Below are 132271 nucleotides of genomic sequence, written 5' to 3'. Positions count from 1 at the left end.
CCATTAAGATGGCATGGTCTGGAACTCATTTTGAGCTGCCTGAGGAAATGCTTCCAGTGAAGATGCAGCCTCGATTGCATCCACTCTTACCACCAATGAAGGAAGCATATCTTCTCAGAGGTTACACTGTGTCTCCACCTCTCTTTCCTCCTCCTGCAAACTCATGATGAGCTCATCACCCTATCTAATCACTCACAAGGATCCATAAAGGTGACTGTGGAGGGTGCACTTGTATGATGTAACTTGCTCTGAGGTCTCCTCTGGCAACGCTTGGCCAGATGATAGTTCAGGAATCAGTTTTTCTATCTTGATGTCAGAACCTGTGGGAAACCCAAGGACAGAGCATGAGAACTAGAAATTAGCACTTCTATATCTCCACTGATCTTTTAGTCATCTAGGTAAGCTGCTTCCTGTTGTTAGAGCTATTTACACCTGATTTGTTCTGGGTGTCTGCTAATCTTGCTACTGGGAAAGGTTGCATGTCATCATCCCTTTGAATACTTGTTACTGCCGTCGCTAGGCAGGTTTTTATCTGTTGCTGGGTGCATCATATCCTATCATGAATTGTTAAATTCTTGTCCCTGGCTGTTCCTAGGCAAATCCATAACAGAAGTTATATTGCACAGTGTGGGAACGGATGGTGTTAGACGCTTGTAGATCGCGAGCACTTGTGTCAGTATGTGGGTACTTCTGTAATGTATTAAGCCTAAGTTCTTGCACCCTCTTGGTGTCTCCCTGCTCTCATTCCATAACTCCAAACTTGCTGCATACACAACGGCATGCATCTAACTCACAAAAGGCTGAATGCTGACAAACAGTGCCATCTCCATCTTGCATCTGTGAGGATGTCAGCCCACTGATTGGCCTTCTTTCACACTGACAGGGCACAAACATGCCAGTGTCACCCTGGCCATGAGGAGCCTCACTCTTTGGTCAACCCCTCCACTCAACCAATCATTTGGGAAAGTCTGATCTCAGCACAAGGAACTCAGTGGCTACATCCTTGTGAGAGCTGTTCCTCTGGCACCAATGACACAGATCCTCAGCAACACCCTTAACTAAGGAAGAGCCTATATCAGGAGGGATGGCTCTGTTCATGTATGGTCACCCTGGTATTATCCTGGTCATTGGGAGTTCACGAGCTGCCTTCAGCCAGACAGGACACAGTCATTTACAGTCTCTCTTTGAGGATCAGTGCTCTGTCCTCACAGGAGGATGATGATGTCCTGACATCATCATCCTCCTGCATCATGTAGATCATGGGCATCCACATCCTTCCCATGACAGGAGTGATATCAGGATGTGCATCGTACTACCACCAGACAGTGAGAAAGATCTATGATGGCGCATCAGTGCCCATCATAGTCCTGGTCATTTGTGAAGCAAAGAACAAAGAACAAAGAAAATTACAGCACAGGAACAGGCCCTTCGGCCCTCCAAGCCTGCACCGACCATGCTGCCTGACTTAACTAAAAACCCCTACGCTTAGGGGACCATATCCCTCTATTCCCATCTCATTTATGTACTTGTCAAGACTCCCCTTAAAAGTCACTACCGTATCCGCTTCCACTACCTCCCCCGGCAACAAGTTCCAGGCACCCACCACTCACTGTGTAAAAAATCTGCCTCGTACATCTCTCTTAAACCTTGCCCCTCGCACCTTAAACCTATGCCCCCTAGTAATTGACTCTTCCACCCTGGGAAAAAGCTTCTGACTATCCACTCTGTCCATGCCCCTCATAATTTTGCAGACCTCTATCAGGTCTCCCCTCAACCTCCATCGCTCCAGTGAGAACAAACCAAGTTTCTCCAACCTCTCCTCATAGCTAATGCCCTCCATACCAGGCAACATCCAGCAAAAGGCTATCAGGGCGTCCTGAGCTCTCCTCCACATTTGGGCCCTCGTCATCAACTGATGGCCTTCCTCTGCCTCCTCCAGGAGTTCCCCCTTCGCTCCCTCCTTGTAGTCCTCCTCATCAGAGGAGATGTGCCATTCATCCATCTCGTCCACTGTCAACAACTCGCCCTGCAGCAGCGCTGAGTTGTGGAGGGCACAGCACACAACAACAATGCACAAAATCCTCTGGGGGCTATATTGGAGAGCTCCACCTGACCAGTCCAGGCACTGAAACCACATCTTCAGCATCCTGTTCGACTGCTCTACTAAAGTGCAAGTAGCAGCACGAGCCTCATTGCAACAGTCTCTACTGCACTCTGTGGCCTCTGCACAGGCGTCACCAGCCATATCCCGAGGGGATACCCTTTGTCCTTGAGGATCCAACCCTGTAGCCGATGAGCTCACTCAAATACCTCCAGTATCTGAGAGTGGCCAAGAATGTAACCGGCATAGACACTCCCTGGAAATTAAGCACACACCTGAAGGATGCACTTGGCATGGTCGCAGATGATCTGGACATTCAGGATATTACTTCAGAGACCCTCTTCAGCCCTCAGGTCTCACAAAGGATAAAAGCATGAGGCCCATGGGTTACTAAATGGCCCTATGCGCAAACCTCATGGGGTGGGAGGATGGCCTGTGAGGACGCCATAACAACAACACATGTTGGAGCTGGGTGGCCCGGTGAGCTCTGAAACATTTGTCGCTTGTGTCGGATGCAATACATCTGCTAGCCCTCTCAGGGAATGCTGCAGACAAGCCTTCGAATTCACTGAATGGGGAAGGGTTAACTCGTGAGCGCCAATCAGTGGTGCTAGCATACATTGCAACTAAGTGACTGGGCGTAATCAGCTCATCCATCAAGGTCTAGGAATGTTAATAGGTAAGTGGCCTCCTATGTGGCAGGCAAGGGTGAGTTCATTGCTGTCATGCCTCCATGTTAAACTTAACAGAATCAGATAACCTCACTAGTAGTCCCCCATTGCCCAAAGTTGTGGCTCTTATAAGCCTTGTATCATGGACACCCACCCACCCAGTCCAGATGTCTAGGCTTCCTAGCCCAATGCCAGGATTCTTGAGATTGCACAGCCCTTCAGATGTAGATTTCAGCCTCAGGGTGAATGAAATTTGTTAGTGACTTTGTTGCCCTCAGAGAAAATGTTCTTGTCCCCTTATGGAGCCAGAACCCTTCTCAGACTTATGTCAAAGGTGGTCCCCCAAAACTGCCTCCCATTCAGATACCTGGACAATTGGGGCTCTTTCTGGGGTAGGTGGGACCTCTGCAAACAGGATGGTCTGCGCTTGAACCAGAGGGGTACCAATATCTTGGGGGGGTAAATTTGCTAATGCTCTTCGGGAGGGTTTAAACTAATTCAGCAGGGAGGGTGGATACCCGAATTGTAGCTCCGGTGTACAGGAGGTTGAGAGTAGTGAGGTCATGGATGAGGTTTCAGAGTCGCAGGAGTGTACTGGCAGGCAGGAAGGCGGTTTGAAGTGTGTATACTTCAACGCAAGAAGCATCCGGAATAAGGTGGGTGAGCTTGCAGCATGGGTTGGTACCTGGGATTTCGATGCTGTGGCCATCTCGGAGACATGGATAGAGCAGGGACAGGAATGGTTGTTGCAGGTTCCGGGGTTTAGATGTTTCAGTAAGTGCAGGGAAGGTGGTAAAAGAGGGGGAGGTGTGACATTGTTAGTCAAGGACAGTATTACAGTGGCAGAAAGGACATTTGATGAGGACTCGTCTACTGAGGTAGTTTGGGCTGAGGTTAGAAACAGGAAAGGAGAGGTCACCCTGTTGGGAGTTTTTTATAGACCTCCGAAAAGTTCCAGAGCTGTAGAGGAAAAGATTGCAAAGATGATTCTGGATAGGAGCGAAAGTAACAGGGTAGTTGTACTGGGGGACTTTAACTTTACAAATATTGACTGGAAAAGCTATAGTTCGAGTACTTTAGAGGGGTCGGTTTTTGTCCAGTGTGTGCAGGAAGGCTTCCTGACACAGTCTGTAGATAGACCAACAAGAGGCGAGGCTATATTGGATTTGGTACTGGGTAATGAACCAGGCCAGGTGTTAGATTTGGAGGTAGGTGAGCACTTTGGTGACAGTGACCACAATTCGATTACGTTTACTTTAGCAATGGAAAAGGATAGGTAGATACCAAAGGGCAAGAGTTGTAGCTGGGGGAAAGGAAATTATGATGCGATTAGGCGAGATTTAGCTGGCATAGGTTGGGGAAGGAAACTGCAGGGGATGAGCACAATTGTAATGTGGAACTTGTTCAAGGAACAGCTACTACGCGTCCTTGATAAATATGTACCTGTCAGGCAGGGAGGAAGCAGACGTGTGAGGGAACCGTGGTTTACTAAGGAGGTTGAATCTCTTGTGAAGAGGAAGAAGGAGACTTATGTTAAGATGAGACGTGAAGGCTCAGTTAGGGCGCTTGAGAGTTACAAGTTAGCCAGGAAGGACCTAAAGAAAGAGTTAAGAGGAGCCAGGAGGGGACATGAGAAGTCTTTGGCAGGTAGGATCAAGGAAAATCCTAAAGCTTTCTATCGGTATGTCAGGAGCAAAAGAATGACTAGGGTAAGATTAGGGCCGGTCAAGGACAGGAGTGGGAAGTTGTGCGTGGAGTCTGAAGAGATAGGAGAGGCACTAAATGAATATTTTTTGTCGATATTCACACTGGAGAGGGACAGTGTTGTTGAGGGAAGTACTGAGATGCAGGCTGTTGGACTGGATGGGATTGATGTTCATAAGGAGGAGGTGTTAGCAATTCTGGAAAGGGTAAAAATAGATAAGTCCCCTGGGCCGGATGGGATTTATCCTAGGATTCTCTGGGAGGCTAGAGAGGAGATTGCAGAGCCTTTGGCTTTGATCTTTGTGTCATCATTGTCTACAGGAACAGTGCCAGAAGACTAGAGGATAGCAAATGTTGTCCCCTTGTTCAAGAAGGGGAGTAGGGACAACCCTGGTAATTATAGACCGGTGAGCCTTACTTCTGTTGTGGGCAAAGTATTGGAAAGGATTATAAGAGATAGGATTTATAATCACCTAGAAAGGAATAATTTGATTAGGGATAGTCAGCACGGTTTTGTGAAGGGTAGGTCGTGCCTCACAAACCTTATTGAGTTCTTTGAGAAGGTGACCAAAGAGGTGGATGAGGGTAAAGCGGTTGATGTGGTGTATATGGATTTCAGCAAAGCGTTTGATAAAGTTCCCCATGGTAAGCTTTTACAGAAAATACGGACACGTGGGATTGAGGGTGATTTAGTGGTTTGGATCAGGAATTGGCTAGCTGTAAGAAAACAGAGGGTGGTGGTTGATGGGAAATATTCATCCTGGAGTTCAGTTACTAGCGGTGTACCGCAAGGATCTGTTTTGGGGCCACTGCTGTTTGTCATTTTTATTAATGACTTGGTGAGGGCGTGGAAGGATGGATTAGTAAATTTGCGGATGACACTAAAGTCGGTGGAGTTGCGGAGGGAAGTGGCAGGTTACAGAGGGACATAGATAAGCTGTAGAGCTGGGCTGAGAGGTGGCAAATGGAGTTTAATGCGGAAAAGTGTGAGGTGATTCACTTTGGAAGGAGTAACAGGAATACAGAGTACTGGGCTAATGGTAAGATACTTGGTAGTGTGGATGAACAGAGGGATCTGGGTGTCCATGTGCATAGATCCCTGAAAGTTGGCACCCAGGTTGATAGGGTTGTTAAGAAGGCATCGGGTGTGTTAGCTTTTATTGGTAGAGGGATTGAGTTTCGGAGCCAGGAGGTCATGCTGCGACTGTACAAAACTCTGGTGCGGCCGCATTTGGAGTATTGCGTACAGTTCTGGTCGCCGTATTATAGGAAAGATGAGGAAGTGTTGGAAAGGGTGCAGAGGAGATTTACCAGGATGTTGCCTGGTATGGTGGGAAAATCGTATGAGGAGAGGCTGAGGGGCTTGAGGTTGTTTTCGTTAGAGAGAAGAAGGTTAAGAGGTGACTTAAAGAGGCATACAAGATGATCAGAGGATTAGATAGGGTGGATAGTGAGAGCCTTTTTCCTCGGATGGGTGTTGGCTAGCACGAGGGGGCATAGCTTTAAATTGAGGGGTGAGAGATATAAGACAGATGTTAGAGGTAGGTTCTTTACTCAGAGAGTAGTAAGGGCGTGGAATGCCCTGCCTGCAGCAGTGGTGGACTCGTCAACGTTGAAAGCGTTCAAGTGGTTATTGGATAAACATACGGATAATATTGGAATAGTGTAGATTAGAGGGGCTTTAGATTGGTACCACTGGTCGGCGCAACATCGAGGGCCGAAGGGCCTGTACTGTGCTGTAATGTTCTATGTTCTATGCTCACCCCCACTTAGGACATTGCCTTTGCTCCTAGTGCTGCTATGGTGCTGGCTCCAACCCCAGATCCAGCAACCCACAGATCAGAATTCCGTCTCCGGCCTGCACAGCAAACCTCACAAAGGTGCTCTTCTCTGGGGCTGGCCTCTCAGGCCTCAACTGAACCCACCTGCAATGGTTCCCATTCTAGAGCTGGCTTCTCTGGGTGTTTGGGGAGGCCCGCAAGCACCTTCCCAAACACCCAACTCCTCCCCAAACTCCCATGCAACCCATGTGCACCCTAGCTGAACCTACAGGCGTCCTTCCCGAATGTGCGAGCAATCCCACCAAACCTGCAGACAACATCCCCAAACCTGCCACCCTCTTATCTAGCTCCCCCTTCCCCCATCCCGTACTGAGTTCTCCAGCACCTGCTGTCCCCATGGACTCCCTAGTGGATAATGGAAACCTACATGCTCACCTCCAAACTCCCCCTCGGAGGTGAGGTTGCCAGATTCATGTTTCTAAAAACCTGTTGCCAACCGAGCAGGCATAACATCATGCTGGCGAGGTCAGAATTTATGAAGTCAGGAGGTTACAGTGGGTCTATCTGCTAATTTGATGATAATGTATTCAAATGAGGTTCTAAACCTTCCTGAGCATGAATGTCGTGGCGTCACCATCGCGTGGGTGATAGCATAGTGAGATCTCACTGGCGAGATTCTTGTTTCTTGCCTCTCATGAGATTTTGCCCTACATCACTGAAAGCGTTTGTGGCAAACCCAGGTACAAATTCACTACTGGTGTCTTTTCATCCCACCTCCATGCTGGCCGTTGGGGCCACTAATGTGCTGCCCAACCTGCCCTACAACCCCACCCCTGTGAAAACTGGGGACTCTGACTGCTTCCCACTGAGTGGGATTGGAAACAGGAAACAGTCTCAATGTTTGTTTCCAAACCCAGGAAAGAAAAACTGACCCTCAATTTTTAATCCTTAACATTTTTACTTCAGTTTTCTTTGACTTCCAGTTTTTCTCCGTTGGATTTAAGAATGGAATAACCTCTAGTAGGGCTCTGGGTGATATGGTTTGCAATCTTTTTAAAATGATCATTTACCCCAATTTTCTCCCTTACGCTTCCTCTCCTAAAGTTGCCAAAAATGAACACCAGGTTTGAACCATGAGTTAGCTGATGTCAGCTAATCTAAGAATGAGCTTTACAGACAAGATACAAATCTGCAAGAGTTTGACCAGTGAGTACTGCTGGAATGTACATGTGTGCATGTTAGATAAAGACAGGATTTATTATCTTCATTAATGATTTGGACAGGGGGAATTAAAGGAACCATTCACAAAACTGGCAGATGACATGAAAATGTGGAACCGAATTGGGAATTTCAGCCAAATATAAATAGGCTCCAGGCTGAATTGAATAATAGACCCCTGTTCGGGGTTAATCCTTCAGTGTAGAGAAGTAGATTGTGAAGCATTTGTGTTTGCAAAACACCCAGCGTTTATATACAGGTCAGAGGTTTTATTAAGAACAAAGAACAAAGAACAATACAGCACAGGAACAGGCCCTTCGGCCCTCCAAGCCTGCGCCGCTCATGTGCCCACTAGACCATTCTTTTGTATCCCTCTATTCCCAGTCTGCTCATGTGGTTATCTAGGTATTAAAGGGAACTTAGCAGAGTTGATAAAAAATTCAAGGTATGACAAGCTAATGAAGAAGGCAAAATGGGTTTAAGGTTGTAGTAGGCAAATACAGCACAAAACCAACAAAATCAGAAGGTATGCTGTGCAAACGCTTGGTATGGTCACATCAATTCCAGCCTCCCGGATTGTCTGGATCCATTACAGTTCACATACTGCCGCAACAGGTTCACAGCAGATGCCATCGCCCTGGCCCTGCACTCAACCATAGAACACCTAGATAACAAAGACACCTATGTCAGACTCCTATTATTGACTACGGCTCAGCCTTCAACACCATTATTCCTATGAAACTCACCTCCAAACTCCGTGGCTGGGCCTCGGCTTCTCCTTCTGCAACTGGATCCTGAACTTCCAAACTCACAGATCACAATCAGTAAGGATAGGCAACAAAACCTCCTCCACAGTCATCCTCAACACTGGTGCCCCACACACTGTGTTCTCAGCCTCCTACTTACACACCCATGGCTGTATGTCCAAATTCTCCTCCAACTCGATTTTCAAGTTTGCTGATGACATCACCGTAATGGGTCGGATCTCAAACAATGATGAGACAGAGTACAGGAGAATCTTGTGAACTGATGCAATGACAATAATCTCTCCCTCAATGTCAACAAAATGAAAGAGATTGCCATCGACTTGAGGAAGCATAGTGGAAAGCATGCCCTGTCTACATCAACAGGGACAGAGTAGAAATGGTCGAAAGCTTCAAGCTTTTAGGTGTACAGATCAGTAACAACCTGTCCTGGTCTCCCCATGCCGACACCATAGTTAAGAAAGCCCACCAATGTCTCTACTTTCTCAGAAGACTAAGGAAATTTGGCATGTCAGCTACGACTCCCGCTAACTTTTACAGATACACCATAGAAAGCCTTCTTTCTGGTTATATCACAGCTTGGTATGGCTCCTGCTCTGTCCAAGACCACAAGAAACTACAAAATGTCATGAATGTAGCCCAATCCATCACGCAAACCAGCCTCCCAACCATTGATTCTGTCTATACTTCCTGCTGCTTCGGCAAAGCAGCCAGCATTATTAAGGACTCCACGGACCCCAGACATACTCTCTTCCACCTTCTTCGGTCGAGAAAAAGATACAAAAGTCTGAGGTCACGTGCTAACTGACTCAAGAACAACCTCTTTCCTGCTGCCAAAAGACTTTTGAATGGACCTACCTCACATTAAGTTGATCTTTCTCTGCACCCTAGCTATGACTGTAACACTACATTCATTCTGCACTCTCTCCTTCTCTATGAACAGTATGCTTTGTCTATATAGCATGCAAGAAACAATACTTTTCACTTTATACTAATACATGTGTCAATAATAAATCAAATCAAATCAAAAATCCATTGTGTCTGACAATATTCTGCTGATACATGAATAATTTGGACTTCAGTTTGAGAATCAATGTCCACTCTGAATAAAAGTAACTATTCATTTGAGTTTCCACTATTCCCTATAAAGTGCTGAAATTCTTTTCTTCCATATTAAAGTTTTAAGATATTAAAAGCATTCAGCAAGTCACATGAGAAGAATGCACATAGTGTCACAAATAACACACTAAAGAGCACACTCACAATCAACCAGTTTCTTCAGAATTGCTATTTCATTACAATACTTTATTCTCTGAGGGAACTATTGCATGTATTTTACAATTTAGCTCTGCCATCTAATTTCGAGTAAATTAAAAATGATACAAAAGAACAAAGAACAAAGAACAATACAGCACAGGAACAGGCCCTTCGGCCCTCCAAGCCCGCGCCGCTCCCCGGTCCAGGATTGAATCCTGAATCCAGGATCCCCGCCCAATTTTCCAGCCTATCTACATCCTAATATCCTATCCACCGAGCTGTCCCTCACAGCTACGATGCTTTGTTCATCACAACCTATTAACTCACCCCCACCCCCCCATTCCAGACCATGTGATCTCCAGGGAGAGGCGAAAACCCAGAGTGAAAACCCCAGGGCCAATATGGGGAAAAAAAAATCTGGGAAATTCCTCTCCGACCCCCTGAGGCGATCGAAACGAGTCCAGGAGATCACACTGGCCCTGATCAGAAATTGCTTCCCAACCCTATTCATTTCCACTTCTGCTTTACGAACACCATATGAATTCCCTGCCCCCGAGACAGATTCTCAACTATCCGCAGTCTCGCTCTGTACTGCCACCAGCAAGATGATCATAGAATGAAGCCTTGAAACGAGAAACAAAGAACAATTAGCCCGCGCCGCTCCCTAGTCCAAACTAGACCACTCTTTTGTATCCCTCCATTCCCACTCCATTCATATAGCTGTCTAGATAAGTCTTAAACGTTCCCAGTGTGTCCGCCTCCACCACCTTGCCCAGCAACACATTCCAGGCCCCCACGACCCTCTGTGTAAAATATGTCCTTCTGATATCTGTGTTACGAACACTATAACATATATCCCATCACAAAAAATGCTGCATCAGGAACATTAACATTTCCCCTATATGTATAGGTGATTTTATTGCCTCTAGGGCACTTCATTCAATCATATTGCCTTTACCATTTGAGGGGGTTGGTAGTTCATTTGACTGGATGGCTGGTTATTGAGGTGGAGCAACGCCAACAGCGCAGGTTCAATTCCTGCACCAGCTGAGGTTATCCATGAAGTCATAGCCTTCTCAACCTTGCCCCTCGCCTGGAGTGTGGTGACCCTCAGGTTAAATCACCACCAGTCAGCTCTCTCTCTCTCAAAGGGGAGAGCAGCCTATGGTCATTTGGAACTATGGCGACTATTTGAGATCAACTAATGCACAAAGAACAGGAACTGAAGCCAGAAGCTTCTTTGTCTGCAAAGCCCAATATCTCATTGCATATTTACCCAAATAAATCACCAAGGCATTTTATGTGGGTTTCTAAGAAATTAGCTTGGACCAGAACTTACAAGTACATTTTTGAAATTTGTATAAAATTTGATCTTTCATAACATAACTGAATTAATTATACAAATATATTAATTTTATCAAGCCTTTCACTGTTGTCACAGTTAAATGGATTTCTGCAGTTTCAGTCTCCTAAATTTAATTACTCTGAAGACATCATTTATTTAATTAACTCAAACATGTATTACCTTCTTGATGAATGTGAACTTCATTATGTTATTAAATTTGGAGTGATTATCATTATTTCGCTTCTGGGACTATTTCCTTAGTATTCTCTTCCCCTTCCACCTCTACTGTCTTAGAGGCCAACCATATTGTCCCCCTCCAGTACCACTTTTCCATTGTCCAGCTTCATTGGACGATCCTTGCTTGGCTTGTTCCTATCTATTCAATTGCAATTAGAACATCTCTACCAATGGTTTCTCTATTCACAGCTGCATGATAATATTGCAGTGCTGGAAGAAACCATCCTTATCCCCTTTCTTCTTCATTGCCTCTGTGCAATTCCTTTCTCCAGTGCAACCACTCCATGGCCTTTCTTGGCCCACCTACTGCTTCTCTGTTGTTAGACTGATTGTCTTGGAAAAATGTTGACATTCTCCAGTGACACATTGATAAAATTGAAGCCATATTCTATAACACCTGTCACAAACTTTGCACTCTTGCGGCCTAATCCATCCTCCTTCCCTGCCAGTGTCTCAGACTGAACCAAGCAGTTTGTAGCCTTAGCAGCCAATTCAACGTAGAGCTGAGTTCCCAATCATCACAAAACACCTATTTCCATCCCTATAGAACTCTCTAGCTACAACTCTATCACAACCATTCTGCATGGAAACCCTTCCAGATGTCATGTCACCTCCAGGATTAATTATTCTAAGGCTTTCTTAGCCATTCTTCTTTCCTCCACAATCAATAAACTTCACCACATCTAAATTTCTGCTGCTTAAATTCTATCTAACACCAAGCCCCTCTAACAAAACATGTCTCTTTTGCCGACATTTATGGTTCCATGCACTTATTTGGTTATCGCAGCCCAGTGTTTGATAAATGTCTCGTGAACATCCTTGGAATGTTGCACTAAGCTGAAGGCATTAGATTATCATGAATATGTGCTTTATGTCAAATAATGATTTTTAATCCACTGGCTGGAGACCTTAATTGAACTTTTAAAAACAAGTGTCTTTTAAAAACAGAGGCTAAAGGTAACACAGCCAAAGGTGACTATCCCAATTTGTATTATGCTACATTCCATTCCATTAGAAGGGAGACAGCATGCCTGCAAAACCCTTCAATACAAAGATCGACTGGGAAATATGAAGAACACACATTTCCTGTCCCATTAGCAAGGCACTACGGCTTTCGGCTGAGATATTTAACTGTTGGAGACAAACCATTCAGTCTTATCGTTTGCTCAATGAGACCCTGGCTGGGACAGCTTCCTAGAAATGGTCTAATCAAATCACCTTTGGAATGCACTAACAATGATCTTATTTGCATCCGCTGAGCAGTTGGTGAGAGAAAATCACATGACAAACCAACTCGTTGTATGCTTAAGCACTTGTTCCTCTGCACAACTTAGGACAAACAGCTGAAACACTGAGAGGAAAGGCCCGAGTGGGGTACTTCCTGCCTCCCTTTCTCTCCTACCCACAGCTTTGCACCCTGTTTGCTGACCCTGAACATCTAGGGGCACATATACTGCAAACACACTTCTGAAAATAATTCAACCCAGCACTTCTGTCTCCAGAAGAAGAACCAAATCAGCCATCTACATCTTTAAACCAGAAGTATTGAGATGACTGAGTTCAACCTGAAGCCAGTCAAGTCACCAAACTTCAGACTGTATATTTCTTACATTTTATGAACTCCAATTTGACCAACATATCCTTCCCCATTCTGTAATCTATATTTTAGTGAATGCATGTGTGAACTTCGAGGATTGAGTTTCACGCTTGGTGTGCACACTCAGTTAGCGGGCCAGGAAGTGGATATAGAATCCGTCTCTGGATGAGATCGCATTCTCAAAGCAAATTCACACAATTCACACAAAGCAAATCCAAGGTGAAATGCTGCATTCTCTGTAGCTGGAGATGGTCATTGCCTGGCGCTTGTGTGGCACAAATGTTACTTGCCACTTATCAGCCCAAGCCTGAATATTGTCCAGGTCCTGCTGCAAATGGGCATGGACTGCTTTAGTAACTGAGGAGTCTCAAATTATGCTTAATGCTGTGCAATCATCAGCAAACATACATAGTTCTGACTATATGGTGGAGGGAAGGTCAGTGATGAAATAGCTGAAGATGGTTGAGCCTGGGGCACCAACCTGAGAAGCTATATTTAAAGAGCTACCATCACTCTTGTATGATTCCCCTTGAGACCAACAACTTTAAAAAATAAATGAGAACTTCCAGTGAATGACTGATAGGAAGACACAACAGGACTTTGTGTTTTCAGAATTTACTATACCAAACTCAAAGCAAGATTGACTAATCACTCTTTCAGCATCAAACTTAAATCCTAAACTACATTACAGATCCCCATATAACATTTAAAATGACCAAAAATCTCTCTCCACTGTTATTCTTCACTCTGTTCCTTAAATAGACATTGCTTTCTCCAGGAACCAGTCCAAAGCTATTCTTAGCCCCCTTTTCTTTTTCCAGACAGATAACTTCTAATCCTCTAATGGACTTTCCAAAGTCCAGTGAGGGGTGCATTGCAGATTCCCTCCTCTAATGAAAGCTAGCTTCTCATTCTAGCTTCATTTAAACTCCTCATGGATTTTGTCTCTTCAATCTGAGCGCAAGCTCCAGCTGCTTCCTTTGTGATGAACAATGGAGACTTGTTCAATCAATTTCTGCAACTTGATCTGACATTGGCTTTCTATGGATTCTTATCCTCTCAAAGCCCATCTCCACAGTAATGTGAATCACATGGGCCTTATATGCAGGAAGAACTGCCCTAGAGCTACCCTCTAGACCCCAAATCTATTATATTTTGGAATTAATTAGACAGTTTAAAGTATAATAGTTTACAAAATCTGATGTTCCTACCATCTCCCTGTTGCTTGTAAACTAACAGTCTACCCATTGTCAGCACAGCTGCTCTGGTCATTGTTTGTAGGTATGCATATCTTGCACCTTTCTCCCAGTAAAACAACTTGAGCCCGCCCCCTTTAACCTTTAACAACAAACTACCCAGGCTGATTGCCTGGCAGAATTAAGTTCACATGATCCTGTCAGTCCTCCACTTTAGCCTTAGTTAAAGAAATGGGGCGGGATTTTGCGGCCTTGCTCATCTCAAAACCGTAAAATCCCGCCCGAGGTCAACGGACCTTCCCATGCTCTGCCCCTTGCCCACTCCGATCCCCGTGGTGGGTGGGCCTATAAAATTCCTGCCATAGTTCTGAAACAGAAGAATCTCATAAATCAAAATATTTGAAACACTCTGTCAAATGGAACCATCCACACAAGCAGCATTGAGGGAGATATGAAGAATAAGACCTTAATTGCAATGTCTGAAAGATGATCCAGGGTGACTCCATGGTTTCCTGATGCCTCTCTTCAGGTTCTCATTCAAGCTGCTTAGAAAGGAGGGAGGCTCTCTTCCCTGGGAAGGGAGGAGGATATTGGCCCAGTGGACTCAGCAAGCCTGAACAGAGATTGCAGGGGATGTCAACACCATGGGATAATCTCTCAAACCTGGCTTCAGTGCTGCAAGAAGGTTAAGGACTTCATGCAATTCACTGAGGTGAGTGCACCACAAATTGTTTACCCTGTCACCTTCAATGTGACAAGGCATGAATGTAACATTGGTAGAAAGGGCATATCTACTTGGTCACTGGCAATGACCAGGCAGCAGCACTGGCTGCCACGGGTATTTCAACCTCCCTGTGAGAATGACCCTTCATCAGAGCTGTCATCCAGACTCGAAATGTTGGCTCTATTCTCTCTCCACAGATGCTGTCAAACCTGCTGAAATTTCCAGCATTTTCTGTTTTTGATTCAGATTCCAGTATCCGCAGTATTTTGCCTTTATCTATGTTAGTCTGATCCTTGCTTGATGCCCTTTCTCTCCAGTGAGCAGTCACAGTATGTACCAAGCTGAGTCCTCTGGGAGCATGGAGGAAGTCATGTTCAAAGTGACCTCAAGAAATACTGTCCAAAATGGCTGGATGTGAGCACATGGTATAATACACAGAGGAAGTTGTCCTTATGTCTATAAATCCCCAAGCAATCATTTGGTATGGAAGGGTGGAATATAAATGGAGTGTCCAAACCTAATCCAGTGACAGCTTTTGTTTAAATTAAAATCTTCCCATACACAAATTTGGAAAGATGGAATTCCACTGAAGTGCTGAAACAAGAACAAGTTCTTGTTAAACATCTGCATGATGTTTTGCTTGGTTTCTGAAGGAAGAAAAGTCTAGCACAAGACATAAAAATAGTCTATTTGTTAGTCACAATTAGTCCATTAACACTGCAATGAAGTTGCTGTGAAATTCCCCTAGTCGCCACAGTCCAGCGCTTGTTCGGGTCAATGTACCTAACCAGTATGTCTTTCAGAATGTGGGAGGAAACCAGAGCACCTGGAGGAAACCCACGCAGATACGAGGAGAACATGTAAACTCCACACAGATAGTGACCCAAGCCTTGAATCGAACCCAGGTCCCTGCCGCCCCTATATATATCGGCATATAAAATGCTGATGGCATTCTTGGTGCTGAAACAAAGGAGACTGGAGTGATTGCAGCAGCTATGGGGATTTTATTTTCTGTAGTGTTGCCAGGAAGGCAATCACATGGTTAAAAGATTGCAAACACTAGCTGCACGTTTATCCAGAGAGTCAGTGTGATTTCCATGCTGTTAGATTAACAATTAACATTGCCCTCACCATAGACCACTGCAATGAGAAGTGTCAAGAGCAGGGAGAACCTCTTTATATGGTCTTTGTTAATCTTACAAAGATTTTTGACGTAGTGAGCAGAAGTGGCCTTTTTCAATTGTTGGAGAGAGTTGGTTTCCTCTCAGTCTGAATTGTTCTTTCCACAAAGGATTTTTTGTTAGACAAGGATATTTAAAACAAAGTCAGGTAACTGGGGTTAAAAGCTCAGCCATGATCTAACTGAATGCTGAATAGCCTGCACCTGTTCCTGTGTTTCTATATATATATGTTCCAATTTATGAAATCCATAATCCAGTGCGATGGTAATCAATCTGACAGTTTGCATCAGTCTGAAGAAGGCAGTGCTCTAGAGAGGAAATAAAAACTGAAAATGCTGGCACTCATGGAAGGTTATCAAGCCGAAATGTGAATCCTATTTCTTTCTCCACAGATGCTCTTTGACCTGCAGAGTATTTCCAGCATTTTCTGTTTTCATTTCAGATTTCCCACGCCATTAGTGTTTTACTTTTGCATCGGAAGGTAAAAGCTGTGTTTGCCAGCTATGGATGTTTCCATAGCTAAAACTCTGCTAGAAACTGTGAAATCTAGGATCAACTGTATTGGATAACTTGTCTCTAGATGATGAGCTGGACTCTTGCACTGGAAAGACAGTAAGCACATTTGTCCAATTGAATAAACCTGTGTGGAACAATAGGAAATTAACATTGAACACCAAGATACATCTACTTAAGATGCATTTTGAACTTACTGTTGTAAGAGAATACTAACCTCTTTCCACACTTGCTGTCTTCATCATATTCTAAATATCATATGGGAAGATAAAAAGTTCTTGATTCTAAGATGAAGGAGCTAAGTGGCCAACTTTCATAACTTCTCTCAAAGACTTTGGTTTAATTGCCTCTACTGGAAGGGAAGATTGGGTATTCCAAATGATCTCTTGAATGAAGAACTTACAGACACTTCCAATCCATCAAGCCACCATAGACTCAGGCTCAAAGATGTTTTAAGATTGATACTGCAAGCTGGGAAAATATAGCTAACAATGGAACTTATTGGTGGACTGATTTGATTTGATTTATTATTGTCACATGTATTAGTATACTGTGAAAGGTATTTTTTCTTGCATGCTATACAGACATAGGGCCTGATTTGACCATTTTGAGTCTAAGTGCCGAATCTGGGCATCAAATAGATCCGAGCCTGGAATCCTCTTTCCAGCGCGCCCATACGCGCTTTGCCGGCTCCAGTCCAATCTGCGCTGTGGGCGGGGCTTAGCGCTGCCGGACCGATTGGAGCTCTGAACTGCGCATGCGCAGTTCAAAAAAAATCCGAAGCAGCGCGCCCGGGCGCGAAAGAAAAAACAGCAGAGAGAGCAGAGAGGGGGAGAGGATGGACTTGGGAGAATCTTGCAAACTGAAAATAATGTAGCATCTTCTTTGTGCTGCCTAATTATCTATGGGAAAGGTAATTGAACTACAGTGTCCTAGTGAGCAATTAGTGACCTGTATAATACATTTGTGATCTGTAACTGGATTGTTGATGCTCAAATGTTCAGAGTCCTGTGGTGAACTTGGAAGAATTGTCCCCGTGGTGGGACCTGGTTGGAAATAAGATTAAGGAGATCTTGTTTTCATCTGAACATTGCACAGAATTAGAGGAATTCCCTTTGGAAGATAATATCAAAATTATAATCGCAGGAACTAAAAACCTGACAGTCAAAAATTTGGGAAAATATTTCAAAATATGGATGGGGGATATATATTTTGAAATATTTTCCCAAATTTTCCCGAATCGGGTGTCGGTAAAGCGGGCGCGAATTTTTGGTAAAATTGGGCCCAAAGTATGCCGTTCATTGTGAAGGAAAGGAGAGAGTACAGAATGTAGTGTTACAGTCATAGCTAGGGTGTAGAGAAAGATCAACTTAGTGCGAGGTAGGTCCATTTAAAAGTCTGATGGCAGCAGGGAAGAAGCAGGGACTGTGCTACATAAAGGAAAGACTTGCATTTATATAATACTTTTCATGACCCGCTAGGCATCTCAATGTGCTTGACAACGAATTAAGTATTTTTGAAATGTAGGCTGCGATTTTCCCATCGCGACCCGCGACTTTTCTGTCAGGTCGCGGTAGGAGACGCGCGTGTCCGGCCTTGAACAGGGATTTGCGCATGTGCCGGGAACGCATGCGCATCTCCCAGAGGCTGCGAACAGTTGCCGGTCAGATCCCAGTGGGAAGGCAGGTAAGTAATTTAAATCTTTTTTTAATATGTTTTAAATATGTATATTTGTTAATTAATTATCAGGACCTGAAAGGTCCCGATTGAATCTCCCACTCTACCAGGAGTACTTCATTCCGGTGGGGTTTAGAGTAGCTCCCCACGTTTGGGGAACTAGCGGGAGACCCCGTTGGAATGAAGGCGGGCAATCCCTAGGGGGTTGGGCCGCAGGGGGGTGGTGCCTCCTGAACATAGGCAGCTGGCAGTGCCAGCCTGTGCCCCTGGCACTGCCCAAGGGGCAAAGTGACCATGCCCAGGGGGCACCTTGGCACTGCCCACCAGGCAATGGGCAGTGCCAAGGGGGCGGGGTCTATTATGGGTGGGTCCTAGGGGCAATTGGTGGGAGTGGGGGGGTCCTGCTGCCGCTCTGCAGACAGGATCGGTCTGGGATGGAGGGAGGGCAGCAATTGGGGCGGGCTGGGTGGGCTGGTCTGCCGGGGGGGACCTGCCTCCTGGGGGTGGAGGGGTCTGACCTGAGGGGGGGGGGGTTCAGCGGTGGGGGGGGGGGGTCTACTGGGGTGAGGGAGGGAATCGCCACTGCTGGGGGGGGGGGGGGGGTGGGGAATGGGCTGGGACAGGGAAGGTTCAGGGCTGGGCCGGGAATTGCTGGAGGGCCGTGATTGGGCCGTGGGGTGGGGGGGCTGAAGCACTGTGGGGTCCTGGGCTGGCCAGCGATCGGGCTGGCCAGCAACCAGGGAGTCTGACAGACCGGTGCCACTGCGCAAGTGCAGAGTTCCAGAACTCTCAAACACTGGTGCGAATAGGCCACGCCATCCTGGGTTTTTAATGAAATTCACGACTGGGACCACTGCAGTGCACAGAGTGCGAAGATTCAGGTGAGAAGCTGAACTGACAGAACAGTCGGGATTTAGAACAATTCAGCACTTTTGGGAGAATCGCGGCCGTAGTAACTGTAGGAAATGCCGCAGACAATTTTATGCATAGCAAACTCCCAGAAACTACAATTTGATAAAGACCATATAACATATTTTGTAATGTAGGTTGAGGGATAAATATTGGTCAGTGCACCAGGGATCATTATGCTGTCCCCCTTCAAAATAGTGACATCGGATTTTTTACATCCACTCAAACAGGCAGGTGGGACCTCTGTTTAAAGTCTCAGAGTCGCTGAGCAGAGACTGATAGCCAAGTTCCGCACACATGAGGACGGCCTCAACCGGGATATTGGGTTCATGTCACACTATCTGTAATCCCCACAGCTTGCCTGGACCTGCAGAGTCTCACTGGCTGTCCTGTCTGGAGACAATACACATCTCTTTAACCTGTCTTAATGCTCTCTCCACTCACATTGTTTGTATCTTAAAGACTTGATTAGCTGTAAGTATTCGCATTCCAACCATTATTCTGTAAATTGAGTTTGTGTCTTTAAATGCCCTGTTTGTGAACAGAATTCCCACTCACCTGAAGAAGGGGCTTAAGGCTCCAAAAGCTTATGTGGCTTTTGCTACCAAATACACCTGTTGGACTTTAACCTGGTGTTGTTAAACTTCTTACTGTGTTTACCCCAGTCCAACGCCGGCATCTCCACATAAAGTCTCATCTGACAGACTGCACCTCTAATAACAGTACTCCCTCAGTACTGTACTGGAGATTTTTGTATTGAAGCCCTGGAGTGGGACTTGAATCCAGGACCTTGTGACTCAGAGGTGAGAGTGCTACCAGCTGAGAACAAGTGAAAAAAAACAGACCAGAGAAGAAAGTCCTCAAGAATTAACACTGCATCTAATTTGTCATACGACCTCGTGATTTGTGCCTGCAGAATCTGTGGCAATGACTATGGCTCAAGAATTGTACCTTTCAGCCGTCTACAATGTTGCAGGGATGGCACATTAATCTGGTGGCTTACACCATCCTATTTTAAGAAGGACAGTTGCCAAAAGTTTCAAATCAAGAGTTTCACACACATACTCTGACATTAAAATGAAAACAGAATTTTAAAAAATTATTTCAGATCTCTAGCAACTGAGCCCCTTCCCCCTCCAGTATTTTGCTGCAAGTTTTCTCTTTAAACCTGGCCCTTGTACCGCACTCCAACAATCCAAATAACATGCTACTGTCAAATAGACATTTCCATTGATGCTGATCATGTGGAGAGTGAATGCTTGGAGAGGGGCGTGACCGTGATATGTGTGTGTGCTCGCTGTGTCCCTCCCTCTCTCTGTCTTCTCACAGCAAGTAGGGTCATTGGGTTAAAATAAAGGAGGCACGCCAGTCAAATTGTGGAGGAGAGGGTGTTGAGATGTAATTTGTGTTGTAGATTATTATTATTAATAATAATAAGCAGAGCCTTCCCTCCCTTCCAGTGGAGGTCAGCAAGAGCGTCAGGCTGTGAGTGAGAGAGAGAGAGAGAGAGGGTGCATATCAGTGGGAGCAGGACTGGAGCAAAGAGGCAGCAGCAGGAGGAGGGAGGCAGAGGTCGAAGCTGCTCCCAGGGAAACCGCACTCAGCCCCTCTCAGGGTAATAATGATTCACAATGAATCAGAGAGACCCCTTGATACATCTGTTTGCTGGCGGGTAGGTAATATTACGTATTTACTGGGTATTCTTTTTTGTGAGGAGGTGAGTTTACTGAGCAACACCATTTTTATAAAAAAACATGTTTTGAAGCTTCATTTATTTTTAAATTTGTGACTGCACAAGGTGTATTGTTTATTTTGTTTTGTGTGTGTGTAAAATGCGTTGTCCCTCGCTGATCCCTGGCTGTGTCGAGCAGAAGCCGCTGGTTTATGTTCTGAGATATTTATTTATATGTCATGCCAGTGGGTGTGTGTTGCCAACTATTTGGTTCACACCTTCCAGCCGCCCGCGGGGATCAGCTTTTATTATGATTTATTTTCTTCCCTTTTTTAAAAAAAAGATTGCAATGGTTTTGAAAGTGGATGTGGGGTCACCTCCCTGTGATTGTGGTTTGGTTTTTTTTTGCAGGCGGGGCGGGGGGGGGGGGGGGGGGGAAGCGCAAGGCCTCGCCAGTCCCCGGCTCTCGCCTGGCGGTTCTCCCGCTCTGCGAACGCTCGGGCCCGGCGACCAGAGGCAGACTGATCCCGGTACGCTGTAAATCTGGGAAACTCTTTTTTTTCCCCTTGGCACATTTTGGGGAGGAGAAATAACTTTGGGTTTAAAATTAGCCATGTCTGTCAGTGATGTGCCCTCCTCCCTCCCTTTAAAGTATTCTCACAATTTGACAAATGAGAGTTCAATCTTGGGTTTCCTCCCCTCGAATTTCTTCCATAACCCATTGATGGTTTAATAGCTCAAATCAGTTTGGGGGGTGGTGGGGAAGCAAGGTTCTGTGAACACACAAACCACACTACTCAATTTTCAGCAATAGCTTCCAAACTGCCACTGAAGGTAGTGAAACTTGCAGCAAGGTTTACACAAATTGCTAGTTGTCCTGTCTCTGATTTCAGATTCTTCTAGCAGTCCTCTTATTTCCATCAATATTTAATGTGAATGATTAAGAGCAGTTTATTTGACCCAGCTCAATTATGATGGCTTTGAGGCTTAAGGTGTAAGTATTCTTATCTTTCTCTGTCTGGTGGAGTTTGGTAAGAAGTCTCGCAACACCATGTTAAAGTCCAACAGGTTTATTTGGTAGCACTGTGTCGATATGCGCGATCTTCTTGGAGATCCTCTCCACTTGGAGCCGGCGGTTTGCGGTGTCGATGGTAGCCATGATGTGGAGATGCTGGCGTTGGACTGGGGTAAGCACAGTAAGAAGTCTCACGACACCAGGTTAAACCTGTTGGACTTTAATCTGGTATTGTGAGACTTCATACTGTGCTTACCCCAGTCCAACGCCAGCATCTCCACATCATGGTGGCGTTTGCAATTTTCCCTGTGGGTGCGTGGGTTTCCTCTAGATGTTCTGGTTTCCTCCCACAGTCCAAAGATGTGTGGGTTAGGTTGATTGGCCGTGGTAAATTGCCCCTTAGTGTCGGGGACTAGCAGGGTAAATACATGGGATACCGGAATAGGGCCTGGGTGGAATTGTAGTTGGGTGCAGACTCAATGGGCCAAATAGCCTCCTTCTGCACTGTAGGGATTCTATGATCTATTCCACTTCTTTCCTCCTGGCCCCCATGTTTGTTTATATTGCAAACAGTTTTCTTTTTTGATATTGTCCCTCTACTCTTCAAATCCGCCATCATCACCACTACCTCATAAAAACAAATATTTGACTTGAGTGTCCTTGCATCTACTATACCACCTCTAACCTCCCTTTCCCCTCAACTCCTTGAACATGTTATCACCTCCCAAATACCGGCCTATCTTTTTAAAAATGCCATGTTTGAAACCCTTCAAACAGATTTCTTTCCCGCCACACTGTAGAAACATTCTTAACAAAGATACAAATGACATCTTAATGTGGCTGTCGCAAATATAAACTATCCCTTCTCCTCCTTCTCCACATGTCTTCAGCCTTTGATATGGTTGATTACAACAGTCTCCCTGGGTGGAACTGCTCTCTCAGGACTAGGACTCAGGAACAAGAATAGGCCATTTGGCCTGTCAGAGCAAGAGAAAATCATGGCTGATCTGATTGTGGTCTCAACTCCACTTTCCTTTCAGCCCTTGACTCCTTTGTCTATCAAGAATCTGCCTAACTTAACCTTGAATAAATTCAATTTTCATTGACTAATGACCTATTGAGAGAAAAAAAATTCTTCTCATCCCTGTTTTAAATGGAAAACCTCTTCTTTCAAACTGTCTACTAATACTAGTCACTCTGCAGAAGAGAAAGCATCTTGTTGGCATCCACCCTGTCAGGTCCCCTCAGGATCTTGTATATTCCAATAACCATCTCTTGTTCTTCCAAACTCCAATGGGTCATCTCAGAAATTAGTCTGGTGAATCTTCTCTGAACTGCTTCTAGTGTCATATCCTTTTTAAAATAAGATGACCAGAACTGTAGACAATACTCCAGATGTGTTCTCAAAAAGGTCATAGAGAGCTGCAGCAAAACTTCCCTTCTTTGAAATTCCATTCCCCATGCAATAAATGTCAATGTTCCATTTGCCTTCCTTCAATCACTTGCTGTACCTGCATACTAACCTTTAGTGATTCATGCATCAGGACACCCAGGTACTTCTATACCACAGACCACTGCAGTCTTTTTCCATTTAAATAGGGTACCGTTTTTCTATTTTTCCTGCCAAAGTTCACATTTTCCCACATGATACATTTTGCTAACTTAACCTGCTCAACCTACCGGTATCTCTTTGTAGGTTCTTTACCTCCTCTTGATCATTTACTTCCCTGCCCATCTTTGTGCCATTGGCCAATCTGATTCTCCAATCTATACATACATTTGAATCACCCATAATTGTTGCAGTACCTTTCTTACATGCACAATATATTTCTTGCTTTACAATCTGTCCTACATTGTGGCTACTGTTAGGTACTTGTGAACAACTCCTGCAAGAGACCTTTCCTATTTCTCAGCTTTACCCAAACTGATTCTGCATCTTGCTCTTTTGAGCGTGGGCTGAGCTTTCTTTCATTTCTGTACTAATGTCATCCTTAATTAACAGAGCTATCCCACCACCTTTTCCTGGCTTCCTATCTTTCTTTCTGCAGTGTTAAAATGCCCTGTCTCTCTCTGTTTTTCTCCTCCTCTCTCTCTCTCTCTCTCTCTCTCTCTCTTTCCCCCGCCCCCCCTTATTTCTTGTGTACATGTTTTGGTAACATCAATTGAAAGTACGGCATTGGTTTTCACATGTACACTGACAGTTCTACCTCACCAATACTACTCCTTTCCGTGTTTGCTAAAGTGAATACTGTTAAATTATTGGACATCCAGTATTGGATGAGAAATTTCTATCAATTAAATATTGGGACGGCTGAAACCATTATTTTCGGTCCCCACTCCAAACTCTGTTCCCTAGCTACTAACTACATCTATCTTGTCTGACAACTGTCTGAGACTAAGCCAGACTGTTTGTAACCTTGGTGTCATCTATGACTTTGAGATGAGCTGCCAACCACATGTTCATGCTATCACCTAAGACAGCCTATTTCCTCTCCTGTAATATCTTTGGGTTTTGCCGCTGCCTTAACCCTGCTGTTGAAACCCTCATCCATTCCCTTGTTACTTCAAGGCTTCACAATTTGCTAGCTGGTCTCCCACATTCTATCCTCCATAAATTTGAGGTAATCTATAGTGCTACCGCCTGACTAATTCACGTCAAGTCCCGTTCACCTATTACTCTCTGCTCACTGACCAGTGTGGGCTACACAGGCAATGCCTTCATTTTGAAATTCTCATAATTATTTTCAAATCTCTCTATGGCCTTGCCTTTCCCTATTACATATAATCTCTTCTAGCCCTATGACCTTCTGAAATACCTGCATTCATCTAATCCTGGGCTCTTGAGCCTTCCTGATTTTTAATTGCTTCACCATTGCTGGCCATGCTTTCAGCCTCCTAGGCCATGAGCTCTCGAATTCCCTCCCTAAACCTTTCCATTCCTCCTTACTTTGCTCCTTTAAGACAGTCCTTAAAACCTATCTCTTTGACCAAGCTTTTGATCATCTAATCAAGCATCTCCCGATATGGTTCAGTGTAATATTTTGTTTTACACTACCTGGAAATACCATGCTGGATGCTTTGTGAATATACGTTGCAGTTTTATTATTCACAGTAAGTCAGAACTGAATTATTATTCTATCCATAGATGGCATTAGGACCATGCAATTACATAAGTCTAGTATCCAGTTAGGAGCCCTGCTTTGATTGGGTGCAATGCCCCCGATGCAGTGGTAGAAGATGATGATCCCTGTACATCCAACCTCTTTCTTTCCATTGCATTGATTTGAGCTTTAAGGGTGTAGAAGTTATAAGAAGCAATTTGTATAATATGTAAATAACTAGACATTGAGAACATATTTGATTTAATGAAAGAAGGGGGAGTTTTGTTATTCTTTCATAGGATATGGGCATCACAGGCAAGGCCAGCATTTGTCATCCATCCTCAATTGCCCTTGAATTGAGTGGCTTGTGAGGGCAGTTCGGAGTCAACCATGTTACTGTTGGTTTGGAATTACATGTAGGCTGGACTGGGTAAGGATGGTGGATTTCCACCCCCGAAGAATATGAGTGAATCAGATGGATTTTTACAACAATTGATAGTTTCATGGTCACCTTAACTGAAACTAGCTTTATATTCCAGATTTATTATTTGAGTTTATGTCCACTTGGTGCAATGGTAGGGTTTCAACCCACAGCATCAGGGCATTTGCTTGGCCCCTGGGATTACTAACCCAGTAACATAACTGCGCCCCCATCTTTCCATGGGGAAGAGCAAATGATTTTTAGGCTTTCATTGTAGTTGTAATCCAGGAGACACACAGTAGCTACTGACCTTAGCACTTGCATTCTCGTCCACTTGGATTAATATCTAGCAGTCATAACAATGGAATTTCCATAAATGCAAATTTGAGGTGATTCACTTTAAACCCGAAAAAAATAGAACAGGCTCCTTTCTAAATGACAAAAAAAAACCAATTGAATCTAAAATAAATGTAGGGGTCTCAAGTGCATGTATCATTGCAAGGTCATGAACAGATAGAGAAAATAATTTAAAAATGCTAATGGAGTGCTGGTCTTTATATCTGGAGGCCGAGAGTACAAGCAGAGCTGGGAGAAGTCATACTTCAACTATCCAAAGCCCTGGTTAAATTACACCCAAAATACTGTGAGTAGTTCCGAGCAACACACCTTAGGAAGAAAGTCTTGCAAGGGATGCAGTGTATATTTCCAGAATGGAAACTGCACTCCCAATTGTTAGATTACAAGAAGTGCTTACGCAAATTTAGGTCTGTATTCCCTGGAATTTAGAAGATTAAGAGGTGATTTAATTGAAAATGTCAAGATATTAAGGTGAACAAATAAGGCGGATAGAAACTATTTCCGTTGCTGAGGAAGCCTAGGACTTTGGTGGCATGGTCTAAATTTAGAACTTAATTTATTTGTCTCGCTCGCTAAGTAAGAAGTCTTTCAACACCAGGTTAAAGTCCATCAGGTTTATTTGGAATTCCAGCAACTCAACATCATCACTCCCTAAGGTTATGCTGCTAAGTGGTTATTTAGATAAAAAAATATAGGTGTGAGTACAAAGTGGTTCCTCTACTTTCCTTCATACTTAAGTCGTCCTTTCTTACAACAAGAACAAGTTTAATCCCCAGCCTTTTGTATCAGCAATGAGTGTTTGATCTAGTACCTGCTGTTGATTCTATGGTGATGCTGATGAAAGGGCATCTTTCTGTTGAGGATTAATGAATAATAATGTTTATAACCAAAGAACAATAAGGATCAGTTTTCCTTGCCCACCAGCAAGCAAAACTTGACGTCTCAAGAATATACACTTTTTGGTTATAAGACTTGGATTTAGGGGCATGATCATGGGTGCTGTTGACTTCTGAAAGTACAGTCTGCCCCCCCCATTGAAATTGACAGCAAGAATCAGGGCGACAGAGGATTACTATTTGGATATTTGTGAATGAGCGAAGCAATGACGGAAATTAATGCACTCATTGAAACAAGCAAAAATGGAGAGAGCGTATATTGTGCCATCTGACAGGAATTTGAGAATCCAGATGGATAGGAGCTTTATGTTGGCCCTCGTAAGCAAGTAATGGATTCTACTTGTGGATTTGATGGGAAAAGTCACCTTGCATGTAGGTTACCTTGTTTGAGGATTTATGGTATTCTACTTCTAAACAAAAATCTGCATTTGCCTGAACTTGAAATTATTACGAGTAACCAGTTTATTATATTTTCAATTGTCTGACAATCTCCTCCTCTCCTGATGCAATTGTTAGCCTCTTGAAAATCTTCAAATGCCAAGTATTCAATTTACATGATTTGTTTCAGCCTGAATTCCTGCTGCTGCTCATTAATGAGTCATGAGCTGCTCGCACCTTTAGTTCCATATAGCTGTCTGTCACATGGCAAATGGAATTGAATCAGTGGAGAATTTTTAAGTCTTTGACCTTTCGCATGCTATTTGACCCATGTACAATGTGATCTAATAGCTTACAATTCTCCTGAATATTGTCTATTGTAGCATTTAACCTTCAAATGTGATGGTGCAAATCGAGGAGGGGGGAAAAAAACTATGATGTCAGAACAATTCTTGTCAGAAATTATTTTTTGCTTGAATATTGCAATTATGTGCCAATTTCTGCTTCTTCCTCTCTCGACACCTTCTCTGTTTTTAAAAGCACTGACTCCCTGCTGATGTACCATTTTCTCTGGTACTTTGATCCAATAATACGAGCGGCACAGTGATTAGCACTATTGCCTCACAGCGCCAGGGACCTGGGTTCAATTCCCAGCTTGGGTCACTGTCGGTGTGGAGTTTGCACGTTCTCCCCGTGTCTGCATGGGTTTCCTCCAGGTGCTCCAGTTTCCTCCTACAGTCTGGTTAGGTGCATTGACCCGAACAGATGCTGGACTGTGGCGACTCGGGGAATTTCATAGTAACTTCATTGCAGTGTTAATGTAAGCCTTACTTGTGACTAATAAACTTTTAAAATTTTAACATTCGAAGCTATGTGGTTGACCGTCAGAAAGCAAGTTGATCACTTTTGGGGGGGGGGGGGGTTGCTGGATAGTGCTAAACACTGGGAACTCTGACAAGCTTTTTTATTCTCTCTGTTTGCATTGCACTTGAGGCAAATTCTACTGCTTTTGCCTTTTAGTTTGATTGAAATCAGCTGACTTCAACATAGGCTGTTTCTCAGCCCTGAGACTTTCTTCAAATGGATGGCTCAGATACTTGAGAGGGCTATTTTCATGACTAGAAATACTCACCTTTGTATGAGAATTTATGTCTATTCTCAACATTTAGTTTTCCAAGATGTTAACCAGTTCTCTAGTCTGCAAGAAGAAATGTGATTATTTATTACAATCACTGAAGAATAGTCCGACAACAAGTTTCACTCTCCCTTTTGTTACCTTGTCAAAAATGAATATTTAGGGTCTGGTAGTAATTGTCAGTAGGTTATTTAACTGCATCATAAACAAGACCTGGCCTAGCTTAGTTTATGTATTGTCTACTAGTGTGTGCTTTCCAGCAGGAATTGATGGATAGATTTAGCAGCAGGGTGTGTCTGATTTTTTTTTCATCCACCAGTGGGATCACGGAAGTCAATCGTGACCATCCCCATCCCAAATTAGACAGACCCGTTGAGCTATTTGAATACTAGATGTCAGACCTGGGACTCTCTGATCTTTGTACTTCAGATTCTGAGCCCTCTGCAATGCTGTTCATCAAAATTTTCATTCCCTTTCCTGAAGTTACAGAATGGACTGCTCATGCTCGTGGAACTGCATTACAGTGAGAGTCGGTGCCTCTCCAGGTGTACAAAATTGGGAGCGGGCGAAGAAAGATCTTAATTGTATTGTGATCCAACCTGTATAAAGTTCAGTACGTGATTCAGCTTCTCAAGCCTGTTCTGCTGTTCTATTCGAACACTGGTCAATCCCTGCTTTAACTGCCCTTGATCTATATCTCTTGATACCCTGTTAAACATAAATCCATCAATCTCTACTTTGAAAATTTAAATTAACCCACCATCCATCCCCTTCTGAACAAGAATTTTCCAGATTTCCACTATCCTTTGTAGAATAAGGGCTTCCTAATTTAGAAATCTTGACTTGTGACTTTCTCTCTCAATACTGATGTCAAACTAAATCATATTGTTCTCACTTTCAGGAAGGTGTTCTTTAGCATTTGATGTTTTTGCTGCATTCAAGACACTATCTAAATAGTTGTTCAATTTTAACTAATTCTGGTTTGCTACTCATTGCTAAATCTGGTAGTGCCCGTTCTCTTATTGATCTGAAACATTGATTCGAATAATTGTCCCTTTACTCCAAGTCAGTAGAAAATTTAAAATATCCCATTATAACTATGCAGTTTGTGCTGTATGCTTCTCTTGTCTCTGTCTGCCTTTTTCTACTCTTCCTCTCACCACATCACTACTGTTAGGAAGTTTCCTGTCAGAGTCTTGTAGCCTTTACTGTTTTTTTTAGTTATTGGTAGTATTTTGATTGCATATCTTTTATCAAAATTACTATTTCTCCTCCTCCCCCAAATGTAGGCAGCACAGTGGTTAGCACTGCTGCCTCACAGCAGTGACTTCTTACTGTGTTTACCCCAGTCCAATGCCGGCATCTCCACATCATGGCCTCACAGTGCCAGGGACTCAGGTTCAATTCCTGGCTTAGGTCACCTGTCTGTGTGGAGTTTGCACGTTCTCCCCATGTCTGTGTGGGTTTCCTTCAGGTGCTCCGGTTTCCTCCCACAATCTGAAAGACGTGCTGGTTAGGTGCATTGACCCGAACAGGCGCCAGACTGTGGGGACTAGGGGAATTTCACAGTAACTTAATTGCAGTGTTAATGTAAGCCTTACTTGCGATTAATAAATAAAATAATAAAAAATAAATTTCCTGATGTTGCTATGACCTTGAATAATTAGCATGCATTCGAGCCTGCCTTTTAGTCAGGTGTTTATAATGATTACTGCATCATATTCTTTAATCTGAATTTGTGCTTTATTTATTGTGCTGTAGGCATTTGCATGTTGAACCCTTTACCTTGGGTAGCCATCCTCTGGATGTTGGCCATTGTATTTGCAATACAAAGCTATGCTCACTTTGGGATAACAGACTTGTAGCTTTTGTTCTCATTGGCAAATTCCCTTGTAGTCCTGAAATTCAGGGTTGAGAGGATGCGTATACTACAGTTCTTTTATGGGTAGGTATAGCTGCCTGCATTTGTAGTTGTCATTGCTGAAGCCTACACCTTTTTTTAAAATTTGGTCTTCTGTCGATTTACCTTGGGACTAGTACATTTTCTTCAGCGCACGTGAGTTGGACAATCAGCTGCTGCTAAGTCTGTTTCTGGCCAGTACAATGACCAATTAAACCAGCAACCATCCATATAGGTGGAAGACCGTCATTTGCTTTGTCTCAAATTATCCAGTCAGTGGGGAAAGAAATCTGTGAAACTGTCCAATCTCATGACCGTGAAACATTTCCCAATGAGTTAATGACCCAAAACCTCATGTGACTCGTCAATGAATGGCCTCTCGGTTAGTTAAACCTCACCATGCATGTTTAATTTTCACAGTAATTGCATAGCATGTTGCTGGAGATGCAAGATGAAAATAGCGCTGGACTCTACAGGGCATCTGGAATTGGAACAAACAGTACAAATAGCTGTGTAACTCCTTAACCAATGAGCTTGAAGTTTCCAAAATTAATAGTGCAGGACTTGAGTTCAATGTTGCAAATTACAATGTTACATGAGGTATATAAAGAGAAATAGAGTGGTAAAGAAAGATTGGACAACAGGAGATAGCACGATACTATAAAAATTCCAATAATTAAAACCCAAAGGGATGACGCTCCATATTTGACAGATAATTTGCAATCCTGGTGGATTGACTGACTAACGCATTGTGCCATTAAATGGGTACTTAAACTAAAATTTTGATTTGATTTTATTATTGTCACATGTATTAACATACAGTGAAATGTATTGTTTCTTGCGCTCTATACAGACAAAACATACCATTCATAGAGAAGGAAGCGAGAGAGTGCAGAATGTAGTGTTACAGTCATAGCTAGGGTGTAGAGAAAGATCAACTTAATGCAAAATAGAACAGCCTCTACTGATAAGATCATGGCTAATGTGCTTGTGACTTCAGCTCTACTTTCCTGCCTACCCCCTGTACCCTTTGACTCCCTTGTCAATCAACAATCTATCCAACTTGATCTTAAAAATATTCAGTAACCCTGCCTTCACTGCTCTCTGGGCAAGAGCATTCCACAGACTATCAATCCCCTGGAGAGAGATAATTTCTCCTCTCTGTTTTAAATGGGAGACTTTTTTGTTTTTAAACTGTCACCTGTTCTGGTCTCGCCCATAAGCAGAAACATCTCCCAGTATCTATCCTATTAAGTACCCTCACGATCTTGTTTGTTTCAGTAAGATCACCTCTCATTCTAAACTCCAATAGATGCTGGACCAAATTTTGTTTTCAGATAACCCGTTCATCCCAGGATTCAGTTGCATGAACCTTCTCTGAACTTCTAACGCAAGTATATCCTTTCTTAAATAAGGAAACAAACTGTACACCGTACTTCAGATGTAGTCTGGCCAACTCCCTGTACAATTGTAACAAAATGTTCCTACTTTTGTATTCCAGTTTTTGCTCATGAGAAATAGAGATCCCAAAATGTGATGGCACTCTACAAAAATAATCATGTTGAATTTTTGTGATTCTAGCCCCAAATGATAAACTTGTTTCCAATGACTACACGGCATTACAGGTTGAGATCTACATCTGGAATTTCTGCAGGGATGTAATCAACCTCTAATCTCAATTCACTGGGAGACAGTAAAACAATGGCCATTTGCACCATTTCTCCACAGATTTTGCCACATTACTGTAGGAAATTGGTAGATTTTTATTTTCTATGGATTTGTCCGATTTTTTAATAGAGTTGTTTGCAGTAATTAACAATTATAATTAAAATGGTCTGTGGTGAGTTTAATTTGTATCTGCTGCCCAACTGCAGAACCCCATGACGTTCAGTGGTGGAACATATGGTGAAATTACACTTCACAAAGCTGATAGCAAAATGGCACCATCTGGGCAGCAACTGTTGTATTTAACTGCAGATCTGCTTCTTGCCTAAAGTTGCCGTAGCACAATGCATAAATAGTGCTGAGCATCATGCACCTCACCATTATTTTGGTAGTGAAACCTAACCCACTATAGAATAGCAAAACTAACATTACAAAGTTAGGAAAATTTGAAATGGAGAAATGTTCTGTTCAGAATTCAATTCTTTATCTTTCTTGTACCAAATTCATTGTGGTTTGTATTAGCAATGTTACTTTGGTTCCATATACCTTTTTATACCTATTCGCACTGTTTCTTAATCTTGAGAAAATGATGACCATTGTTGCAACAAGCTCTCTCTTTACTCATTTTGGCCCCATTAATCCTCCTTCAAATTTCTTCAGTCTTTGTTGTCCAGCCCCTTTGAAATTCTCCAATCATTTCAATTTTGAATCTTTGATAATCCTATTCCTTTTTAATGCGGTCTACGCCTTATGACCTCAGTATCAAAAGCTTTGAATCAACCAGTTTGGATTGACTTTGGAGGCGTACTATTTTTGGACCTTGGTCATCCCTTGTTTTCTAATTAATTTGAAGTTAAAGAGCACCATTTTAAGACCAAATAATGCATCATATGAATTATATCATTCTCTATTTTAACCATATAATTAAATTTCTTGATCATTGAAATGCATTCATTTATTAACTTCACAAAGTATCTCTGATTTGAATCATTTGCTTGTTCAATCGCATGCTAATTTTTAATTAACATTAAGCTTTAATCAATTTTTTTATATAGAGATCATTTATGTTATAGAGAACATACATTTACTTTTCAGAATCATTTAAATGTTTATCATATTACAACCCAGATAGAACCTTCCTTAAAAAGTAGTTCAAATGTTTAAAACCTTGCACCTTTGATTTATAAAATATAACTTGTGCTTAAATTTGCTTCCCCTGAAATGTCGTAAGAAATCGGAGCTGGGGTAGGCTATTTTCTTGCCCCTTTCCCCTTGATACCTTGCTAGTCAAGTCTGTCTAACTCTACCTTGAATATTCAATGATGCCGCCTCCACTGGGCGAGAATTTGGAAGGCTGATGACCCTCTGATTGGGACCATCTTAAATGGAGATGCCTTATCTTTAAACTGCTTCCTAGATTTCACCACGAGAGGAAACCTCATCTCGGCATCTACCCTGTCAACCTCCCCTCAAAATCTTTTATGCTTGAAAAAGAACATCTCTCGTTCCGCATACGACAACATCTTCATCCCAGGAATCTGTCTAATGAGCGTTCTCTGAACTGTTACCAATGCAAATATCATCTTCCCTGGATAAAGTGACAAAACTGTACTCGGCACTCCAGGTACGATCTTTCCAATGCCCTATACAATTGGAACAAGATTTCCCTTTTAAACAATTCCCCCTTGCAATAAAAGGCAGCATTCCATTTGACTTTTGTGTGTGATTCATATATCAGGACAGCCAGATGCTTCTGTACTGCAGCTTCAGGCTTCCTGGAAACCCCCCCTTCATTTATCTAGCTTACCTAACTAGCTGTCCTTCTAGCTTTCTTAACCATTAGTCCATTGTATGGCTTTTTTGAGCAACGTTAAGAGCTACTCACTCTGTAGTCTCCTGTCACCAACTGCTGTACATTCAGTTAAATGTATTCACAAAAAGCCTTCCTACCCTAAAGATGCCCCTGTTCACTAAGCAACATCCTTCCTTCCAAAACTTTTATTCCCTTTTCACGCCATAAGCACAATAGAAAAACAGTTTGAACTGACCAAAAACCCCCATACATACAAACACCTTTGTTTAACATGAATCTAACTATAATTTTACCCATGCACAGAAACACTAAATTAAACCCACTTAAATCTATCTATATACCTTTTTTCTCATATAACAATACAAATAAAGATCACCTAAAACTACCTTTACCTTCCTGACAGTATGCCCTGTCCCCACCTGTCATACTTTGGTTACCATTACCCACATTACTACCCTGCACTGTTGCCTTGTTCTTTCACCTCAACTTTTCAAATCTCCCCTCATTTGAGCCCACCCTTGTTTTATTTTGTTTTAAGCCCCCTTCAAACAAATGCAAGATTGGCATCCCCTGTATCCTATTTCATATTTATTCAAAGTTTTTTTTTGTGATTTATATGGTCACAAAAATTGGAAATGAATACTATTATTTCTCTGGCAGTTTAGTAATTTATTAGGATTAAAATGTCAAAATGAATTGGATCTCCAGATATTATTCCCTCCTGATCATGCAAAGTTGTTAAATTTATTTGATAAAGTAATTGGTGCCATGAGTTGGATATTGAACTTTGACCAGTAACGCCTGAATTCAAAACTTGTTCAGACAAATGAGCAAGCAGTTTCCTGTCTGATTTTTATGGATCCTACATAAAATAAGATCCTCTAATCTCAGTCCTGCTGCTGATGGACTTTGGTCAACAAAGCAAAACCTATTGCTAGTTTAGTACTTAATTGGCAACTAGATTCCGAGGTTACAGGATACATGATATGGGAAATGCAAAATCACTATTGGGTGGAGTAATGAGTTGTCTTCTAATCATGTGATACCTGAACCATGACTGAAAACGCTAATACTGGATGCCCTTAATGAAAAGTGTTCAATTTTCTCACTCACATTAACAACTTGCACCGTGATCAGGGATAAAATAATTTTGTTGAGTACATTACATCATATATGGTCTTTGCAGAACATTAATTTTTTTTATTGCAGATGTAATTTTGTTGTTGCAGCTGTGGGTCTTAGATATCTGATTTGTGCAATGCCGAGTGCTATTGTAATGGAGCAACAGTGAGCGGGTAAGGAGACGAGAGGTGTTTTGTTGCACATCTGTTCAGGCTTGCATTCACATGACAAAGCTATAAATACTAAGTTCATAACTGATGACAGTAAGTTGGCTTAATTGGAAACCTCTTGTGTTAATTTACCTTTTAACATACAACAACCGATTTTCATCCTCCTAATTTTTGTGCTAACAGGATTTCCCTTATGAAGTTTTATTTCAAATCAAATGCCTCCTTTTTAAAGCTATTAAGTTAAATCTGCACTTGAGGCTACACATGTGCATGTAAGTATGGTTCCTATTAAATCTAATTGTGAAAAGGCTCTTGTCTTATGAAGCACCCATCTGTCTTACTCCGATCAACGGTTTTAGACAGCACAGTAAAGAAATCTTCCAAGTTCAGGCTACAATTCAGAGTGGCAGTAACATTTGTTTTCTCCCTGAATACTTTCTTTAACTCTTAGTTTTCACTCCTTTTCTGAAGGTAATGAGGTATGGCTTCAAAGATGTTGGAAAGTCTCCAGTGCCTAATCAGCTGCTCTTCACATGGAAACCTGCATAGTAACCATTGGCAGGCTGCATTATGAACAGCATTCTGGTCAGGTCTGATCCTTCTTATCACGTCACACCCACATGCATTCATTTTTGGCAGGCACCACAAAATAGCACGAGGTTAATATTTTTCTTTGTCTGTCCAAGGGGCACTGAACCAACTATCACGTCCCAACTCTTATCCTGGCTGAGATTAACTAATGTTACTGTTCAGAATCAAATCTAAAGGCTTCTGCTTTGTGTTTATGCCAGGTGTTGCCAGGGAATCTACTCTGCCAATTAATGAAAAAATTGGTAATGGGGAAAAATCCTACTCTTTTCCCTTCCTCAACTGTTTTCCAATTTATCTTCTAAAATCCAAGAAACCATGGAGTCAGACAGTGAAGAGTAACACGTCGATAATTCTATCTTCAAACTAAGAATGGAAGCTACTTTTGTATACATACAATGAAAAATTCATTTTATAAGCTGTAACAGTCATCATACTAAAATGAATTTTTCAGGAAGAATCAGTTTCTATCCTTTAATTCTACTTTCTTCCAGTTTCCACTCAAGTTGATAAGGTATGTTTTTGGAGAAAAAATAATTGATTGTCAATTTATGGTGCTCAACCAAAGAGGTTCAAAAGTCATCTTGCTCCTAGGCTATGATAATATTTGTGTGCTGCCATTGGCTTATGAACCACAGGTTTTAGGGATGAAGAAAATCAGCTATTGCGTTAATTCCTTGTTTTAAAAAAAATAATTGAGCGCATCAATGCAAAATGCTGTATACAAAAACCTGATTAGTTACATTTAACGCATCTATTACCCAATTATTCTTCTTGTGGTATATTTCTTCTGTTCTCTGCCTCTTCGCTGGAGGAATTTAAGATGCATACTTGTGCCTTAGCACTTTTTGTTCCAGAATGTTGGTGTTCTGAACACATTGGTCTCCAGAAAGTATAGAATTCAAGACTTTTCTGGGGTAACTAAAATATCTTGTTGAAAGACAGTTGAACCTAGCACATGAAGGAGATGGTCATTGCTTCAGGAAGTGTAGTGGAGGACATGCCCCTGTCTACGTCAATGGGGACAAAGTAGAAATGGTTGAGAGCTTCAAGTTTTTAGGTGCCCAGATCACCAACAACCTGTCCTGGTCCCTCCACGCCAATGCTATAGTTAAGCCCACCAACGCCTCTACTTTCTCAGGAGACTAAGGAAATTTGGCATGTCCGCCACAACACTCGCCAACCTTTACCATAGAACACATTCTTTCTAGTTGTATCACAGCTTGGTATGGCGCCTGCTCCATCCAAGGCTGCAATAAACTGCAAAGGGTCATGAATGAAGCCCAATCCATCACTCAAACCAGCCTCCCATCCATTGACACTGTCTGCACTTCCCACTGCCTCAGAAAAGCAGCCAGCATAATCAAGAACCCCACGCACCCTGGATATACTCTCTTCCACCTTCTTCAGTCGGGAAAAAGATACATGTACCAACCGACTCGAGAACAGATTCTTCCCTGCTGCTATCAGACTTTTGAGTGGACCTACCTCGCATTAAGTTGATCTTTTATACCGTAGCTATGACTGTAACACTACATTCTGCCATCTCTCCTTTCTTTCTCTATGTATGGTATGCTTTGTATAGTGTGCAAGAAATAATACTTTTCACTATACCGATACATGTGACAATAAATCAAAATGTTATTGAGTTGTTAAAGCAGTGGTGGACCTTGATGGTCATGAGATTTAAGATGGGCATAATCCATCTGCTTGTTCGTGAATGGAATGATTTTCTATATTCTTAAACAATTTGCCATCTGTAATTGAGCTTGAAGTTGGCACCTTTTTAAAAAAAACTTTACTCCATCCTTAAAGTTACAGTGCCAATGCTCAGAGTGGACTGCTCCAAAAACCTAATTCATGGTCCCCATGCAAGAGACAAAAACAAGATCCAAGCTGACAAGATGAGGCATTTCACCCCATCTTGGACTTGATACTTGGAATGTGGTTTTACATATGATCGACTTGAATAGGACCTGTTGTTATTTGATTTATTTGAAATAACCTGAAGCTGGGATCATTTAATGTGAGCATTTGTAAATGTTTACCTTCCATGCAGTTTGTAATTTTTTTCATTTGGTTTATGATAGGACAAAAAAAAGCTGAAATTTCCTGTTCAAGAATAAATAGGCTAGTGTTCATTCATTTGAATGAAGATCCTGCAAGGGCCCTTGTTTCTTGAATAATTACTAAGCCAATACTTTATTTTCTGCCACCTCTCTTGTTCCTGTTCTGAAACAAATTTACAGGTTTTCAATTGGAAATGTGTCCCTCTGCCAACACAAGTGCATTTTAAATGTTGCCATAAGTGCAATAGACTTCTGTTCAGTCTTAATTCTTGGATTTAGGCTAATAAACAGCACTTTTTTTTTTCATCGCAGTTACTGGTATGTGGAAACCATTCAACTTGCCTTCAGCTTTTTTGATTCAAGTGCAGAAGAGTCATGTGTTCACTTTTAATCCTGCTTTTTGTTCTGCACTTTTATATACTTATTAGGTCATGGCCATTGTTGTTACATTGTACTTTTCAATCCCCCTAATCTGACGACTTTGAGAGCTAGAAGTGCATGATTTGTCCAACAACTTAAACAGAACATGATGAAAAAAGAAGCAATACTATTTTGGACAGGCAGACTGCTTAGCATTTACTTTTAAGCTTTCTCTATGTTGTTTCTAACCTTTTATTTGTAATGTTTTTAAAAGCCTTTGAATTCCCTGATTATTTTTTTAATGAAATCTTGTTTCATGTTAATGTTACAAACTTTTTGTTTGTTTAGATTTTCAGTTTGTTGTCATAATAAATTCATATTGAATGAATAAGTGTTCTGACTTTATTACAGTTTTATTGTCAAAATAAAACTGCGATATTCTAAGTGGTCCACCATATTAAAATTTATTCCTAATACTGATTAATATCTTCTGACTTTGTTTGCATTTGGCTAGAGGGAAAAGTTTGCATTTGAAATGTTCTGTTCTATAATAACAACTAGTCATAGTGAGCGGGATTTTACAGCCTCGCTTGACCCGAGACTGGAAAATCCCACCCGAGGTCAATGGACCTTCCCATTGTCCATCCCTTGCCCGCTCTGATTCCCGTAGAGGGCGGGGCAGTAGAATTCTGGCTAGTGCCTCTGGATAAGATGAGAATGATGGGTGTTAGCATTGCAGCATTGACTTCAACATCATGTCGCCAACTCAATTTTGTTACATTTTTGACAAATTAAGTACATCAGTAGTACGCAGGGCAATGTGTCTTCATATAGATGCCTTTTGATCTTGAGGAATGGCTTATGGGACAGCATAATAGACATGGTATTACATGCTGTATCTTTCTTCAGTGCTTTAGAAACATAGAAAAACTACAGCACAAAACAGGCCCTTCGGCCCCACAAGTTGAGCCGAACATATCCCTACCTTTTAGGCCTACCCATAACCATCCATCCTATTAAGTCTCATGTACTCATCCAGGAGTCTCTTAAAAGACCCTATTGAGTTTGCCTCCACCACCACTGACGGCAGCCGATTCCACTCACCCACCACCCTCTGTGTGAAAAGCTTCCCCCTAACATTTCCCCTGTACCTACCCCGCAGCACCTTAAACCTGTGTCCTCTCATAGCAGCCATTTCCACCCTGGGAAAAAGCCTTTGAGAGTCCACCCGATCTATGCCTCTCAACATCTTATACACCTCCATCAGGTCTCCTCTCATCTGACGTCTCTCCAAGGAGAAAAGACCGAGGTCCCTCAGCCTATCCTCATAAGGCATGCCACTCAATCCAGGCAACATCCTTGTAAATTCCTCTGCACCCTTTCAATCTTTTCCACATCCTTCCTGTAATGAGGCGACCAGAACTGAGCACAGTACTCCAAGTGGGGTCTGACGAGGGTCTTATATAGCTGCATCATTATCCCCGGACTCCTAAACTCAATCCCTCGATTGATAAAGGCCAGCACACCATATGCCTTCTGAACCACCACCTCCACCTGTGGGGCTGATTTTAGAGTCCTATGGACCCGGACCCCAAGGTCCTTCTGATCCTCTACAGTACTAAGAGTCTTTCCCTTTATATTGTACTCCTTCATCCCATTTGACCTGCCAAAATGGACCACTACGCATTTATCTGGGTTGAAGTCCATCTGCCACTTCTCTGCCCAGTCTTGCATCCTATCTATGTCCCTCTGTAACTTCTGACATCCCTCCAGCTGATCCACAACCCCACCAACCTTCGTGTCGTCGGCAAACTTACCAACCCATCCCTCCACTTCCTCATCCATGTCATTTAGCAGAAGATACTTCCAGTCTCCATTTAGAAGTATATGGAAAACTGCTGATCATTTTTGAAGTTCATTATTTTTCCGATATCTCTCTTTGAGAAATCAAAGGGAGGAAGATATCACCGAGTACATCATTAAGCCTTCCGTCCAAAAGATCCTGCTTTGAATCTTGGTCTTGTCTGGAGAAACACAGTCTGAATACTACAATTGCCTTCTGACCTGTTGGCCTAGGAAGAGGGAATGATTGCATGTTTCAGTGGCTAAATTTAATCAGGTTCTGAATTGTTTGGTTCCGTTCAAGTTTCTTTTTACTTCAAGGTTCTTGACTCATCCAAAAATCTTTTTGGACTCGGTACCTTTTCCCACAATTGCGACTCCAAGCTGACCAGCATTCATTGCCTGTTGTATGGACTGTCTTTTCCTCAACTTCCAATGCTTTTATAGTCATTACATTATCTTCAATTTTGTAAGCCAAGTGGAGAGATCTTGGAGTATTTTGAGTAAAATTAACATTAAAGTTTTTTTTGAATATCCATCTTAATCCAAGCTGGATAAATTAGCTTTTAAAAATATCTAGTGTGGTTTTTGTTTTATTTCTAGTGTGCTATGCTGTGAGTAAGATTTGGGTTAAAGGGGTGGAGAAGAGAGATTGTTTTCATTTAATGCTACTTCAGTAATTTAAGTTTGGGAGTAAAAAGATCAACGCTTATGCAATTTTGACAGGAGCTTCGGTTACCTCCCATAGTCCGAAAGACATGCTGGTTAGGTGCATTGGCCATGCTAAATTCTTCCTCAGTGTACCCAAACAGGTGCTGGAGTGTGGTGACTCAGGGATTTTTAGAGTGGCTTCATTGCAGCGTTAATGTAAGCCTCGTGACACTAATAAAATAAACTCTTAAAAACAATGACTTGTTTATGTTCCATTAAATGTGTCTCTGATCATTTCTTGTACCTAGAATGAGAAATGCTGTCTGATACCAATATCTACATGTAGACCTTACAGGGTATATCAATTTTTATTCTGTATCCAAATACATGATATAAACTTGATCTTTCTTGTGCTGTAGGCTTATGAAACTCCAAGCCTGTGATATATAATGTAAATGAATTTAAAAAACCATTCACTACTTGTAACAACATTCATTTTGGTAATTTAATACTCATTTGTTCAAACCCTATGTACAAATGGAAATTGGTTAATTTATAGAGGAAATCACCTGGACACTGCAGATAGTAAATGTCTGAAGATAAGCAATCTTCCTCTACCCTACTGCATTCACATTTTCATTTACTGCTGTAAAACAAAAGCAGCCATTGCGGCTGCATCCGTATTTCACTTTTGGATATCCTGTCTAACCCACTCCAGCTGACACACCAGAACCCTGAAATACAATTTTCAACCAGCTGCTTAATTACCTTTTTTAAAGGGAGAATTTTGGCTTGGTGCGTGGGTGGTCTTGGCTGTTGTGGTGAATGGTGTGTGAAATATTCTGCATGTGTCAAATAAGAGTTTTAACAACACCAGGTTAAAGTACTTTAACCTGAAGTTGTTAAAACTCTTACCGTGTTTACCCCAGTCCAATGCCGGCATCTCCACATTGTGTCAAATAACCCAGAAGTCCTCATCATTACTCACTCCACAGTTCAAATAAGTAAGAACTGTGTTGAAAGATCTGAGTGGTGTGAGATATGCTACTTAAATATTCAACAGTTAAGGACATAATGATAAACAATACTTTATTGTTGTGTGGTTAATATTTTGTTGTGATTCTGCATCTATCTGCTCCTTTTGTCATCTAGTATTACAGAAACTCTATTATCCGCTATTTAGGGGGAACTTCTTTCCCCGATGAGTAATGGAAATATGGCATTACCTAACTTAACACTTGTATGTACCTTAGGCAAGAGAATGAAGAACATTTCAAGTGAGAAAGTGAACTTAGCCTTGGGTTGTGATTTCTATCTTGCAGGAGGTGAATGTTGCCAACTGACAAAGTTACTATACAAAGCATCTCATTGTGCAGTGGTTCACTTGGGATATTGTCCCATGAAAGTTCTGCCAGTTAACTGGGAAGGCAGACAAAGTATCTGCACAAGATTGAGTTCAATTTTCTTCTTTTGCTTTTGTATCAAGAAAACCTAGGCATTTGTGTGTGCATTTTTAAAAAAAGTGTAACTTAATTTTTTTTGTGATCACCTTTTGTGAAATGGAAACTCTTTCTTGCTGCACACTGTATCTTGCACTATATAGCTACCTGAACCGTTACAATAACAGCAATTGTGTTGAATGCATTCACTGCTATTAATTGATATTCTTTTATTTTCCTCCCACTTTTGCTCAGCTCTTCAGCTCTTTCCATTGTTCAGTTGTGGCTAGACTGTTGACATACAATGATTCACAAGTCATTTAAATAGTATGTCTGCATCAAATTTACAATGAGATTTTTCTTGACCTAGAAGAGAAACCGGTAAATTGCAGAAAGGGAAACAAAATGATCACAAATGACACCATTTTGTATTTTTTATGCCTCAGTACTATAGAATAGTAGAATCATAGACCGCATACTGCACAGAAGGAGGCCACTTAGCCTATCCTGTCTGCACCAGCCAAAAAAATATGAGCCACCCAACCTATTCCCACTTTCCAGCATTTGCTCCATAGCCCTGGAGGTTACAGAACTTCAGGTGCACATCCAGGCACCTTTTTAAATGAGATGAGATTTTCTGTTTCGACCACCCTTTTTCAGGCCACGAGTTTCAGACCCCTATTATTTCCTTATTTCCCCTCTAATCCATAAGCCAAAGCACTTTAAATCTATGCCCCCTAAGTCACTGACCTCTGTGCTAACGTAAATAGGCTCTTCCCATGTCCATGCCCCTGACAAGTACATCTCAGTAAAATCTCCCCTCAGTCTCCTCTGCTTTAAGGGGAACAACACAGCCTATTCAATCGTTTCTCATAGCTGCAGTTTACAGTCTTGGCGACATCCTCATCAATCTGCTCTGTACCTCTCTGGCGCAATTATATCCTTTCTGTAATGAGGTGACCAGAACTGTTCACAGTACTCTAGTTGTAGCCTAACTAATGGTTTTTGTTAATATAGTTCTCACATAATCTCCCTGCTTTTGGCTTCTATGCCTCAGCTAAATAAAGTGTTCCATATGCCGTAACCACCTTTATTGACCTGTTCTGTTACTTTCAGGGATCTGTGGACATTCACTCCGGTCCCTCACTTCCTCTGCATCACTCATTATCCTCCCATGTATTGTGTATTCCTTTGCTTTGTTTGACCTCTTCAAATGCACCATTGCACACCCTTGATTGAATTCCATTTGTCACTTTTCTGTCCACCTGACCAGTCCATTGATAACTTCCTGCAGCCTCCAGCTATCATCCTCACTATCAAGCATGTGACCAACTTTTTTGTCATCTGCAAACTTCTTAATCATTCCTTCTACATTTTATGTCCAAATTGTTAATTTGTGCCATAAAAAGCAGGGGACCTGGTACAAAGCTCTGCAGAATTGGAAACAGCCTTCCACTCTCAAAAACACCCAGGAAGGCACGGTAGCACAGTGGTTAGCACTGCTGCTTCACAGCTCCAGGGACCTGGGTTCGAATCCCGGCTCGGGTCGCTGTCTGTGTGGAGTTTGCACATTCTCCCTGTGTCTGTGTGGGTTTCCTCCGGGTGCTCCGGTTTCCTCCCACAGTCCAAAGATGTGCCGGCTCGGTTGATTGGGCATTCTAAATTGTCCCTTAGTGTCCCGGGATGCATAGGTTAGTGGGTAAATATGTAGGGATATGTGGATAGGGCCTGGGTGGGATTGTGGTTGGTGCCGACTCGATGGGCCGAATGGCCTCTTTCTGCACTGTAGGATTCTATGATTCTAACACCCATCAACAACTGTTCTTGCTTCCTACCACTGGACAATTTTTGCATCCAAGTTGTTAATTCTCATGGATTCCATGGGTTTTTAGGTCTTTAACCAGTTTTCCATGTCAAAAACATTGCTAAAATCCATGCAGGCCACATCAACTGCAGTACCATCTCCAATCACCCTCCTAACTTGCTCAAAAATATCAAATTAGTCAGATGTGACCTTCCCTTAACAAATCCATGCTGACTACCTTGATTGATCTATGCCTTTCTAAGTGACAATTTATTCTGTCTCAGAACTGAATCAATACTTTTCCCACAACCAAGGGTTAGACTGACTAGCCAGTAATGAATTTGGTCTATCCCTCACTGCCTTTAGAGGTACAATGTTAGAAGAACTCCAATCCTCTGTCACCACACTTGTATGCATTTATTCACTGAGCTAATGGGAAATAAAGCAGCATTATGTTCATGACTACATTGCAGATGGAGATATGCTACTTGGTGTAATTATCATTCTCAACACTGTTCTCATGCATTTTTGTTTATTGGCTAAATGTTTATTTTGGACTAAACTGGGCCATTTTGTTTTGGCAGCTGTGGGGGGACAGTAGGAGCCATTTTAACATGCCCTTTGGAAGTAGTGAAAACCAGACTGCAATCATCATCTGTCACTTTCTATATCCCAGAAGTTCACCTCAGTACAATAAATGGGGCTCGTGTGAGCCGGATGGCTCGTGTCTCTCCTGGCCCTCTGCATTGTTTAAAGTAAGTACTGCATTTTCCAATTTGTAAATATTGTCCTTGGTCTCTTCCTTTATATCTTAATACTGTATATGTAGAACAGGTGCTTGATTTATTTGTTTTACACATGCCTATTTTTCCTGTCTTTTTATAAAGTACATTTAACTCTTTTACTGGGGATACCTGGTACGCTCTGATACAAGAACCAAGACCACTTAAAGACTAAATTCATGGGGAGTGTAAGCAACTTTTTGACTAGAGACCTTACAAGCAAAAGTCCAGTCGCAGACATGGGTGGTCAAGAATTGGGAAACCTCAGGACGGATTCTCTGACCCCATTCACAGCTGAGATTCTCTGTCCCACTGCACTGATGTGGAGATGCCGGTGTTGGACTGGAGTAAACGCACTAAGAAGTCTCACAACACCAAGTTAAAGTCCAACAGGTTTATTTGGTAGCACAAGCCACTAGCTTTCGGAGCGCTGCTCCTTCATCAGGTAAGTGGGAGTTCTGTTCACAAACAGGACATATAAAGAAACAAACTCAATTTACAAAATAATGGTTGGAATGCGAGTCTTTACAGGGAATCGAGTCTTAAAGGTACAGACAACGTGAGTGGACAGAGGGTTAAGCACAGGTTGAAGAGGTGTGTATTGTCTCCAGCCAGGACAGTTAGTGAGATTTTGCAAGCCCAGGCAAGTCTTGGGGGTTACAGATAGTGTGATGTGAACCCTAGATCCTGGTTGAGGCCGTCCTCAACCAGGAACTTGTGCGGAACTTGGCTATCAGTCTCTGCTCAGCGACTCTGCGTTGTTGTTGTGTCGTGAAGACTGCACAGAGATTTGGCTGAGCGCCAAATTCTCCATCCTCACTGGCAGTGGCGGCAGGGTGTGAATGACTGGAGAATTCCTGCCTGGTTTCGTTATTTCTTCCCCTCCCTTGTGCAATACTTTCGAGTCATCATCTCACTAAGAAGTCTCACAACACCAGGTTAAAGTCCAACAGGTTTATTTGGTAGCACAAGCCACAAGCGTTCAGAGTACTGCCCCTTCATCAGGTGAGTGGGAGATGTGTTCACAAACACCTCACATGAGAATACCATCCACCAGGTACACGGTACATACTCGTGCAACTCTGCCAACGTTGTCTACCTGATACGCTGCAGGAAAGGATGTCCCGAGGCATGGCACATTGGGGAGACCATGCAGATGCTACGACAACGGATGAATGAACACCGCTCGACAATCACCAGGCAGGAGAGTTCTCTTCCTGTTGGGGAACACTTCAGCAGTTACGGACATTCAGCCTCTGATCTTCGGGTAAGCGTTCTCCAAGGCAGCCTTCATGACACACGACAATGCAGAATTGCTGAGCAGAAACTGATAGCCAAGTTCTGTATACGAGGATAGCCTCAACCGGGATCTTGGGTTCATGTCACACTATCTGTAACCCCCACGACTTGCCTGGGCTTGCAAAATCTCACTAACTGTCCTGGTTGGAGACAATACACATTACCTGTAAAGACTCGCATTCCAACTATTATCTTGTAAATTGAGTTTGTGTCTTTCTATGCCCTGTTTGTGAACACGACACCCACTCACCTGATGACGGGGCAGTGCTTCGAAAGCTTATGGCTTGTGCTACCAAATAAACCTGTTGGACTTTAACCTGGTGTTGTGAGACCTCTTGCCGTGCTTACCCCAGTCCAATGCCGGTATCTCCACATCATCATCTCACTGGTCATGGAACAATTACTCCAAAAATCAACAAGTTTTAGAATATAGCATTTAGCAATGTTTAGGTAACATAAATGCCATTTGATATACAGACTGATTCTGGGTGGAGCTTTGGTTAGATGATTATTCTACTTAATTTCTGTACGTTTGGTTTCAGAACAGACCAGTGAGGCAGTTGTGGCTTTGGTCTAGAAGCAGGCTTCAACTCAGAGTTGGAAGAACTTAAGAAAATTAACGTTAGTCAGTTAGAATAGCACTTCAAGCACAGAAGATACTAGCTTCACCATTCACTGCATGGAATGTGGGGAGAATGCTGTTTGGATTTCATGAGGGGGAAACAGCTGGATGATTTATCTGGTAGCTAGTAGAAGAAATCTACAGTCATATATAAATGATTTGGTGGAAAATGTAGGTGGTCTGATTAGTAAATTTGCAGATGATACAGAAATTGGGGGAGTAGCGGATAGTGAGGAGGATACAGTAGGATATAAATCGACTAGAGAACTGGGCCAAAAGATGGCAGATGGAATTTAACCCGGACAGATGTGAAGGTAATGCAATTTGGAAGGTCTATTCAGAAGGAAAGTATGTAGTAAATGGTAAAGCCTTTAGAAATATTAGCATACAGAAGGATCTAGGTGTGCCAATCCACAGTTCACTGAAGGTGGCATCTCAGGTGAACAAGGTGGTCAAGAAGGTGTATGGCATACTGGCCTTCATTAGTCGGGGCATTGAGTGTGGGAATTGAAAAATCATGTTGCAGCTGTATAAGACTTTGGTTAGGCCGCATTTGGAGTATTGTGTACAATTCTGGCTACCGCACTACCGGAAGGATGTTGATGCATTGGAAAGGGTGCAGAAGAGATTTACCAGGATGTTGCCTGGTTTAGAGAATATGGGCTATGAAGAAAGGTTGAACAAACTTGGATTGTTTTTATTGGAGCATCGGAAGATGAGAGGGGGACCTGATAGAGGTTTACAAGATTATGACAGGCTTGGATAGAGTGGATCGTCAGAGTCTTTTTCCGAGGGTCGAATGGTCAATTACTCGGGCATAGGTTGAAAGTGAGAGAGGGAAAGGTTAAGAAATGTAAAGAGCAAGTTTTTCATACGTAGGGTGTTGAATGTCTGGAATGCGGAGGAAGGGGTGGAAGTATATTCTGTAACAATGTTCAAGAGACATCTGGATAGATACATGAATAGGCAGGGAATAGAGGGATACGGACTACGTGGAGGCAAGAAAATATTGGAGAGGCATCTGTGTCAGCACAGACTTGGTGGTCTGAAGGGCCTGTTCCTATGCTGTACTGTTCTTTGGTCCTCGCAGAGTTTTGTGACAGAAAGCAGTCAACAGAGTTAGCTTGGATAATGGGGTATTCTATGGCAATCTGAACAAGGAGCTGTGAGATTTGTAAAGAAAAGGTGGAGAGTCATGCAGCCAAGATGGAAGACTTCCAAGATAATTGCCTCAGAGGATAGCTGGAACCCTGAGAGAATTGGAAGTGAATTCCAGAGGGCTGTGACATACCTTTTTGGGCTGGTCCCAAGAAAGGTGAATTAATGTTCAGGACTTTCTAAGACGCGGGAAATCTTGGGAGTGGGAGTGAAAGCAGAACTGTGTTTATAGCATAAGTCTTTGTAAACTATGGTGGAGCTTGCTCTGTTTAATTTCTCTTCGGATAAAAACAACATTTATTGTATACAAAAACATGAAATCTTGTAGTGTATGCTCCATCAATTAATTATTGGGTGTTTAGATTTCTTCTTTATATGTTAAAGATCCCTAACAAGATCGTAACATTATGCTGACTGAAGGAATGGATTGTAACCTACCAGTGTTAGCTTTGTTGTTGTTTCAGTAAAGATATCTAACAAAATAGTTTACATTGTGTTCCACAGGATCAATTTCACACAGTGTCTCTGAAGTGCACTTTGTAACACACGCATGCTGTATGTATTATTATTGTCATTTCTGGAGCAGCCATCAGTTTTGACATCCTATTCCTAATGTTTAAGGTATTTGTGAATGTAGATGTTGTAGAATTGACTGAATTCTTGTATTCCATTGCCTGTCTGATCGCTATACAGGAATCACGTGAATTTTTGTCACAGCACCCTCCTGTTGACTACCTCCCACTCAACATTTGGGATCTGATTTGCTCTAACTTTTTTTTATTCCGCTACCCTAACCACACTACCTATTTGAGGCAGGTAGAGAAAGTGTTTTCTACCAATGTGTCTCAAATTCCATTGTTCCAGCTTTATTTCTGCTACCTTTCTTTGCTTTACCAGATTATTCTTAATTACAGAAATATTCTGTTCCAAAAATAGCTTCTTACTTGTGCACTCAATTGCCAGCCTCTTGTTTTTGGATCAGCGAAGTACACCATAATCACATGGCTTATCAATTAATTTTGAGATGCTCTTCATATGTAACTCTTAAGGCCTCAATTATTTTTCTGATATTCACCTTCTATTGTGTTAGCTCTTGCTTTTTTATTTTATATTGTTCCTCACTTATTTAACGATCCACGGCTTTTATTTTGAAAACAAATAGTGATTTTGCCTCTTAACAATATCGACTGATTCTGTAATACACTAAATTATTTCTGAGCACCACCTAATCTTGCCCAGTTAATTGTCGACAATTTCTGTCGTCTTCTGTTTTAAAGTCAGCCTACTAAAGGATCAGGAAGCTTCGTTACTTTGTGTTTTAATTTTCAAACTAAACTTTGAACTCGATTGCTGCTGGATACATGTTCAAACAATTGTAGGCTGGTCACTATATCTGGCTTGTCATTAAATTAAATTGAATTGCTTGGCTCAACAATAGCACCGCATCACTTGTACCGCTCTGTATTAAATTTTGTCTGCTTCTTTGACCAATTGGTAAATGATGCCCCCACCCAGCCGTAGTCTGTCACTTGCTTTGTTGTTTACTACGTGTCTTAACAATTTGCAGTGAATTTATAGTGCTTTCAACTGCACATAGCTGGTGTGAAATTGCTGCTCATTCTCTCCACTATTTTCATTCTGATCATTGATTTAAAACATTAGTCCCAATAGCAATTCCATTGGATAGACTGTGGCAGTCAATAACTGCTCAGCTAAACTGGATCCGCTAAGAGAAAGTGTCCCTGTAGAAAACACAAATATTAGAGAGATGTATTCAGTAAATCTTTCACAAACTAAGCAAGTACAAGCATTGCGGAAATTAAGTTCTAGTTCTGATAATTTGGGCGCAATAGCTTAGCACATGCCTGCAACTGACTCCTTCCTTGATTTCTGTGATGGATTCCGTTAATATTTACTGAAACATTAAATGCAAAATGGTAAGACACTGCACGCTGTGTACTCATCAGTGTGATATATAGCTAACAGCTATAAATATAGTTGTTGCACGTTAATATGTTTTCAGGCCTGCTGAACTAAGAGGATGTTACCATTTTTGATTTGACAAACTGACCCTTCAACAAAACCATACTTAATAGAGTTTGATTTTTTTTCTCCTTTTGAAATATTGTTTAAAGTATACTAACCTGGAATTTGCAGGCAGCAACACAGGAATGGTGATGGCTCCCGCACCACCTTTAGAGTGGAGATTTCCTGCCATTGGCAGCTGCTACAAGGGATTTGTAACATTTGTGGGAAGGGTGGAGGAAAGAAAAAGACTCTTCAGCAAGTCGAACTGAAGAATTTTCAATCAGCCATGCAGAGCAAGAAATATAAATTGGATGTATTGATGAAGAAGATATTTTGCCAAAGCCTTTCATCTTGCACTTAAATGGGACAATTGCATGAATACCATGTCAGGGGAAACAACAATGTTATACCATATGAGAGGAGAGTGCTGACTGGTTGGCAAGTGGACTTTGGTAGAGATGTTGTCATGGAGAATGCACCAATTGATGGTAGCTGACAGTTGACTGCCAAGTAAAAAATTAAACCAGGCACTTGACTCCGATCAAGGCATTGCCCTGAGGAATGAACCAACGAATGGCTGTCACCTAGTTGAAATGTGCGCAATGTGTGTGCATGGGGAGCATATTAATATGCAGCCCATGCGTCACATTGCGAGCCCATCTGACCATCTTAAATTGCCACATTGAGGATTATATACCAAATATTGTCCAATCGCAGAATCATATCTAATGTTAGACAGTCATGTTTTGCAAGCATGGGCTGGTTGGGTACTGTCCATACCTTGTCTGATGCAAACAGTGGAAGGGGACTTGCGGCTTACGAACCGAGCATCACACTGGCACTCCAATTCATATGCCACATTACCTTGTGTGATTGGCAGAACATCCTTTTTGGCTTGACAGCAGCATTTTGTGAGTGGAAAATACTACTTTTACTACCATGGAAACAGCGAGCTTCACCTGTTCTCAAATTGTGAGGTAACTTGCTTTTCCAGGGGGTACAAGTCATTTGCTCCCCATGCAAACTCGATGCTAAAATGTGACAACATTAAAGACATCCTACAGGGTAATTGTTACCTTGATCAGATCATTTCACACTGAGGGCAGCAGGATGACAGTGGTTAGCACTGCTGCCTCACAATACAAGGGATCCAGGTTCTATTCTGGCCTTTGGTGACTGTGTGGATGTTTAACGTGGGTTTCCTCCGGGTGCTCTGGTTTTTACCACAGTCCAAAGATGTGCAAGTTAGGTGGATTGGCCGTGCTAAATTGCTCCTTAGTGTCAAAAGTTTATTTATTAGTGTCAAAAGTACACTTGCATAACCCTGCAATGAATTTACTGTAAACATCCCCTAGTTGCCACACTCTGGCACCAGTTCTGGATACACTGAGGGAGAATTTAGCGTGGCCAATGCACCTAACCAGCACGTCTTTTGGACTGTGGGAGGAAACCCATACAGATACGGGAAGAGAGTGCAGATTCCACACAGGCAGTGACCCAAGCTGGGAATTGAACCTGAGTCCCTGGCGCTGTGAGGCAGCAGTGCTAACCACTGTGCCACCCATGGATGTGTGGGTTAAGTGAAGTAACCATGGTAAATGTGTAGGGATAGATTGGAACTCAAGGTTGTACCCGATGACAACATCTAAACTTCTGTGGTGAACTGAATTGCTGTCTGATTTGCCGATGGTACCAATAAGCCTCCCTCATTATTACAACAATATTCAGGTCAATCTTTGTATTTTTGACCTAATTTTTTTTTTGATATGTATTATTCTCAAGCTTTGAAGGGGATCTTGTACATTACTGATTTCAAACTATTGATTTTTTGATTTTTCTTGATTGAAAGGATTGTTCACTTAATTGCAATTGGTTGTGCCCTATCAAAAGGCTGTAACTTTGCAATGGCTTTTTATTGCCTATTTTTTTGCAGTTTGCCAGTAATTTCCCTGAGGTAATTTTTTTTTCTTTCATAAGATATGGGCATCATTGGCTCGGCCAGCATTTATTGCCTTTGAGAAGATAGTGGTGAGCTGCCTTCTAAACCACTGCAGCCCATTAGGGATTTTTAGGATTTGACCCAGGGACAGTGAAGAAACAGTGATATAGTTTCAAGTCAGGATGGTCTGTGGCTTAGAAGGGAACCTCAGGTAACAGTGTTCCCGTGCATCTGCTGCCCTTGTCTTTCTAGGTAGCAGCAATTACAGGTTGGGAAAGTGCTGTTGAAGGATCTTTGGTAAGTTGCTCCAGTGCATTTTCTAGATGGTACACACTGATGCCACTAATGCACCAGTGGTGGAGGGATTGAATGTTTGTGGAAGGGTTAGCAATCAAACTACCTAGCTTTGTCCTGGATGGTGTCAAACTCCTTGAGTGTTATTGGAATAACACTCATCCAGGCAAGTGGAGAATATTCCATTACACCCGTAGATGGTGGACAGGCTTTGAGGAGTCAGGAGGTGAGATAGTCTCCACAGAATCCCCAGCCTCTGACCTGTTCTTGCAGTCACAGTATTTGTATGGCTGGCCCAGTTCAGTTTCTGGTCAATGGTAACCCTTAATGTTGTTAGTGGGAGATACAGCGATAGTAATGTGATTGAATGTCAAGGGAAGATGGTTGGTTTCTCTCCCATTGGAGATGGCCAATGTCCGCCACTTGGGTGGCATGAATGTTAATTGTCACTTGTCACTTATCAGCACAAGCCTGAATGTTATCCAGGCTTTACTGCATATGGGCACGGACTGCTTCAGTATCTGAACAGTTTCGAATTGTGCTGAACGTTTGTGCAATTATCAGTTAACATCCCCACTTCTGATCTTTACAACACTGGGAAGGTCATTGATGAAGCAGCTGAGGAACTCCTGCAGTGGTATCCTGGAACTGAGATGATTGACTTCCAACATCCACAATCACCTCCCTTTGTACTAGGTATGGCTCCAGCCAGTGGAGACTTTTTCCCCTGATTCACATTAACTCAAGTTTTGCTTCCCTGATGTCCAGGACAGTCGCTCTCACCTCGGCTCAAGGTCAGCTCTTTTGTCCATGCTTGGACTAAGGCTGTAATCAGGTCACAAGATAAGTAATCCTGGCTGAATCCAAACTGAGTATCAATGAGCAGGCTATTGCTGTGTAAATGCCGCTTGCTATAGCACTGTCAACAACAATTTTTTTCCATCACTTTGCTGATGACTAAGAGCAGACTGATGGGACAGTAATTGGCTGAGTTGGGTTGTTCTATTTTTCTGTGGCCAGAACATACCTGGGGAGTTTTCCACATTGCCAGGTAGATGCCAGTGTTATAGTTGTACTGGATGGAACAATTTGGCTAAAAGTCTCCCCAACCTGCAAAGTTAAATCCCCTCCACATTGTTACACACTGTAGTTCTCTTCTCTGACTCATTTTTGATGGTATGACTCAATATTTCCTCTAGTGCAATGCTTCTCAATTAAACACTGCCACTGGGGTCATCTGCTTGCTTTGGAAGCACTTCAGTTTTAGAATCTGAACTTTAGCTTTTGTGAATAATGCACCATTTCCTCTACAGAGCTAACTTCTGGCTAGTCTCCCTTTATCTCTCTCTCTCTTTCTCTCATTTTCTTTGCATGTTCTAAAATGGATAAATATAAATAACGCATTGTGTATTTTTCCCTTGACACTTTGCTGCATAATTGCATTATGGGGTTTATTAGGGAATTTTACCCTTTTCCGAGTAGTAACTTGCAAGTCAATTAAAATCCTGTAAGTGTAGTTTCATAGAGCATTGTGAGAATTGTTTTAATGTAATTTCCTGTGTGCCCCAATTTGTGCCATTTTGGAGCAGTCTCTTCCCCGCTCCTCAACCTCCATGTTGCAGCTTCTTTCCCTCTCCTCAACCTGGCTTCTTTCTCCCTTCCCAATCCACGTTGCTCCCTGACTCACCCTCTTGCTACTTCTTCTGAACTTGCATTCCTGTTTGAGATCCGGATCCGATCCAAAGTTCTGTGAGTTTAGGAGAGGGAAGCAGCAAGTGGGGGAACTTTTTAAAAAAAAACATACATTGCAACAGCTCAATTCGGCACCACAGGAACTCGCACTTCCACAACATCGAAGGTCCGGGATTGGATAGGGATCTTGAACAGGAATGTAATTCCAGGAGAGGTAAGTGGCAAGAGGGTGAGATAGGGAGTGGGAGGTTTAATGAGAGGGTCGGTCAGGGTGGGGGAGAGAGGCCACAACTCCGGGTTGAGATTGGGGGTGGATCTGCAATAGTCAGGAGGATTAGGGAGTAGCAAGTTTGAGGAGCAGGATTGACAGCAAGTAGGAGGCACTACAAGTTATATTTATAAAACTTAATTTATTTTTATAAAGTTATTTTGTTTGCCAATTTAGGAGTTTAGTGATGTAAAATATTGCACTGGGGTCTCTCTTTTTTTCTGATAAAGAAGGTCCTACAGAACGTAACTGTAGTTTTAACATTGAATCAGATGAGAGCCATTGTTTCACTTAAAATTGGTTTACTAAAAAAATGCTTCCACAACTTTTAAGTGAGGACCTGTACGCTTAGGTTTTAATAGCATCTAAACTATAATTCTCTGAAATGTTCTTGCTTAAAAGACACCCATATCCCACCAGAAGTTCAGGATCTGATTCAAATTCAAGGCTGTCAAATTGGTTTTTTTTGGCCAGCGAGTACTCTGCCATGGAAGATTAAGTTTGTGCTTGGACTAAACTGAGTGATCGCTGCAGGAGTAGCATTAGAATTGGTTAGGGAAGAGAATTTGCACTTGATAACCATTCAATAATCTTTGGATGTAGTCATTTAGGTGAGAGCAAGATTGGGCTTGCTCTCCATAGTGAGAAGTCTCACAACACCAGGTTAAAGTCCAACAGGTTTATTTGGTAGCACAAGCCATAAGCTTTCGGAGCACTGCCCATTCATCAGGTGAGTGGGTGTCGTGTTCACAAACAGGGCATAGAAAGACACAAACTCAATTTACAAGATAATAGTTGGAATGCGAGTCTTTACAGGTAATGTGTATTGTCTCCAACCAGGACAGTTAGTGAGATTTTGCAAGCCCAGGCAAGTCGTGGGGGTTACAGATAGTGTGACATGAACCCAAGATCCCGGTTGAGGCCGTCCTTGTGTGCAGAACTTGGCTATCAGTTTCTGCTCAACAATTCTGCATTGTCGTGTGTCGTGAAGGCCGCCTTGGAGAACGCTTAACCGAAGATCAGAGGCCGAATGCCCATGACTGCTGATGTGTTCCCCAACAGGAACAGAACACTCCTGCCTGGTGACTGTCAAGCGGTGTTCATTCATCCGTTGTCGTAGCGTCTGCACGGTCTCCCCAATGTACCATGCCTCGGGACATCCTTTCCTGCAGCGTATCAGGTAGACAATGTTGGCCGAGTCGCAAGAGTATGTACCGTATATCTGGTGGATGGCATTCTCACGTGCGATGATGGCATCCGTGTCGATGATCCGGCACGTCTTGCAGAGGTTGCTGTGGCAAGATGCCCTCATAAGAACAGGATATGGCGCTCGACTCATCGATCGACAGTTTTGATGCGCCACAGCGAAAAACCGCACCGACCTCCTCAGAAGACAAACACGGGACACGGCAGACAGAGTACCCTTCGTTGTCCAGTACTTCCCTGGAGCGGAGAAGCTACAGCATCTTCTCCGGAGCCTTCAACATGTCATCGATGAAGACAAACATCTCACCAAGGCCATCCCCATACCCCCACATTTTGCCTTCAAACAGACCATTGTCCGCAGCAAACTACCCAGCCTTCAGAAGAACAGTGACCACGACACAACCCTGCCACAGCAACCTCTGCAAGACGTGCCGGATCATTGACACGGATGCCACCATCTCACATGAGAACACCATCCACCAGGTACATGGTACATGCTCTTGTGACTCGGCCAACGTTGTCTACCTGATACGCTGCAGGAAAGGATGTCCCGAGGCATGGTACATTGGGGAGACCATGCAGATGCTATGACAACGGATTAATAAACACCGCTCGACAATCACCAAGCAGGAGTGTTCTCTTCATGATGGGGAACACTTCACCAGTCACGGGTATTCAGCCTTTGATCTTTGGGTAGGCGTTCTCCAAGGCGGCCTTCACGACAACACAGAATTGCTGAGCAAAAACTGATAGCCAAGTTCCGCACACATGAGGACGGCCTCGACCGGGATCTTGGGTTCATGTCACACTATCTGTGACCACCACGACTTGCCTGGGCTTGCAAAATCTCACTAACTGTTCTGGTTGGAGACAATACACATCTCTTTAACCTGTGCTTAACCCTCTCTCCACTCACATTGTCTGTACCTTTAAGATTTGATTATCTGTAAAGACTCGCATTCCAACTATTATCTTGTAAATTGAGTTTGTGTCTATATATGCCCTGTTTGTGAACCGAACTCCCACTCACCTGATGAAGGGGCAGCGCTCTGAAAGCTTGTGGCTTGTGCTACCAAATAAACCTGTTGGACTTCAACCTGGTGTTGTGAGACTTCTTACTGTGTTTACCCGAGTCCAACCCCGGCATCTCCACATCATTACTCTCCGTACGCAGTATTCTGACACTCCCACTATAGGCATATATTTGAATAATGATTATTATTAGTGAAGAACTAGACAGTAGATAGCACCTGTGGAATTGTGCTTGGAGCCATGCCTTCCGTAGAAGAAAAGTACAGACAAGTTTAAAATCTTTAATTGTCTTCCTGCTGACAGAGTGGCAGAGTTTCATGATTTCAGATGGGCCAAATGTTAGATTTGGTTGTGGGAGAGCAATTTGGAGATAGTGACCACAATTCGGTGTCTTTTGTTATTGCAATGGAGAGGGATAGGGCCGTACGGCAGGGCAAGGTTTACAATTGTAATGTAATTATGATGCGATTAGGCAAGAATTAGGGGGCATAAGTTGGGAACAGAAACTGTCAGAGAAAGGAACTAATGAAAAGTGGAATTTTTTCAAGGAACAAATACTGGATGTCCTTGATAGGTATGTTCCTGTCAGGCAGGGAGGAAATGGCCGAGTGAGGGAACCATGGTTCACAAAAGAAGTGGAATGTCTTGTGAAAAGGAAGAGGGAAGCTTATGTAGGGATGAGGAAACAAGGTTCAGATGGCTTGATTGAGGGTTACAAGTTAGCAAGGAATGAGCTGAAAAAGGGGCTTAGGAGAGCTAGGAGGGGACATGAGAAGTCCTTGGCGGGTCGGATCAAGGAAAACCCCAAGGCTTTTTACTCTTATGTGAGGAATAAAAGAATGACCAGGGTGAGGTTAGGGCCGGTCAAGGACAGTAGTGGGAACTTGTGTATGGAGTCAGTAGAGATAGGCGAGGTGATGAATGAATACTTTTCTTCAGTGTTCACCAAGGAGAGGGGCCATGTTTTTGAGGAAGAGAAGGTGTTACAGGCTAATAGGCTGGAGGAAATAGATGTTCGGAGGGAGGATGTCTTGGCAGTTTTGAATAAACTGAAGGTCGATAAGTCCCCTGGGCCTGATGAAATGTATCCTAGGATTCTTTGGGAGGCAAGGGATGAGATTGCAGAGCCTTTGGCGTTGATCTTTGGGTCCTCGCTGTCCACGGGGATGGTGCCAGAGGACTGGAGAATGGCGAATGTTGTTCCTCTGTTTAAGAAAGGGAATAGAAATGACCCTGGTAATTATAGACCGGTTAGTCTTACTTCGGTGGTTGGTAAATTGATGGAAAGGGTCCTTAGGGATGGGATTTACGACCATTTAGAAAGATGCGGATTAATCCGAGATAGTCAGCACGGATTCGTGAAGGGCAAGTCGTGCCTCACAAATTTGATAGAATTTTTTGAGGAGGTAACTAAGTGTGTTGATGAAGGTAGGGCAGTTGATGTCATATACATGGATTTTAGTAAGGCGTTTGATAAGGTCCCCCATGGTCGGCTTATGATGAAAGTGAGGAGGTGTGGGATAGAGGGAAAGTTGGCCGATTGGATAGGTAACTGGCTGTCTGACCGAAGACAGAGGGTGGTGGTCGATGGAAAATTTTCGGATTGGAGGCAGGTTGCTAGCGGTGTGCCGCAGGGATCAGTGCTTGGTCCTCTGCTCTTTGTGATTTTTATTAATGACTTAGAGGAGGGGGCTGAAGGGTGGATCAGTAAATTTGCTGATGACACCAAGATTGGTGGAGTAGTGGATGAGGTGGAGGGCTGTTGTAGGCTGCAAAGAGACATAGTTAGGATGCAAAGCTGGGCTGAAAAATGGCAAATGGAGTTTAACCCTGATAAATGTGAGGTGATTCATTTTGGTAGGACTAATTTAAATGTGGATTACAGGGTCAAAGGTAGGGTTCTGAAGACTGTGGAGGAACAGAGAGATCTTGGGGTCCATATCCACAGATCTCTAAAGGTTGCCAGTCAAGTGGATAGAGCTGTGAAGAAGGCCTGTAGTGTGTTAGCTTTTATTAACAGGGGGTTGGAGTTTAAGAGCCGTGGGGTTATGCTGCAACTGTACAGGACCTTGGTGAGACCACATTTGGAATATTGTGTGCAGTTCTGGTCACCTTACTATAGGAAGGATGTGGAAGCGCTGGAAGGAGTGCAGAGGAGATTTACCAGGATGCTGCCTGGTTTGGAGGGTAGGTCATATGAGGAAAGGTTGAGGGAGCTAGGGCTGTTCTCTCTGGAGCGGAGGAGGCTGAGGGGAGACTTAATAGAGGTGTATAAAATGATGAAGGGGATAGATAGAGTGAACGTTCAAAGACTATTTCCTCGGGTGGATGGAGCTATTACAAGGGGGCATAACTATAGGGTTCGTGGTGGGAGATACAGGACGGATATCAGAGGTAGGTTCTTTACGCAGAGAGTGGTTGGGGTGTGGAATGGACTGCCTGCAGTGATAGTGGAGTCAGACACTTTAGAAACATTTAAGCGGTTATTGGATAGGCACATGGAGCACACCAGGATGATAGGGAGTGGGATAGCTTGATCTTGGTTTCAGATAAAGCTCGGCACAACATCGTGGGCCGAAGGGCCTGTTCTGTGCTGTACTGTTCTATGTCTATGTTCTATGTTCTATATGTTCTCATGGGGTGTGTGGATACGTTGTAAGCGGGCACGTAACTCTGAAACCAAAGCGCATTGAAAATCATTCGGCCCCAAATCTGTAGATAATTAACGATAGAATGAAAGATCAAAAATTAACCAGTTTGATCCTTCATCCCACCCTCGGCCAGATTTTGTGGATATTGGGAACCTCTAATCTCAACAGACATGCTAAATTCTTCCATAAAATATTGAAACTTTGGCAATACTTGTCTACTTTGTCTATTTCTGCCTCGTCCTATTTTTGCAGCCATGGGAGATATTCAAATTTTGGTTAAGCGTTTGTTTAGTTAAATATCCATTGACTGCTCATTAATGACCCTTTTTTCCACTTTGATCAACATTAAAATGGACGTGGTTTAAGTGATGCTGTTTACTGTGGATAAGTGTGAGGTAATGCATTTTGGGGCAAACATAAGAAATGTGAATGTACACCCAATAGAAGTTACTGAAGGTTGCCGAGATCTTGGGATTTGAAGACAAGATTCCCTGAAAGTGGAAGTGTGGGTATATACTTCTTTAAAAGGCCATTTCGTGTTTTGTAAGTAGGATTGTGTACAAGAATTAAGAAGTAATAAATTTGTACATATCATTGATTAGGCCATGTTTGGAGCACTCTGCAATTTTTAGCACTCCATTATAGAAAGTGGCATTAAAGGCAGTCAGCATGGATTCATCAGGATACCAGGGTTGGAAAGCTTTTGTTAAGGGTTTAGAATTGGGATGATGAGATTATTTCTACTAGAGTAGAGAAGATTTTTAAAAAATGTATGAAGCTTTGATAATGAATAGGGAAAGAGTACTTCCTCTGGTTGGTAAATTAGTAATGAGGACTTGTTTAATTTAAAAAGTGGATCTCTGAAGACTGGTCAGGAGATATTTCATCTATGCAGAGTGTTAGATAATTTGTCAAATAGTGGTTGAGGTAGGAACTATTGAATGTTGTAAGAGAAAAACGTGAATAAATATTTGAAACAAAGAAAGATGCATGGCTTTGGGGATGGAGCAAGCCAGGCTAATCTGTTTTAAATTGCTGTAACAAAGAGCCATTGCAGATAGGATCATTCAATTTGCCTCCTTATGTATTGTAAACTTCTGGGATTCAAAGTTCAGTTTAGATCGTACCAAATTTTAGAATTACTAATGATTATTTTGTTCAGACTGGGCAAAGATCTGTTTTCTGTCCTGCACAGCATCTGGAAAAAAAAATGTATGTTGCAAACTAAATTCATAAGTACCAAATCTTTCTTACTGTAACTTCCCATTTTTGTAAATGATTTTTTTTCCCCCCAGGATGATTCTGGAAAAGGAAGGTCCTCGTTCCCTCTTCAGAGGGTTGGGACCTAATCTGGTAGGCGTTGCACCCTCTAGGTAAGCAGTCAAAAACTATAGCTTGTGTTATTTGCAGTAAACTTTATCCTTTGTACAATACACATTTCGGTGGTTATCTTGACTTGTTGACTAAAGTTAATATAGTTTTTCTGACTATCATAGTTTGGAAAGATATTGTACATGTTTGCATTTGCTTTTGAAGCTGTGTGTTTCGAATCGCTTACATTTTGTAGAGAATAACCGCAAAATGCAAGCTCAGTAACAGATATAGAGCTACCTTAGTAGTTCAAACCAGTCCTATAAATTAGAAGTCTTTCTTGAAATGAGAATGTTAACCATATGTTCAGGTTGAATTTTCCTTTGAGAATTATTTTTGAGTGAAGTTAGTGGAGGAATCCTCAGTCTCTTTCCTGCTAACATTTTATATATATCAGTCTGGTTATAAATTAGGGCTGGGGGGCAGTGGTGGTGTAGACAGTGAAGGTTATCTCGGATTGCAACGGGATCTTGATCAATTGGGCCAGTAGGCTGATGAATGGCAGATGGAGTTTAATTTAGCTAAATGCGAGGTGATGCATTTTGGTAGATCGAACCAGGGCAGGACTTACTCAGTTAATGGTAGGGAGTTGGGGAAAGTTTTATAGAACAGAATTCTAGGAGTACAGGTTCATAGCTCTTTGAAAATGGAGCCACAGGTGGGCAAAGTGGCGAAGAAGATATTCGGCACGCTTGGTTTCATTGGTCAGAACATTGAATACAGGAGTTGGGACGTCTTGTTGAAGTTATTCAGGACATTGCTAAGGCCACATTTGGAATACTGTGTACCGTTCTAGCCATACTATTATAGAAAGGATATTATTAAACTAGAAAGAGTGCAGAAAAGATTTACTGGGATGCTACCAGGACTTAATGGTTTGAGTTTTAAGGAGAGGCTGGATAGACTGGGACTTTTTTTCCTCTGGATCATATGAGGCTGAGGGGTGATCTTATAGAGGTCTATAAAATAATGAGGGGCATGGATCAGCTAGATGGTCAATATCTTTTCCCAAAGGTAGAGGAGTCTAAAACTAGAGGGCATAGGTTTAAGGGGAGAGATACAAAAGGGTCCAAAGGGACAATTTTTTCATAGAGGGTGATGAGTGACTGGAACAAGCTACCAGAGGTAGTAGTAGAGGCGGGTACAATTTTGTCTTTTTAAAAACCGCTTGGACAGTTACATGGGTAAGATGGCTAGAGAGATATGGGCCAAACGCGTGCAATTAGGACTAGCTTATTTTTAAAAACAAAGGGGTGGCATGGACAAATTGGGCTGAAGGGCCTGTTTCCATGCTGTAAACCTCTGTCTCTATGTGGAAAAATCCAGACTTGGCTCAACATAACTTGCCTGTCTTTTTTTGTACTCGATACTTCTTTCTATGAAGTCCAAGATCCCACATGCTTTGCTAATTACTCTCTCAGTATGTCTTGCCAGCATCAAAGATCCATGCACATGAAATCCCAGGTCCCTTGTGTCTCTGCACGCTTTTGCCTCTCCTTAACCCTTCTGCCAAAATACATCACCTCCCATTTCTCTCTATTAAATTCCATCTGCCATTTGCCTGCCTACTTTGCTGTCCTGTTGCAGTTGATTGGTATCATCCCCACTACTTGTCATGTCCACATGTTTGGTATTATTGGCCAATTTTGCATGGTTAAAAGCAACAGAATCTCAGAACACCATTCTCCAGTTTGAAAAACAACCATTTACCACAACTCGCTATTTTCTATCCTCAAGCCAGTTTTTTCATCCAAGCTGACATTGACCCTCCTATTCCATGAAACCCAATTTTATTAACCAGCCTTTCATGTGGTACTTCATCAAATGCTTTCTTAAAATCCATCTGGATGATATCCATTGCATTCCCTTCATTAAACCTCTCCATTATTTCAACAGAATTTCAATTAGATTAGTCCCACATGATCTGTCTCCCTATTTTAATGTGGAGATGCCGGCGTTGAACTGGGGTAAACACAGTAAATAGTTTAACAACACAGGTTAAAGTCCAACAGGTTTATTTGGTTACAAAAGCCACACAAGCTTTCGGAAGCTTGTGTTGTGTGGCTTTTGCTACCAAATAAACCTGTTGGACTTTAACCTGGTGTTGTTAAACTACTTACTGTGCCTATTATAAGTCAGTTCTGGCTCACAATTAAGTCAAACCTCTCCCAAGAACCTGTTGATTTGTTTTTTCTCTATCATTTCTAAAACTTCTCGCTGATAAATTGGCTAGCCAGATGTCTTTTGGAATGGCCACACACCCTTTCTTGGATGATTTGCCACTTTCCAATTCTCTGGCTCCCCACGCCACCAACCTCCCCTGACCCCAGTATCCAGCAAACCCTTCGAACATTTTCATCCTCACTTCCCTTAGCAACCTGAGATGCAAGCAATTCAGACCAGGCAACTTATCCACTCCAAGCACCAGCCAATCTTTCCAGTGTATCCTGCCTATTATTTTCACCCGTGCATCACCTCTTCACCTCTACCATTTTTACTTCAAATATGATTGTTTTCTATTTTTCCTTGCATTAAATAATCTTCATTGTTGAGTGGCAATCTGCTATAGTGTTTTTAATCGTCTACTCTTCCACCTGATTTTAAATTGCTAATAATGATGAAAAATACTGAACAATTCACTCATTTTTATTAGTGTACATCAGTCAATTTCTTAGAAAATTAAACTTCTCGTTCAATTTTCTAAAACTTTCAAAATGTGCCTGAGAAAAGGAGCTCAACTTTAAGTTTTTCATCAAATGGGTGCAATCAGCGGAAACTTGTTATCTCAATCTGAAGGTGTGGCCAGCATTGGAGGCATTGCTGCCATTGGGCAAAATCATTTTTAAACTAGTATTACACATCATTGAACGCTACCTATGCAGTTTTGCTGGTTTAGCTTATTTCTTGTACTGATTTTAAAAAGCGGGAGCTCATCTACTTCTATTATATAAATGACTGATAAAAACATGATTAACAAGCTGTGGGCTCCTTTTTTGACGTCATGTAAATTGAGGTTGTAATTTAAGAGATAAATTGTCTCCATTAATTTGGAAAATATATTTTCTTCATAACCACTTTACATTAACACTCTCCGGAAAGTAGTTGATTAGCTTTATTTCAGTGCTATTCAACCAAAAAATATCACATGAAGCACTTAAACCTGTTGCAAAATTAATGCAAATGTGCTTAATGGTGTTTTTTAAATGATTTTCGTAAAACCTTGCAATAGTAAGGGCAAACATATGGCTTGTTGAATTTGCCTTTTGTGACTAAAAGCAATTGAAAGGACAAATTCAATCACCCTGAGTATGGCCTATCTGTTCAGCAAGTAAATATGGACTGAAATGTCGTAAATCGTTCACTTCAGTAGTGATTCATTAACGTATATGTGAATACGAAACATCTGTTAGCATTCAAAGTGCCATCTTTCTAAAGCTTTATCGATGTAATCTATTTATTCACTTGCCATTCTGAAGGAGAATTTTTATGCAGTAATACATTTTGTTAATGATGATTGTAGAAAGATAATTTCCATGACCTTCTATGTTCTGTGGCTGTTTGCCTTTATTCTTAAATCTATGTGACGCCATTTATGCAAAATAGATAGCCAAATGCTCTTCTGAGCCACTTACCAAAATGTGTTACCAGCAGTTTTTTTTCCTTGATCAGTGTTTTTTTTTTGTTTATGCCACCTTCTGGAAATGTTGTGAGCTCAAAGCAAATAAAAGTTGGTTGCCATTCAAGATACATTAGTTCTGACTCTGAAGAACTGAGTGGGCAAATGTACCATATGGCAAGTTACAGCGCTGTACTGAACCAGCAAGCTCCGAGGCTTCAGTATCTGCCAGTCAGCTGGTCTTGGGTCAGATGATCAAACTCTATATTTTGGATCTCTCCTAGACGAGGAAGATGATCTGCTGTAGATGTTGAGTTTCCCTTTTGAGACATCTGGAAATGTATCACATTTTAGAACATAGAACATTACAGCGCAGTACAGGCCCTTCGGCCCTCGATGTTGCGCCGACCAGTGGAACCAATCTAAAGCCCCTCTAATCTACACTATTCCAATATCATCCATATGTTTATCCAATAACCATTTGAATGCTCTTAATGTTGACGAGTCCACTACTGCTGCAGGCAGGGCATTCCACGCCCTTGCCACTCTCTGAGTAAAGAACCTACCTCTAACATCTGTCCTATGTCTTTCACCCCTCAATTTAAAGCTATGTCCCCTCGTGCTAGCAATGACGGGATGCATCGCACCCGACCATTCCAAATAAAATGCAAAAAATTCAGCAGATATTTTGTAAATTATCCACGTGCAATATATTAACTTGTCTGTTTGCTCTGCAGGTGCACAATGACCTGATTCCAGCATTTGCTTTTAATATTGACCTTTATCATAGCCATTAACTGGGTGGCACGATGGCACAGTGATTAGCACTGCTGCCTCACAGCATCAGGGACTAGGATTTGATTCCTCGCCTCTGATCACTGTCTGTGTGGAGTTTGCACATTCTCCCCGTGTCTGCGTGGGTTTCGTCCGGGTGCTCCAGTTTCCTCCCACAGTCCAAAGATGTGCAGGTTAGGTGGATTGGCCATGCTAAATTACCCCTTAGTGTCAGGGAGATTAGCTAGTGTAAATGCCTGGGGTTATGGGGATAGGGCCTGGATGGGATTGTGGTTCGTGCAGAATGGTTCCTTTATGCATTGTAGGATTCTATACGTGAAATAAGTGTCTATTCTATTTTTGAAAAGCTACCTTCCAAAGTTGCAGACTTTTTAAAATTCATTCACAGGATGTGGGTGTCATTGGCTAGGCCAGCATTCATTGCTTATCCCTAGTTGCCCTTGAGAAGGTGGTGGTGAGCTGCCTTTTTGAACTACTGCAGTTGCTGTAGTATAGGCACATCCATAGTGCCATTAGAGAAGGACTTCCAGGATTTTGTCGCAGGAACGGTGAAGCAACGTTGTATTTCCATGTCAGGATGGCGAGTGACTTGGAGGATGTGGTATGTTTAATGGATAGGCTTGCAGACTGTGACGATACAAACAATTAGGAAGATGTTTACAGGCTGTTAGGCTAGATTGTCCATTTGCCCACATAAATGATCAATGACATCACATGATTGGTCCCTTAAAATGCCTTTGTTTCAACTAGGAACAGCATGAATATACAGCACTTTCCTCCCCCTTCACCACAGAGATTCCTGCAATGAAACATTTTTCAATTTGAACAATTAAGCACAGCAGTCAATAGGTTAGAAGGTTGATAGGATGTCAATTTCTGGGTGGTTGTCAGTGGACCTCAGGTGTCTGCTCTTTTTGTGCTAACTGCAACTTCTGGTGTTTTTGGTTTAGTTTGATTGTCTTAATCAGAGTCGACGTAGTATTCTGAGGTTGACTCGGTGTTGAAGTGTTCCCAATTGAGATGTTATCTTCCCAATTGTTTCGGGTATTATCAGGTTCCCACGTATGTCCAAGTCTTCACTTGGCACGGCTTGTTGCGGACTCTCAGTTGTTTCTGTCTCTGGCAAACTGGTTCTGTTGCCAAAAGTTGATCTGCATGCCTTCTCCTTACTACATTATCTTGAGTTTGTACAGTGGAGGAGACCGGGTACTGTCTGTGCTATGATGTTGGCCGGTATCCACTTCTCACTGGTGGTATAGTTCCTTGCCAATACTTCTTCACTTTTATGAAAAACATGACATTTAGCCCTGTTCTCTTATCATATAACCTGATCGTGCTGTTTCTTCTCGACTACATGTCTAGGGCTAGCTTAAGCAAATCAAATGCTATGCATAATTGACGTTTTATCATGAGCATTGCCGGAGAACCCTGGAGGGTTGTCGAATGTGTAATATTCCTGTACACTCAGGAATTGGCTCGATCATTTAGACAGTGAATCTTGCTCTTGAGTTACCTTCAACGAATATTTCATCATCTGAACAAACAGCTTATGTGTTGCAGGGCGATGAGTGAATCGGATGTGTTGATTCCCATTCTCCTTTAAATAATTCGTGAATTCTTGCAAAATGAACTGCGGCCCATTGGCGCACTCAGTTGTTCAGGGTAACCAAACTTTCCAAAAACCTCACCCAGTCTTTCTATTGTTCTCTCCGAGAACATTGTTGTCTTAATGCCGACTTTGGGCCCTCTTGAGTGCGTGTCGACCCCAATGAGAACCATACGCCTTTTGAGTCTTTATGTCTATGAACTCTTTGCCATGCCCCTTCTGACCAATCCCATGGGTGTAGTGGCGCTCGTGGCGGCAGGTAGAAATGTTTAATTCTGATTCCTAGAGCTTCTTTCTCTATCTGTGCATCGTTCATTTCTGCTTTGTTCAAGGATCTTGATGCAAAAGTTATCGGCTTCTCTTCACCATTGGGCATCATGTGAGAACCCACGCCCCACCCTGTGAGGTGATGTGTCACATGCCAGTTCCAAAGGTAAATTTGGATCAAAATGTGTCAAGACTTCTGACTTTATTAATGCCTCTTTAGCTTTATGAAGGCTTTCTTGCACTGATCCTCCCATTTCCTATTTTGACAAAACAAGTTGAGTAAAGGCTTAAGGATAGTCGTTAGATTAGAGACAAACCTTCCATAATAGTTTAATAAGCCCAAAAAAGGCCAAAGTTGTTTGCTGTTTTATGGTGTTTCTTTTCATCTAGTTTTTGTTCATGGGAAATACAAATTCTGAATGAGATTAAGACACTTTTTTTCCAAAAATGTAATGCCATGCATGTAGGAAAACGGCAGAAGTTTTTTACCGTAGTTATATCTGAACATTAGTAAACTGTTGGATTTCAGGTACCGTACAACTAACTTTTCATTGGTGTAATCTTACTCCCTCTTCTAGAGCGATTTACTTTGCTGCTTACTCCAGTTCTAAGGAAAAGTTGAATACTATCCTTGAGCCAGATTCCAGCCAGGTGCATATGGTCTCGGCTGGAGTGGCAGGTAAGAGTAAAAAGTGCTGCTGCTTTCCTAATGTTTTAAACAATGTACCTAACAGTACTTTAGATGGATTAGTGTCGAATTACTTTAAAACCAAAATTGTAAATGTCCAAATTTGTAAAATTAAGGGAATTTTAAAGCCTGAATTTGTCAAAAATGTCTATACAGCTTCTATACGTATTTACAGTCTCATGCCAGTTATGATCACTATTGTTTTATTTCAGCATTTCCTTTGAAATTGGAGACTGATGTCTACATGGATACACATGGGAAATCTGTGGAACAATGTTTAATATTCTAGTTATAAACTCTACTTCATAAAATGCTCTCTTAGTATAGAGATCATTGTGTGATTCAAACATAAATCGAAAATTCAGTTTTCATTAAAATATGAATGTTTTCAATTATTTCATATTAAAGATTAGCCACTAAAACACAACTTCTAATTTGGTTTTGGGGACAATCAATCATTTTAGAAGCTGTTTCATAGATTTGCATTAACAGTCAATTTTTCAAACCACATACTCCAAATCTATTTGAACAGGATGCAAGATGGGGAATTGACTCCTTCAATAGATGAAATTTAAACATCTTTATCTGTTTAAATTAATAGCCTCTGTTAGGGTATAATTTTCCCCAATCTCCCTTCCCTCTTCCTTGCAGTTTGAGATACGCTTGAAAAATAATCATAATCCATTTAATAATTAAATTATCCAACTTGGCTATCTGCAATAATAGGTTGACAAAAAAACATACAATGAGGAATCCAGGTCCCATGATAAATTTAAGTTCAAAGTTACTGTTAAAGACTTTTAGAGAAAACACAGTGGATTTAAAATGACATTTGGTTACTAAAGATCAGTGTTCCCTCTAATCTAAAACAATTAGAAACACCTTTCCTAATAGGCAAATAGTTGTCATAAAGGTTTATTTTTTCATGTATAAAGCTTATGTGATTACGACAAAACATCAACTTAAAACTGTAACGGTAAGAAAAGGGATAACTGCAACTGTGAAAGCTCATATGACATGTTACTATTGTGATAGTTGTAGGCAAGACTACATTTTAACTGGACTATTTAATAAAAGGGTAAAAGCAATTTTTAAAATAGCATGGGTAACAAACTGACATGGATACTTACTGATTGATGAAAGGTGCCCTACTCATGACTTGAAACTGTCTTTCTATTGCTACCGTGGTTCACAAGTTGCACTGAAATAAGTTTAATAGCTTCTCCCACATCCTTCCAAAATGAATAGTGAAAATTAAACATTGAACTTTCCTGATTTGCTTCACAGTTATGTTGTTTATAGCATTGAGTCACACAGGCCAGGAAGGTTCCGGATTTAATCCCTGGGCTCTTAATTAATTGCTCACACTCGGGGAAACAGTGCTGTTACAATTGTTTTGGGGTAGAACAGTGAAAAATTCAACTAGGTTCCTATCTCAATTCCCAAACAATCCTTTTGAAAGGCATGGGATACAGTAATTCTTGTCTGTTCTGCCACCCCATTTGTAAAGTGATATAACTCACTATAAGGCCTGTTTTCAAAAGAATGACCACTTAGTCAACAATACCAAATGATATTCAGCATCCCTGCAACTGTTTGGCAGCAGTGCTTCAAAACAGGAGAAATAGGGCATAAAATAAGAAGAATCAGTCAGGGAAGAATAATATCTTTGGCCTTTCATTTGGTGTCCTGTTAATTCACCTTTGACCCTTCACATTCATTTAAAAAATGTTAATGCACATTTTCTTAATGGCATGATGGCATAAACTGTGGTGTAAAGCTAGCGACAACCACGCAAAACCTTTAGTAAAATCCAGGATATTATACAAAAAATAATGTTTTAACAGGATTAAAAGGATTAATTTGTCACAGAAGAAATGCAACTAGCAATGCATGGATGTGGTGTCATTTGTTTTGTTTGCTTTTTGTTGGCCTAAAATTGTTAACCTTGAGAAATAGCTTGAAACCAAAAATTGTCAAACTTTCATAGTGGAGATGTGTCACAGTGGATTCCTTGTGACGTGAGGATCTGTCTGCAGGTTGGATGGCCTTTGTTCCCTTTAACCTCACTGGTTAGTTGATATTTTCTCACACACCTTGCATTACAACACATTATTTTTATTTGATTAAATTATGGGAAACGAGAAAGATCGTGTAAATGCAAAAAAAAAAGATTTTGTTTCAGCTTTTTCAATAGTTGTCTGGGTAATAGCCCAGAGCCCAAGTGACCGTGTATGAAAATGGCTAGAGGAGAAACTTTGTTCCGAAGTTTGTGGGTAATTTGAAAAAAACTGCTGAAAAATAAAGGTAACGAGATGTTTTGCAATAAATATTTCAGGTGGAAAATGCTAGCCTTGTCATTTTTTGCGAATTTGAGATGTCTCCCTTTTTCTATATTTGCGTTTACAAGTTATTGTAATTTTGAGTATAGTTTAAAATAAGTACTTTCATTGATCAGCATATCTGATTGAATTATCAGATGTGGCTACTGTGCAAGTTTGAGACAGGAGGTCACTTAATCCTTGGATATATAAATTACTGAATTAATTAAATGACCTTATATGCAATGTTATTTTGCATAGCATATTCCAGGAAATTAGAAATCAAAAGTGAAGCAAATTAAATCTGGAAGGTTTTTTTTTCTTGTGGGAAAAGTAACCTTGAATTAGAAGTATAAAACACGATTGAAGCACATGATAAGTAGAGTATGAATTTGGTACAAGTTGTCAACTGACCATTGAAATGCAAGGAAGCGCCTTATTCCGAAGTGCACGTGGGTCCAATTGACAGATAAAGGAGCTAACTGGGGCACACTATACTTGATATCAACCCTTCCCAAAATTTCACCTTCCTTAAAAATTCAAATGGCACCTCACTTATCTGATCTACTGTTACTGCGGAGCCCTTTGGCAATGAAGTTACAAAGCTGACTGATGGAATTGCTTAGTTTGCCGACTTTTCATCCCGTAAGACGTTTGTTTCAATCTAGCCCAGGCTAACAGCAAAAAATAGGAAAGCTAGAAGAACTCTTTTTGCCTTAAACTTCTCAAAATATTTTCAAAACGTTTTGAAGAAGTACAGCAAAATACATTATGAATATTGTCATTAGATTATGAACATTGATAAAATTGTTACTCAAACCCTCTTGATGGGGAAGAACACAGTGCCATGAATAATTCGCTTGACAACTCAAGTTGCAACTTAATATTTTGAGCCTTTTTGCAGATTTTCAAGTTTTCTAATCATAGAATCCCTACGGTGCAGAAGGTGGTCATTCAGCCCATCAAATCTGCACCGACCACAATCCTACCCAGGCCCTATCCCCGTAACCCTACATATTTATCCTGCTAATCCCCCTAACTCGTACATCTTTGGACAGTGGGAGGAAATCGGAGCACCAAAAGGAAACCCATGCAGACACAGGGAGAATGTGCAAACTTCACACACTGACCCCTCGCAACAGTTTCATTTTTGTCACCCCACCTAATGTTCAGTTTTCTAACTTTATCTGCAAAATTGCTGACTTGAGAGAGAATATAGTTCCAGACCATTAGTGTCTTACGCAATTGCTTAATCTAGAAAAACCATGAATAGCAAACATAGAAGACTATTTGTTTGCAGAGGCATCATTCTGCAGGCCTGTCGCTGCCAAAATCCCTCCAAGCTCCAGCAGGGTCTTTGGACAGCACTGAGAACACAGGCTAATTTTAACTCCACCTTGTTCCCAGTTGGGGAGCATTAATAAAATTGTAACATGCCCTTCATTAGATCATCTGACTAAATTAGGGATTAAACCAGTAACTTTACTGGTTTGTTTGGCTCACTTCTAGGCCAATCTTTTTATTCTTTCACATGATGTGGGCATTGCTTTCAAGACCAGCATTTCTTGCCCATCCCTAATTACCCTTAAGAAGGTAGTGATGAGCCACCACCTTAAATCACTGCAGTCCATGTGAAGGTATGGAGTTCCAGGATCTTGACCCAGTAACAATGAAGGAATGACAAATATAACTTGGTAAGAACCTTTGGTGATAGTGGTATTCCCATGCACCTGCTGCCTTGTTGTTTAAATGGTAGAGGTTACTGGTTTCGGAGACGCTGTCAATGATGTCTTGACTAATTGCTGCTGTGCATCTTGTAGATAGTACATACTGCAGCCACAGTGTGCCGGTGTGGAGGGAATGGAATATTTAAGCTGGTAAGTGGAATGCTTTGTCTTGGATGGCGTTAAGCTGCTCAAGTGTTGATGGAACTGCAGTCATCCAGGCAAGTGTAAAGTCCTCCATCACAGTCTTCCTTGTAGGCGATGAAAATACTTTGTGGAATCAAGAAGTGTTGCTCCCTGCTGAAAACACCAGCCTCTGATCTTGTAGTTACATTATTTATGTGACTGGCCAGCTAAGTTTCTGGTTAATAGCAAACGCCATGATATAGTGGTGGGGGAATTAAATAATGGTAATACTATTGAATGTCACAAGGTGATTGTTAGGTGCCCTCTTTTTGGAGATGCCAGCTGCCTGTGTGGCGCAAGTGTTACTTGTGACTTAACAACCAAAGTCTGGATATTGTTCAGTTGAGTAAGGATTGCTTTATTATCTGAGGTGCTGTGAATGGAGCTGAACACAGTATGATCATCAGTGAAAATTCCTTACTTCTGATTTCATGATGGAAGGGTGATTGATGATGAATCAACTAAAGATGTTTGGGCCTAGGGCATACCCAATTTATAATCTCAGGACATGTGTGAAAAGGACTTGCTTGTGAGCTCAAAAACTTACCATGAATAGATTCGACTAATAGCTCGGTATTTTGAATATCTCTGGCTTAAAATGGCAAAATACACAATATTTAGGATAGACTTTGGATATAATTGCATGTATCTAATTATGTATGTTGATCGCCACATGCCAACTTTTGCTTCAGGACAACTACCAGAAATGCACCTGGAACTACTTTTTATAAATGCATTTGTTCCTGTTTGAAATCGCAGAATAAACTAATATTTCTGTCAAAAGAATATGCATATGAATTAGGTACAGGGGTAGGCCACTCGGTCCTTCGAGCCTGCTCCACTATTCAATAAGATAAAGGCTGATCTGATTTGTAACCTCAATTCCACATTCCTGCTTACCCCCAACCTTTCATCTCTTTTCTCCCCCCCCCCCCCCCCCCACCTTGCATATCAAGGATCTATTTATGTCTGCCTTATAACATTCAAAAACTCTGCTTCCACTACCTTCTGAGGAAGAGAATTCCAAAGACACTCAACCCTCAAGAGAAAAAAATCCTCCTCATCTCTTGTCCTAAATGGGCGACCCCTTATTTTTAAATGGTGGCCCGAGTTCTAGATTCTTCCAACTGAGGAAACATCATCTCCACATAGATCCTGTCAAAACCTCTCGGGAGCTTTATATGTTGAAATCAAGTCACCTCTTGCTCTTCTAAATTCAACAGATACATGCCTAGCCTGACCAACCTTTCCTCATAAGGCAACCCACCTAATCCAGGTATTAGTTTAGTAAACCTTCTCTGAACTGCTTCCCAATGCATTTATATTCTTTCTTAAATAAGGACACCAATACTGTACGTGTGCATTCCCAGATCGAGCGCCATGCTGAAGCTCAAACATGAGTAAACTTTTGCTGTCAATGGTCTTGAACCATAGCTCAGTCAAGAAAGGAGAATATTAAAATGTATTTTTACAGCTAATGAATTCAGTTTTGGCTGGAAAGCTTGTATTTCTGATCATTCTCTAATCTTCCTCTCACCTTTGTTCAAAATCACCAAGATGTGATGGAGTAGGGTAGGTTTGACCAGTTGCTAGTTATTTTTTCCTTGACAGTGTGAAAGATCATATGGACAGTCTGCATCTCACAGGCATGACACAGTTCATTGAAAACTCTTGAAGTGAACTATCTATCTTTGCCAATTTTAATTAAGTAGTTGGTTCAACCACAAAACATTTCTTGTTATTTATTCACATTGCATGAATTTGAACAGACGGTCACTAAAACAAGACTTACTCTCAGTCTTACTCTCAGTACACACAATACTGCTGTAAGACTACTTCAAGCTTTGAATTTGTATTCAAGAGAATGATCTAATGTGGTTTTTAACCTGAGCAATGTTGTGGTATTTGTTCTGTTTTGTCAGGTTTCTTTGTTTTAGGAGGGTAGGTGCTATCTCATGGAATTGGCATTGGATTCTTGGAATGGCAGATTACCCATAGAAATATCAAATAACTGATACTTCTGCACTGCATTATCTCCACATTTCTGCCAATATAATAGACAATTGGTTGAACATGCAAGTGTTTAGAAGAGCAGTTACCATGTTGTGTTACAATTTCACACAAATCTTTCATTTTCATTCTTTACTGTCATATGAGAAATTATTAATTTAGCTCAATTTAGTGATGTCACTCGCATGCGGCACAAGTAAGGAAAATTATATTCAAAAGCTCTGGAGATCATCCTCGATTTCTTAATGGTTATTTGGTAAACTTAATGATTATTTGGTAGACTTCTAGAAGTAAAATGTAATATCTTAAGGCTCCTCATGAAACATTTTCTATTGATTTGCTGCGCAAATTTGCTACATTCTGACCATAAGACAAGGTTAGCATTTTTACCTGTTCCAAAATATTCGTGAATAACATTGTCCTTTTTTAATAATGTACTACTGGTGGTAATTTTGTAGAGTATTCCATTAAATGGTATTTTGTGATTTTGCTATGCTGCAAATAGCAAAAATTCAGTACTCCAATGTTTAAATATAAGCTTTTTCATTATCACATTTTGGCCCTGTTTTTAATTCACAGTCGTTCAAGAGGGGGGAAAAAAACTCAACTTGAATGAGACTTGCAATTAATTATTTGAGTTCTACCAAAAGGTACAGTATTGCAAGTTCATCTGATAAGGTCACTGCTTGTTGTTGTGATACAGAAAGCCTGTGTCTATTTTAGGCGCATACTGTACATTTCTCCCAAGAAAAGAGTGAAATCCTGTCATCCCATGCTACACATCAGGTCACTTCGTATTGTCATTGTAAGCAGAAATAACGACTAGCTTTAACCCTGTGAGTACTGAACTGAGCGCCGATGGCAGCCTATAGTGTAATGTGTACCAGTAGTATTTAATAGTTTGTTATTCCAGGATCTGAATACTGTATCATTTTTTTATTTAAAAAAAACATGTACTGCACACCTTCATTTGATATCCTGCCTATACATGTTAGTTACATTGCACCAAACTACCATTTACAATACTCAATTCATCAGTCTTCAGATTCAGAGATAAATAGTGAAGGTCATCTCTCTTTGGGTGCTTGAGTGTTTTGCAAAATTCAGAAGAAACCAACCACCTTACCGGTCAAGCCTGCATGTAACCACAGACCCACACTATTGCCTCCAAGAGCTAACTTTTTTAACTACTCGCTGAAGCAGCCAAACAAGCCACTCCATTAAATCATTAAGTTAAAAAGGGCAATGGCTTCATTGCACTGGCTGCAGTGGTTTAAAAAGGCCCACGAATGCTGCCTTGAAGGCAGCTAAGGATAGACAATGAATGTTGTTTTTGGTTGTGACGCCTATTTTAGAAAAGCGTGATTCTCCATGTTATAAAACTACCTTTATTTGATAAGACAAAAGCAAAATACACTGAAAACTGAAAATCTGAAATAAAAACAGAAAATGGTGGAATTACTCAGCAGGTATGGAAGCATCTATGCAGAGCGAAACAAAATATTCCAGATCTGAGACCCATCATCAGGGGGGGTTCTGATGAAAGGTAACAGAGCTGTTACGTTCTGTTTCTCTCCACAGATGCTGGCAGATTAGGCGTCCTGTGAAGCATTTAGGTGAGATTTGTGAATACCTTGCCTTAGTTTTGGATAGCAGACTTTGTTTATTGTACCAATAATAAAAAGCAATAAGTGGTCTAACTCGTCGGCTGGAATGCCTTGGTGGCCATCAATGGTCACAATAAGACTCTTGATTGTCATATTTTTAACAAAATTCTCACCTGGTTCACTAAAATACTTTAGAGAATGAAATCTGCTGTTTTATCTCGTCTGACCTACATGTGACTCCAAACCAACAGTGATGGGGTTGAATCTTAACTGTTGAATCTTGATGCATGCTGATTTTATAGATGTCAACAGTTCTCTGTAATCTTGCCCAGTATCAGCCTACACAATAAGTATCAATAGGTTATTTTATGGTTCATGGACATTGAGTTGCTTTTATCTTTACCTGGCATGAATGCAGCTCCCACATTCTAACCAGTTCAGTGGCAGCGACATTTAACTAACTTAGGTCAGTTAACTGCTATTTTAGCAGCTATCAACTAGCATGGCACAAAACTGGAACCTTGTTCACAGTTAGTGCCTTTACTTAGTGTGCTGTGAGAGGAACTCGCCAAAATTTTAAAATGAAGTTTGCTGTTGAAATCAAAAGTTCTTGTTCCAAGAATTAGTCTAGTTTCTGAATTTGCTCTAGCTATGGGCAGCAATGTCTTTTCACTTGAGTAAAAAGTAAATGATGGAAGCCTGTGGTACCCCCATTTCATAAATATTTTTTGTGAAAGTTATTACAACTTTTTCCTATCTCTGTGGAAAATTGTTCTGATCACCATTTGAGATGATGCAGAAATGCATTCAGAAAGAAGGTAGTTTCAACCTCATGATGACCAAAGCAATTCTGATCCCCTTTCCTCCTACCCCTTGTGTGTGACTAGTGTTTTTATTCTGGGAGGCAAGTAAAATTTACTTGAGAGCAGACCTGCCAGTGCATGCGTATTTCCATTTCACGACGTCAGTCATTCTTAATTTGTTATTTTAATAAACTTGAGGGCATTTGCTAGTTTGGAAAATAAACCAGCACTAAATTCCTAAATTGCTAATGTGTATTTAGTATGCAGCAGATATTAAAATGTGAATTTACTTGAGTAAATCATTGAACTCGTGCTGATTTTAGTGTTCACATACCTGGTTTTGAATATTTTGTTATTTCTTCCCAGGCTTTACGGCTATTACAGCCACCAACCCCATTTGGCTAATAAAGACGCGCTTGCAACTGGAAGCACGGTAAATAAGACATTTTTGTTTATTTTGGTATTTATGGGAAAACTAAAACTTGTTATCATACTATGAATATTTTCATACAAACCATTACGCCTTGTTAAGCAAGTGTCAAAAGTTCCACACACAGATAATGAACTTTTTTTAAAAAATAGATGCCTTCAGATGTGTTTTGGTTAGCTTTGCAGTATTAAATATGCAACATGGTCAAGTAGCTAAGCCTTTGTACTTGACAGGTTTTTTTTTAATATTGCATGGAATTCTAGCAATACCTAGTTTTCCCACATGACATGATTAACGATAAAGTAAAAGTCCTTTTAAACCAAGATCAGAATTAGTTGAATGCTACTGCAGGACTTGCTGTTGATACAATTCATTTGTGTATCTTAGTATCCCAACATTTGCATCCAATTTTCAGTGGCTTATGTTAGCTCAGAAATATATTTTATAAAATGCCCAAATGTTTGAGATGCTAAGTGAGTTAAACCAGAAAAGAGAAAAAAGGAAACGTGTGCATAAACCATTAGAGTAGAACCCGCAGGTTAGGGTGTGCTATCCAAATAAGTGTTCTTTATACAAATGACTTGAATAAATTGTGGCAAAATCAACTTGGAGGTTTGGTGTGGTAGTCGTTTATGAGATGGGACTGGCAACCAAATATACCAGGTTTATACTGCTTCTGGAAAAGATAGGGAAAGTGGTAGAGAAGGAGGAATAGCCTTGGTGATTTAAGGATGAAATCACTTTCATTGCTAAGAGAGGATATAGTGAGAGACATGCAGGCAATGGAGACTCTATGGGTAGAATTAAGAAATAAAAAGAGGATTTAAGATTGATGTGGGAGTTGTATGTAGGTCTCTTAGCAGCAGCTGTGAAGTATGTAGGTTGTGAAATCCAAGATTAGATGAACGAGTAGTAACAGTAGAATTGATTTCATGGGGGATTTTAACTTTCTTATAGATTTGAGATAAATAGACTAGCACCTGTCAGAAAGGTGGTGAATTTCTTCCTGGGATAGTTTTGTGCACCAAGATGTCCTAGACCCAACAAAGGAACATTGGATATTCGATTTGGTAATTATTTAGTGACCTGCCTAAGTAGAGAGTGGCACAGTGGTTAGCACTGCTGCCGCACAGCGCCAGGGACCCAGGTTCATTTCCCGTCTTGGGTCACTGTCTGTGTGGAGTCTGCACGTTCTACCTGGGTCTGTGTGGGTTTTCTCCGGATGCTCCGGTTTCCTCCCACAGTCCGAAAGATGTGCTGATTAAATGTATTGGCCGTGCTACACTGTTCTCCCTCAGTGTACCCGAACAGGTGCCGGAGTATGGCGACTAGGGGATTTTCACAGTAACTTCATTGTAGGGTTAATGGAAGCCTACTTGTGACATTAAGAGAAAATAATACTTTAGTTAACATGCTAATAGTGCATGAATATTTATCTTGATAGTGAATCTAGTATCAGGTTTAACACTGTTTAAAAAGGAGAAATGTGCAACAGCTACTAAGATTGTAGATTTAAGTAAGGCTGGCTACAATGTGCTGAGACAGAGTATCCATAGAAAACTGGGAAATATCAGAGGACCTGTAAACATAATTTTAAATGATACAGAACCAGTTTGTACATCTCTAAGGAAGACGAATCTACTTATTAAAAAAGACGGAAGACTAAAGCACTAAGAGACTATATAAAACTAAAAGAAAAATCATTTTAAAAAGCGCAGGTCCTAGCAACTGCACAAAATATAAAGGACAGCAAAGATTACAAAATCTAGGAAAAGGAGTATTAAAAGAAAATTGAAAGGGGGGTATCAAAATCAAAACAATTTTTACAATTATACGGAAAAAGAGGGTATTCAAGAGCAATGCGAACTACTTTAAAACTGATATCAATGATATTGTCAATGACAACGATTTAGTGTCAGGAAATAGGTAAGCCAGAATCTTGCCACCATTCATGCCGGTGGGATATTCCCATTCCACCGCAATGAACGGAGATTTGGCTGGCCGCCAAATTCTCTGACTTCCCTGCAGCAGGAGCATGGCATGAACGGCAAGTAAGATCGCGCCCATAGTTCTAGAATTTATATTTGTGGGTGTCTCCTGAAAAATGCAAAGACAGAAAATCTTGGCATTTATGCTACAGTAGCTTGGGCTTTCATATTTAATGCCCGCCAACATGAGGAGACTACACAATACTATTGTATTTATACAGTCAGAATTTTAAAAATGATAACCGAAATATATTTAACACTGGGGTAATCCTATTGACATTTAACCAATTATCACAAATTAAATGTTTCTTGTGCTTTGCATTTTTACTGTGTTGTAATGTGTTTTAAGAACAGATGAAGCTGATTTTTAATATTTGGAAAGGGTTGATCATCTCAAAAACAGCTAGTTGTTACTGCTGTAATATTCCTTCTGTTAGAAGGTACAGAGGTATTATGGGGGCGGGGAGTATAGAAATGTTAAAATTGAAATGATCTCTTGGTCGTTTTTTTGTAGGAACCGAGGTGAAAGGCGAATGAATGCTTTTGAATGTGTGAGAAGAGTATATCACTCTGATGGTATCAGAGGCTTCTACAGAGGAATGTCTGCTTCCTACGCAGGCATCTCCGAGACTGTGATTCATTTTGTAATTTATGAAAGCATAAAGCAAAAACTGATGCAATCAAAGACCTCTTCAAACATGGATCCTGAAGAAGACTCTGTAAAATATGCTTCTGACTTTATTGCCCTGATGCTAGCTGCTGCAACATCTAAAACATGCGCCACCAGTATAGCATATCCTCATGGTTAGTATTTTCTTGTGTGTACCTGAATCTCTGTTCTATTTTGGTGCCTTTTCCAGTCTCTTCTAGATTTTAAGTACATGTTTTTTTTAAAAATGCAGTTAAACATAAAGTCATAAAATACATTCTAATTAGACCATAAAACATAGGAGGAAAATTAGGCCATTTGGTTCATTAAGTCTGCTCCATCATTTGATTATGGTTGATATTTTTCTCAAACCCATTCTCCTGCCTTTTCCCCATAACTTTGATCCCCTTACCAATCAAGAACCTCTCTATCTATGTCTTAAATATACTCAATCACTTGGTCTCCATAGCCTTCTGTGGCAATGAATTCCACAGATCCACCCCCTGGCTAAAGAAATTCCTCCTCATCTTGGTTCTAAAGCTGTGCTCTCAGGCCCTAGTCTCTCCTAATGGGAACGACTTCTCCGCATCCACTCTATCCAGGCCTTTCAGTATTTTACTAGTTTCAATGAGATCCCCTCACCCTTCTAAGCTCCATCGTGTACACACTGAGAATCCTCGAACACTGCTCATACGTCATGCCATTCATTCCTGGGTTAATTCTCGTGAACCTCCTCTGAATCCTCTCCAAGGCCGTCACTTCTCTTCCATCCTTTCTGCCCTCCTCCTATTCCCATATTTCTGCATTACTACTTGTATGGAGGACTATCTTTGTCTTAAGACAATTTCTACCACTGTGGAGCCACAACTTGTTCATTGCATCAAGTCTATTTTCCCAGTTGCACATACAGGTCCACAGTAACTATATACTATACTTTATATAGTACTAAATTACTTGTTAAATATCACCCTGTGGTAAACTATACCAACCTGTGAATTGTGCACCAATGGGGAATATCCACCCCATGCTGTTTCCTTCTCTATCTGGAGCTTGATCAGAAATGCTGAAATAAGATTATTTGGAGTTAGTAACCTAGATGTAAATTTAAAGTTATTGCCTTACATTTGATATCTACACCCTAGCAATGACTGTAACACTACATTCTGCACTCTCTCCTTCTCTATGAACGGTATGCTTTGTGTTTATAGTACGCAAGAAACAATACCTTTCACTGTATGCTAATACATGTGACAAATTAGTTTATGCCACCTACAAATTTTTGATGCTTTTCAACAACGCCTCGAACATATTATTCAGAACTAATGCAGTGTCCTGTAAACCACATCTACAGATATGCAACCAGACAGACTTTATAAATGTGAAAGTGGGGGGCCATACACTCATAGGAAATGGACAAGATTGTGTGTGTTGTGGATTTGAACATTTTCTTTCAAAATTGGGGATCGGATTTCCAGCGCAGACTGAAACAAGTGTCTTCACTGGCAGTGAAGGTCCCCAGCTGAAATGAAACTGGACATTGGCACTGTTAAGGTGCAGATTTTTTGACCATAAATTGACTGTTTGAAATTTTTTTTATACAGAGGTCATAAGAACTAGGCTACGAGAAGAAGGAACAAAATACAGATCGTTTTTTCAGACATTTTCCTTAGTAATATCTGAAGAAGGTTACAGATCGCTCTATCGTGGTCTTATCACTCATCTGGTCAGACAGATTCCAAACACCGCTATAATGATGGCCACCTATGAGCTTGTAGTTTATCTGCTTGATGGATAACGAAAATGCTGATTCAATGCAAGAACATGGAAGACCAAAGGATTTGACTGGACCAGAAAACCCCAGATAGATTTTAACACTGAAAAAGATGAGTCAATTGTGAAACTTTAATCTGCTGTTAAATCTCAATGTCTGATTCCTGAAGAAAATCTGCTCTGATCCAGAGGCTGGCATCGTCACCATGGCAATGACTTAAAAAGACAGAATCACTTCATTTGGCAGGGAACAGTTGAACAAATCTAAATTTTACGTTATCTTAGTTCTATGTTTCTTTTATGTACCATTTTTCATTATTGCATCAGTATTGTTATTTCTTTCCTTAAAACTTGCAATGTTCATAGTTTGACTGAACACCTTTTTAAAAATCATTTAAGCATAATTCTTTGCAGCCCCTTAGCTGATACAATGTGCAAAACAAATCTCCCCTTGCTACCATGCAAGTTTTATAACATTGGAAGCCATCTATAATCAATGGTAGTTAATGTCCTCACTATTTATCTACAACCACCTTTATTAATCAGAAAAATAAAAACTTAAATGTTTTAAATTCTTTATTCAATATTGAAATCATGCTGCCCGGGTTTATTTTACAATTTTTGCTTAATGTGAGAAATGCATCACTTCCAATTGAACCTGGTGCAAAAACTTCACTTAGAACAGCAGAAAAGTGGTGATTGTGATTTCCGTACCAGTTCACAGAATAACACTTCTGTAAATCAGCTACTTTAATACCCAACTAAGCAGAAATCTAACTGAACTTGTCAAGTGCTCCTCTGATGATATGTTTTAGAATTAGTTTACTTGACACCTAAAATATGACGGTAATGAATGTAAAGCAAGATAATTTGAGATTGATTTGTTTAGTGTTCCCTTTAAAATATTGCATGGACTTATTGTGGGATATATGTTGGCTGTATTAAGAATTGTTTGAGAAACAAATCTACTGTAAAAGCAATTGTATTGTAAAGTAACCAGCCTATAAATACCTATGAAAAGAATGTTAATGTTACAAATGGAGTGCTTTGAAGAAAAAAATGTAATATTCCAGTCTATGTTACAAGTGTGAATCCAATGCCTAAGGAGGTGACTTTGTCCAGAAAATTTCCTCAAGCACTTTGTGGCCTTTCTGCCTTGCGGATTTTGTTTATTCTGATGGTTTCAGTTCATAAATCGTCAAATTTTAATCTTTACAAAAAGTCTGTTTAGTCTAATATAGTTTCCATTAAGAGCTGTGCATTGTGCAGTATTAATCACTTCTGAATCTATACTTTGTATAATTTATATATTTTTGGGTTTTGTTAGTACAGCACATGATTAAGCATATGCAACCTATATTTTTGCATTTGTTGAAACCTTAACAAGTTGATTTTAAAATCTCATTTTTGCCTTGAGCTGTTCTGTCTGATCATAATGTGGACCTGAAGAGAGTGTGCCAGGATATCTCCATGTTTTGATAGAGTAGTTTATCTAAATCTTCATGGGTAAACAAGTTCTGTTGAGCTGGGGACAGAAACTGCATTAAACATTTTTAACTTTAAGAAACAGAAAACTGATAATCAGTACACTCTACAGATAAAAATGAGGTAACTGAAGGGTATGTCGCACATGATGTATTTATAACTTGATGGAAACATTTTTCAATGCAGCTAATTGAATTGTGCGTGGATTTGGCAAGCTGTACTGGAACAGAATAACTTTATCAAAAAGTTGCCTCAAGGCAGTATTGAAGTGGTTTTACAATTTAGACACCTATTTGTAAGTGTAAATCCATTGTCAAAAATAACCATCGAGAATCTTAAACGCACAAGACTCGTGTTGAGCTATAATGCCTAGGACTTTAAAAAAATATTTAATGGTTATTTCTCATTACTGAGTATGTCGTATCCTAGAAGAATCTTGACTGCACTTGGGCTGGGATTATGCAGCTTATGCTTTGCTAGCTGTTATTTTTAATGTTGCAATAATATCATTAATTATGTGATCATTCAAACTAACAGAATTTGAAATCCTCAAATGTATGCAAGGTCAATATGCCAATTTAGTAAAAGCTGCTACCTTGCAACAATATTGCTGTTCAATTCCAGTCCTAAAGTGTGCTTGATCCTTTGACATAATGCATCCTTGGATGTAAATAATGTATGTACGTACTCTGTACAAGATCGTTAATTCTCAAGTCCTTATTTGCTTTGGATGCTTTTGCATTGCAAAGGATTAAAACAGAATATTAGCAAACGCTACTGCAATTTCATTAGTATGCAATGTATATGGTATTCCAGTATGCTTCTAAATACAGTAAATTGTCTTGCCGCATAAGAATATATAACCAGCTGGAAGAAAAAAGGAGTTCACACAGATATGCCTCTCCAATGTTGTTTCAGATTCACCAATATTTGTATATTCAGTTATGGGAGTTTGTATTAACACACATGAATCAGTTTTACTCACTCTAATTTTAATGTACATGACACTTATATAGAATCTTACCTTTTCTGTATTAATAGCTATTAGTCTAAGTAAAAAGATATTATGTACGGCTTTATTCAATTTTGGTTCAGTTCACAGATGGACGATTTAGATACTTTTATCCAAATAGTTGACATAATTGAAGATCAAATTCAATGATGAGGCAATCCCAAATGAATTCTACGACAGTGAGGGATCTGTATTTTTCTCTAATTTTGAGGAAGCGAAGAACAGAGTAAGCTGAAAAGGTTTGCTGATAAATTAATGCAGTCCTTTGTCTAAAGTTTTATCTGTCCTTAGTACAGACTGTGAAAGAAACAATGCTGTTTTGTGTACAGGTATTGGTATAAACACAATTGGGGTAGAAACAACATTTCGTACAAAAGATTAAAAAGAGATGGGATAGCAACATATGTCCATATCACTTGGGTGTTTCACACAACATTTTTCTAGACAAAAAGAATTAGCAGATGTGATCGTTATTCCACCTTTACCTTCCAAACTCCTTGCTTGAAGGAGGTGATTTATGCCATTATGTCGCTTCCCAAATGTTTTGCTGCTCCTCTGACTTGCCCAAGCGTCCATCCTTCATGTCGTAAGTATGGTCATCGAGTTTGAGTGTATTGGTGTCTCATGAGACTATACCATTACAGTTGGACCAAATCCTGGTTTTGTCTGGTTCCTGCAGTAGGGCGAATTCTAGTTGATTTTACTTCCATTCTAGGACAGCTCCCATCACCATCCAAGATGAGTTGAACTAAGTTAGCGGATGGAAGTTAGCGAATCCAAACCTGAGATCTTTCTGGGTCTATTCAGTGGAACAGCAGCACACTATGTAGTCTATGTATGGTGTAATGACCAAGCAGAAATGATAGTGAAATTATATTCCTCCCATTAAAGTACTGAAAGTTGCCGTTTGATATAAGGGACATTCAACAAGATTGGGCATATTCATAAGTTCTCAGTCAATAGTTGAAGTTTTTTAAAAAGAAGAAATCTCGCATCGTGCAATTTAATTTTTTTGAAGTGGGGAACAATGAGTTTGACTCCCTTCAGTGGCTTGAGGCCATGCTGATTGAGCCATATTCTTCAATTCTACATGTTTTTTTTCTCTTTCAAAATGTCATCACTATTTTACAACATTTTTAGTTTATGAATACACTTCAAATACCACTTCCAGGTTTCTTGTCAGGTAATTTCTAACACTCTGAATTCAATGTTTTGAGTGTAGGATCAATATTTCCATTGTTTACTGGATGTTCCTACTGTATGAAGCAAACAGCTCATCATATATGCAGCTTGTAAATGTTGATTCATAGCTTGTTTGCTTAAAAAGCTGTGACTATAAATGCTTGTAATATGGGCAAGGCATTAGGACACTTAAGTCCACATAAAGCTTTTACAGTTGTTTGATTCTAATTGAATAGAATTAATCTGTTAATCATACTTTTTTGATGGCCTTTTGTGCAAAATATATTACTGTTGGAACATAGCCATTTATTCAGTGACTAACCTATTCATAAATATTAACATCCACAAAGACATGCTCTACAAAATGATATTGCGCAATCTGTTTTTGAAGTACTCTAGCAATGCTGAAACAACACAAGCATTTTTCTAGAGCAAATATTTCCATTTTAGTTATTGGAACATAATAAAAACTTGGGAAAATGTAGGTGGCGCTACAAAGCCATGCAAATTTGGCAAAACTGGATCGTTCAGTCAGATGACTATCATTTGAATTTCAGCCTTGCTAATCTTATGATGATTTTTCTTTTACCTGTTCTTAACCAGGCAACTAAGATTAAAACCCCCCTGGGCAGTAGTTAAATATACCATTACATGAGCAGTTATTTGGACCTGCTGCACAGAAGTATGTTTCTTGTCCGCTGGTCATAGCACTGAAAGCAATAGAAAGGTACCAAGCACTGATCATGCTTTCTGTTCCAACTGAAGAAAGAGATATAAAAGCTTTGAATCAAATGGAGGGAAGATGGCAGTTTTTAACAAAAGGAGGGAGCTCTGAGACTGTAGCTCCTATACTGTCTGTATCTTAACAAATTATAATATATGTAAGCAAGTGCATATATATTTTGAGTTGCCTTATTTTTTTCATGTTTTGTAGCTCTGGTTTTAGACAATTTTCAATAGAATGTAAATCAACAGTGAATGCATCAAATGACTTTTCTTTAGCAAACATTCAAATTGTTTACAGTTACATTTATTTTTCAGACTTCTTTGCTTAACATATTTCTAGATGGCTGCACAGTTCATCAAAGACAATTACTGTATTAAACAAATAATGGATATCTGATCAGATGATAGATTGTAAAGATTTACAGTGCAATGTTAAAGCATTTCATTGTGTATGTTGCAAGAAAAGATCATATAATGCTTTTTAACTTCCATGGAGTGAAAACAATTTTAACTTAAAGCAGCGTTTTGTAATTTAGGTGATGGTTCTGTGATGTGGACCTTCTTGGTTATGTCCAATAGCTGGAGAGCATCCTTTATGTTGAGTAATAAACCTGTATTTTTTTTAACATACATTAAAATGTTAGTTACATATTAGAAAACATTAACAAACCACTTGAGCCTGTAATTAATTTGATTTGAACATTTATATTAAGGTACCATTTAAGTTATTCAAATTTCTGCACAAGACCACAGAAATATGGATTCCAACAGGGACAATTCTGGCATTTAAAGAGAACTATTTTACAGTACAAGATCCTCATTTGGTGTTCATAAAATTCACATGTTTACTCATTCAGCAAACCTCTGATAGTAAAGTGCAAAGTCTAATGAATCCTCATGGTTTGATTTTCCCATCCTCCATTGTTTACAATTACAAGACTAAAGTCTGAGGCTGCTCCCAACCAATGGATGGAATTTTATCATTATTGATGGTTTTTTGCTGATTTCACCTATGAATCCAAAATGCTATGCTATTAATCGGCCTTTCTTCGCCCACCACAAAATTTGTCAAGTAGAATAGAGGTGAAGTGTGTGTACTTGTATTCTGCTTTTCTGAAATATGGTATTTTATAACAAAAAGTAAGTTGAATGTTTCATTTCTTAATATTTCTAGCCTTTTATAATTATTTGTAAAATGAATCCCCTTCAGTTTTAAATTATTTTTGATTCTGAAGTGAGAAAGTAGTCTCCCAAGCTTCCCATGTCCAAGTATTGAAAGCCTTTATCTGTCAACCAGATACTCCAATTTGAAATGAAGGAAAGCAGGAGGACAATGTGACCTAATGGAAGAGATTATTACTAATTTGGTACACTAATAAACTAATTCACAACAACTTTCTCTTTGCCTATATAGTTTGAGCAGTAATTATTTTGTGCATTTTTGTGTATGTTGTGAAATGTTAATAAAATTGAGAATAGATGCTTCAACGACTGTTTAATTGATGTGTATTTTGTTTCTACATGTGGATAATTTTAGCATCCAAACTAAGGTTTAGATGCTATGGTTCTATGGTTAAGGCTAATATTCTTCAATTCTAAGACTTCACATCAAATTAATGTATGGATGGTTTGCACAAAAGATTCAGAGATTCACAAAACCCTTTGAATTGCAAATTAAAGACAAGTTATTATGTACAGATTCTACATTGATGATCAAATTGTGAACAATTTGCCAAGACTGCACCTTTGCTAGTTTTGTTCCTAGATTTCTAACTTGCAGATTAGTCAAATAAGCCATTTAAAAGAGATTATCACATGTCAGTATAAGGAAGTGTTTTGTGCCTCCATTGTTTTTGGGATGTTTTAATTTGTGCAAAGCATTGATCTCGTTCATTGACAGTATTTCCTCTTAACTCAAGTTTTGTAGAAATTATAAAAGCACTGATTCTTGGTGGAGAAATAGCTTCAAACAGCAAAAATGATAAAAGCATGCAAATACTAGTTTAAAAAATTCATGCCAAATTTACATTTGGTGCCATTTTCAACCAAAATTCATTGAAATTTTAGTTCTAATTTTAGTAAAATTATAAATTGAATGCAGTGCAATTGCAGTAGCATTAGTTGTGACAGCTAGTTGTACAATTTCCCTCCAATTGTGATTCCAATAAAGATGTATCCTTACCACTATTAGCCATGGGATGGCAGTGTAGAGAGGTGCTCCTTGATATTACATGGAGTAGTAGTTGTTAAGTACTCATATATAATGAGAACAGTTCAAATGAGAGTTACCCTACTCAAAATCAATAGAAGAGCAGAAAGTTAACTTGTTAGAAATTCTAGGAGACAATTTGATTAACTAATTGTGATATATAGGCAATTTGTAACTAAAACTATTATCTACCATTTGTCATTTATAATAGGCTGTCTACTAGAGAGACAGTGCTCATTATGGTAGAAGAGAATTGTTAAAACCATGCAGGTCAAAAACTGAGATGTTGGAGCAGAAGAAAACCATACAAACTATTGAGCCTGCTTTACCATTCAATATGAGCATGAGTGATTTTAGCTTCAACTTCACTTTCCTGCCCATTTCCCCTATTCCTCGGGAGATCAGAAAATTTTCTATATCAGTGATTATATGATATATATTCAATGATGGCACATCCATAACCCTCTGCTTTAGTGAATTCCAAAGATTCATAATCCTTGCGTTTAAATTGGACAATTGTTAAAATCAGCTAATTACTATTAACCATTTTTGCAATCACTTACAAAAATTGGTACAACATGTTAAGCAGCATGAAGTTTACAATCTTGTATACGTCCTTTACCTCTATTTGGCAGTGGGTTAGAACTTGCACCACTCGGTAATGACTAAGTAGCAAAGTAACTAGTGCCTAGTTAAGGTCCAAAGTATAAAGTAACTGTAATAACCTAGCAATTTTGCTATAGTGCAACTATTACCATATATCCTAACAATTGAATATCACTTACCATTTACTTTTCAACTTTCTAGCTCCGCCCCAACATCCCTGTGTAATACATGTAATAATAGCTATTTCATTAAGATTTCAGTTTTTCTGAACATCATGAGTGTTGCACATGAAGGCGGTTTCACTATCGTGCCTATTCAAAACAGTGAGTCTGGACCATATTTATGTGGGATGAATATGTGGAATTGCTATTGACTATAAATTCTTGGAACACATCAAATTTTAAACAACTTTGACTTGATGCTTTTATAGTTCTTCAGCTCCTGAAGGCCTGAATAAAGTAAGAAAAACATTCTAAAGCAAAGGACTGTACATACTGGAAATCTGAAATAAAAAAACAAAAATGTGAGGAAAAACTCTTGCTGATAAAAGTTTCAGATCTGTGACCTTTCATCAGAACTGTTCTGTTCAATTCAACAACAATGTTGGACATTAAGTACCATCATGTGTTCAAAATATTACATAATCTCCCCACCAAAAAAAGGACAATCTCCAGAACATTTGATACACTCTTCCACTCTCCAAACGATGAAATGTTGGCTATACTTGCAGTTTTATGCAACCACATTTCATGGGCCTATTGGCATAGCTGGTTTTGAGATGCCAGTGCTTTTGGAGCTATTGCTTAACTTTCCCAAGTTGAATCCTTTTCATGTTCTTTATTGACTTTTCATCCCATCAAGCCAGCACCTTTCATACAACCAACACTGCAGATCTTAAACATGTTCATATAATTACTTGGGAACAAGTCCAAACATTGGATGACAGAATCCAATTAGTTATGGCAGTGATGCCCTCCAAAGTCAAATTGCTGCTGAAACTCAGTGTATAGATTCACGCAAGAAAAATTGCCACGAGGAAAAAGGATGAAGGTATGATAACGTGGATCATCAATCTTAGAGGAAGGGAGTAATTGCTGAGAAGGTAATGCTGGAAAGCAAAGTGTAAACAGAAAATGCTATCCACAATGAACAGGTCAAGTAGTTCCATTGCCAAGAGAGTCAGAGTTAATGTTTCAGGACTGTAACATCTCGACAGAACTTTCGAAACCCTGTTTAAATCCGCTGCTTGTAATGCTAAGCATCATGTTTTCAAATACATACATCATGTTCTCACTCATCGCTGGAACAGTGTGCCACCAACAGAAACAGCTGGAATGCAACTCCAAACTGTAGGAAAGTCTTTTTAGCACTAACACACTTCAAGTAGTCATACCACACTAACATTGTAGTGGAATCCAGGTAGCCTATTGCTATTATTGCCCATTCATGAAAATATCAGCTCAGAAGGTGTCCTGCTTTTACTAAAGAGTAGAAGTACACCATGAAATGATTGGGTGCTGAGGGAGTGCTTCAGTTTCAAAAGTGCCAGACTCATTGTCCCTTTTTGAAAAAGAACAAAGGAGTTTTCTCCGGTGACCAGGCAAATATTTATTCTTCAACCAACATAAGTGAAAGTTTATTATCTGGTCATTTATCATTGCTGTATGTGGAACTTTACTGTGCACAAATTGGCTGTGGTGTTCCCCACATTACAACAGCAACTAGTCTTCCAAAGTAATTTCTTTGCTGTAAAGCCCATTGAGAAATCCTGAATATAAAATATGCTATATGAATAAAAGTCCTTTCCTCTCTGTTACAACAAAGTCATGGACCTTAAGGCCACTTTCTAAACTGTGTTGTGCACTTTATTTAGTTCTACGTTATAACTGTTACTTCAAAGAAAAATGTTTTCATTGGTTGTAAAGTGTTTTGGTCATATATTAAACACTTCTTTCTTGATTGCTGTTTGTGAAAATTTGTACATATTTGGTTGCTGCATTTGCTTAAGTACATTTGAAAGCAATTAGTTGTATAATGAGCTGCTTTGTGGTATTTCTGGCATATTTGATCAGCTACTATATAATACAGAAAGAAGATCCAATAAGAACTATTTCTATTGCCTGCTACTTCAGGGCTATACAACATAACTGCTGGTGCAATAAATGGATGTATATTGAAAGATGAATGATTGCTAAATCACAATCGAACTCCAATCCTTTTGAAGTTTATTTTGTGATAACTTGCTTTTCTGTTTCTGTGTAAGTCTAAGTGTTGCTACCCTGCCTTACCTTCAAGGTGAATTGAGATTTGATTTTCATTTTGTAATACTTTTGTATGAGAGGTTTGGCTGCATTTTAACACACCCCACAGGAATTAGTACTTGTTCTGTCATTCCATATTTATTTTTATTGAAGGTAAAATATAGATTGTTTTTTGAATCCTTTATATATTTAGTTGTAAAGCACACTTTTTTACACATCATTAATATTTCACACTTTTTCATAGCCGTTTCAGTAATGCATTTTGTTTGACAAGAAATGAGGAATACCCGGAGTCATCATAAATATTAATTTAAAATGGAAAATTGAAAGGCTTGATGCTGAAACAGCAACAGTATAAAATCACATGTGATTGCTGGGGAAGTTTCAAATCATACGCAACCACTACAGATACCTCACATTTTCTGTTTTATTTATGGAGGAAAGTTAACATGATCTAACCTGACCCGCGTAAGACTAACTCTGACTCCCTGAGAGCCCAAGTACAAACTTCATCCTTGGGTTTAATAGTGACCCATATTAATTATAAGCCCCACTATTGGTGATGATGTGTATAAGCTTCGGAAAGACAACTGATGAGAGATAGCATTTCAGAAGCAGAGCATTGAACAATGATGTAGATAAAAATTTTGAAAATTAGTCATTGGTGCAAATCATTTTTGATCTGACATTTTGTCAATTGGAATTGCTTTGATTATGGTTTTGCATTTTAAGATTAGTCTGTGAATTGTGTAGACAGCAATGCTTAGACCTTTTACTTTTGCCACTATTATCAGAAACAATCACACATCTTTGATAACAATTACATAAGGAAGAAATAGGAGCAGGAATAGGCCAGTTGGCCCATCAAACCTGCTCCAGAATTCAATAAAATCATGGTTGAACTTTTACATAATCTCTGCTTTTGCTTGCTATCACCATATCTCTGTGTTCCGTTAATGCTCAAAGATCTATCAATTTCAGTCCAGAGTATATTCACCAACTGACTATCCACAGGCTTCTCAGGAAGAGAATTCCAAAAATTCTCAACCCTCAATTTATCCTCACTCCTAAATTATTAATTACTTTATCCTGAGACCATTCTAGTTCTAGAATCTCCAGCAGAGTGGAATAGCATCTTAAGAGGGCTTAACATTAACAGTTTATGTTGCTCAACGAGAGTACCTCTCATTCTTCTGCAGTCTGGAGAACACAAGTTCATTCCACTGAATTTCTCCTCATTGGACAGAACTCTCATCCCAGGAATCATTCTAGTGAAGCCTTGTTCCACCTGCTCTAAGGCAATTGTATCCTTTGTTTGGCAAAGAGAACAAAACTGAACACAGTGCTTCAGGTAAGTACCCACAAAAAGCATAATAAATCCAAGTTGACCAATTAATGCCCTGTCATGAAAGCGACGAAAGGCGGCATCTATATAGCTCTACCAAGTGGCACTTGCTTACTAATAACCTGTTCACCTAGTTCATTAATGTCCTTTAGGGGAAGAAATCTGCCATCCTTACTTGGTCTGGCCTACATGTGTCTCCAGAGCCACAGCTATGCGATTGACTCCTAAATGTCCTCTGAAATGGCCTAATAAATCACTCGGTTGCATTGAGCTGCTACAGTGTCAAAAAGGGAATGAAACTGGACAAACCCAACATTGACATAGGCACCAGAATTGATATTACACCCAGCCCTGTTAACCCTGCAAAGTCCTCACTAATATCTGGAGGCTTGTGCCAAATTTGGGAGTGCTGTCCCATAGAGTATTCAAGCACTCAGTCAGAGCATTGTCAGGCTGCATCCTTTGGAGTAGACTAGAGCCCAGCCTTATGCTAATTTAGTGACTGCAATTGTTGAGCTGTGTAACCCTGAAACTCTCAACTGCAATGTGCAGGGTTGTAAGAGGCATATTGCTGTGGCCCATTAATTGCTTGATCTTTCTGGTCTTTTCATCTTCCTCTGTTAAGGACAAATGGTCAATCAGAGCAAATCAAAATTAAGCCAAGCCCTAATGGATTCTGGTAGGAATGTGCACCATGGATTAAGGTGCTCAAATCCTTCAACTGACATTTGAGTTTTCCTAACATGTCGCGGGTAAGCTTTGCTCTCCATGTTCAGAATTGATAGTTATTAGGATACCCCATCAATCGGCCCGAAAGTGCAGTAATCGACTCCTCCCACAAGTCCACAGACCCCTCCCCTGGTAGTTGTTTTCCAAGGTTATTTTTTCAGCTGTATAATTGCATCAGCTGTCAAGATGTTGCTTTTCTGATTCCATTTCAAGACGAGCTTCCAACCCCCTCCCATTAACGTCCACGTCCCTCAATGCTCATCATGTGCTAATTTCCCTTCCTCTGATCATTCTCCTGCCTTCCCGGTTTCCCTGAAATCCATCCTCATTGCAACTGGTATCCCTTTCCTTCCCTCCAAGCTACCTCATGTCGATGTCCCAATACCCCATCCAAACTCACACCTCCCCACCTTGAGGCCCTGTGCACAGTGACTACCAGGAACCACCCCGATGAGACAAGTGAGTTTTAGTTACTTAGTTACCAGTTCCAAATTTACAGGCTGAAGATGCCTCCCCTGACCATCACAGTGCCATCTGCTGCTCAGTACCAAGTTGTCTACCCCGCCAGATCCAAATGTGTGATGGACTGACCAAGCTGTGTACATCATGCTGCTTGATCAACATTGCAGATTCCCTTCCCACTCTCTGGATCGGAACTAAAACACGTATAGCAGGCATAGCCCTGTAGCATGGTCCTCACTGCCCCAAGGCTGCCCTTAAGGCCTGGCCCCAACACTGTGCTGCACACTGGCCCAGGCCTGGCTCACACATACCCTCCCCTCTTCCTCTAAACCCCTCCTCCCATGTCATGTTTCTCTGGCCACCTTTTCCACTGGAACTCCAGTCAGACCACTCCTCCCGAGTCAAAAATCTGCCTTCCACCCTCTCCCCTTCCCTTCCCACTGGTGCTGCCTGAGCATTCTTGGCACTGAGTCTGAGCAGCTGTGAGAGCAGCACAGTGAAAGACAGATGAATGCTGCACGTACAAACCTCAAAGTCATGAGTGAAGTGCAGGTCACCAAGTGCATGCCACTTATATCCAGTCATGAATCAGACCAGTCTAATTATTCACTGGTGGGGCATTTTGATGTGGAGAGCAAACGTGATTCTGGGGAGCTGGGTTATTAATGAGCATTCTTGAGATGCAAAGGGATGCGAATGCAGTTCTCGACAAGGAGCAGCGGGAAACCCATCCCGCCATGAAAGTTGAAAGGGGGAAAATTCCAATCGCTGGCTGAAAACTGCCTTTTACCAAATTTTGTGACCCCATCTGCAATGATTCCCCATCACTGGCATGCCAGGAAAGTCTCGCCCTTGATCTGAAATGACCTGTTCCCCATGTGGTTGTTCAACATACTGGTCAAAGAAAAACCTGGCTCCAATTTATTCCATTGACTTGTCCTCCCAGCTAATTTTAGCATTTTTAATTTTTTGCCCAAGCTGAAGATGAAAGTCTCCCAGTCTCTTATTACATTAACCTTGTTACATACTCTGGCTCACATTAAAGTTACTGCTAAGGGGCCAATAAATTATTCCCACCAGTTTTCCCTGGCCTTCACTGTATCCATGCAGATTCTAGATCCTTCTTTTCTGAGCTAAATCCTTTCTCCGTATCTTCATTATCACTCACTTATTATCAGGTCTATTTCACCTCCTTTTCCAATTTGCCCATCATTCCTAAAAGTCAGGTTTCTTGGAATATACTTTCTGACCTTGGCCTCCCTGCAATCATGTCTCAATAATGGTTCCGAGATCAAATCCATTTATGCCATTAATTCATCGAGCTCATTGCAAATGCTTCATACATTCAGATATAGCACCTTTTAATTTCAATCTTTTACAGTTTTCACCTGATGTGGATTTGGTCGCTAATGCCCTATTGCTATTAAACTTTCTGCCACCTTCCTGACACAATCTGCTTGATTTTACCCAAACATTACTCTGTTCCACAGCCTTGAATCCCTCCTTCAGCGGTAGAAATTTGTCCTTTTCTGAACCCTCCCTCTCCCCTTTTTAGATTCAAGCACAATTCACCACATGGTTATTCAGATACCTTAACAACTCATGGGCAATAATACTGCTTTTCTGTGTTACACAAGTGAATCTTTGGGCACTAATTTGACAGCAGATTTTCAGAATAAAATTGATTAGTGTGACATCTGCCCCAGTAAAAGCATCTGTTGATAAGAATACACAAATGGATAGATTTTAAAAGAAATTTACTGCATTACAATACAGGTTTAATGATTAAAAGGAATTTGTATGCTGTGTTTTTTTGGAATTTAGTTTTGAAAAGATGAAGCTGTTGTTATGCTGAAGTATGTGGCATTGGTAACACAGATAAGGGTCAGTAAATTTCTTCATATGTCATGAAACAAAAATAAATTACGTAGAGGTTCTCAGTGCATTTGTAGCATAAACCAAATAACCATCACTGTTACAGAGTTCTATATTTATTCAATGTGATCTAAAAAATCAGTCAGAATTACGTTCATTCTGCCACAAAAGGAAATTGCCACTTCATGGTTTTGCTGGAGTTTTTAAATCAATAAACTATTCCAAATGTAGTTTTTTTTCACAGTGACAAATGAAGGTAAGAGAAAATTGCCAGAGTCCCAGATGACCATCGGCTACTTTCCCCTTTGAGGAGCAGAGCGGACTGGTGGTGATTTAATCTGAGGATCACCTCACCTCAGGTGAGGGGCAAGGTGGAGAAGGCAGGCCTTCATGAATAACCTCAGCCGGTACGGGAATTGAATCCATGCTGTTGGGGTCGCTCTGCATCACAAACCAGCTGCCCAGCCAACTGACCTGCCCTCGACAGTGACAAATATCTGGTAGTACATTCAAGGATTGTGCATCTTTGCGTTGCTCCACAAAGCTCCATTACTGCTGGTTTGAGGAGGTGTGACATGAACTCTGGGCAAACCCTCTCAGGAAAGAAATGAAATCTTAGTCAGGGTCTCCCAGGGTCATTGTTCTGCATTTCCAGCTGCTCACTTTGGTGGCTGAAAGTAGATGCTTCATCCTCTCAGTTGGTCATTGCATTTAGAACAAAGAACATAGAACGGTACAGCACAGGAACAGGCCCTTCGGCCCACCAGGTCTGCACTGAGACAGATGTCTCTCCAATCTAATATTTTCTTGCCCCTATGTGGTCCATATCCCTCGATTCCCTGTCTATTCATGTCATCTATCCAGATGCCTCTTAAACGTTGTTATAGAATATGCTTCCACCACCTCCTCTGGCAGTGTTCTCCAGGCATTCACCACCCTCTGTGTGAAAAACCTGTCCTTTACATCTGTTTTAAACTTTCCCCCTCTCACTTTCAACCTATACCCCTGAGTAATTGACCCTTCGACTCTGGGAAAAAGACTCTGACTATCCACTCTATCCAAGCCTGTCATAATCTTGTAAACCTCTATCAGGTCCCCCTCTCATCCTCCGATGCTCCAATAAAAACAATCCAGGTTTGTTCAACCTTTCTTCATAGACAATATCCTCCAAACCAGGCAACATCCCGGTCAATCGCTTGGTTAATCCAAGTGAAAATAATTAATATCTAATTGTCCAGCTGCCTGAGCACAACAAGCATAAAAGAGGCAAGTATTGGCTGCTGGTCAGTGAAGATTGGGTGGTCCAGTCCCTCTTCTCCAGGCCCCACAGAGAAAAGATTTTCCATTCATCCCTAGGGCCTTAGTTTCAGTTGGTGCGACTACAATGGAACAAAAAAATGGTTGGGTACAAATTGTGCTTTGTGTGATGCTCTTTTGATGATAGCAGTCATTGTAGTAAATGGAAGAGTGATGACAGAGGCTGTGGTTGAATTGTATGTAGGCAGAGGGAGATCAAAAGGGAATCTGGCTGTTAGACTTATTCCAGCTGTTCCAGTACTGTCACAAAACTGGCATCTACCTGGCAATGTGGAAAATTGCCCAGGTATGTCCTGTCCACAAAAAGCAGAACAAATCAACTCGGCCAATTACCTCCCCATCAGTTTACTCTCGATCAACATGTCATTGATGAAGACGAACATCTCGCCAAGGCCATCCCCACACCCCCATTTCTTGCCTTCAAACAACCGCACAACCTCAAACAGACCATTGTCCGCAGCAAACTACCCAGCCTTCAGGAGAACAGTGACCACGACACCACACAACCCTGCCACAGCAACCTCTGCAAGACGTGCCGGATCATCGACACAGATGCCATCATCTCACGTGAGAACACCATCCACCAGGTACACGGTACATACTCTTGCAACTCGGCCAACGTTGTCTACCTGATATGCTGCAGGAAAGGATGTCCCGAGGCATGGTACATTGGGGAAACCATGCAGACGCTGCGACAATGGATGAATGAACACCGCTCGACAATCACCAGGCAAGACTGTTCTCTTCCTGTTGGGGAACACTTCAGCGGTCACGGGCATTCGGCCTCTGATATTCAGGTAAGCGTTCCCCAAGGCGGCCTTCACGACACACGACGGCGCAGAGTCGCTGAGCAGAAACTGATAGCCAAGTTCCGCACACATGAGGACGGCCTCAACCGGGATCTTGGGTTCATGTCACACTATCTGTAACCCCCACAGCTTACCTGGACCTGCAGAGTCTCACTGGCTGTCCTGTCTGGAGACAATACACATCTCTTTAAGCTGTCTTAATGCTCTCTCCACACACATTGTTTGTACCTTTAAGACAAGATTAGATGTAAGTATTCACATTCCAACCATTATTCTGTAAATTGAGTTTGTGTCTTTATATGCCCTGTTTGTGAACAGAATTCCCACTCACCTGAAGAAGGAGCTTAAGGCTCCGAAAGCTTGTGGCTATTGCTACCAAATACACCTGTCAGACTTTAACCTGGTGTTGTTAAACTTCTTACTGTGTTTACCCCAGTCCAACACCAGCATCTCCACATCATGTCTCATAGAAGACAGGGTGGTGGTGGATGGAAACTTTTCAGACTGGAGACCAGTTACCAGTGGTGTACCACAGAGGTCAGTGCTGGGTCCTCTGCTATTTGTGATTTTTATCAATGACTTGGAGGAGGGGGCTGAAGGGTGGGTCAGTAAATTTTCTGATGACACCAAGTTTGGTGGAGTAGTGGATGAGGTGGAGGGCTGTTGTAGGATGCAAAGAGACATTGATAGGATGCAGAGCTGGGCCGAAAAATGGCAGGATGGAGTTTATCCCTGATAAGTGCGAGGTGATTCATTTTGGTGGGACAAATTTGAATGCGGATTACAGGGTCAATGGCAGGGTTCTGAGGACTGTGGAGGAACAGAGAGATCTTGGGGTTCATATCCACAGATCTCTGAAGGTTGCCACTCAAGTGGATAGAGCTGTGAAGAAGGCCTATACTGTGTGATGCGCGTTATCATACACGAGGCTTGATGCTCAGGAAATAAAGGCTTTTATTTGCTGTAACAAGGCAGCTACCAATTATATACACGATCCCAGACTGAGGGGTCCCAGCCAGAGCAGGGACCTTTATACCTCCCCCAGGAGGCGGAGCCCGACTGGGATGTACCACAATACTACAATACAAAGGTGTAACAGCCCCACCCTAACCCCAACAGCAACAAGTAGAACAACCCATCCCTAACCCAACAGCAACATATATACATACATGTAGTACTGGCCAGACCCTGGCTCAGTACTATCTAGTGGGAACCAACGATGGTTCACCACATTCACCCCTCCTTTGAAAACAAAGGCCGGCGGGGTACAAAAACAGAATAATTTGTCATCAGTCTATAAGTTCGGACGGTCAGGGGGACCGCACCGTCGTTGTGACCTCCTCAATACCGGCGATGACACCGGAGTAAGCACTTGCGGTGGCATTCTCCCCAAGGCAATGTCCAGCTGTTCCTCCACAGACTCACGGGCCGGTTGACCCTGAGGTGACGGTAATCCATGGAGTTCCGACACGCCCTGAAGTGGCGACCATCCTCTGGACTCAGGCAAACTGTACACGGGAGTAAAAGGGTTAAGTAATGGTCCCGATGCTGCCCGCGCCGTGTCCGGGGGGGAAACAAGAGTTATGGGGTTTGTAACAGGGGGTATGGGAGCGACAGGGGTTGCTACGTCCCCTGCTGGCGCCAGCTCTCAGATCGAGACCGTGTCCTCTCGCCCGTCAGGGTATGCCACATAGGCATACTGAAGGTTGGCGTGGAGGAGATGGACCTGTTCGACCAACGGGTCGGACTTGCGGGCCCTTACATGTCGCCGCAGGAGGACAGGTCCTGAGTACGTCAACCAAGACGGTAATGAGGTCCCCGAGGAAGACTTCCGAGGGAATGAGAACATCCTCTCATGGGGAGTAGCGTTGGTTGCCGTACACAGGAGTGAGCGAATAGAATGGAGCGCATCAGGGAGCACCTCTTGCCAAAGGGAGACTGGAAGGCTTTTTGACTTCAACGCCAGTGAGACAGCCTTCCAGACTGTAGCATTCTCACGTTCCACCTGTCCGTTACCCCTAGGGTTGTAGCTCGTGGTTCTACTAGAGGCAATCCCGTATGAGAGCAGGTATTGCCTCAAGTCATCGCTCATGAACGACGAGCCCCTGTCGCTGAGAATGTAGCCAGGGTACCCGAACAGGGTAAAAAGATCACGGAATGCCTTGATAACCGTGGCAGCGGATGTATCAGAGCAGGGAACAACAAAAGGGAATCTCGAGTACTCGTCAATGATGTTGAGGAAGTACACATTCCGATCTGTTGAGGGAAGGGGGCCCTTAAAATCGACACTCAGTCTCTCAAAGGGACGAGTGGCCTTGACTAAATGTGCCCGGTCAGGTCGGTAAAAGTGCGGTTTGCATTCCGCGCATACCTGACAGCTTCTTGTGATGGACCTGACGTCCTCCACCGAGTAGGGCAGATTGCGGGCTTTTATAAAGTGGTAGAGCCGAGTAAACCCAGGATGGCATAGGTCATTATGGAGAGCCTGCAAACGGTCCTCCTGTATACTGGCGCATGTTCCACACGAGAGGGCATCCGAGGGCTCATTGAGTTTCCCTGGACGATACATGATGTCATAGTTATAGGTGGAGAGTTCAATTTTCCACTGCAAGATCTTGTCATTCTTGATCTTGCCCCTCTGCGTGTTATTAAACATGAACGCCACGGACCGCTGGTCTGTGATCAGGGTGAACCGTTTTCCCGCCAAGTAATGGCGCCAGTGCCTGACGGCCTCCACAATGGCCTGGGCCTCCTTTTCCACCGCTGAATGCCGAATTTCAGGGCCTTGGAGGGTGCGGGAAAAAAATGCGACGGGCCTGCCCGCCTGGTTAAGTGTGGCGGCCAGGGCGAAATCAGATGCATCGCTCTCCACCTGAAAGGGGATGGACTCATCAACCGCGTGCATCATAGCTTTCGCGATGTCGGCTTTTAATTTATCAAAGGCCAATCGGGCCTCTGGCGTTAGGGGAAAAGTAGTGGACTTAATGAGCGGACGGGCTTTGTCCGCGTAATTGGGAACCCACTGCGCATAATAAGAGAAGAAGCCTAAGCATCTTCTCAGTGCTTTTGCACTAGTGGGCAGGGGAAGTTCAGAAAGGGGGCGCATACGGTCTGGATCAGGGCCAATGACCCCATTTTCCACCACATATCCTAGGATGGCTAAACGGCGCGTACGAAACACACACTTCTCCCTGTTGTAGGTCAGGTTCAGGCGAGATGCAGTGCGTAGGAAATTCAGGAGATTTGTGTCATGGTCCTGCTGGTCATGGCCGCAGATGGTGACATTATCCAGGTACGGGAAGGTAGCCCGCAGCCCGTTGTGGTCCACCGTTCGGTCCATAGCACACTGGAAGACCGAGACCCCATTGGTGACACCAAATGGAACCCTGAGAAAGTGATACAAGCGACCATCCGCCTCAAAAGCCATGTATTGTCGGTCCTCTGGGCGAATGGGGAGTTGGTGGTAGGCAGACTTGAGGTCTATGGTGGAGAACACCCGGTACTGCGCAATCTGATTGACCATGTCAGATATGCGCGGGAGGGGATACGCATCCAGCTGCGTGTATCGATTAATGGTCTGACTATAGTCAATGACCATCCGGGGTTTGTTCCCGCTCTTGACCACCATGACCTGCGCTCTCCACGGACTAGCGCTGGGTTGTATGATTCTTTCTTTGAGGAGTCGCTGAACCTCAGATCGAATGAAGATCCGATCCTCAGCGCTGTATCGCCTACTCTTAGTCACAATGGGCTTGCAGCCTGGCACAAGATTCTGGAACAGGGAGGGTGTGGTGATCTTCAGCATCGAGAGGCTACAGGCGGGGCGCGTTGGGCAATTTGGAGGCTGCTGTTCTCCCACTGAAAGCGAAGGGAGTGGCCCACCGTACTGTAGGGTTACACTCCTCAAGTGGACCATGAAGTTTAGTCCGAGAAGTATTGGCGCGCAAAGGTGCGGCAACACTAGGAGCTTGAAACGCTCGTAAACTGTGCCTTGCACCGTTAAGGTTACCACGCAACTCCCTAGCACGGTGACAGACCGGGACCTTGGTGCCATAGAAATTGTCTGTTTGACAGGTTGAATCCGGAGTCCACACCGCTTCACAGCGTCTGGGTGGATAAAGCTCTCAGTGCTCCCGCTGTCAAACAGACAATAAATCAAGTGGTCATTTACCTGAATGTCCATCATAGATTTGTCAAGTCGATGAGGCTTGGCCTGGTCCAGGATGATTGACGCCACCGTTGGTTCATGAGCGCCACTGCAGGCAGCTGAAATTGACGAGGATGACCCCTGCTGGTCGTTCGCGGTCGGTGCCGACCAACATGGCCGCTCCCATAGGTCGCACGTGGGTGATGGCGCCAAACTCAGCGACTCCTGGTGGTCACACATCTCCGACTCCGTCGACCATAATGGCGTCGTCCTGGCCTCGCACGTGGATGAACCCCTCGACGATTTCGACGACGAAGAACCGGGCTCTGAGGAATCGCAGGCCGCACTGCTGTTCCTAGATTTAGATCGGCACACTTTCGAATAGTGCCCCTTCTTACCGCAGGCGGAGCACAACACAGCTTTAGCGGGACACCGTTGCCGAGTATGCTTCGCTCCCCCACAGAAGTAACACCGCGGGCCGCCCGGAGCTGCTGCCGTCATCTGGCCCGAGTGTGAGCACGCCATTACGCAGCATTTCGAACCCGAGGGACGAGGAGGGATTGGCGACTGCTCCTGCCACGTTGTCTCCACGTGGTCTTCAGGATACAATACTAGGCTTTTGGAGGCCGTCTCCAGCATCTCCGCTAGTTCTATTGCCTCGGTAAGGTCAAGGATACCTTTCTCCAGTGGTTTGAGTCGAATGTACGACGATCCGACTCCCGCCACAAACGCATCTCGGGCGAGGTCGTTCATACTCTGCTCAGCCGACACAGCTTTGCAGTTACAGCCCCTGGCTAGCTGTAGGAGCTCGTTCGCGTATTCCTCCATCGTTTCGCCAGACTGCCGTCGTCGAGTGGCTAAGAGGTAACGAGCGTGTATTTCATTGGGCGGTTTGATATAACGCTTCTTCAGAAGTTCGAGGGCCTTTGTGTAATCGGTGGCCGCACGGATCGCGAGGTAGACAGTGTTGCTTACCCTCGCATGGAGGACCCGGAGTCTGTCATCATCTGTGGTGACCGCTGCGGAGGCTGCCAGGTAGTCCTCGAAACACTTCAGCCAGTGGTCGAAGGTGTTAGAGGCGCCCACCGCACATGGATCTAGTGTAAGGCGTTCAGGCTTCAGTATCTGCTCCATACTCTCTTTTATTTTTCTTCTTCGACGAGAGTTTATTTACAGCAAATAAAATTGATGCGCGTTATCATACACGAGGCTTGATGCTCAGGAAATAAAGGCTTTTATTTGCTGTAACAAGGCAGCTACCAATTATATACACGATCCCAGACTGAGGGGTCCCAGCCAGAGCAGGGACCTTTATACCTCTCCCAGGAGGCGGAGCCCGACTGGGATGTACCACAATACTACAATACAAAGGTGTAACAACCCCACCCTAACTCCAACAGCAACAAGTAGAACAACCCATCCCTAACCCAACAGCAACATATATACATACTTGTAGTACTGGCCAGACCCTGGCTCAGTACTATCTAGTGGGAACCAACGATGTTTCACCACACTGTGTTAGCGTTTATTAACAGGAGGTTTGAGTTTAAGAGCCGTGGGGTTATGCTGCAACTGTACAGGACCTTGGTGAGACCACATTTGGAATATTGTGTGCAGTTCTGGTCACCTCACTATAAGAAGGATGTGGAAGCATTGGAGAGAGTGCAGAGAAGATTTACCAGGATGCTACCTGGTTTGGAGGGTAGGTCTTATGAGGAAAGGTTGAGGGAGGAGTGGAGGAGGATGAGAGGCGACTTAATAGAGGTTTATAAGATGATGAGGGGGATAGATAGAGTGGACGTTCAGAGACTATTTCCTCGGGTGGATGTAGCTGTTATTAGGGGGATAACTATAAGGTTCATGGTGGGAGATATAGGAGGGATGTCTGATGCGCGATATAACACACGAGAGGTGTGATGTACTCGGGAAATAAAGGCTTTTATTGCCAACAATAACAGAGCTACCATATACAGTACACGATCCCAGACTTAAGGGTCACCAGGCAGAGCAGTGACCTTTATACCTCTCCCAGGAGGCGGAGCCGACTGGGATGTACCATAACAACTATATTAACAGGTAGAACAGCCCAACCCTAACCCCAACAGTAACATATATACAGACTCATAGTACTGGCCAGACCATGGCTCAGCACTACCTAGTGGGAACCAACAATGGTTCACCACATTCACCCCTCCTTTGAAAACAAAGGCCGGCGGGGTACAAAACACAGAATAATTGTTCGTTTGTCTATAAGTTCAAGCGATCTGGGGGACCGCACCGTCGCTGTGACCTCCTCAACACCGGCGATGACACCGGTTCAGGCAATCGCGGTGACGTTCTCTCCAAGGCGATGTCCAACGACTCCTCCAGTGCCTCACGGGCCGGTAGACCCCAAGGTGGTGACAATCCGCTGAACTCGGGCACACCTTGAAGTGGCGACCATCTCCTGGACTCAGGCAAGCTGTACACGGGAGTAAGAGGCTTAAGTGGTGGTCGCGATACTGCCCGCGCCATGTCCGGGGGGAAATAATGGTTGGGGGGTCTCTAACAGGAGGTGTGGGAGCGACAGGAGTTTCCAAGTCCCCTGCTGGCGCCAGATCTCGAATCGAGACCGTGTCCTCTCGCCCGTCAGGATATGCCACGTAGGCATACTGAGGGTTGACGTGGAGGAGATGGACCTGTTCAACCAAAGGGTCGGACTTGCGGGTCCTAACATGTCGCCGCAGGAGGACAGGTCCTGAGTACGTCAACCAAGACGGTAATGAGGTCCCAGAGGAAGACTTCCTAGGGAATGAAAACATTCTCTCATGAAGAGTACCGTTGGTTGCCGTACACAGGAGTGAGCGTATGGAGTGGAGCGCATCAGGGAGTACCTCTTGCCAACGGGAGACTGGAAGACCTTTAGACTTCAATGCCAGTAAGACAGCCTTCCAGACTGTAGCATTCTCTCGTTCGACCTGTCCGTTACCCCTTGGGTTGTAGCTCGTGGTTCTACTAGAGGCAATCCCATATGAGAGCAGGTATTGCCTCAAGTCATCGCTCATGAACGACGAGCCCCTATCGCTGTGGATGTAACAGGGGTAACCGAACAGGGTGAAAAGATCACGAAATGCCTTGATAGCACGGTAGCACGGTAGCACAGTGGTTAGCACTGCTGCTTCACAGCTCCAGGGTCCCGGGTTCGATTCCTGGCTTGGGTCACTGTCTGTGTGGAGTTTGCACATTCTCCTCATGTCTGCGTGGGTTTCCTCCGGGTGCTCTGGTTTCCTCCCACAGTCCAAAGATGTGCGGGTTAGGTTGATTGGCCAGGTTAAAAAATTGCCCCTTAGTGTCCTGGGATGTGTAGGTTAGAGGGATTAGTGGGTAAAATATGTGGGGGTAGGGCCTGGGTGGGATTGTGGTCGGTGCAGACTCGATGGGCCGAATGGCCTCCTTCTGCACTGTAGGGTTTCTATGATTTCTATGATTTCTATGATAACCGTGGCAGCGGTCATATCAGAACAGGGAATGACAAAAGGGAATCGTGAGTACTCATCAACCACATTGAGGAAGTACACATTCCGATCTGTCGAGGGAAGGGGGCCCTTAAAGTCCACACTCAGTCTTTCGAAGGGACGAGTGGCCTTAACGAGTTGTGCCCTGTCAGGTCGGTAGAAGTGCAGTTTGCATTCCGCGCATACCCGGCAGCTTCTGGTTATGGACCTGACATCCTCCACCGAGTAGGGTAGATTCCGGGCTTTTATGAAGTGGAAGAGCCGAGTGACCCCCGGATGGCAGAGGTCATTGTGGAGAGCCTGCAATCGATTCTCCTGCATACTAGCGCATGTTCCACGCGACAGGGCACCCGAGGGCTCGTTGAGCTTCCCTGGACGATGCATGATATCATAATTGTAGGTGGAGAGTTCGATTCTCCACCTCAAGATCTTATCATTCTTGATCTTACCCCGTAACGTGTTGTTGAACATGAACGCCACGGACTGCTGGTCCGTGAGCAGAGTGAACCGTTTGCCCGCCAAGTAATGGTGCCAATGCCGAATGGCCTCCACAATGGCCTGGGCCTCCTTTTCCACCGCCGAATGTCGAATTTCAGGGCCTTGGAGGGTGCGAGAGAAAAAGGCGACGGGCCTGCCCTCCTGGTTAAGTGTGGCGGCCAGGGCGAAATCAGATGCATCACTCTCCACCTGGAAGGGGATGGACTCGTCGATAGCGTGCATCGTGGCTTTCGCGGTGTCGGCTTTTATTCTTGCAAAGGCTAAGCGAGCCTCTGTTGTTAGGGGAAAGGAGGTAGACTTGATGAGCGGACGGGCTTTGTCCGCGTAATTGGGAACCCACTGTGCGTAGTATGAGAAGAAGCCTAAGCATCTTCTCAGTGCTTTGACGCTAGTGGGCAGGGGAAGTTCGAGGAACGGACGCATACGGTCTGGATCAGGGCCAAGGACCCCGTTTTCCACCACGTATCCGAGGATAGCTAGGCGGCGCGTGCGAAATACACACTTCTCCCTGTTGTAGGTCAGATTCAGGCGAGATGCAGTGTGTAAGAATCTAAAAAGGTTGGCATCGTGGTCCTGCTGGTCATGGCCGCAGATGGTGACGTTATCCAGGTATGGGAAGGTAGCCCACAGCCCGTTCTGGTCCACCATTCGGTCCATAGCACGCTGGAAGACCGAGACCCCATTCGTGACACCAAAAGGAACCCTTAAAAAATGGTACAGGCGACCATCCGCCTCAAAGGCCGTGTATTGTCGGTCCTCTGGGCGAATGGGGAGTTGGTGGTAAGCAGGTTTTAAGTCGATGGTGGAGAACACCCGGTACTGCGCAATCTGATTGACCATGTCAGATATGCGCGGGAGGGGATACGCATCCAGCTGCGTGTATCTGTTAATGGTCAGACTATAGTCTATGACCATCCGGGGTTTGTTCCCATTCTTAACCACCACGACTTGCGCTCTCCAGGGACTAGCGCTAGGTTGGATGATCCCTTCCCTGAGGAGCTGCTGAACTTCAGATCGAATGAAGATCCGATCTTCAGCGCTGTAACGCCTGCTCTTTGTTGCGATGGGCTTGCAGCCTGGCACGAGATTCTGGAATAGGGAGGGTGTGGTAATCCTAAGCGTTGAGAGACTACATGTGGAGCGCGTTGGGCAATTTAGAGGCTGTGGGTCTCCCACTGAAAGCGGAGGGAGTGGCCCACCGTACTGCAGGGTTACACTCTTCAAGTGGACCATAAAATCTAGTCCTAGGAGTAGTGGCGCGCAAAGATGCGGTAACACAAGGAGCTTGAAGTTCTCGTAGACTGTGTCCTGCACCTTCAGATTGACCACACAACTCCCTAGCACGGTGACAGACCGGGACCTTGACGCCATCGAAATTATCTGCTTGACAATCCGAATCTGGAGACAACACCGCTTCACGGTGTCTGGATGAATGAAGCTCTCCGTGCTCCCGCTGTCAAACAGACAATAAATCGGGCGTTTGTTTACCTGTATGTCCATCATGGACTTGTCGAGTCTGTGAGGCTTGGCCTGGTCCAGGATGATCGACGCCACTGTTGGTTCATGGGCGCAACTGCAGGCAGTTGAGATGGTTGATGACGACCCTGCTGGTCATTCGCGGACGGTGCCGACCAACATGGCTGCCCCCATAGGTCGCACATGGACGATGGCGCCAAAACCGGCGGCCCCTGCAGGTTGCACGTGTCTTGCGACTCCGTCGTTCGGAATGGCGACGTCCTGGAATCGCACGTGGCAGAAGACCTTGAAGATGCAGAAGACAAGGAGGCCGGCTCCGGGGAGTCACACGCCGCACTGCTGGTCTTGGATGGAAGTTTGGACCGGCATACCTTGGAATAGTGCCCCTTCTTGCTGCAGGCGGAGCATAACACCGCTTTAGCTGGACATCGCTGCCGAGGGTGTTTCACCCCCCCACAGAAGTAACACCGCGGGCCACCTGGAGCTGCTGCCATCGTCAGGTCCGAGGCTGGGAACGCAATCGCGCAGTTTTTCGGTCCCGCTGAATGAAGTGGGGTCTGTGACTGCCCCTGCCACACTGTCTCCACGTGGTCGTCGGGGTACATCGCCAGACTTTTGGAGGCCGTTTCTAGAGCGTCAGCTAACTCTATGGATTTAGTGAGGTCGAGGTTACCTTGCTCCAACAGCCGAAGGCGGATGTACGACGAGCCGATTCCCGCCACGAACGCATCTCGAGCGAGGTCGTTCATGTACTGGTCTGCCGACACTGCCTTGCAGTTGCAGGCTCTGGCTAGCTGTTGAAGCTCGCACGCGTACTGTTCCGTCGTTTCACCAGGCTGCCGCCGTCGAGTGGCTAGAAGATATCGAGCATGCATCTCATTCGGCAGTTTGTTGTATCGCTTCTTGAGAAGCTCGAGGGCCCCTTTGTAGTCGGTGGCCGCACGGATCGCTAGGTATACAGCGTCGCTTACCCTGGCGTGGAGGACCCGGAGTCTGTCGGCGTCGTTGTTGACCGCTGTGGAGGCGTTGAGGTAATCCTGGAAACACTTCAACCAGTGGTCGAAAGTGTTCGATGCGCCCGCCGCACGTGGGTCCAACGTAAGCCGTTCGGGTTTAAGCATTTGCTCCATGTTTTCTTTGTCGGTTTTTTTTCACAAAAAAAAAGAATTTATTTGTTGGCAATAAAATTGATGCGCGATATAACACACGAGAGGCGTGATGTACTCCGGAAATAAAGGCTTTTATTGCCAACAATAACAGAGCTACCATATACAGTACACGATCCCAGACTAAAGGGTCACCAGGCAGAGCAGTGACCTTTATACCTCTCCCAGGAGGCGGAGCCGACTGGGGTGTACCATAACAACTATATTAGCAGGTAGAACAGCCCAACCCTAACCCCAACAGTAGCATATATACAGACTCATAGTACTGGCCAGACCATGGCTCAGCACTACCTAGTGGGAACCAACAATGGTTCACCACAATGTCCGAGGTAGGTTCTTTACTCAGAGAGTGGTTGGGGTGTGAAATGGACTGCCTGCTGTGATAGTGGAGTCAGACACTTTAGGAACTTTCAAGTGGTTATTGGATAGGCACATGGAGCACACCAGAATGATAGGGAGTGGGATAGCTTGATCTTGGTTTTGGACAAAGCTCAGCACAACATTGAGGGCCAAAGGGCCTGTACTGTGCTGTACTGTTCTATATATAGACACAAACTCAATTACAAGATAATGGTTGGAATGTGAGTCTTAGCAGGTAATCAAGTCTTCACAGGTACAGATAATGCGAGTGGAGAGAGAGTTAAGTACAGGTTAGAGAGGTGTGAATTGTCTCAAGCCAGGACAGTTAGTGAGATTTTGCAAGCCCAGGCAAGTCCTGGGGGTTACAGATAGTGTGACATGAACCCAAGATCCTGGTCGAGGCCATCCTCATATGTGCAGAACTTGGCTCTCAGGTTCTGCGCCGCGATTCTGCGTTGTCGTGTGTCATGAAGGCCACCTTGGAGAACGCTTACCCAAAGATCAGAGGCTGAATGCCCTGGACTACATGAATCCGCTACAGTTTGCCTACCGCTGCAACAGGTCCACAGCAGATGCCATCTCCCTGGCCCTGCACTCAATACTGGAACACCTAGATAACAAAGACACCTATGTCAGACTCCTATTTATTGATTACAGCTCAGCCTTCAACACCATTATTCCTATGAAACTCATCTCCAAACTCTGTGGTCTGGGCCTCGGCTCCTCCCTCTGTGACTGGATCCTGAACTTCCTAACTCACAGACAACAATCAGTAAGGATAGGCAGCAACACCTCTTCCATGATCATCCTCAACACCGGTGCCTCACAAGGCTGTGTTCTCAGCCCCTACTATACTCCTTATATACCTATGACTGTGTGGCAAAATTCCCCTACACCTCGATTTTCAAGTTTGCTGACAACACCACCATAGTGGGTTGGATCTCAAACAACGACGAGACAGAATGCAGGAATGAGATAGAGAATCTGATGAACTGGTACGGCAACAATAATCCTTCCCTCAATGCCAACAAAATGAAGGAGATTGTCATCAACTTCAGGAAGCATAGAGGAGAACATGCCCCTGTCTACATCAACGGGGATGAAGTGGAAAGGGTCAAGAGCTTCAAGATTTTAGGTGTCAAGATCACCAACAACCTGTCCTGGTGCCCCCATGCCGAAAACCCACCAACGCCTCTACTTTCTCAGAAGACAAAGGAAATTAGAATGTAACTATAACTCTCACCAACTTTTACAGATGCACCACATCACAGTTTGGTGTGGCTCCTGCTCTGCCCAAGACCGCAAGAAACTACAAAAGGTCGTGAATGTAGCCGAATCCATCAGACAAACCAACCTCCCATCCATTGACTCTGTCTACCTTCCCGCTGCCTCGGCAAAGCAGCCAGCATAATTAAGGACCCTGGACATTCTCTCTTCCACCTTCTTCCATAGGGAAAAAGATACAGAAGTCTGAAGTCACGTACCAATCAACTCAAGAACAGCTTCTTTCCTGCTGTCATCAGACTTTTGAATGGACCTACCCTGCATTGAGTTGATCTTTCTCTACACCCAAGCTGTGTCTGTAACACTACATTCTGCACTCTCTCCTTTCCTTCTCTATGAACAGTATATATAGCATGCAAGAAACAATACTTTTCATTATATACTAATACATGTAACAATAATAAATCAAATCAATATTCCAGGTATGCAGACATCCCTGCTCCTGTACTTGAGTCCACTCGTTATGAAGCTAACATACCAATTGCCTTCTTTACCACCTGCATGCTTACCTTCAGCGACTCGTGTACAAGAACATCCAGATCTCATTGCACATTCCGCTCTCTTAGTTTATAGCCATTCAGATAATCTGTCTTCTGATTTTTGCTGCCAAAGTGGGAAACCTCACAGTTATGCACGTTATAGTGCATCTGCCATGCATTTGCCCACTCACCCAACTTGTCTAAATCACACTGAAGCAACACTGCATCCTCCTCACAGTATGAGGATACTGTTATCTTCTATTGGTTTGGACCTGTTGCTGGTTGCCGCCCCAGCATTGTCTATTCCAATAATGGTGAGGACTGTCTTCACTATTAGGTTCATGGCATGGCACTTCTGTCCCCGACCAATTAAGTGTTTTAGCTTCCAGTTGTTATCCTATAAAAGAGAGGGATATGTGATAGTGATCTAGAGTGAAGGGTTAATTGTTAAGTTAATTAGGCAATGATGTTAATGATGATGTAAGCCTGACTTCAGGGTCAGATGGCAAAGAGGTTACCTGGGAGAAAGATGGAACAGGCTGTATCCAGAGATTAATGTACTTATCATGAGGTCTTGGGTGTACATAGTTCTAAATAACTAGTTTCAAGAAAATAAAACTGCATATTGACTATCACCAAGTCACTCATCCAGTAAGTGAAACCTCAGTGTGCTGTATTGTAAAGCAATGTGTGATTAGTCACATGATGTGCTGTGACATCATCAGAGGCATTTGTGGATTTTTAATTGCTCTTCTATGTTGGACTTCAATCTGGCAGCAGCCCTTAAATAAACCTGCATTAAGTTGGTTCAAAACCCACTGTGTGGCATTTATTATCGTTTGTTTTGTTAGTACCACTGGTCGGAACAATTAATATATAACACTCATCACAACAAGTGAGTCTGCTGCCATGTATTTCGATGAGCAGACTTCCCTCATCAGACTCTCTTCACAAACAGTTCCAGTTTCTGCTCCAGCTAGGATGGACCTCACTTTAAAAGGTTAAGACTGGCTTATGTAGAATGGGCTAGCTTTAAGTGTTGCAAGTTTTGCATTAGTATGAGTCCTTTACTGGTGAGGAACCACCATCAGTCAGCAGTGCTTTAGTATTGGCTCCACGCAACATTCGGACAAATTGGCATGTTGTCTGCATCGTAAGCAATAGGTGAAGTTTGATCTTCATCACAATCCTTGTGCTTGTTTTCAGGGACCATCAAAAGTTTCCTTTTAATGTTCTAATATAAGCTACGAAAACTGATCATATAAATCAAGTATTTCTCATCCAGGTTAAGGCAGTTAATCAATTTGGCATTTCCATGGTCATTCATAAATCACCTGAGGTTTGCTCTCCTGACTTATTTAATCAGGACCATAAGATTGAATTCACAGAACATTTACAGTGCAGAAGGAGGCCAGTCAGTCCATCAGGTCTGCACTGGCTCTCTAAAAGGCATTCCACCTTGTCCCATTCCCCTGCCTTATCCCCCCTTAAAGACAGTGCGCAGGAGTTTGAACTGAAGCCTATTGCTACACTCATGTTTTGCTCAACTCAGAACAGTTAACACAGATTGGGAATCAACCTGAGATTTTCTTGGCCTAAAAACCCAGTTTAGCATTGATTTAGGAATTCCTTGCAATATCAGTCGCACTGAGCTATAGAGGTTAAATTTTTATGGTGCAGTTTTAGAAGAAAGTGCTGATAAAAATCACCAAACCACTGGAACAAATTAAGCTGGGTTTATTTTTATTTTAGGAGACTTACAGAAGCTGACTACTTCTTTCAAATATGTGCTAGAGTCACCGAAGGCAAGTGAGGTTTGACAACTGCATAAATCTCATTGAGCAACTGAAGCAGCATCTATTGAATGTTTTACAATCCTAATTCTGAATACTTTTGCTGCAAGTGTATTGAGGTGTAAATTCTCATGTGGTGTCATATGGTCTAAGGACTGATAATCGAAAATAATCCTTCTAGTTAAGTAGTAATGAGTTGTTTTGGGTGAAATATGGCTTAAATTGAATGAAAGTATGCATAATAAGAATGCAGTCTAAGTGAAGTAGTTATGTTATGAACTGAGAATTCAGTGAGTGGGTGGCCACACTTAAATTGAAACTGAATTTAATTCATCACTGCCATTCTGTTTAACTAAAATATATATTAAGTGTCATTTGGTGGTAAAGAACTTGAGTATTGTTGAAAACATACATTTTGTCAAAGTTCTGCATCTTGCGCTGATCAGGATAATCGCAAGAGCACCAATGTCAGAAGAAACAACAACTTTATGCTGCATGAGAAAAGAGTGCTGATTGTTGGCTCTCATTGATAGAGGCATTACCATGGGGAATACACCAGTTAATGGTCACTCCAGTTAACCACCAAGCATTGTTTAAAAATGTTTTAATGTTCTCAACGGCCAGGAACAGGCCATACCCAAACAGCCCCATGCTTGCAAAACTCAAAATAGTGTCCAACATTAGACATGATTCTGTGATTTGACACATTAGACATGATTCTGTGATTATTTGCTAAATAATCTTCAGAATACTAAAACTTACACTGACAACGATTTTAAAATTGCCAGTCAGGCTCAAAGTGTGGCACATTTGCATGTACTGGAAGTTACATATATTAATATATAGAGTTCTGTTCTTTGCAAACAGAAAGAAGATACACAAATTGCACCAGTTTCAGCTGAACAAAATAAGTGATAGCCATTCACTGGTCCATTCTTTAGGGCAATGTCTTGACAAAGGTCAAACTGCTTGGTTTCAGTTTTCAAACAATGCCTGGCAGTTAATTGTCAGTCACCATTAACTGGTGCATTCTCCATGGCAACACCTCTACCAATCAGAGCCCACTTGCCAACCAATCAGCATTCTCTTCTCACACAGTATAAAGTTGTTGTTTCCCCTGACATTGCTATTCTTGCCAGATGGAAAGCTTTGACAAATGTCTATTTTTAACAATACTCAAATATGGATATTAATTTGGATTTTCATTTTAATATTCAAATGATGTACTTTTTATATTTCATTCAGGCTATTAATTTCATATTGCACATTTAAAATTATATTGGGTCAAATTGTATTTTAATATAATATCAGGTCACTGTTATTGGGAGGTACACTAAGTCACTGAAAGCTATTGGAAGAAACCAAATCAAAGACTGAGTTGAAGAGCCTCCTGGTGCATCAATCAGTTTTTCTACTGAGCAGATGTATAGTCAATCATAGCATTTAAGATCATTTTCATTGATTAGCAAGAAAACATGATGTAGTGATTCCCCAGGTTTCTTTCAGCTGATCTGGTCTGAGATGAAGTCAGACATTTGGCATCAATTACCTTGGGTTAAGGAGGAAAAAAAAATCAAACTTCCTGCTTCTAAATCTTTTTTCCACTGGGTGGATGTTAGACTCATCCTCTACCATAAAGAACTCAGGCAGGTTCAATCAAGGAATCCAAGAGGGAATAGGATTATTATCTATAAAGGAAGATTGTGCAAGGTTACTGTGAGATTCCCAGGGAATGGTGCGAGATGAATTTCTCATTCAGAGGGCTGACACAGATATAATGGGCTGAATAGCCTCCTTCTGTGAATAAGCAGTTTTGTGATTTTACTATTCCGTTTTGAGGAAAAGCAGAGGAGTTATCCAATGCCATAGCCAATATTTATCCCTCAATCAAGATCAGAAAAAGAGATTATATGGTCATTGTCACATTGCTGTTTCTGGGATTTTGTCCACAAATTGTTATAATGTAGGAAATGCAGCAGTCAGTGATGACACATGACAAAGTACTTCATTCAAGGTGTTTTGAGACATGCAAATTTTTTGAAAGAGGATTTTTGATAGAAACGCACCTATTTCATAGAATCATAGAAACCCTACAGTACAGAAAGAGGCCATTCGGCCCATCGAGACTGCACCGACCACAATCCCACCCAGGCCCTACCCCTATATCCCTATATCTTTTTTATCCACTAATCCCTCTAACCTACACATCTCAGGCCACGAAGGGGCAATTTAAGATGGCCAATCAACCTAACCCACACATTCCTTTGTATGCTGAGATATGTTTCCACAGAGCACACTTAAGTGCCTCTTGTAAATTCATAAGAAGACTGGTCGCTTACAAAAGGCACAGAAGTGTGTTCTGTGGAACTGTATCGCAGCATGCAAAGGAAAGATGTGCATTTCTATCAAAAATCCACTTTCAAAACCACTGCACGTCTCATCAGTTTCTTTAACTAGCCAAGAGTGCAGACTATTTTGTACCCTGCACACTAGTCTGTGAAAATTGCAATGCAGCGAGAGGATACATTTCAAAAATGCCCACTTTTAAATCTGGGATTATAAACCATTGCCATCTCAGTCACTTTTATTTGATTTTCTCGCCAATTGTTTTAGCTAGTAGGCTGGTATCATAAAGTGTAAACCAATGCTATCTATTACATTATATTTCAATTGTAATCCCTGTTGTATAATATGTTTTGAGAATGCTAGCCCAGGGCCACACTAAAAGTGTACTTTGAAACAATAAATTTACTAGGGTTGCAAAATCTCTATGAATGCAAGATAAAATAAAAAATAGAAAACACAAACATGGATTGTATTGTTTCTTTTGTGCATAAAAATATATTTTACTAAAGTATTCATTAACAAACAATGATAGTTTGATAAAATAAAATTAACCTTCAAGTTACCTTTGTGTGAAAAGAAAGATAAAGCCACATTGTCCAATTTTTAATGAGCAATTTGTTAAGAATTATTTGTGGTCGCACATGTGGGAAGACTGCAGACTCTATAAATTATTTGAATGATTTCTTTTCAAATAACACACGGAGGAAATCTTCTCCAATGAGGGATTTAAAAGGAAACATTATCCACTAAGACCTTGAGTTGTGTCTTGAAATCAGCCCCAGTTCTGTCATTCATCTGGGGGACACACAATAACCTATAACATATTACACCATTAATACCTCAGACACATTTCTGACAGAAAGATGTATTGAATGAGACAACTGAACCCACAGTGAAATGCAAAAGCTCTACAAACTCTGTTTGAAGAGTTTGATGATTGTCTAAATATTTAATGCAGCTATCTAAGTTTAAAACATGAAAGAAATAAATCTTTAAAAAATGGTTCAAACTTTGGGAATTAAATATGTAACTGTCCCCACCACTTTCCCACTTTCATGATGGCCTTGATAACAGGACCACTGTTTTCTGATCTCAGTTAATGACTCAGGCTTGGGTGCAGGGCACAATTTCAAAATTTGAAGACAAGACAAAACTTGGAAGTATTGTGAACTGTGTGGAGAATAATGTTAAAACTTCAATGGCTGGTGGAATAGACGGTTACATGGCAAATTAAATTTAATGGAGAGAAGTGTGATGCATTTTGGTAGGAAGGATGAAGAGAGACAATATAAATGAAAGGGTACAATTCTAAAGATGTTCAGGAACACCTGGGAAGTGGTATGTGTACATGAATGTTGAAGCAGGGCAGGTTGAGAAAGTGATTAAAAAGGCATACAGGACACAGGGTTTTATCTATAGAGGCACAGAGTACAAATGTAGAGAAATTAAGACGAACCTTCTTGAACACTGGTTTAGGCTCAGCTTGAGTATTATATCCAATTCTAGGTATCACACTTTTACAAGAAGTGCTTTAGGGAGAGTATAGAAAAGATTTATGAGAACAATTCCAGAGATGTGGGACTTCAAAATTGTGGATATGTTAAAAAAGCTATGGTTATTTTCCTTAGAGAAGAAAAAGTTCAGAGACAATAGATAAAGGCTTTCAAGATCACAAGGGGTCAAGGCAGAACAGATAAAGAGAAACTGTTTTCATTGGTAGAAATGATGACGTGGGGATGCCGACGTTGGACTGGGGTAAGCACAGTAAGAAGTCTCACAACGCAAGGTTAAAGTCCAACAGGTTTATTTGGTTTCATGAGCTTTCGGAGTGATGCGTGATTGATTCACACGGGAGGCTAGGACGTACCCGGGAATAAAGGCTTTTATTCACAACAAGATTGGAGCACACTACTTAACAATATTATCCCAGACTAAGGGCTACTAGGAAGTAGCAGTGACCTTTATACTCCTGTAAGAAGGTGGAGCCGAACGGAGTGTACCACATAAACAATAATAACAGGTGGAACACCCAAACCCTAACCCCAACAGTAACATATGTACAAGTACCCATAGTGGTAACCATCTATGGTTCACCACACGGAGCACTGCTCCTTCATCAGGTGAGTGGAGGGTGGGGGAGTGGGGAGTGGTGTGGGGGGGTTTGGGGTGCGTGGTGATGAAGGGGCAGCGCTCCAAAAGCTCGTGATACCAAATAAACCTGTTGGACTTTAACCTGGTGTTGTGAGATTTCTTACCTTGCTCATTGGTAAAAGGGTTGGGAATCAGAGGGGAGTGACCTAAGCTGATTGGCAAAAAAGCCAGCAGCAACACATACAAAAGCTTTTTTATGTAGTGAGTGGTTAGGGTCTGGAATGCACTGTCTGAAGATGTGAGGGAAACAGATTCAATTGTGACTTTCAAAGAGAGATTGGATCAGCACCCAAAGATAAAAGAAATTGCAGGGCTTTTGCAGGGGAAGGGGTAGGGCAGTAGGATTAGCTAAATTGCTCTTACAGTGAGCCAATGAGTGATGATGGGCTTCATCGCCTTGTGCACCCTAACAATTCTATAATTCTCACTCTCAAGCAATCAGTCACAAGTAAAAGTTTGTTTATATAACATATCTTTCAAAACACCAAAACTGATTAAAATGACAAAATAATGTTGGAGATATGAATGGCAGAAATACTCAGGAGGCCCGGCAGAATCCACAGAGAGAGACATAGAGTTAGAAATAGCATTAAGGCTAATCCTGTTCCTCCCTTGCCAGACCTGCTGCCTGCTTGCAGATTATTTCCAACATCTCACTTTATATTACTGAAAATAATTAATTTCTTTGAAAGGCACTGACTGCTATTATGTGTTTGTTTGCCTCATTTATTGAGCATGGGGGTCGCCATCTGTGACCAGCCTATGCCAGTTCCGTTGGAAGTGGAAAGCTTGCAAACTTTGTGCTCCAACCTCATTACCATGATTGTCGTGTACAGTTGAATGGATACTGCGCTGTTGGCATCCTCTTCCTGCTGCCAGCTGCCTCTTCTCAGCAGGAGGTTGAACAGAGTTCTGCTGAGGGCATAAAGAGCAGTGTGCTTGTTCTTCTTAAAGGCAGCCTGACCCCTTAAAGGGAAGCCTGACGGCACGGTGGCACAGTGGTTAGCACTGCTGCCTCACAGCGCCAGGGACACAGGTTCGATTCCGGCCTCGGGTCGCTGTCTGCGTGGAGTTTGCACGTTTCTCTCCGTGTCTGTGTGGGTTTCCTCCGGGTGCTCCAGTTTCCTCCCACAGTCCAAAGATGTGCAGGTTAGGTTGATTGGCCATGTTAAATTGACCCTAGTGTCAAGAGATTAGCAGGATATATATGTGGGGTTGCAGGAACAGAGTCTGGGTGGGATTGTGGTCGGTACAGACTCAATGGGCCGAATGGCTTCCTTCTGCACTGTAGGGATTCTATGAAGATGCACTGAAGAATAATACTCAACTTAATTGATGGCAAAGTGAACACCAGGTCAGAAAAGTTTTTCAGGGTAATGGATGAGGCACTGGAGACATTAGTGTTGCAGTTGGGCAGATGGAAAGAAGCCAGGGGCAGCATGGTGGCACTGTGGTTAGCACTGCTGCCTCACTATGCCAGGGACCCGGGTTCAATTGTGGCCTTGGATGACTGTCGGCGTGGAGTTTGCACGTTCTCCCCGTGTCTGCGTGAGTTTCCTCTGAGTGCTCCGGTTTCCTCCCACACTCCAGAGGTGTACAGGTTAGGTTATTTGGCCATGATAAATTGCCCCTTAGTGTCAGAGGTATTAGCAGGGTAAATATGTGGGTTACGGGGATAGGGCCTGGGTGAGACTGTTTTTGGTGCAGGCTCGATGGGCCGAATGGTCTCTTTCTGCACTGTCAGGATTCTATGCATTCTATTCATTGCATGGGCCCCTAATGGGGGAAAGAGCAGGAGGCCCACATGGAGCAACCTCAGAAGTGAGCAGGAGCATATAATAACAGAATGTTGCAGATGGTGGAATCTGAAACAAAAGTAGAGAATGCTGGAATAGCAGAATCCAGCATTTGGTTTTTTTTTAGTGAGTGGAAACAGATGATCAAGAAAATAAATTTCTGGAGACTGGACCCAAGGACCTGGCAGCCATGACACAAAAACTTTCATGATCTCTTATGGGTGGTCAACACCAGCGAATGCATCCTATCCACTACACCACCAGCCTCTCATACTGCTCAATGCACCACGTCCCCATCACTCACACAGCAGCATTCCCTGACACTCAGAACTCATGTCTGACGTCCAGACACTCTGCCTCAACATCATACACCTAGCACTGCAGCACTTATATCCTCTTTTCTTTGTCTCCACTTACCCCCAGCCGTGGCAGACACATCAACCAAACACAGCGCGACACAATCATTGACATTCAGCCCTTTCTCTTTCAGGACAAGGTAGCATGAAATACAAAAGAGCAGAGCAAAACCTATGGGAGATGAATCATTTATTGAGCCTACAATGGAGATGACTGTTAGCATCATAATGCCTTCATGCCTTCATGCCTTCATCATTTTCATCCCTGGGAAAATTGAAGTTGATGGCAGATTCCTGCTGCTCCTTCTAAACTCCCAAGCTGTTGATGGTGTAATCATGAGCTTCTCATCCCATGCTCCCTTCCCTCAGACTGACCATTGCTTCCTGATTTCCTGCCTTCATACATAAAAAAATTGTCCAGATGCAACAGCCCAAGGAGAAAGAGAGAGAGCGAGAGAGAGCAATATCTTTACATTAATGAAGAAGCACTCAGACACTGGCACTGCACACACCTTCCAGCACATATTGAGTTGTCTGGGCATGAGTAAGCTGCACTCAGGCCAGCAGGAAATGTTGGATCAAAATTTTGTAGATGCTGGAAGTCTGAAACAACAACAGAAAATGCTGGGAATACTCAACAGGTTAGGCAGCATCTGTGGAGAGAGCAACAGAGTTAATGGCCTAAAACTTCTAATCTGTATCAATGCTTCCAATGCTTCCTCACGGTAGTGTGCTAGGCCCAAACATCTTCAGCTGCTTCATCACTGACCTTACCTCTGTCATAACGTATGAAGTGGGGATGTTCGCTGACAATTGCACAATGTTCAGCACCATTTGTAACTCTTCAGATTCTGATGCAATCCATGTCCACATGCAGCAAGACCCAGACAAGGTGCACGCTTTGGCTGATAAGTGGCAAGTTATATTCACATCACACAAGTGCCAGGCAATGATTATCTCCAAAATGAGAGCCTATCTATCTCCCCTTGACATTAAATGATATTACCATTGCTGAATCCCCCACTATCAACATCCTGGGTTTACAATTGAGCAGAAACTGAACTGGACCAACCATATAAATACTGTGGCGACAACAGCATGTTAGACGTTGGGAATTCTGCAGCAGGTAACTCAACCCAATGCCCCAAAGTATGTGAAAAGGCAAACACCCTCCAAATTTGGCATCATGGCATCATGCCAGCCAGTTGGGCTTTGGGACATCAGGGAACTGGTCCTTCTGGGACATGCTGGGGAAGTCTGTCCAAGTGTTCTTCTCAAGAGAGCACACCATGAGATCTCTGCACCAGAAGTAGTGGGCTGTGCAGTCTGTTACAGCCAAATGGTGCTCGGCTCTGTGAGAAAAAAAATCCTTCCTGTGAGTCTGGAACAATCTGGGCTGTAGACATTTTCACACTGAGTTGTGACAATTCTTTAATTTTGATTGTCAGTCTCAGCACTACTGTGCAGTGTATGTCTGTGTCAATGATTGAATGAACAAGTGAATAGGGAGAGAATGAACTCACTCTTTCTCATTCACTTCACAGTTTCTGATGTCGGAATAGATGTCTCTTTATACTGAGTGACTGTGTAAAAGCTGAACCTCTTATCATAGTCACTGTTATTCCTGCCTAGCAGTGCTCCGAAAGCTAGTGGCGTTTGCTACCAAATAAACCTGTTGGACTTTAACCTGCTGCTGTTAGACTCCTTACTGTATTCCTGCCTAAAGCATCTTTGCCTGAAAACAGCAACAAAATTAACATATGCTGAATGTCAGAAGTGCCCAGCCCACATCCCACCTTTTGAGAGTCCATAAACATTCAGGTTCAAGTGGACAGAGAGTTTGGGAGTCACAAATTGTAAAATTTACCTACATCATAAGAAGTAGATTTGTGTGCCATTAACAACAATAAATTTGGCGTTTGATGAAAAGCTGAAAGGTTGCCTGACATCTTTGCTTGTTGCTCACTGTTAATTAAGTATTTTTGCAGGGTGTCTGTAGTGGGAAAGTCTTCTAGGTGGCCTGATTAATTTAAAGACCAAATCTTTTCATTAAACATTTCATTTCACAATAGCAAAAAAAGTTGATTCGATTCAATGAAATTCTTCAATTAAAGTAGTTTTTATTAAAACATTGAAATGTTAGAATCAAAAACATTACAAATTAAAAATATTCAGACAAACATACAATTAAGACCAAGACAAATTTCTTTCAGCCGAAAGGAAGATCTCTGATTTCACCTACACAGCAAATTAGCTCATAGAGTCATAGAGGTTTACAGCATGGAAACAGGCCCTTTGACCCAACTTGTCCATGCTGCCCCTTTGTTTTTAACCATTAACCTAGTCCCAATTGCTCACGTTTGGCCCATATCCCTCCATAACCATCTTACCCATGTAACTGTCTAAACACTTTTTAAAATACAAAATTGTACCTGCCTCTCCTACTAGCTCTGGCAGCTTGTTCCCGACACTCACCACCCTGTGTGTGAAAAACTGCCCCTCGGGACCCTTTTGTATCTCTCCCCTCTCACCATAAACCTATGCCTTCAAGTTTTAGACTCCCCTACCTTTGGGAAAAGATATTGACTATTCAGCTGATCTATGCCTCTCGTTATTTTATAGATACTCTATAAGATCACCTCCTATGCTCCAGAGAAAAAAGTCCCAGTATATCCATCTTCTCCCTATAACTCAAACCATCAAGTCCCGGTAGCATCCTAGTAATTTTTTTCTGCACTCTTTCCAGTTTAATAATATATTTTCTATAATAGAGTGACCAAACCTGTACACAGTATTCTAAGTGTGGCCTTACCAATATCTTGTACAACTTCAAGAAGATGTCTCAACTCCTGTATTCAATGTTCTGACCAATGAAACAAAGCATGTTGAATGCCTTCTTCACTACTCTGTCCACCTGTGACTCCACTTTCAAGGAGCTAGGAACCTGTACCGTTAGATCTCTTTGTTCTATAACTTTACCCAACACCCTACCATTAACTGGGTAAGGCCCGCCCTGGTTCAATCTACCAAAATGCATCTCCTCGCATTTATCTAAATTAAACTCCATCTGCCATTCGTCAGCCCACAGGCCCAATTGATCAAGGTCCAGCTGCAATCCTCGATAACCTTCTTTACTGTCCACCATGCCACCAATCTTGGTGTCATCTGCAAACTTACTAACAATGCCTCCTAAATTCTCATCCAAATCATTAATACAAATGACAAATAACAGTGGACCCAGCACCGATCCCTGAGGCACACCACTGATCACAGGCCTTCAGTTTGAAAAACAACCCTCTACAACCACCGTCTGTCTTCTGTCACCCAACCAATTTTGTATCCATTTGGCTACCTCACTCTGGATCCCATGAGATTTAACCATATGCAACAACCTACTGTTGTGGGAAAATCACCACTCGGAGTCAGACTTAAAGATTCAACACGCACTTTTATCGGACAAAGCTTTGGGAGAAGCGCTGGTCTCTCCGCAGTGCGCGCAGTCACCTTCTCAACTTTAAAATGGCAGTTGAGCATCTTTTATACATTTTCAAATAATGGACAAGTACGGACATTATACATCGTTATACATGGAGTAGACAAGTACAGACATCGGCAGTTAGCACATCATTATACATAGAGTAGACAAGGACATTGGCAGTTAACACATCGTTATACATAGAGTAGATACATTCATGCATTTATTTCCCCCATCAAAGACTGATCTCGTTACAAAAACTAATTGTTTTGGTTCTGCTTTATCTCAAGCTAAGGTGCCTCAAGGTCTGATCTGTTTCCTGCAACAATTTAGACACTAACAGGTTTTAACTTGCTGTGCAATGTCTGTGCCCAAGTCAGCACATCTTAATGTCTTTTCCCAGAGTCTATTTTGTGCCAGGTAACCATCTTGTATCCTTTAATTTTGATTTTACTCCAACACCACCATGCGATACCTTGTCAAAGGCCTTGTTATAGCCCATGTAGACAACATCTGCTGCACTGCTCACATCGACCTTCTTGGTTATCCCTTCAAAAAACTCAATCAAATTTGTGAGACATGATTTTCCACTCACAAAGCCATGCTGACTCCTTGCCTCTCTAAATGCCTGTAGATCCTGTCTCTTAGAATACCTTCCAATAACTTGCCCCCTATAAATGTGAGGCTCACCAGCCTGTAGTTCCCAGGCTTTTTCCTGCAGCCCTTTTTAAACAAAAGCACGACATTTGCCACCTTCCAATCTTCAGGCACCTCACCTGCGGCTGTCGATGATTCAAATATCTCTGCTGGGGACCCGCAATTTCTTCCCTAGCCACCCATAATGTCCTGGATACACTTCATCAGGTCCCGGGGATTTATCTACCTTGATGCGCTTTAAGACTTCCAGCACCTCCTTCTCTATGTACACTCCTCAAGACATCACTATTCATTTCCCCAAGTTTCCTAATATCCATGCCTTTCTCAGCAGTAAATACTGATGAGAAATATTTATTTAGGATCTCACCCATCTCTTGTTGATCCGCACATAGATGACCTTGTTGATCGTTAAGGGGCCCTACTCTCTCCCTAGTTACTCTTATGCTCTTTATGTATTCATACAATCTCTTTGGATTCTCTTTTGCCTTATCTGCCAAAGCAATCTCATGTCCCCTTTTTGCCCTCCTGATTTCTTTCTTAACTCTACTTCTCACACCCTCTATATTCTTCAAGGGATCCACTTGATCCCAGCTGCCTATGCATGTCATATGCCTCCTTCTTCTTCTTGACCAGGGCCTCAATATCCCCAGTCATCCAGGGTTCCCTACTTCTACCAGCCTTACCCTTAACTCTAAGAAGAATGTGCTTACCCTGAACCCCGGTTAATACATTTTTAAAGCCTCCCACTTACCAGACATCCCTTTGCCTGCCAACAGACTCCCCCAATTAACTTTTAAAAGTTTCTGTCTGATACCATCAAAATTGGCCTTGCTCCAATTTAGAATTTTTACTTTTGGACCAGACCTATCGTTCCCAAAGATATGAGGCACTCTTAAAACATCTCAGATTTCATGCCAAAAAGCAGAATGGTTATACTTTTTGTTATCAGACTATTCAGCCCAGCACTTAATTAATAGCAATTTCATTCATTCACCTGTTCTGTCAATCTAACAATCAATTATAGTTTGACTCCTTCAAATATTAATCTGTCATTCGTCTATCCATTTTGCGGAAGTTCTCTCCCAAAAATGGCTTCTTATGATTCAGCATTTCTCTAACCAATTTAAACCGGCTCTAATACCAAATGAAGGCACCTTTATCTTTTGGCATTATCCTCCGGCCTGGATATGCATGGGTAATTTACTTTGTTGCATAATTTGTGCCTGACTTGTGCTGGTATCTTTCATAAATACATCTTTCATTTTACTGGCATGTTACAAATTAATTTCTTAGAGATATTATTAGTATGTTACTTAAATATTTTGTATTATTATCAAACCACATATTAAAACATTAGCTACTAATTATCCTCATGTTGGGTATTTAGAATTAATCAGAATTTTCAACTACAGGGTCTATAACCATTTGCCAGATAAGTACATTATACACAATCTTTGTTTGGGAACTTTCATGAGCACTGGCAATCATTTTCCACCAATAGATGTGGCACAAAACATTCATTCATTGTGTTGCCCCAACTTAACATTTTGAACATTGAGCCTGATGGCAGGGGATCATGCTCAGGGGACCATGCTATTTCAAGAGGAGGAACATCACCTACATCCTTACTCTTGGATTTTCTGTCTTCCATGTGTGTCGAGCAATTTTAGTGGTTCCCAGTATTCAAATATAAGCAGAAGCTCTTTAAGAGAATTTAGTTGGAAAGGAGATCAATGATGTGGTTGACATTCTTCAAGGCAGTGAGAAAAGTAGCAAGCAGATGTGGTTTCAGAAAGGAACTCCAAGGTGCAGGGCAATATGATTGAAAAGTTAGCCTTTGGACTGAAGAGAGCAAGAAACAAGATTCCATTTGACTCTTGCAGAACTACTTCTGAGCCTGAAGAACATTTTCCAAAACGGGTGGAGCAAGACCACGGACAAATCTGGAATCAAGGCTGAGCACTTCTGAAATTAGATTTTCTGGGATACACAGAGACAGTGGAGCTTGACAAGGATATGTTTTTTATTCATTCAAGGGACATGGGCATCACTGGCTGGCCATCATTTATTGCCCATCCCTAGTTGCCCGAGGGCAGCTGAAAGTCAACCACATTGCTGTGGCTCTGGAGTTGTGCTGGCCAAACAGGCACCCGAATGTGGCAACTAGGGGAATTTCACAGTACCTTCATTGCAATGTTAATGTAAGCTTTAATTGTGACTAATAAATAAATAAAAAACATTGCTGTGGCTCTGGAGTCACATGTAGGCCAGACCAGGTAAAGGACAGCAGATTTCCTTCCCTGAAGGACATTAGTGAACCAGATGGGTTTTTCTAATAATCAACAATAATTTTGTGGTCATCAATAGATTCTTAATTCCAGATTATTTTATTGAATTCAAATTCCACCATCTTCTGCGGCAGGTTCAAACCTGGGTCCCCAGAACATTAGCTGAGTTTCTGGATTAATAGTCTAGCAATAATACCACTTGGCCATCACCTCCCCATGATGAATGTAAAGAAATTTGAGTGGAAAAGGACATGGATCGCAGAGTTCTGGATTAGGTGAAAGCTGTGAGAGATTAGGGATGCCCTTCTGACAGTCACTCTGTGTTGGTTGAAAATGGAAAATGGAAACTTGGACAGGTACAGGAGGAAAACAAAGAGTTAATGACTGGGAATTTCCTTAGAATTTGACCTGTTCCACCAGCATAACTTCAATAATAATGCACCAGGAACTCCGTTTATGCAGAGAAATAGATTTCTGTAACAATTCTGGTAGAATTACCGTAGCCAAGGTGGAGAAATTCCTCGTCTACATATCCAAGGGAGGGAAAAACAATCAAAATAAAATAAACGTAGAACTTGCATTTAAATTCCTCCTGAGCACAGATTGCAAAGATTACCCAGAATCCTCAATTACAATCAAATAGTCCCTACCGGAGTCTGAGTGTTAGAACCATTGAAATGATACAGCACAGAAGGGGGCAATTCAGCCCATCTTGTCCGTGCCATGTTGGCGAACAACTGGTCAGGTTGAACCTACCACCACTGACTGTATAGGTTGGTGAATAGAGAATGAGTATTTGAGTAATGTACCATTGATTCCATACATTTAGGTGTTGAGGAAAAACAAATAGGTGGGACAAAGAAGCAAAAAATTATGATTGCACAAATGCATTGTGTTGCTGTTGCAATTTAGAGCTTCACTTTCCTAGGCCACTGAAAGGCCTGGGTTTGTGGTTCTCCACAAAATGAATTGCTACTTTAGTGATGTTTTCAAATGGGGACTTCATCAGAATCCAGAGATTTTTGCAGATTGCAGGAGACAATATTGACCATGAAAGTGTCAACAATGGAATGTAGGTTGAATAGCATATGCTGTACTGATAGTTTAACATTTTCAATTGATTATCTTCAGTGACTAGGAAAACATTGCTGAATTTTACAAGGAAGTTCTACCAATGGGAGAAGATTTTTCTCCAACTGCCAAGCGCAACATTATAATATTCATTGTTTCCAGTACAATCATTATAAAAGAACAGATTTACTGTTCTCTAGCTCTAATGATCAGTGTTAATCATCCAGTAGTATTTTCTGGAGGAAATCTCCCATCTTCCCTCCCAGAGATTAGGTTACATTAATTTTAATCATGAGTAGAAGGTTCTTTGAAAGTTACGTATGATGGTTGATCCTTTGTTTCAGCTCAAAGCACTAGGGAAAAGTGAACCTCAAATATCACTTCTTTTTATCTGTAACATTTGATTTAGATTTTGAACAACCTGCCAGATAATTCAAAAGGGACAGTATAAAGGTATAAGTGCTGTCAAAAATACAGTAATTGAAAGTGAATTTGCTAGATTTACTGTTCCGAAACTTGGAAAAAAAGTTGAATCAAAAGAAGGTTTGACCCTTGAACTGCCAGCAAGTTCAGCTGGTGTGTTGATTTTCAGCTTCTACTGTAACCCTGTGACTGTAATAAAGCTGCTTAATAACTTTATTACAGGATTTTTTTTTACAGTAATGATAATTCTAAACTGTAAACTTAAACAGTTAAAACCCGATGTGATATGAAAAATATCAGTAAATATTTGTGCTTGTCTATTCTTTTTACCCCCTTTCCCTTCTGTCAATTTTCTAAACTTTAAATATAGCCTTTTTGAACCTATTTAAGCCTTTTTACTCTCTAACATTTAAAAGGGTTTGAGAACAATTTGGAATATGAATGATGAGAGAAGAGAGTGGTAGGTGCCTGGAGTGCGCTGCCAGCGGAGGTGGTGGAAGCAAGCACATTAGCAACATTTAAGAGGCATCTGGGTGGACACATGATTCGGGAGCTAATAGAGGGATATGGTCCGAGTAAGGGCAGGAGGTTTTTTTTTAGTTTAGTTAGGGCGTTATGATCAGCACAGGCTTGGAGAGCTGAAGGGCCTGTTCCTGTGCTGCACTTTTCTTTGTGAATGAAGATTAACAAGTCATTTAAAATGTCCTAATGAGCAGATAAATCAAAGGTCCTGTGCAGACATTAAAGGAGCTAATAGTCGGTCAGCCCTGATGAACTTTTGTAACAAACAAGCTGTTGCTTGTGGACAATCTACTCAAATTCCTAAAGAACAATAATGCATTCATGTTCTTACATAGAGGGAGACAATGGTGTAGTGGTATTTTCACTGGACCAGAGACCCAGGATATTGCTCTTAGGTTCCTGGTTCAAATCCCACCATGGCAAATGGTGAATTTTATTGAATTTGAATTCGATAAAATTCTGGAGTTACAAGTTTAATGACGATCTTGAAACCATTGTCAATTGTTTAAAAACCCATCTGGTTCACTAATGTCCTTCAGGGAAGAAAATCTGCCATCCTTACTCAGTCTGGCCTCCATGTGACTCCAGATCCACAACAATGTGGTTGACTCTTAAATGCCTTTTGAAATGGCCTAACCAACCATTCAGTTCAAGGTGATTTGATTTAATTTATTATTGTCACATGTATTAGCATAAAGTGAAAAGTATTGTTTCTTGCGCGCTATACAGACAAAGCATACCATACATAGAGAAGGAAACAAGAGAGTGTAGAATGTAGCATTACAGTCATAGCTGCGGTGTAGATAAATATCAACTTAATGCAAGGTAGGTCCATTTAAAAGTCTGACCACAGCAGGGAAGACGCTGTTCTTAGTTGGTCGGTACGTGACTTCAGACTTTTGTATCTTTTTCCCAACGGAAGAAGGTGGAAGAGAGATTGTCTGGGGTGCGTGGGTCCTTAATTATGCTGGCTGATTTGCCGAGGCAGCGGGAATGGGGATGGGCAACAAATGCTGGCCCAGTCAGTGACATCTACATCCCATGGAAGAATAAAAAAAGAAAAAAAAATACTGATGGACTATGACTTTGCATTTCATGTTCATTGATTTCACTATGGCTTCAGGAAAAGTGAGTCTATTAGTCAGTGTCCTTGAGTTTTATAAGTGAAGTGCACATCTGGTCAATGGCAAGGAGAAAAATGACAACAAAGGATAGCTCTGAAAAAAATGTTCGATATTTTATGCTTCACTTCTAAAATATCATCTCAAGAGGTCTAAAATTATTTTCAACGAGATAATTGTCTTCACTTCACAACACTCCTGAAGGCATTAGCCCATTGCCAGGTTAGTGTCCAATGGTTGTGAGTAATCTTCCAATGTTAATTGTATAGAATCTGGGTTTCATTTGAATTCTGGTGTACGTATTAATAGGGACTCACCTGCGTTCATATATATATATACAGGTTTAATTGGTTTAAAAATAGTATTATAGGGGCAGTCTGAAAGAGAGGTTTATGTGGGGGTACCAAATATACAATGTGTGACCCTGTAACTAAAAGCTTGTTAAAACATTAAGCTCCAGTATGTTATCCATCACCAGTTGGCTATTTGAGTTTTGATAGTCAGTCCCTCCCTAGGTGCCTATAATTTGTATGTGATTCCTGACGTGGGACAGTCGATCTTCCACGGTAATCATCATAATTGGATCTAATCCCATTCTCATCTGAAGTCTGTTTATTTACAATTCCAGCAGGAGCCACTATTAGAGATAAGGATGGACAAATTTGGCTGAATTCCAACCTCATCCCGCCTCTCCCCGACCATGGATCCTTCCTAGCTGAATGATCCTGAGGCCAATTGTAGTGCTCTACTCCTATTTGGCTGAAGACTGTTATACCTACATTAACGTGGTTCTGTGCTACTGATTGTTTTCCAGTACCCTAAGAAAATGGCTAAAACTTTTGATTAAGTCTACAGAATGAATATCAGCAATACCTGATATTTTCCTTACATGATGTCATACACCTTTTAGCTGTGATAACTGGATAATAATGAAAAGCAGGATCTATAGCAACCGTTATAATCATTTTCCACAACCACCAAACAAAATAACCGCTTCCATTATGGTGGAGACAGTTCTACTCTCGTAAGCCCAGTGGGTGGTGGTTGTTGAGAGTATATTGCTGAGAAAAATGGGCAGCGAGTTTGCTCGATAGATCAACTGAGGTAAGGAGGGAGGAAAGAAGTAAACTTACATTTATATAGGGTTTCTCACCTGCCTCCAAAAGTTCATAAACATTTTATAGCTAATGAGGCACTCTTAAAGTGTAGTCACTGTTGTAGTATAGAAAATGGGATAAGTAACATGGGAATGTGATGATGGTCGAATAATCAGTCTTTTTTGAATTGTGATTAACCATGTGAAAGGCTGCAGACAGGTCGAGCAGGAGGAAGAATGGCCTATTTTTGTCACAGTCACATGGGATGTTGTTTGTGACACTGGTATGAGCTGTTTCAGTACTGTGCTCCCAGTTAAGTTCACTGAGTGCAGAAGTCGCAATTGCATTATTACCTCTCTGGGGAATTGTAGTTTCAGCATCTGTGTTATTGAGAATGTCCAGATATCACTGTCTGACACATGACTGGCAGGATATGATTAATCCTGAAGTGATTTCTAAATTACTTGGGGGTGAAGGTGATCTATACCCGCAGCGTGAAACAGGTTTGTAACATGTTCACAGAATCCCTACAGTGCAGAAGAAGACCATTTTTCCCATCGAGCCTGCATTGACAACAACCCCACCCAGGTCCTATCCCGGTAACCCCATGTATTTACCCCACTAATACCCCTGACATTAAGGGGCAATTTACCATGGCCAATCCACCTAACCTGCACATCTTTGGCAGCTGATTTCCCACGGCAGGTTTTGCTTCCATTGATTTAGAAAGTATTGAGAGACTTTTAATTTTAAATCAAATAAAACCAACAGTGAAACCAGAAGCTCATCCTTCCAGCCAATCCCACCTCCGCCCCCCGCTCCCCATTACAAATGTCGGTCTTGAACTGACCAACTTAAAATTAAAGGGCACCCTGTAGCGATAACACACTGTCAGCAGCTTAAACCAGCAGAGAGCTGGACTTCAGCCCCTCGGGGGGAGCCAAGTCCCGCCCTCAAGAGCTGCCAGCCAAGCTAAATGGCTGGCAGCTCTAGCAGTCCCAGCAGTGCCAAATCACAGTAGTGGCCACTGCTGGAACTGCAAGCAACCTGCGATTAAGTGAGGAATGAATCCCAAACTCAGCTAAGTCTGGATTTTTTGGGAGAGAAGTGATTGGATATCCTTAGGAGGGGAGCAAGGCAGCTGGAAGTGAGAGGGGCAGGTTTTGAAGGCCAGGTGGATAAATGAAAAGGTGGCGGAGTGTGGTGATTATCATCCTGATGGGGGTGCCCTTCAAATGGGCACAGGGAACCTCCCAAAGGACGTACCGCCCCTTCCTTCTAACTTTTTCACCTCCTTTATCTTACTCACCTGTCTATGTGTTATGGCATGGACAGCACAATATTCCGGTTGGTTAGCTTGTTAACAAGCTCAATGGCTCATAGACTCATGGAATCATAGAATCTATGGCAAGGAGACAGGCTGTTTGGCCCAAACTGGTCCATGCCGACCAAAAAGCCCATCTAAGTTGGTTAATTGGTTCATTAATATTAAAAAATGGCGGTTGATTTCAACATCCACCCATCGACTGTATTATGGAAAACTGGTTTTGACATATAGTTGCAACTGAATGTCATCACAGCAGATTTTCAGCATGCGCAAGACAGCAGCAGTGCTGATTTGCAAAAGTAGTATCCAGGCCTTAGAAATGAACCCCCTCGAAAGAAACTTGAATGAAGGATGATGGCACTGGATGCCATCATTCAGTGCCATCATCCAATGAAGTTTCCAAGCAAACCAGCCTTCCATCCATTGACTCTGTCTACACTGCCCACTGCCGTGGCAAAGCAGCCAGCATGATTAAGGACCCCATGCACCCCGGACATTCTCTCTTCCACCTTCTTCCGTCAGGAAAAACATACAAAAGTCCGAGGTCACGCATCAACCAATTCAAGAACAGCTTCTTCCCTGCTGCCATCAGACTTTTGAATGGACCTACCTTGCATTAAGTTGATCTTTCTCTACATCCTAGCTATGACTGTAACACTACATTCTGCACTCTCTCGTTTCCTTCTCTATGAACAGTATGCTTTGTCTGTACAGCATGCAAGAAACAATACTTTTCATTGTGTGCTGATACATGTGACAATAATAAATCAAATCAAATCAAAAAAGTTTGCTGATGACACAAGATAGGCAGGAAACTAAGTTGTGCAGAGGACATAAGGAGGGTACAATTAGATATCGATAGGTTAGGTGAGTGGGCAATGATCTGGCAAGTTGAGTATAACGTGGGAACATGTGAAATTCTCCATTTTGCCACTAAGAATAGAAAAGAATATTATCTAAATGTTGAGAGATTGCAGAGATCAGAGGGGTAAAGGGATCTGGGCATCCAAGTGTATGAATCTCAAAAGGTGAATATGCTGGTACAGCAAGTAATTAGGAAAACCAATAAAATGATATAATTTATTGCAAGGGGAATTGAATACAACAATAGGTAGGTTATGCTTCAGTTGTACAGGCACTAGTGAGATCACATTTGGAGTGCTCTGTACAGTATTGCTGACCTTATTTAAGGATGAATGTAAATACATTGCAAGCAGTTCAGACAAAGTTTACTAAACTAATACCTGGAATGGGTGAGTTGTCTTTGAGTATCTGCTGGAGTTTAGAAGAGTAAGATGCTAATTAATCAAAATATATAAAATCCTGTGGAGACAAGGATTCCTCTTGTTGAAGAATCCAGAACTAGGGCTCACTGTATAAAAATAAAAGGTTGCCCATTTGAAACATAGAGGGATTTTTTTTTTTCCTTACAAAAGGCTGTGAGTCTTTGAACTCTCTTTCTGAAAAGTTTATTTATTAGTCACAAGTATGCTTACATTAACACTGTAATGAAGTTACTGTGAAAATCCCCGAGTCGCCACACTCCGGCGCCTGTTTGGGTACACTGAGGGAGATTTTAGCATGGCCAATTCACCTAACCAGCACGTCTTTGGGACTGTGGGATGAAACCGGAGCACCCAGAGGAAAGCCATGGCGACACGGGGAGATAATGCAGACTCCAAACAGACAGTGACACAAATCGGGAATCAAACCTGGGTCCCTGTCGCTGTGAGGCAGCATTGCTAATCACCATGCCACGATGGTGGAAGCAGAGTTTTGACTATTTTTAAGTCAGAGGTGGATAGGTTCTTGGTAAGGAAGGAGGTAATAGGTTATCAGGGGTAAGCAGGATGCAGGTTTGAGTATTATCAGATCAGTAAGAAGTCTCACAACACCAGGTTAGAGTCCAACAGGTTTATTTGGTAGCAAAAGCCACTAACGGTCACGGGCATTCGGCCTCTGATCTTCGGGTAAGCATTCTCCAAGGCGGCCTTCACGACACACGACAGCGCAGAGTCGCTGAGCAGAGACTGATAGCCAAGTTCCACACACATGAGGACGGCCTCAACCGGAATCTTGGGATCATGTCACACTATCTATAACCTCCATGACTTGCAAAATCTCACTAACTGTCCTGGCTGGAGACAATACACATCTCTTCAACCTGTGCTTAACGCTCTCTCCACTCACATTGTCTGTACCTTTAAGATTTGATTACCTGTAAAGACTCGCATTCCAATCATTATTTTGTAAATTGAGTTTGTGTCTTTATATGTCCTATTTGTGAACAGAACTCCCACTCACCTGATGAAGGAGCAGCGCTCCGACAGCTAGTGGCTTTTGCTACCAAATAAACCTGTTGGACTTTAACCTGGTGTTGTGAGACTTCTTACTGTGTTTACCCCAGTCCAATGCCGGCATCTCCACATCATTACCATCAGATCAGCCATGATCTTATTAAATGGTGGAGCAGGATCGAGAGGCTGAATGGACTACTGTGCCTTGTTCGTATGATATACCAAAATTGCACAGCGGTACTCTTCAATGATTGTGGACTGCAGTGGAAAGAAAAGGGATGAAGTGCAAATTCTGCTGCCTATTCACTAAGAGCCTAGTTTGTACTGTTGGCATTGACCAAATTCATCCCCTAGCATGCATCCTCCTCGACAGCCTCAAAATACAAAGGGATGCCCAGGGAAAAATCTACAGCTACTGGGTAGGAATCACATAATTAAATATCCTGGTGCGAATGGGCACAGCTGGTGGATGTCCCGCTTTCATTAATTTATTGCAAAATAGCTAAGAAGATGGGCAAATGGCAAAACAATAAAGAAGAATTAAAATATGTACC

At 42.0% G+C, this 132271-nt stretch overlaps 1 protein-coding gene across 2 annotated transcripts; it reads left to right on the top strand.

Annotated features, from left to right (window-relative positions):
* The first annotated feature begins 20190 nt into the window (after window positions 1–20190).
* LOC144491101 (solute carrier family 25 member 36) lies at window positions 20191–82347 on the top strand. 2 transcript variants are annotated; one of them, XM_078208785.1, is made up of 8 exons: window positions 20191–20547; window positions 43858–44028; window positions 59540–59617; window positions 66478–66578; window positions 66800–66862; window positions 75605–75671; window positions 78171–78460; window positions 79907–82330. In XM_078208785.1, the coding sequence occupies exons 1-8, from the start codon at window positions 20507–20509 to the stop codon at window positions 80098–80100; spliced, it is 1005 nt and encodes a 334-aa protein (XP_078064911.1). In that variant the 5' UTR covers window positions 20191–20506; the 3' UTR covers window positions 80101–82330. The 2 variants fall into 2 exon arrangements, with proteins under 2 accessions (XP_078064911.1, XP_078064917.1); XM_078208791.1 differs by lacking the exon at window positions 66800–66862 and having other exon boundaries at window positions 20201–20547; window positions 79907–82347.
* The last annotated feature ends 49924 nt before the right edge of the window (window positions 82348–132271 follow it).

The sequence above is a fragment of the Mustelus asterias genome, chromosome 3 (assembly GCF_964213995.1).
Source record: "Mustelus asterias chromosome 3, sMusAst1.hap1.1, whole genome shotgun sequence".
Lineage (NCBI taxonomy): Eukaryota > Metazoa > Chordata > Chondrichthyes > Carcharhiniformes > Triakidae > Mustelus > Mustelus asterias.
Note: the sequence above shows the minus strand (reverse complement) of the source record. Positions and strands in the feature narration are given on the sequence as shown.

Bases quoted from the DNA above. Each gene is read 5' to 3' on its own strand.
- LOC144491101 (XM_078208785.1), top strand. From the start codon at position 20,507: ATGAATCAGAGAGACCCCTTGATACATCTGTTTGCTGGCGG. The intron at 59,618-66,477 runs GTAAGCAGTCAA...TCCCTCTTCTAG, and splicing joins GTAGGCGTTGCACCCTCTAG to AGCGATTTACTTTGCTGCTT. The intron at 66,863-75,604 runs GTTTAATATTCT...ATTTCTTCCCAG, and splicing joins TGGGAAATCTGTGGAACAAT to GCTTTACGGCTATTACAGCC.